Source organism: Lycium barbarum, chromosome 4, assembly GCF_019175385.1.
Source record: "Lycium barbarum isolate Lr01 chromosome 4, ASM1917538v2, whole genome shotgun sequence".
In the NCBI taxonomy this organism is placed as follows: Eukaryota; Viridiplantae; Streptophyta; class Magnoliopsida; order Solanales; family Solanaceae; genus Lycium; species Lycium barbarum.
Window position 1 is genome coordinate 26,691,373 of NC_083340.1, and position 144,179 is coordinate 26,835,551.

The 144,179-nt window shown below is 37.4% G+C and overlaps 8 protein-coding genes and 1 long non-coding RNA gene across 11 annotated transcripts; 5 read left to right on the top strand and 4 right to left on the bottom strand.

Annotated features, from left to right (window-relative positions):
- Window positions 1-7,222: 7,222 nt before the first annotated feature.
- LOC132637332 (uncharacterized) lies at window positions 7,223-13,863 on the bottom strand. The gene is made up of 7 exons (XM_060354439.1): window positions 13,798-13,863; window positions 13,547-13,710; window positions 13,242-13,411; window positions 8,863-9,080; window positions 8,275-8,752; window positions 7,783-8,156; window positions 7,223-7,345 (listed from the first exon to the last, which is right to left on the bottom strand). Exons 1-7 carry the CDS (start codon window positions 13,861-13,863, stop codon window positions 7,223-7,225), a joined length of 1,593 nt encoding a protein of 530 aa, XP_060210422.1.
- A 21,570-nt stretch (window positions 13,864-35,433) lies between these two features.
- Window positions 35,434-36,021, bottom strand: LOC132637334 (GCN5-related N-acetyltransferase 8-like). The gene has a single exon (XM_060354440.1). The coding sequence runs from the start codon at window positions 36,019-36,021 to the stop codon at window positions 35,434-35,436; it is 588 nt and encodes a 195-aa protein (XP_060210423.1).
- Window positions 36,022-69,973: 33,952 nt separating this feature from the next.
- Window positions 69,974-74,048, top strand: LOC132635659 (rhomboid-like protein 11, chloroplastic). The gene is made up of 7 exons (XM_060352136.1): window positions 69,974-70,215; window positions 70,977-71,098; window positions 71,813-71,898; window positions 72,073-72,113; window positions 72,616-72,782; window positions 72,928-72,990; window positions 73,615-74,048. The coding sequence occupies exons 1-7, from the start codon at window positions 70,047-70,049 to the stop codon at window positions 73,786-73,788; spliced, it is 822 nt and encodes a 273-aa protein (XP_060208119.1). The 5' UTR covers window positions 69,974-70,046; the 3' UTR covers window positions 73,789-74,048.
- A 2,003-nt stretch (window positions 74,049-76,051) lies between these two features.
- LOC132638314 (GCN5-related N-acetyltransferase 8-like) lies at window positions 76,052-77,449 on the top strand. Its single transcript, XM_060355247.1, has 2 exons — window positions 76,052-76,414; window positions 77,025-77,449. Exons 1-2 carry the CDS (start codon window positions 76,080-76,082, stop codon window positions 77,344-77,346), a joined length of 657 nt encoding a protein of 218 aa, XP_060211230.1. The 5' UTR covers window positions 76,052-76,079; the 3' UTR covers window positions 77,347-77,449.
- A 23,889-nt stretch (window positions 77,450-101,338) lies between these two features.
- On the top strand, window positions 101,339-120,235 carry LOC132635660 (proline-rich receptor-like protein kinase PERK1). The gene is made up of 8 exons (XM_060352137.1): window positions 101,339-102,082; window positions 114,181-114,681; window positions 115,539-115,625; window positions 116,529-116,599; window positions 116,926-117,011; window positions 117,721-117,868; window positions 119,365-119,526; window positions 119,684-120,235. Exons 1-8 carry the CDS (start codon window positions 101,626-101,628, stop codon window positions 119,912-119,914), a joined length of 1,743 nt encoding a protein of 580 aa, XP_060208120.1. The 5' UTR covers window positions 101,339-101,625; the 3' UTR covers window positions 119,915-120,235.
- Window positions 120,236-121,064: 829 nt separating this feature from the next.
- LOC132638315 (uncharacterized serine-rich protein C215.13-like) lies at window positions 121,065-122,349 on the bottom strand. Its single transcript, XM_060355248.1, has one exon. The coding sequence runs from the start codon at window positions 122,329-122,331 to the stop codon at window positions 121,315-121,317; it is 1,017 nt and encodes a 338-aa protein (XP_060211231.1). The 5' UTR covers window positions 122,332-122,349; the 3' UTR covers window positions 121,065-121,314.
- A 784-nt stretch (window positions 122,350-123,133) lies between these two features.
- Window positions 123,134-127,007, top strand: LOC132635661 (uncharacterized). Of its 3 annotated transcripts, XM_060352139.1 has the most exons (3): window positions 123,134-123,271; window positions 125,852-125,911; window positions 126,234-127,007. In XM_060352139.1, exon 3 carries the CDS (start codon window positions 126,301-126,303, stop codon window positions 126,802-126,804), a length of 504 nt encoding a protein of 167 aa, XP_060208122.1. In that variant the 5' UTR covers window positions 123,134-123,271; window positions 125,852-125,911; window positions 126,234-126,300; the 3' UTR covers window positions 126,805-127,007. The 3 variants fall into 3 exon arrangements, with proteins under 3 accessions (XP_060208122.1, XP_060208124.1, XP_060208123.1); XM_060352141.1 differs by lacking the exon at window positions 125,852-125,911 and having other exon boundaries at window positions 123,137-123,271; XM_060352140.1 differs by lacking the exons at window positions 123,134-123,271; window positions 125,852-125,911 and adding an exon at window positions 125,927-126,156.
- Window positions 127,008-130,266: 3,259 nt separating this feature from the next.
- On the bottom strand, window positions 130,267-135,311 carry LOC132635662 (phosphate transporter PHO1 homolog 5-like). Its single transcript, XM_060352142.1, has 13 exons — window positions 134,544-135,311; window positions 133,602-133,911; window positions 133,445-133,493; window positions 133,234-133,305; window positions 132,611-132,740; window positions 132,403-132,523; window positions 132,053-132,311; window positions 131,863-131,967; window positions 131,493-131,537; window positions 131,246-131,395; window positions 130,894-131,172; window positions 130,675-130,811; window positions 130,267-130,547 (listed from the first exon to the last, which is right to left on the bottom strand). Exons 1-13 carry the CDS (start codon window positions 134,989-134,991, stop codon window positions 130,445-130,447), a joined length of 2,208 nt encoding a protein of 735 aa, XP_060208125.1. The 5' UTR covers window positions 134,992-135,311; the 3' UTR covers window positions 130,267-130,444.
- Window positions 135,312-141,908: 6,597 nt separating this feature from the next.
- Window positions 141,909-143,697, top strand: LOC132638316 (uncharacterized). The gene is made up of 3 exons (XR_009581671.1): window positions 141,909-142,130; window positions 142,778-142,847; window positions 143,517-143,697. It is a non-coding gene; the product is annotated as an uncharacterized LOC132638316 (long non-coding RNA).
- Window positions 143,698-144,179: the final 482 nt, after the last annotated feature.

The following is a 144,179-nucleotide window of genomic DNA, read 5'->3' on the forward strand; positions in this document are numbered from 1 at the left end:
ACATTTAACCACTCTCCTCACGAAATTTCTTTTGGACAAATATATTCAAAACTAAAACACTGGACAACTCCACCAAATGTTACTAGAATTGGAAGGATTAACAAGTGGAACCCAAAGAAAGTTTTATGGGGTTCAAAACCAAGAAATGATTCATATTGTTCAAATCTTATAAATTCAAAATTAAAAAAGCGATTCATACGATTAAAAAAGTTCCCGAACTTGCAAAACCAAGGAAGAATTCATTGCATTCAAACCTTTACAAATTTAAAATTAAGGACATAACATAGGGTTCAAACTATATAGGTTTTTCTGTGTTTTGAGTAGAATTATTTTGTCCAATTTTCACAAATGACTATACTTGAGGTTTTTTTTTTTGTTTTTTTGTTTAGGTATAGCTATACTTTTGTTAATTACATTCCGTAGCTATGCTAATGTATATTCAATTCGGCTGTATTCATTCTTATCTACTTGTACGCTGTATTCGACTTATTGTATATAAATTTGGTTGTATTCAAACAACATAAATGAAAAACAAAATACAGTCAATTATATTCAAATTCACTGTATTCATTTATATACAATATTAAGACCTCCTTCTAAATACAGACAAAAAATATATAAAGAAACATTGTATGTTACACTAAAAAATAATAATGAATAATACACAAAAAATACACTAGGATTTGAGATACAAGAAATAAAATACACTAGATCTGAGATACAAGAAATAAAATACACAAAGATTTGAGATACAATGAAATAAAATACACTCAAATCTGAGAAATATCTGATTTGGCGATGAAGAGATGACGACGGCGGTGGCCATGATAGTCACCGTTCTGTGTTATAATAGATCCAGACAATTTCTTTTTCGGAATTATAGGATCTCTTTCCATTGAAATGTATCGGAGTTGAGATGACAGAGAAGAAGACATGGATTCTGACGGAGAAGAAGCCATGGAATGGTGTTCCGATTCCAAAGGTGAAGGAAGTTGCGAAGTCTGCTGTTGCGGAATCTGCAAGTGAAGCAGACTCCTCTGAAACAAACTTGAGCAAAGAGCAGAAGCTGAAAGCAAAGAGGCTGATAAGGGCTAAGGGTATTTGATGTTAATTATTTTAAACTATAGCTACTAATGATAAATACCTAATAAATGTTAGTTACACCACGTAAAAATTCCAATTATTTTTGTGCAAATTTTATTCATTTTTTTTTTGTTTGCGCGCATTGCCCTTCCTTTGGGGTGGTCTTTAATTTTTGGCCCTCCAATTGGTGATCTTTAATTTTTGTCCTTCCCCTAATACCTCGAGGTTTTGGGTTCGTACCCCAACTTAAAAGAAAAGGAATTTCGCAAGGTAAAATTTTGATAGCAAAATTAAGGCATAAGGCAAACTATGTCTGATGGGGCAAAGTTTCCTGCAAACTATGCCTTATCAGGTAGAGTTTGCTAATGTATAGTTTACCTGCAAAACTCTACCTTAAGGTATAGTTTGCAAGCAAACTCTGCGCTATCAGGCATAATTGGCAAACTCTGCCTATCGATTTTTTTTTTAAATTTTCACCTGAGTAGGGGTTCGAACCTGGAACCCTGAGGTTTTAGGCGAAGGGAAAAAGTAAATACTTTCATTTTGATGGGAAAAAATTAAAGACCACCCTAAAATAAGGGCATTACTATGAATTGCCCAATTTCATTTTGGAAAGATGACCTAATAATACTATTTAAGACTCTATATTACAAAATATAAGGATACTTTTCCTTATTTACAAAACATACCAACAAAATTACAAAGTATACTAGATTGGGCTTAATGGATACCCACTATTTTGGGCTTTTTTAAAGGAAGAGAATCTGATTTTAATTGTGAACTTAATTTTAGGATAGTTACCAATCAAATTCTTCTTCTTTTTAAAAAGATTTCTCTCTTCTCCCCCCTCCCCTCCAATGATAGACACCATTTTCAGACCTAAATTCATCTTCTCTCATAGTATAAATTTTCAAACCAATATTATAAAGTATTTTTGATTATTGACTTGTGTATTAATTGTCTATAAAAATTAGTTTGTATCGTTTTGAGATATGTGTAACCATTGTGTGTTAAAAACCTGTATAAATTATATAAACCGTAGTTTTCAAGAATGTTTAAAACTAATATATATATATATATATATATATATATATATATATATATATATATATATATATATATATATATATATATATATATATATATATGAAATGTGTATGGAAACTGCTATATATTATTTTTTAGATATATGCGGCACAATGTGTGTAAAATGCGAATAAATTCAATATGAATTAGTCTTAAAAATGTTGAAAACTAATATGTGTATGAAATATGTATGGAATCTGGTTTGTATCATTCAGTAAACTTATTATACATATTTACTTTCTCATAATCTATACATACTTTGATAAGATTTTATACAATATATATGTACTTTATCGTAATCAAAATATAAATACAATTTTTATACATATGTCATACATACAAATTATAACGAATTTATACAGTTATACATATTGCATACGCAAATTTATACATATTTATTTTCTTGTGTATGAACTTAGTATGGAATCTGGTTTGTATCAATGACAAAATTATTATACATATTTTCTCAAAATTTATGCATGCTTCCATTAGATGTTATACAATTTATATGTACTTTATCATAATCAAAATATACATACAATTTTTATAGATATTTCATATATAAAAATTATAATGAATTTATACAGTTATACATATTTCATACAAAAATTATACATATGTTTTTTGGTGTATGAACTTTGTGCATAAAATTTACCGATTAGAATGGACGTTTTGAGTAAAAGTTGGAGAAAATCAGGAACAATATCTCTTAATTTTGAATGGAGAGAGAAAAACGGATAAAATAAGGGAAACCGTTTCTTATCTTATTTAATGTGTTTTATTTGCTTCTTTTTAATTTACATGATTCATATAGATTTTGTAAGAAATCTATTGATATATTTTGTAAATTGAAAAGTATATTCATGTTCTGTAAATATACTCTCTTACTATGTACATATATGTTTTTTTGCCTTTTATTTTCGAATTAAAGTGTAGGCTCAAAACTCATAGCAAGCCCAATAACTGATCATTCCACCTAAACTATTTTACATTCAATTCTATTGATCCACCATCTAAACTTGGACTAGCATTTCTCGAGTTTAGGGCTAAGCTTAAATTTTTCATGGGCCAAAATCCCAATGCAACAAAATTTGAATGTGTAAAGAATGAGTAGTTCAATATGGACCACAAACGAAATTGAAGAGAGTCAATTATGTCAGGAAGAGGTAGTTGGACACATAATATTGAGGAAAAATTACGTGTTATAGCTACTTTTAGTACATAATTAGTGATATTAACTACATTTTGTTTTAAATATTAATAATAACTAAATACTTTTTGAATTTAACTAATATAGCTACATCTAAAATTTAGCACCCCCAATCCCATATCCCCCTTTTAATGGTAACAATATTAATCACTTAATATACATTACCATTCTCTCTCCATTTTCATAAATTTTTGACTTTCTCTATTCTCACTCACTACTCATTTCAGTTTTTTCATTTCTCAAATCCCTAAAAAATTCTCTCTCTTCTTCTATCAACCACCACCACCACGGGTGGCGGCTGCCCCTCTCTCATTTTTTTTTTGGTTTCCATGATTTCAAGCTTTGTGGACAAATGAAACATAAGAAGGCAATTAACCTTTCCATTTTCTTTTTTATGTGAATGATGTTCCAACTAGAATGATCATTCATTATGGCTATGGGCTTATCTCTCATTGTGGGCAAGTTGTAGCTGTAAATGTCAAGACTTTTGGGCTGTGGACCAGTGCCCATAAATTTGGACCGAGTTGCATTTGATCTGTGGCTAGGGTTTTTTTGGGGTCTAGGGTTTTTTTAAGGTTTTGAGAAGATGAAAAATATATGTATTTGTGTATGTTCTATGATATAGCTACCAATTGTTGTGGTTGGTGGTGTATTTATGTAAGTTTTTCTATATTTTTGTGTATTTTGTTCAAATTAATTCTATCAGTTCATCTAGTTTCAAATACATGAGTGACGAAAATACATTGTAAGTTCTCTATATATTTGTGTATTTTGTTCAAATTAATCCATCAAATACATGTGTGATGCAAATTGTTACTCACACAAATACATGAGATTTAATATAAAGATACATGGGGTTTGATTGGTAACTTCAAATACATTGGTTATGCTATCAAATACATGTGTAAATCAAAACGAAATCAATATTGAAAACTTCAAATACATTACCGCTAAAATACATGGGTGATGCAAATTGTTACTCACGCAAATACATGAGATTTAATATAAAATACATGAGGTTTGATAGGAAACTTCAAATACATTGGTTATGCTATCAAATACATGTGTAAATCAAGAACGAAATCAATATTGAAAACTTCAAATATATTGGCTGTTGAAAGTTTTCAAATTATGAATTTTTGATATTTTATGTTTGAATGTTGAAGATTGGATGGAGGAATAGAAAATGGTTATGGAAAGGTAATCTAAAATCTGATTTTATGGAAGGGTATGGTAAAAAATACCAATTAATAGCTAATTAATTGATCCCACCGTTATGGCATTAAATCAAGGGATATGTTTTATTTTTTACTGTGTTACTATGTATTTATAAGCATCAAATACATCCGAAAAAATACCTTAATTTGGGAAAACATTAACATAGCTACAAATGATAATTTTTAAAAGGTAGCTATAAATGATAGGAAACTACCGAAAGGTAGTCATTTTGTTAATTTTACCTAATATTGATCTCTCTAATTTGCTTTGTCAAGAGCATGCACGAAGCTGCTAGCCTGCTATATATTGGTTCAATAGGAAAGTGCAACTTGTATCTTCAATAGTTGAATACTCCTATTAGTTACAAAGCAGTGTAAAACGTATATGGCTATGTAGCTGGTCTATGTTTAACAATTGCGAGTACTGCAATTGAATTAATTAATTAATTTTCAATTTGTCTTTTATTAAGATATGTAATATTATTCCAAAGAAATTAAACATTTATAAAAAGATTCCCTGTCAATGTTCATGAATCTCTATAGTTTGTTTTCAATAAAAGAGGTTAAAAATGTACTAACTCTTGTAGCGTACTCTTACTTCATGTCCAACAGTCCAAGTAGCTACACCTTCATGATATATATATGCAGAGGCGGAGCTACCTAGTCCCGAGGGGTGTCATTTGCCGGAAAATTACGTTGTATAGGTATGTGAAATTCTGATTTTATACATATATGTATTACTATTTACACCTCTTGTAATAAGTTGAGGGCTTAGCCGAGTGGTTGAGGGGTGTCAAAAGTTCAGGCTAACAAGGTTGCGTGTTCGATCACAGTTGGCGACATGCTTATTTATTTTGACTTCAGTCATTGGCCTTTTTGTTTTAAAAAATAATAATAATTTGACACCCCTTAATAAAATTCCTGCCTCCGCCACTGTATATGTGTGACATAATTTTACACGGATAGGAGATCAAGGAACGGTATTTCTTATCTTGAATCATCAAAATTTTCTCCTCTTTTATAGTGTAGTGATGATTAATAATAATGTATAGTAGCAATAGTAATTAATAGAAATAACTAATAACAGCAATGTAACAATAACAGCGTAAAATAACAACAAAAGTGATAATGTGAAAATTAGTGAAATAGATCAATTCAAATCAGAGACAGCAAATATATACTCTTTAGAGTAAGTTATAACTTTGGCACATATATGATCTGTCTTGTATATCCTAAAATGTTTTTATTTCCTAGCTAGATTTAAAGCGTCGTAAATATGATTTAGCAACGCTGAAGATAATTACGAAAACTAGTCTCAAATTGAGTACACGGAATGTTATATATAATATTTTAAATACTGTACATATAACTACTTGAATTCGCTTAAGATTGGCCACTACATTTTTCAAAATAAGAAAAATCATTCTAAGCTGGATACCAAAATTTTAAACGTGATCAAAAGTGCAAAAAGTCGTCTATCCAATTTATTCTTCGATCCCCTAATTAACGTTTCATTATTTTTCCTTTTCTCAAATTAAGTCTAAGGAAGCATTATATGACCTCTAGCTGCCGTAAATATATATATATATATAGCCTCAGACTCTTAATTCTTCGATACATATATATACAACACACGTACAGACAGCTCTCTTGTTTAAGAATGGAAGGTCTCACCATAAACAAGGTTCAGATAATCTTGTGGTATGTACCATATATCCTTTTCCTAGGTTTAAGGGTTTCATCTTTTATTTTAATTTATTCTGATATACTGTAGAGGTAGTTGATCCATAATTTAAACTTTGACAAGTTCACTTTTTAGCATTGAACATATGGACTTTTGAAATTATGAGTTCAAAATATATCCATATTTCATTTCGAAATATACATTGTTACTTGATGTTGTTGTTGTACATATATAGAGATAGATTATTTTAATGTGAATGTCATTCTTGCATGTTTTTTTTATAATGTCTTCAACGAATTAATATTTCTGTGGCAGGTGGAAATTTTATCAAACGATTGCCATGTCCCAATATTAGAAGATGATGTGATTAGCAATGGTCGTCATTCACAAGTCGTTCCTATTAATGGCTATGCTTTAGGCGAGCTCAATTTAAATTCAACTACGGTACTACACGCTTATATGAAGATTCTTGATGAAAAAGCCAGCACGCTTCTTGGTAATTATTTAACAACGTTGATCTTAGTTTCTTATTCGTGTTTAAGTTAATACACAGTGTCAATGAAATACAAAGAATAATAACTCATGCATGATTTTGACCATGCAATCAAAGAATTAACTTATGATCTTCTCGAGGAACCACCTCCTTAAAGCTTCTACAATCCTTTACAATTTTGGTGAAGAAAAAAGTTTTATTGATCAATCACCCACAAAACCATTACATATATTTCTCCCAGCTAATCTATCTCTCTATATTTTATCTGTACAGTTTCATGTTGTTTGGTTTTACCACTATACTATGTAAGTGATCTATCTATCCATTCTTTTTCTCTTAAGCTCATCTTCTTGGCCAGAAACCAGGCTTTCCGCATTTTGCACTCCTGTTCGAGTTGCTGCATCCACAAATCTGGTGATGACAACTTCAGGTCCCATATAACTTTGTTTCTAGCCTTCCAAATCCAGTACCCCAGAGCTGCAAGAACAGCCAATGCCACTTCCTGCTCCTTCTTCCTTTAATACTTCTTGCCATTCTCTTCCAAATCCCTTGTATGTCAACCTGCTGCAGTCCTGTACCAATCCACTTTAGTGCTGTTTGCAAACATTGCTGAGAGAATCTACATTCAAAATATATATGCTGCACAGTCTCCTCATAATCAACACACATAGCACATTTGTCATCAGGGCTTATACCAAAGTGGTGTAGTCGAGTCTTGGTCATGAGCCTTTGATGCTTGGTCAACCAGCATATGAAACTATGCTTAGGCAAGTTCCCTTTACTCCATACCCACCTTCCCCAGGGCCATATTTCTTTGTCTCCTATTCTTCATTGGTAGCCACTGCTAATGGAGTATTTTCTATTAGCTCTATGCCGGTCATTTTGAATGAACCCAGGGCCAAATATATCTCATTTTACACACTTTTTTCGAGTACCAACAGCAGCCCACCGGAGGTGTGTACTGCCACCAGTCTTCGTTCTTTAAATATATGTGACTAATCCATTTTACCCGCAGATTATTAGCCTTCTGGGCAATGTTCCATACATATTTGTCTATAGCAACTTCATTCCACTTAAAGCAGTCTATTATCCCCAAGCTACCTTTATGTTTAGCTCGGTAAACCAGATCCCAAGCCACTAATGGAGATTTACTTGTTACAGCCTTGCCATCCCAAAGAAAATTTCTACACAGTGCAGTAATTCCTTTGAGTACCTGCTTTGGAAGGAGAAATATTGAATACCAGTAGCTATGAACATGCATAAGAACGGAGTTGACAAGTAGCACTTTCCCTGCATATGAGAGGTGCCTGGTACCCCAATATTTTATCCTAGCAGAGATTTTGTCCAGTAGCACATCACGGACTATCTTAGAAATTTTCTTACCTGAGATTGGCACCCCTCCCTTAGAATCCTAAAGGGGAGGGTCCCCTTTTGATACCCGTTCAGCTCCACTAGGTCGGCTAGGCTCTTGGCATGTTGACACTGAAAATATTTGACTTACTAGCATTTGTACATAAACCAGATGTATTAGAGAAGGTTTTCAAACCTCTTAGTAACAACAACACAGACTGGAAATCCCCTTTGCTAAATAGTAGCACATCATTTGCAAAGCACAAGTGCTTCAGTTTCATGCTTCTACACTTTGTGTGAAAACCAAATCCCTCCTGATGAGCAACTATATTCATTGTTCTTGTAAAATACTCCATGCATATGACAAATATTAAGGGGAAAATTGGGTCCCCTTGTATTAGTCCTCTTTTGCCCTGAATGTTTCCATATAGTCCACCATTGATGGCTATGGTGTACTGAACAAAGGTTAAATAATTCATAATCCATCTTATGCACTTGTGAGAAAACTCCAAAGCATACAACATCTCCTCCACAAATCCCCATTCCACTGTGTCATAGGCTTTCTTTAGATCAATCTTAATCAAGCAGCTACTACTGGTTTGTTTCCTATTATACAGTCTGACTAGGTGCTGGCAAATCAGTATGTTACAATTGTTCTGCCTGCCACAAAGGCACTTTGATTTGCTGAGATGATGCTAGGCAGGACTAGTTTCAGCCTGTTAGACAGAATTTTAGATACCACTTTGTATATTGTATTGTAACAAGCTATTAGCCTATAGTCTCCTACTGTATCAGCATCGTCTGATTTTGGCACTAGACTGAGTACTATATTGTTCCACACCTTAAGAATTTTCCCTGAGTTGAAGAACTCCCTTAGCCCTTCTATGAGATCAGCACTTATTATGCCCCAACAATCTTTGAAAAACTGGCTGTCATATCTATCAGACCTGTTATACCCTATTTTAACCGGAGTCGAAATAGTTTACAACATCCCGGTAATTCCGGGGTTAATTAAAGTACAGGAGTCGCCACCTAATTATTTATGGTGAATTAGGGCACCTAAAGTTCATTAAAGTTATTTTCTAAAGTTTAACTCCGTTTTAAGGTCTACGAAACTTAAGATTCTAGGTAAGGGTTCAATTAGTCTAAAGGGAAGGTATTAGGCATCCTTTAAGACCCATTAACAACGGTTAACCGACCGGACTTAAGGTTAATTAATTAGGGCTGAAAATATACAAATACAACATTTTAAATGTTTGGAAAAATAGTTTGTAAGTATTATCAGGATTTCAAAAGGGAGAATATAAGGCTACTATTTCAATTAGAATAAAGTAGTAATTTATAGAAAAAAGACTTTAGCCATATTAAAAAATATGCTGGATTAGTTAACACGTTAATAGGAATTCAAAGATTGATTATTAATTCATTTTTAACTGCTTAGCTTATTAAGTAATAAATAAGATCAAGAAGGCAATGAACCAAATTAACTCCCTACTATTATGTGAAAAGTAGTCTAAAAATATATATGAAAGTTGGGCCTTGTTTGGGGAAAGTAAAGATATAAAATAGATTTGGAAAAAAAAATTCATCGCCATTAAAAATAGTCATTTATTGCCTTTAGATAGAATTAACCATAAATCTAAAAAAGGTTTATAAAATAATGTTAAGTTATAATTTAAAGTAGGTGGATAGTTTGAAATCGGATTTAATTCCTGATCGGATGACTCAATCCTTTTAGACTTGTAAAAGAGCAATTAATAGAAATTTTGAACTGACGAAATAGGCTAAATTATTGAACTATGAAAGCAAACTCGAACTCTAACTATCCATTATCACTAAACTATCCCACTAATTCTATTAGAGTTCATCTAAGCTAAGAAAGACAACATAAGATGAATGTTAGGCAAGCAAACAGGTATACAAAATAGAATAGCAGGAAACAAATGTGTTAAATGGGTTTGACCCATCTCAATACTGCTGCCATATATTCTGCCATATGGGCTTCGGCCCAGAATCATTTTTTGCACGGTTGATAGAGTGACTCGAGGAATATGACATCAGGCTTTTAGCCCAACATCGAATGCGGGAGAAGTATCCGTCGGACTCGTGCAAGGATTTCACATACAAAGGCAGAGAGAAAAGAATTAGTAAATGAGTCACACTATAATCAATACTACTCGAATCTAAACTCAATGCATCATATCAAAAGTAATAAATTCGAATGAATTTAATAAACAACAACAAAGTGGTATGTTGACTCCTCAACGAATTAGAGCTAAATCTTGGAGTCATCTGCTAAAAATATGCAGCAGCAAGGTTAATCCAAAGCGGTGTTACAACCTCAAAATGAATAACAATTCAGCTCAGAATGAAGCTGAAATTCAGCTCAACGCGCAACAGAAATTCGGCTCAAAATGCAGTGGTCTATGGCCCGAAAGTACAACAACAAAAGTGGCTAAACTACAGCAGTTCAGGGGGGCAGAAGACAACAATTCAATACTCCATAAAATATTTATTAAGTATGGCAATCCATTAACAACTTAATGATTTTAATTTAACAGGGACTGCCCATAGTTAGCATATTAACAGCTCCCAAACAAACAGCAAAAGAGACTTCAACAAATGCAGTAGTCCTTTGGTTCATTTAAAATCTAGAATAATGTCGGATAACAACTTCATGCTTAAGACCAGACTGTACTGTTAATATATTTCACACATACAGGACTTCAGACATTCATTAACTACTTTAATGCAGGGTTTTAAGCATAATCTAAGTGTGACAACAAAACAGTGGTTAAGAAGATTTTTAGAACATGCACACACAGATAAATGATCCCAGGCAGTTCAGATAAGGGGAACTACAAGGCATGATCCAAATTGCAAAGTCAACCCCAAGTATTTACCAAACCATAGAGATAGATGATTTATTTTAACATGTAGCACGGGCAGAAGACATTAAAACTAAATTAACAGTAGGTGATACAAGATTGTAAGCTCACAGGAACACCAAAATAACCTGACCACATTCATAAGTATAGACTAATGGTCCTCCTAACATAAGATGCTAAAACAAAACTATAGTGGGATCGTGTGATCAAATCAACTAATCTAAATGAGCCATATACTGCTCAACACATAAGGACTAAAACACAGACAAGAGGAAGCACTAGAATGACCTGCAGGAGTCAAATTTTACAAGACCAGACCGTCACTCATGCATTTTAAAGCTGTTTGAGTTAACTGGAACCTTTACCAGCATGATGAATGTAATACTCTAAGCAACATAGGCAGAGAAGCACAATGATGGACTAACACAAGACTATACTATTCAGAACTCAGATCAAAACAACATTAACAACCCAGCAACATCAATTAACCCTTAGACTTAAGACATAATGATCAAAACAAACAAGACAAAGCACTATAATAGCTCATACAGGTTAAGCTATTCAACTCAAACCCACACCATAACATAATAAAGGCTACTAATTACTCTAAGCACCAAAGGAAATGGACTAATCCATAAATTAAATAAGAAAACTAACAAACAGACTAATCCATCAATTAAACAAGAGAAAACTAATAAAAAATGATAATCCATCAAGCAAACAAGAAACTAACAAAACAGACTAATCCATAAATCAAACAAGAAACTAATGAGAGCAATAAAATGATAAGGAAATACCTTTTCTAGGTGCAGTGAACGGGGCTTTAAATCTCGATCTACACTCGATTTTAAAGTAACAGTAGAAAGAATAGACGATTTAATCCTTCAACTGAGTATTCCAGGTACAATGAATAAAAGTGTAAAATATTTTAGGAGGGTTCCGGCGGATGAAAAAGAACTCCCCCAAATGGGTAACGAATGTGAATATTTATAGTAGAATCCCTAGGGTTGGCTATGGTTCGAATTGGGCGGGATTTTCTGGTATAAGATTCAAATTGAGTCAAATGGACCGTTCAAATCTGAACGTTGAAAGTGTTTTTGAGCAGATGGTCATGTGATTCGGCTCAGACATGGCTGAAAAGTAGAGATTTATGCTGGTTTTGAAATCTCCTGTACGTATCGTCATTCACATAAGGATACAAAAAAGCTTGCACGAAAATGGGCGAACAAGACATGGAATGGCGAAAGGTGATTAGGGTTTTGCTAAAATGGGAATGGAGAGGAAAGGGAGAGGGGTGAGGCGTGAAGAGAGAGGGAGAAGAGAGAGGTCAGAGAGAAGCGACGTTAGGTTGAGAGGATTAGGGTTAACTGAATAAATTTTAAGGAAATGGGCTGGGTCGGGTGGATGGACAGTGGGCTGGATCGGGTATTGTTGGGCTGGTCCAGTTGACGAATGGTGGGCTGGTCAAATTATTTCGGATAGTGGGCTGATTTCTTTTCTTAAGGGAGGCTTAGATGGGTCGGTTATTATGGGCTGAATTAATATTTTGGGCTTCTAAATTAGATAAAATATATTATGTAGTAATAATAATAATAACAACAATAATAAATTTTATAATTAGCGTTAATATGATAATCTTATCATTAGTATATTAAATATAAGCAAAGTAATAATAGAGTAAAAATATTACCTAAGTTATAGCTTATGATCAATACATAATAAGTAAGTAGCGATGTACGACGTATTAATGCTTAACAATATTAATATAGTAGTAGAAATTATAATAAAGTAAGGGCGGAAAATAAGATATTTGATTTATTAATAACTTAGAAGCTCAAGAAAATAAATTGGAAATGAAGGAGGGACGAAATTGGGTGTCAACAAGACCTTGGTGCCTTGTCCCTTGATATATCCCATAATTCTTGCTTCATCTTTGTGTCTGTAACATCCTCTACAAGCATCCCTTTATGTTCAACTTATAGAACTGGCCCCTTCTTAACAGTGGCACCGTATAGATGTACTCTCTCTATAATTGTTGTACTAAGCAATGCTTTTATAAATTCTACAAAGGCCTTAGTTATGCCAGGGGTCAGTTATTGTTGCTCCATGTTTGTCCCTTATGGTGAAGATCCTGTTTTTGTTTTTTCTGGCTTTGAGCATGCTATGGAAAAACTTAGTATTCAAGTCCCCAGAAGTCAGCCAGTGCAGTTTAAAATTCTGCTTTAGGTACTGAATCCTTGCTTGATTCCATCTTTGGTATCTTTAGCTACTTGTATCTCTGTTCTGACCAAATTTATGTTTGTAGGATCCCTTTGCAGTGCAATTTGACACTTCTCCAACTTTTCTTTAGCTTTATCTTCTTGTACTTCAACATCATTAAAGTGGCTCTTATTTATGCCTCTGAGAGTATGCTTCAATAGGTTCAGTTTGCCTACTAGTTTGAACATCTTGGTGCCCTTTATTCTTCTGATCTAGTTCTCCTTTACTTTTTGTTGGAAATATGGGGCTTGGCTCCACATATTAAAATAGATGAACCTATGTGTTGTATGTTGAGTTCCATTATCCCGATTTATTACTGCTGGACAATGGTCCATGAGTCCTTCATTTCCAAAGTGAACCTTTGAACTTGGAAGTGAAGTAAACCAATCTCCATTAACGAGTACCCTATCTATTCTACTATAAGCTTTTTTATCTTCACACTGTTTATTGTTTCATGTGTAGAATGGACCTAAGAATCTTAGTTCTTGCAAAGAACAAGCTCCCACACAATTTTTGAAGTCTCTTACCTCTGAAACTAATACTGGTCGACCCACTCTCTTATCTCTATTAAGCATACAGTTGAAATCCCCCATTACTGCCATGCCCCTTGTATGGAGCCCTGAATTTGTTCTAGTTTTTGCCATAAGTCCCTTCTCATAGCTTGGTCATTAAAGCCATAAACCACTGTTACATAGAACTTGTGTTTGTGCTCCTCTGTTCCACTTCACAATGCATTAATTGAGCTGAAATCCTTGTTATATTTATATTAAACATTAGGTGTGTCCAGAGTAACCAAATCCTCCTACCAAGATGATGAGCTAGATTTGAGCTGAAAGATTATCCATTACAAAGATTAATAACTGCTTGTGTAGCGTTGGATCTCTTAATCTTTGTCTCTAGGAGCCCAAATAGACCAACTTTACAGTTGTGCATAAATAGGTTCATCTCTCTCTTCTTATCTTGTCTATTTTAGGCCCCTATCATTCCAGAATCCTATTTTATCCATTAGGGGAAGGAATTTCTCCTTCCCTCCCAGTACTTGGACCCACTCTTGTTAGTATCCCTTCTTAGAAAAGTATTTTGCTCCTTTGTTTGTTGGTTCTCATTTACTAGCTTAACATGACTTCTATTCCCTTGTTCTTTTGTTTGGCTGTTTCCCACTTCTGATAGTGCTAGTTGCTGCTGTTTGTCTTGTCACTCACCTTCATCATTTTGATCTCCTATAGGTGCAAACGAGTTCCCAGTAGGAACAAACAATTTCTGAGGTTGTCTTGCCTTCTTTGGAGCATTCACTGGTGCTTTACCCTTTTCCATCTTCTGCATATCTGTTGGTTCTTTCCTCGTTGCTTGCTTATTTTCTGGGGGATCTTGAGCCGCATGAGCCCATTTTTGCAATCTTCTACAGTTCCTTTTGTCATGGCCAAAGTTCCCACAATGATCACACAGTATAGGTTGCCATCCATATTCCACTTGTTGCTTATTTTTCTCATCCACTTCATTCTCAAACATCACAAATTCAGGGTATTTTTTGTTAAAGGGTACTTCAACCATAACCCTTGCATACATCAGTTTCTCCTTCATTGTTGTAGCTGAATCATCTTTCACCGGATTACCAACCAAACCAACAATTTTAGTCAGAGCATCTTTTCCTCAATACTTCAAGTCTGATCCCAATAATCGAATCCAAATTGGTACTTGTTCAACCATTTCTCTACTCATATCCATTCCTGGCTTCCATGGTTTAATTACCGCTGGTCTTTAATCGAACATTTGCATTCCCCCTTCAACCGCCTTTGTGCGACTCTCCAGTATATGAAATCGCACTATAAACACCGCTTTACTGATTTGAGCAACCCTATCCACCCCCAACGGACCCTAGATTTGTTTAAAATATCCTTCAATAATAGTTAGGGGTGGGTTAGAGCCATGTACAAAGCATACTACAGCTCTTTGCCAAAATGCTATCTCCTCTTTCACATCTTCCATGGTGAATTTCACAGTTGGAGCAACCAATTTCCCTCCCTCCAAGTCAAACCCCTCAGCTGGGGATGTTTTCCCTACCACATTACTCCATGATTTTCGTGATTTTGGATCTAGGGTTTGGGTCATATGTGATACACTTTTAGTCGCATCTTTTACCATATCAGCCCAAGACTCCTTCCCTGGGCTTTGTCCTTTCTCAGAACTTTGTTTCTCGCTTCGAGTACACTTCGTCTTGTCCAAAGTCTACTGCTTCGTTGCTAGTGGTGTTACCCATGGCGGTCCTTCCGCCGGAGATTTTTGTAGTTGCAATGGTACTACACCTTGAAGCACATTCACGCATCGCATTTTCTTAACATTTTTCAATTGCGGGATTCCCTTTTTCATTGTGTCCACCGGTTTAATTCCTGCTCCGCTTTGCCCTCTCCCTCCAGTTTTGCCTTCTTCGCCATCCAGCCCTAGGTGAGAGAAGCGCTCATTCTAGAAAGAGAAGCAGTACTATACACTTGTAGGGGAGATTCCTTTATAATTAAGGAAGACATTTAATAGCTATAATCATAATACTCTCTCAATTCTATATTAATTGATATTTTAGCGTCTAAAAGTTGGTCTAAGATAATTGATGTGTCACAAAGGTTTTTTTTTCTTTACAAAAAATTTCCCTCTACAAATTCCCAATCCCCATGATAATTATGTCATAGTTAAGGGTATTTTAGTAAAATTACTCTTAATTTTTAGGAGTAAGTGAATTTCTTAATTTATGTGCTCAAGCCTAAAACATCAATTATTTTAGATTGGAGGGAGTTTTATACTTGTGTTAATCTCTTTAAAATTTCACGTAATTATCACTACACAAAATTTAACATAGGGTACGTAGATTTGAGAAACTTACAATCTCTTATATTTTTCTAAACTGTCAAATTAATATTCTGGAATATGTAAAAAACTACTAATACTTGAGACAGAAAAGAGTAGTAGTATATATTTTGACATATATTTTTGTTGCATCAACAGGTTATCCCCATATCATCTATTGTGATGAGTACAGTGGCGGAGTCAGGAATCTCGTCAAGGGTGTTCAAATTTTAAAGAAGTCGATATAATTTTTTGCGTTGAATGTATGCACCAAAAAATTTAAATCAAACACTGCAAAATTTAGCTAAACCATACAAATACTTTAATAGAACTACAAGTTTATAAATCAAAACTAACATAATAAAAAAAAAAAGAAAGAAAGAAGAAGACAACAAAATTTCTACTAATAAATGTATGATCTAAATTATTAATCACAATTATGGCTGAAGAGTAAAACTCTAGAGGCCTAGAACCAAAGGAGGGAGAGAGTCGAGAGGGTTTAGAGCTTTTTGTTAAAGAATTTTTTCTACAGCTTATTTTTAAAACTTTAAGTTTTGCTTGATAAAAAAAAATTAAGATTATTTGTTTGTTTTTACATAACTTTAAAGTTTTAATAGTTACTCCTTTATTAGGAAACTTTTAGTTTATTAACTTTTACTAAAAAGAGAGAGGAATAGATCCACAAACAAAATGGTCCAAAAAAGAGCCCACAAAACTGCTATCTGGAATAGAACCTGCACCACAAAGCACACTATGAACACCCTAGACCGCTAAGCTACAACTCTTACTTGTGTCAAGGTTGTTCAAACTACCATATATGATCATAAAATGTGGGGTTCGACACTTTTGTAACCCAAAAAAAAATAAAAATTGGGAACCAAACTAACCCATTAAAAAAAAAAAGAACCAAACTAGGCTTCACGCACATATTCTGTGCGTGAAAGGGCCAAAGTGTACATTTACATTTTGGACCTTTCACGCACAGAATTTGTGCATGAAACCTGTCCCTAAAACCTCCCGACCCAACCTTTATTCTTTGGAAATCAAACTCAAAATTAAGGTTTTTTGCGTACTTTGACCAAAGATTAGTCACGTTTCAAAACACCGGAATATAAATATTTTATATAGAACTTAATATTTTTTTTTAGTGTAAAATAATATCGGCTCATTACATCAAGTATACATATACATATGGATCGTCGTTTTAGGGGTTGTAAAGTGCTCCGAAGTACGTTTGAAAACTTGTTATATTTAGGTTTAAGTGTCATATTTTATAGGGTTTTTATTAATCTCTTTTGTTTTACTCCCAAAGCTATGAAAGTACTTTTTTGGTTCAAGACGAGAGGTTCATAATAATTGAAAAATATTTCATTCCATTAGCAACGAAATACATCATTAAATTACAATAGTCTTAAAAAAAAATCAAGTTCTAGACACTCTTCAACTTCTAGATGTGCTGCCACCACGGGAGTTTTGCCCACATGAACGCTTATCATGCCCAAATTGCTTACATATCGAGCACTTGCGAGAGTAAGTCTTTTCCCTAACATCAATTTGATTGTGATAACGGGTTAGCTTGTTTTTTCCCAATTTACAGATATGGTTCTTGTTCGCAATCATAGAAAACGACACGGTTGGCCAATAAGCTTGATCACCAAGGGGACAGAATTGGCCCGAATATGCTTTAAGGTATTTTACGACCTTATATTCCTCCGCCACATAATTAGTTACATTTCTGGCCATTCTCTCAAAGCACTTGACTGCATGAGAACATGGCATGTGGTACGTTTGCCACTTACCACAAGTGCATGATTGTGTACGCTCAGAAATGATATGTTTGTTTCCTTCTTTTCTGTCACAATAACCCGTTCTAACTTCATACACTTGTTGAACGACGTCATACTCGGTCATTTGGTGACCCTCTGCCTTTCTTCTATGGTGCTCCATCTTTTTATAGGGCTTTGGCATCCATGTTCTCTCGTCGGCTAATATAGCTCTTGCCTGCCTTGTCCTATCCGCAAATCGCTCCACGACCTGCCTGAAAGTTAGTCTTACCATTGCGGTGACAACAGTCCTCAAGTAGATTTGAGGAGTCCATTGAAAGACTCTGAGCTGTTCGTTGTGAGCATGCCCCATCTCCTTCCTCTATTAGCATAAAACATCTATTTTTCAACTTCTAATTTCATCAACCAAACATATGCCTCTTCACTCACTTCCTTTAGCAGCTCCATTTTTGCATCCCATTTTCTTTGTTGATGCTGCATCGCAGCCCCCCACATCAAATTGTTTACAGTGCCATTTGCAAACTTGGTTTGCAAATTAGCATTTAAGTGCCTTAAGAAATATCGATGGTAAGCATGTGGAGGCTTCCACCCTTCCAGAATACGCATATTGTGCAATATGCCTTTACAACGATCCGATAGGACACATATGCCCTAACGACCCTTAATAACATGAGTTTGTAGTTGAGTCAAGAACATCCCCCATGTCTCGTTGCTCTCGTTGGCGGCAATTGCGAAAGCAAGAGGGAATATTGACCCATTGGCATCCATACCTACTGCAATTAGGAGCTTAATGTCATATCAGCCATATACATGGGTCCCATCTATCGATATCACATTCCGGCAGTGAGCAAAACCATCAATACTTGGTTTGAATGCCCAAAAGACGAAGTCAAAAATTCTGCCCTCTAAAAGCTGCCACTGTACAACAGTGCCAGGATTAGTATTTGTAGAGCCGCCATATACCCCGGCAACGCCTGAAAAGAGGATTCCCAAGTTTTAAAGATCGTTTCAAAAGCACGTCTACGCCCGAGAAATCCCTTTCTCTTGCTTATGATTTTACCATATTTTGAGTGGACCGTACCAATACAAGTTTTGATAGGCATCCTGCATAAGTTTAAACAAACAACATTTAGCAATAATATTTTAATTGCTATAAGATATATAATGTAAACAGTCAGTTAAGTTACCTTGGAGTTTCCTCAATGTGTTTAAGTAACACATGAGAAATCATGTTTATATCTAGATTAAAATGATCTGCTCGACTTTGTCCCATATCACAAGTGTGCTTCGGGTGGAATTTTGTGATTTCCCACAGACCATCCGGCTTAGCAATTCCCCGAAGCAACCACCGACAACCTTGAGTATGTCGCTTACAAATCAGCCTCCATACCGATCTGTTTGAGTCATCAACCTTAAACTCCCTCATGTCCTTTACACAATACATTCTGACAGCCCGTTGCAATATCTTTTTTGATGTGAACTGCATTCCCTTTGCAATGACGCATTCATCAGTCATGGGATTTTTTGGTTCAATCCACGTTTTTTGGTGACTTTGATAATCATCTCTTGTGAAGACAAATGCATCCTCACGACCTTGTAGACTGTCAAGATATGGAATATAGTCAGAATGCCACTGCATTGGGCTGTCAGGAATTGAGTTTTCCGCCATCGGAGGTGGTACGTGGTGGTGAGTTGGTTCTGGGGATTAAAATGCGTATCTTCTTCATCCCCATCACTATCTTCATCATTGGTTACCTTTGCATTATTAGCTGGTTCATCGCCATCACTCTCTGTTGTATCCACATAACTTGGACAATCAGCGCCATCTAAGAAAGACCTCCTCCTACACGATAGATTGCATATGTTAAATTCCAAATTCACAAATATATATATATATATATATATATATATATATATATATATATTAATTATTTAGCATCTCGGTGATGAACCTACAAATATTGATTATGAGCATGGTGTGGAGAATAATTAACTCCACCAAACTGAGAGGACTGCCTTTCATCCATAGGTGGTACCACTGGCGAGTTTTGATAATAATCAGCTGCACCGAACTGGGAATTATTATAATAATCAGCTCCACTGAACTGAGAATTATTGTAATAATCAGCTCCACTAGACTGAGAGTTCTGATAATAATGACTTGCTCCACTAAATTGAGATGACTGCCCAATATTACTCGTATCAAGTCTATAACCCTTACAAAGATTTAAAAATGATTATTTACCAATACATACAATAAACACGTGCTACTGCACAAAATAATAATATAAGAATGCATATTTACCATGTTTGATTTAATTGTTGGGTAAGATTTTCCAGTGGCACCTGGCCACTCAAAATACCCCCGTAAGACATAAAATCTCCATACGTGTTAGCTTGACTGGGCTGTTCTTGCGGAACCTCTCTGGGTATCTTTTCAACATACATCTCCAGAACATTAAAGGCGACTAAATGTTTTAATTCTTCTGGCGTATTCAAATAATCCCTTAAAGAATCATCATCATTGATATAATGCCTACCATAAAGCACTATACCATTGGAAACTGATTGTGGATATCTGCATGTTATAGAGATTTCATACTCATCTGTACTAGCCTTCATTTTTTCATATATGTAAGTGACTAGTGATTCATAAGACATTTCAAGTGGACATTTAATATGAACGTTTGGTCTTTTATTGTAACGAACTGTACTATTGTCATCAAGGATAATACCATCCCAATGTATTGAAACCTTAACTGGTGGAATATCTTGAGCTATTTTTTGTATGACTTAAGATAGGTTTTTTTGAATGACTTAAGAGACTTAAACTTATGAAATGGATGAGTTTTTACCTCGTCTAACATTCTTCTTAAATAGATTCATATTCACCCCTATTGCGCACAAGAACATTGCGCAATATGAATTTAATTCAAATAAACGGTTAAAAATGCAGCATTGTGTTGTCAAATCGGTCCTTTAGGTGTCATAAAAAAGCTGAAATTGGCATGCATGATGTGTTGTCAAATCATGTCCCACTGCGCACAAGAACATTGCGTAATATGAATTTAATTCAAATAAACGGTAAAAAATGCAACATTGTCTTGTCAAAATCGGTCCTTTAGGTGTCATAAAAAAGTTGAAATTGGCATGCATGATGTGTTGTCAAATCATGTCCCATTGCGCACAAGAACATTGCGTAATATGAATTTAATTCAAATAAACGGTAAAAAATGCAGCATTGTATTGTCAAAATCGGTCCTTTAGGTGTCATAAAAAAGCTGAAATTGGCATGCATGATGTGTTGTCAAATCATGTCCTATTGCGCACAAGAACATTGCGTAATATGAATTTAATTCAAATAAACGGTCAAAAAATGCATGACTATATATAACATGATTGACAAACAGCTAGTATTCACTTTAAAACGAGTTATCATGACATTCTACAACCATTTTGGAAATCTTGATTCTATTACATGTTTTACCCCAGCAAAAATATTTGAAGCAATGGGTAGGACATAGGAACTAGATGATGATGATTTTCATTACTCAAATAACCCTAACAAAAGATTTAATGAAGAATACAATAAAACAATGAGAGAGGAGTGGAATTGGCGTGTTAGGGAGGCTAAATCACTGGAGCAAAAGTTAGCTTCAATAGGGCTTAAACGCCCAAAAGAACGTGCTATGTCAATGCCTCGCGGAGCTCCACAATAGTTTAATTTTGCTCTTAATCGTTTTCGCGAAGAGAACAATTGGATGCAAATACGTTACCATAGGGTAGGATATGGTATACATGGTAGCACAAGATTTAGATCCAAGTGGGATTCGGACTGTGAAATGTCCGATGAAGATTAATATTTTTCTTATAATAAGGTAAGTAGGTAGGGTCATAAAGACCCCCCTCCCCCTCGAGGGTACTTGAGGGTTTGCAACTATATAAGTAACCCTTTCTTTTGTTATTAGACTACACCATATTCAATGTCGAGTAATAGAAACTCAGCTTGGTCTTTACTCCTTCCAAAAGAACCAAATAACAGTGATGATGAGAGTTCAAATCATAGCAGTTTTTCGAGTGATACCAGTGATTTCAAAGTAGACGAGCTTAATCCGCACCTTCTTGTAGAGCGTAATGATGATTTCTGCAGTGTGAAATATTCAGATCCGCGAGAATATTATTGCTGTTTACACCGAGAATGGTCACATCGGATTGTCGAATCAGAACGTCTTGTTCGTGACTAGGAAAATGTCAACGCTCCAATCCCAACAAGGTACTCACTAACCATGCCTCGAGTAGGTCCAGCAACTTGCGAGATGGTCGTACAAAGGATTAGAAAAGAAAACAACAGAATGCTGGCAAGACGTTGTAGATTTTACATGTTAAAGTTGGCTGAAGAACAAGCATCATCAACCGGTAGAGAACTAACATCTCCTGAAAAAAGATGTGTGTTGAGAGACAGCCAATATTGTTCTGAGGACGATATCGAGGACTTCTATTCTGATGACGATTAAGGTCTATTTAGGCTCACTGTCTTAGATTATCGGTCATTTAAGTTTCGGACTAAGGCTGTTAATTTGTATTTTTATTTTATGATGAAGTCATAAATTTGAATTAGTTTGGCATGTTTTTAATTCTTCAATGTTTATTGTTAAAGTCTATTATTAATTGACAATTTCACAAATAAACACAAATAAATTAGTACATAAAGGGTGCGGATTACATTATAGGGGAAAAGGTACAACTTGTAAAAAACATAATTCATAGAAATATTAAACTTAATGAACAAAATACATATAAATAATGAACAACAATAGCATAGCACAAATAATCTTCCACAATTTAAGTTTTTCTTTCAAAACTATTTTCTCGTGTTGAGCCTCTCTAAGTTTAGCCTTCAGCAAATTTCGTTTTTTTCGAAATCGGTGAGCAACACCTCCAAACCTTTATTTTTTTCTTCAGCTTCCACAAGCTTAAATTCCGAGTCCAATTTAGCGGTATCTCTAGAGATACGTGAAGTCGCGGTATCTCTATCCAAAATTGGATTTTTAAACTTCGCCGCCACCGTTTTATCCACGTGAATGCTATCTTCCCACCAAAAGTATTGGCAACCGCCCATATCCTATAAACATTACAAGAAAATCAGTTTTTTAAAGTAAAATATATGGATAACGTGAAAAAAAAATCACTAAAAAATGTAAAAACACTTACTTCCGGCACTTTACAACGCCAAAAACGATGACCCGGATTATCTTGGGTCTTTGATGTTTTTAGTTTACAGTAATAACTGCATTCGCAAATATTGGGTTGTATAGCAAACATTGAAGTTTCAAAATTTTGAGACATGTTTTTGGAAGTGCAAAAGTGTGTTGAAAGGGTGAAGATGGAGGAAATGAAAGAGGAGAGAGTGCATGTGGTGGGTTGGGGTTTTTAGGGACGGGTTTCACGCACAGATTCTGTGCGTGAAGCCTAGTTTGGTTTTTTTTTTTTAATGGGTTAGTTTGGTTCCAATTTTTTTTTTTTTTGAGTTACAAAAGTGCCGGACTCTAAAAAGTGACATTTGACCTATATACAGGGTATAATTTTCCGGCGAAGGGTGTTCAGTGGGAGGCCGTAGCGTCGCCCCTGGATGAGTATGCTGCTTTAGCTCCTCTTTTGCGCTATCACTTGAACAATTTTGGTGATCCCTTCACTGAAAATCACTATGGAATGCACTCAAGACACTTTGAAGTTGGGGTTTTGGACTGGTTTTCCAAGCTTTGGGAAATCGAAAAGGATCAATGTTGGGTTACGCTACACATTGCGGCATAGAAGTAAACCTTCATGGCACTTTATTAGGTCAGCTCATATTATCCGTCTATTAAAATTTGTTTTGCGAAAGACATTCAATAATTTTATCTATGTCTAAACTATTCTTCATTTTTCCTTAAATGTCATAATTAACACTTTACTGATGGGCAGATCATAAGGATAGATATTAAAAGAAGAAAAAAATGACTCTTTTTTTTTGAAAAAAAATGTTAAATATTTTTTAATTTTTCAAAGCTACTAATATTTGAGAATGGACAGAATAAATTTGAACTATTTACTACTTTGGTGCCGGAGAGAACAATTCCCTGAGGGAATTTTATATGCTTCGGGAGAATCACATTATTCAGTTTTCAAAGCTGCCAGAATGTATAAAATGGAATGTGAAGTTATTGGGACTTTGTTAACTGGGGAGATGGATTACCATGATTTAAGATCAAAATTGCTTCTCAACCAAAACAAACCTGCTATTCTCCATGTCAATATTGGTAATTAATCTCATCATTCCCTCTTTCAATATATACCATTTCAGTTTTTTCAAATGCATGTTTCACGCTTTTCAAAGCGAGGAGAGTAAGGGTTCCGTTTTTGAGTCTGTGTCCGATTCTTCCAACCTTGAATCTATGCTTGTTCTTGAAGTATCAAATGGTCCATTTGTTCCTGAATAGCTTCTTTTAGAAAATCACGTAGTTATCTTTTTTTTTTTTTTTTACCATTGCCAAGAAGTAATTGAGTATTACCTTGTTTTTACTTCAAAAGATACTCTATAAATAATGGAGTACCATTTATGCATCATATTACGTACTGGAATATTCCTAGTAGTCTTTGCTCAAAGTTTTATCTACCCTCTATCAGAAATTATATGTTCTACTTAATTTCTATTTTATGACTATCTATACCTTCTGCTGATTTAGGAACAACGTTCAAAGGAGGAATTGATAACCTTGATCTTGTTATTAAGACACTTAAAGATTGTGGTTACACTCAAGATAAGTTCTACATCCATTGCGATGCAGCATTAAGTGGACTTATACTACCCTTTGTGAAAAATGTAAGAGCTTCACCATATTCCTCGTCCATCTTTATTGGTTCAAGTACAATTTATTACTTTAAGAAAATTAAGTTCGGCATAAAAAATATTTACACAATCATCATATCGCCTATATATACACAGGGGCGGATGCAACTTTTGGATAGCGGGTCATTTGAATCCAATATTTTTCATGCGGAGTATAAACTTTTGTGTAAAAGTCTAGATATGAGTCCATAACTTTAAAAATATAATGAGGAGTCCGGAACCAAAATGACCCCCAAAAAAACCTTTTGAACCAAAATACCCCAACAAAAAAAAAAGGTGACATAAGTACCTTTACCGCACTATTTTACTGCGCTAAAGCACTTAACCGTGACGAAACCATTAAGTGCTTTAGCGCAGTAAAATACTGCGCTAAACCAAACTCTCTCTACAAATACTGCGCTATAGGAGTCCACCATTTCCCCAAAACAGCCACTTATTACATTTTCACACTTTTTTACGTAGTTTAGCTGTATATTAATCGTGCTTTGAAACTCCGGAACTTTAATATTTTATATAGAACCCTACTTATATTTGTACGATTAATAAGGTAGGCTCAATACTTCAAGGATACACAAAAGTTTGGATTGTTGTTTTAGTGGTTGAAAAGTGCTTGAAGTCCTTTTTTGTTTGAAGACTTGTAGTCATTAGCTTTACATTATTTATCTTTTAGGGTTTCGTGTTATTTTTAAATTAATGCTTAACTTTATTTCGAATGTGTCACGTTTTTTATTTATTATCAATTTAGGATGTGAAACTATAAACAATAATAAAGACTAAGATAATATTTATAAATATAAATAGATATGCAAAAAATATATAATATTTACGATAAACTGTACAACACTAATGTATATACACTATCGTGGATGGGTCCCACATGTGGTATGCCTGAGACTATCCTTAGGCCTAAGGCTCATACCATCCCCACCGCCCTCGCCATCGTTTCCATCACCCTTTTTTCTCTTAATAACCGGGCGCTCCAAGTCATGATCATCTCCTCTTTCCCTGGCCCGTGCGCCTTTGACTAGAATGTGCTTCTTCTTGGGATCTGGTCCCGCTAGCACGGGAAGAACCTCATGCTAACCTGGGTCTGGAAACTCGACCTCTTCCTTGTCGGGAGTTGCCACTGCAGGCGCCGAAGGATGAACCTGAAAAGTATATAATAATTAGTACCATTTCTTATTTATATTGAATACATTAACGTTTGTTGAATAATCAAACCTGTGTATCAACGGGGCTTGAGTAGGCTCCTGAGATGGGTCTGGTGCAGAATGTGAGGTAGTCTGAGAAGACACCTCTGCCTCGGCAGGCTGATGACAAGGCTCCTGAATGGGTCGCTCCTGTCGACCCACTGGCGTCGAATCCTAAAATATGAAAAAAACGAAATAATAAGTAACATACATATTTAAAATAAGTACTTTAAATAATCAAATATGTATTTTAAATATTGACCTTATACTGAATAAAGTTAATTTTAATAAAAAGCTTACCTGTGGCTCGACAGTCACATGGGAAGACACCGTTGGCTCGGCAGGCCCATGAGAAAACGCCCGAGTGGGTGGCTCTGCTGGACCCGCTGGCGCCAAATCCTAAAATATAAAATATTACTAAATAATGAGTAACATATATATATATATATTTAAAATAAGTAATTTAAATGAAAAATAAGTATTTTAAATACTAACCGGGATCAAAAACTCATCGAAGTCAAGAATCCTGGCTCCCTCTAAATTCCTCACAGGCTGCTCATCCGCTAATGAAGCGCGTAACGCCGCCTAATCGACGTTATCACACTCCTCCATGTATGCATTCTGGCTCGGCTGTGATGAAGACCCAGGTATCTCTGCAAGTAGGAGCGCCGTCGTAAATGTAGGTGAGTCCCCAGGTGAGCTGCCACCGGCCTGGAACGGTTGCGGATGGACTAGAACGGGGAACTCCTCTAGAATAGGATTTGTCTCATCTACCAGATGGTGTCTTCTACCACCAGGTCCTCTAGCAGCAGCACGGCGTCCTCTGGCAGCACGGCTTCCTCCTCTGGGAGCACCCGGTCCTTCTCCTGGCGCTGACTGATACTCAGCCTCTGGACCTGGCTCGTCCATGCGCCTAATCTCTCCTGCCTACCGGTTACCATCCTCGGATATCCGTACCATCTCCGACGCAAGCTCCGTAAGCCCCGGGTAAGGCATATGCTCTAACCCCAACATGCGTAATTGCTGTACGGCCACCAGCTGCATTTGTGTTCAACAGTAAAAAAATAGTTATTTTTTAAAACGTAATAATTAATGCAATTAAATAAATCTAAATACGATAAACTTACCAATGCTTCGTACTGCCTCGCGAGTGCTGAGTATCCTATATCCTTAGCGGGATGCAAAGCTGGGTTGCCGATCAATCGGCGTGTGATCTGATGATACCAGCGCATGTAATCCTCAATGGGAGTCAAATGGCCGACCACCGCTAAAGTGCCCAACCTATTCTCCCAACGGTGGAGGTGGACATCCATGAATGCCAGAAAATCATCGTCAATGGCAGCCCGATCGTCCCGCTGGTAGTGTCGGAGCTCATGACGGACGTCAGGGGTATACTCTATGTATGCTCAAATTGTCATAAGACACGCTCGGGCATGTGGTCCTCTACGATGTCCAGGTGTATCAAGGGACACCGCGACCTCCAAACCCCCGACCTGCCCTGCAAAAGGCCGGCAAACCATCTAATATAGCAGCGTACGACGTTCATATAAACAACTGCATAACATATAAATACAAATCAGTGATCACTAAGTAGAAATGACATTTAATTAAATTAATAATGTAAAGTTAAATAGTTTTACCGCATCGTCCGTCATGTAATCAAACTGGTCCCGGAATAGAAGAATACTGTGGTGCGTATCCACATCCCGATCAAAACCCGCTGTCCACCTCCTCGCATAAGGCATGTCAATCTCGAGGTGATGCTTAGGTACGGGCTGAAAAGGTAGCATCCTCTCCCAGGCCCATAACTGTAAGCGATATTATAAAATGGAGAGTGTTTAGTCGTCGTTTCAAGAGATTTGTTTACATTAAAGGAACGCACACTTAAAATATTATCTGGAGAAGAGCAAAAAATCCACACACATCTCTGACAGCACCAATAGACGCTCGGCATAGGCATTTATAAAGATACGCCAAAACAACACCGCCCCAGCTGTAGTCTCCCAAGCAGTCCAGATGCTCCAAGAAAACCAAATAACATAAACTGACAAAGGCACCCGATGCGTTCGGGAACAAGATGCCCCCGAATATAATAAGCAGGTACAAACAGGCATGACGATTAACATCATCCTGCTGGGTGCCGTCCACAACCGGATCCAGACCCTCCAAATAAGTGCAGAGTGCACTAAGCTGAATCCGACTCTGTACCGATATGTGGGCCGCGGCATCAGGCACGAAGTGGGTGAGCCTAGTCAACTCTGTCACCCATGTCCGACCAGGTGGAGGCTCGTACCGAGTGTATAGTTACTCTCCATCTACTCGCAATCCAAAGAGGACCTCCACATCCTGAAGTGTAATCGTGGCCTCACCAGTGCGAAGATGGAAGGCATGTGTCTCCGGCCTCCACCGCTCAACCATGGCCATAATGAGCGCCCAATCATGCTGTACCCGACCAACGGACACGCAACGATAGATGCCGCCCCGAAACAATATCTCTAAGACGCGAGGGTATGGGGGGCGCTCGCGTAAAAGAGTCCACGCTCTCTGTAGCCTACGGAGACGGAGCCTAGTCGATATCCCTATAGTACCAGCCCATAATAACTCTGATCTATGATTGCCTTGCAAAGACAATACTGATCTGTCGGCGGGCCCCGGGTGATCATTGAGCCCAGGGGGAACATTCGGATCCATGAAAGAGTCCGATCTGTACAAACTAAATTAGTCATTATTCTTGAAATGAAAGATAAATTATACTAACTAATTAATAATTTGTAGGGAATATGCTAATTATGTTGTATTATATCTTGTGAATAATTAACATGGGATAAAAAATTTCACAAATAAATAAAATAACAATGGCATAATTAACATAATAGGAGATTACTATATTTTAGGGGTATGTAGTCTCTATGTACGTGCGTTGCACGAATATTTCTTGTCGATTTTTATAATATTATTTATATTCTATTGATAAGCAACTTGAAAAAAAAAATATCTACTTATTATCTTGACTACAATATTTATTTTGAATGTATAAATCTTTATTAGATAGTCTTTTTCAAAAAATATTTTCACTCTCCAACCAAATATTGGAATAAAAATAATTATTTTCGACATGACTTTGTCATATTAAATGTGCAGTGAATTTAATATGTGATAGTAAGGACACATATGTCATGGCAAAGACTTTTAAGTTAATTAGTTTTGAATTATGCGATGGCAAAGACTTTTAAGTTAATTAGTTTGGGAATCGAAATTCAGCAGTAATATTTGTTTAGAACTCTATTTTGAATATGTAATATATTTTTAGTTGACCAAATAGCCAACACAACTATGATAAAATTAGACTAAAAGAGTATATTCGTCGACCACATATTTTCCTACAAACTTTACATTTTTATCGTTAACTATGTATTTATGAAAAGAAGAACTTTAACTATTCTTTTTTAGATAATCTTTTTTTTATTTACAAATATATATTCATGCTTTTAAAATAATATAGATTAACAATTCATAATCATTTACAACTTGTTTGGATGGTTGTTACCTATTGTATTATATTGTGTTGTTTAAATACAATGTTTGCTTTGATTGTTACTTTAATTTTATTGTATTGTATCGTTAAATCCATCGTTATGTAACGACTGATTTGGTCCTATACAGTACAACACAATAAGATACATTATGAAACAATACATAACAATCACCCAAACAAAGTGTTAACAAAATAATAATTCGTTACCAATCAACTTCTTTCAATTCATAACCAATATTTAACAACTAATTAATTCATAATCAATTAACAAAATAATAATTCATTAACAATTAACAATTAACAATTCATAAACAATTAACAAATTAACAACTCATAAACAATTAACAAATTAACAACTCATAAACATATAACAACTTAACAATTCATAAACATTTAACAAATTAACAATTCATACACATTTAACAATTAATGAGTTAGCCACAAAAAAAAAAAAAAAAAAAATCGGAACAGTGGCAAAAGCCACTGCCCAGCTCGATCAAACCAAAAAAAAAAGGAATTTGATTTTTTTTTTGGAAATTAACGACGATTAAATGTTAAACATGCATACAATATAATGTATATAACAAATTAATAACAAAAGTTCATAGTAGAAAACCTTAATCAAAGACTTTTTGTAGAGTTATGTTAATCGAGTTGTACGCCGCTTTTTCCCACAATTCAAGCTTAGAATCTTGCTCCTTGACTTGAATATACCGAGAATTTAAACTTTCCCGACGAAAATTAATAGAAAACAACGTATTTTGATGTGGGGACCACCTTGAAATCGCCTCCAATGGCGTTTTTGAATTTGTTTTGCCACTGGAGGGACCAGTGGTGGAACCCGATGGGTTTTTAAGTTGAGTGATATAGCGCAACATTTTACTGCGCTATAGGGGAGAGAAAATATTGTTTAGCGCAGTATTTTACTGCGCTAAAGCACTTAACGGCTCCATCACGGTTAAGTGCTTTAGCGCAGTAAAATACTGCGCTAAAGGTACTTCTGTAACCTTTTTTTTTATTGGGGTATTTTGGTTCAAAAGATTTTTTTTGGGTCATTTTGGTTCCGGACTCTATAATGAGTTCAATGTTAAGAGCCTTAAAAGTTACGTTGAACCATAGAACTAAAATCCTGGGTTTGCCTCTGCCTATACAATAATTACAAGTAAATTTCTGATGGTCGATAAACATGATTAGTGGAGTAATATATTAATAACCTGATAAATAGTACTAACTAACAATTTTTTTGGTCAAAACAGAAAATTTTCATTTAACCAAAGTAAGTCATTATCAGTGTTTTAAGAGGCGGGGGCGTAAGGCGGGGCGTTTTACATATGCCTCGACGAGGCGTAAGCCCCAAGGCACGGGGCGTAAGCCTCATGGGTATTTAATTTTTAGTATTTCATAAAATAATATAATTACAATAAATATTTTTAAATAGGTAAAATTACATAAAAAATAAAAGAAAACTGTAAATAAATGAAAAAATAATATATATTATATATATAGATGTGTTTGATCCTGATCACAAAATACTAATTAAAGCTATTATGAAATGCAAATTAACTCTAACTTCTTAACTTTCAAACAATGAAAAATCACAATTTCTTGAAACAATATTACTATCAAACTATCCGTTTTATCTCCCTATAAGCAAACAATCAATAAAGCTTTATCAGTATTATAATTAAAATGTAACTCCTTCATGAATAAAATAAAATTACTTTCAAATAGAGAAATAATAAAATATGACAATTTTGATACATAGGACAAAAGACCAAAGATAAGTGAAAATGTACAATTCGGCTATGTATTTTTAAAAGAAATATTAAGTGATATGCACTCTCACGACGTTCTCAAACAGTAAATATGTAATATTACGACTTGTTATTTGAGTTACACCTAATCTTCTTATTTATATAGATGAAAAACTATTAAGTATCATTCATTTGTTAAAGAATTATGAGGGTCAACGATTATAATTAAAGAATTTAACATATAATTTGTGTAAGAATTGTTAGGCGAGCCCCGAGCGTTGTGCGTTAGGAGTGTTTAGGGCGTACAGTCGGGCACTTAGGGCGTAAGTCTCACAGGAACTAAGCCCCACACGTGAGTCCCGAGGCGTTTTGCCAGTGCCCCGCCTCGGGGTGAGCCCCGAGGCGAGTCCTGAAATTGCCTTTTAAAACACTGGTCATTATGTACAAACTAGCTCGTTTGGACTATGGAGCCAGATCTCAAGTAAATTAAGAAAAAACAGATTCCTTGTATGTCACTAAAAGCACAAGAGTTTGCACAAGCTAGCTATCAGTAACTTAAGCCTAAGCACTTTGCAGGAAAGCTATCAGTACTAACTAACATACTATAACAGATTAAACTATAATACTAATAGTGTACAAAAACTCCATATTGTAGCATATATAACTTTACTTCTACTTTAAATTGTCAGAGAACTAAGTTTCTTTTTCTTTTTTCTGCTGTTACATAAATACCAAAATAAATAATGACTATATATAGGCACCTAAAATTACATTCAAGAACCCAATTGGAAGTGTAAGTGTCTCCGGCCACAAATTCTTGGGATGTCCAATTAACGGCGTGCCACGTGTCGGTCTCTTATTTTTCATCCGGATCAAATAAATACAGATCCGATCCAATCAATTTAGTACCCGATCCGTCAATAACATATCATACCCAAATAAACCTAAACCTAACCCATCAATTACATATCTAACGCTACTCTCTCTCTCTTCAATGAGCACACAAAGATTGGACTTGCCATGTAGTTTTGCTAGAAAAGATACCTCAAGGTCCAAATCTATTAGGCCAGTTGGCAGCCTTTCTGTTGAGAAGCCTATTGAAGCCAAGAACACTGGTTGCTCACTCAAGCAGAACAATATTCGTCTACCGCCATCCTCAACCGAAGCTACGAAAGAAAGCAAGGATGAATTTTGGGAAAAAGGTAGGAGCTTGAAGAGGTATGCTGATGATGATGAGACCTGCATGAGCAGAGCTAATAAGAGGAAAAAGGGAAATAAGAAGTCAGGTGATTGTTCAGAGGTGATTGTTCAGAAGAAGGCTATGGTTTGAGTTTGAGCCAATTGGGTGGTGGTGATTTCTGGTTACAATCCGGTTTCAATGTGGCACGATCAGTTCCTCAAGAAGCACCATTCTCCTTTTCTTGTTCAGGAGAGGAAGAGAGTGTATGTTATGTGCCAAACAATCCTTGGATCGAATCTGTAGTGACCCAGATTCGGGTATGATATGTTATTGACGGGTCTGGTACTAAATTGATTGGGTCGGATCTGTATTTGTTTGATCCGGATGAAAAATAGGAAGGGAAATAAGTTGGCCACTGAGAGACCGACACGTGGCACGCCGTTAAACTCAAGGGTATATTTGGCCCAAAGTATAACGGTAGGGGTATAATTGGCCCTAAAGTATAACGAAGGGCATAGATGAACTATTTTTCAAAGTTCAAGGGTAATTTTGACCCTTTTCCGTTCTTAAAATATTGTTTTCCGCATAGCTGTAGGAGCACATCATATAAAACATTTAAAGCTTTAAAATCGGAATATCAAACAAGTACTACAACAACAACATAATTAGTATAATCTCACAAGTGGATCTGGAGAGGATAGAGGATACGCATACCCTCCCCTATCTTTGGAGGTATTAGAGAGATTGTTTCCTATAGACGAAATATCAAACAAGTAAATTCGAGGAAAAAAAAGTTGATTGTATGAAAAATTTACTAACTAAATGCATAAAGAGAGAGTGGGAAGTTCCCTGGTGAATTCCTAGCTATTTAAATGACCTTCAGAACTTAGTTGAAAAACCTGAATTCAAGATCAGTCACTGTTTCAGAAAAGCCAATCGGCCAATCGACCTACAGACAGATTAGCTAATTTGAACGATGAAATCCAGGTGTTCTAACTCTTTTGCTATTCTCCCCAAGAACATCAGGGGACCTAATTAACATGGACAGGTGGAATTTACCGTCCTACAAAATCAAACAGTCTAAGGTGTACATGGATCGGATTGGTTCGAATTTTTTAAACATCAAACCAAACCAATAAAATTTGGGATTTTCAACCTCGGGTTATTCGGTTTTCTCGGATTTTTCGATTTTTTTTTTCCGGAATAGTCTTGATACAAACCATATAACTTTTACTTCAAATATTTCTTTAGTCCTAGTAAGATACAACTATATAATTAAGGTGTTTCTTAAGAAAATAACACAAAATGTGAGAAGAGTGATGACATTGTATTAAAATATTCAACAAAAACTAATAAAATCGGTTAAAATAAATAGCTAATTAACAAGCCATAAAGAAAATGACCATAATCTAAAAATACTAAGAGCCTGTTTGGATGGGCTTATGTCTATAAGCTGCAAACAGCTTATAAGCTAAAAAAAATAAGTTGGGTAGTCTAACTTTTTTTTTTTTTGCTTATAAGCTGTTTTCAGCTTATAAGCTGCTTTAGATAAGCTAATAGCCTGTTTGGCCAAGCTTCTAAAATCAGCTTATTTTAAAAAGTACTTTTCAAAAAAGCACTTTTAGCGACAAACAGTTTGTGTTTGGCCAATTAATTATAAAAACACTTTTGAGCAACAATTAGTGTTTGACCAAACTTTTAAAAAGTGCTTCTATTTGTATGTTTCTCAAAAGTACTTTTCGAAAAAGTGCTTTTGGGCAAAAGCTGTTTTTTTAGCTTCTGAAAAACTGCTTCTGCTACTCCCCAGAAGCACTTATTTTCTCCCAAGCTTAGCCAAACACCTCACTTTTTTTCAAATAAGTACTTATTGAAAAAATAAGTACTTTTGGGGGGAAAATAAGTTTGGCCAAACAGGCTATAAGTCAAATGGGCCCAATTATTTTTTTGAGTTTATTTTAAGCACAAAATGACTTTAAGCTGGCCAGTCAAACACTCAAAAAAGCTGAAAACAGCTTATAAGCCAATCCAAACGGGCTTTAAGTCATGCTAAAATAAGTACGGCTAATAAGTATTAATTACATGACAAAGAAAAAAACTTAAATTATGTATTTTCACTCTCTAAATCAATTATGCAAAACTAAAGAATAGATATCCAACATTATTGTCATTCCTAGTGGTAAATTGAATTTCTTTTGCTAGCATTAGTGTTGAGTTGGTTTTGGTTTAGACTTTATTTGAGTTACTAACATCCATAGGATATAAAACTTATTGACATTCAAAATTCTAAGTTCAAGCATGAATAATATGATAATAATAAAAAAGTAAGAAAAAATTTAAGAAATATTTATAAATTACATTACAAATAAATATGTTTATGTATAAAATATTTTAAAAATTGAATACATGTAATGTCGGGTTGGTTTGATTCGGTTTGACTTTTTTTAGTTAAAACCAAACCAAACCAATTATGATCGGGGTTTTTTTCCAACACCAAACCAAGTCAAACCAAACTACTAGTCGGGTATTTTTCTCAATTTGACTCGATTTATCGGTTTGGTGCGGTTTGTCGGTTTACTTTGTACACCCCGAGTTTAAACCAACTGCTCAAATAGTTGTGATCCACGTTGAATTTTCTGCTTTTTGTTTTTGGTTAGGACGTAGAGTAATCCAATCTCAATAATCACGTATAAAATATGTAACTTTTTGCACATAACTAATCAATGGAGACAAAGTTATTTAACCATAAAAAAAAAAAAAAAAAAAGTCGGGATACATTCCTAGAAAAATCTGAACAACCTGATTTGTGTGTCAATAGGTTCTTTCCAAAGAAGGTCGTATTATATCACTAATATTTCTCATAAACATAAGTACCTATCGAATCAATGTACGGGTACTGCTTAAACTTACATCAATTCTGAAATAATAATAGTACAACAAAGCTTAGAGAAAATTAAACAAAAGAACTACTAGTAGTAATTAAGAAGATGAAAAAGTGATCATCAATCAGATTTCTTGGCATATTGTTGAAGCTGATCTCCATACAATTTACAAAGCCTATATTCCGGAATATAATGAGCCCCCATTTTCTCATAGAAATTAATACTTTCTTCATTCCAATCAGCCACAAGCCAATCAACCATCCCCATTCCCATTTTCTCAGCTTGCGATGCAACGGCAGAAAATAACATTTTTCCAAACCTCATCCCCCTATAACACTTCCTCACAAACATTTGGTCTAAATATAAACCAGGCTTCTCAAAAAAACCATTGTAGCTAGGAAAAACAATCACATGACCCGCTACATAAACGTTGCAATTATTATTCTCGCCATTAAATTTGGACTTAAAAGTCTCGAGTTCGGGGTCCGAAATTTCCAAATTATCAAGATTGCAATTGTTCTTGATAATAGGGATGAAATTAGTACTAAGGTCGGATAATTTTGTGGTTATAGGAAAAGGGTTGGGAGAAATTTCTAGGATGAGGGCTGTGGGAGAATGAAAAGGAGGATTTGATGATTTGAATAAATTGTTGCAAAGTGATGTTTCTGTGGTAGTGAATATTTCTGATAGGCCATGATATTCTGCCATTTGTGTAACGAGTTTGTGAAGACGTGGCACGTCTAGTTCGGTTGCTAGGCGGATTCTGGCTGAAATTTGGTGGTTGAAGATGGTGTTTTTTTCTTTGGGTTGAAAGGAGTTGATGAAGGTACTTGAAGCTATGTGAGTTGAGTATTCCATGAAGATTGAATATGATCTTGTTGGTGGTTCAATTCTTTAAAGCTGAGAGAAGTTGGCAAGTATATATGGCTAAAGTTGGTTTGTGATGATATTGTGACTAGCTAGAAAGGTTATTTATAGCATGAGTTTTAAGTCTATCTACCAGAAGTATAAAAAACACTTAATTATATAATCATTTCATTTGAGGTAATTATACTACAAATTTAAGTTATATACAACATCAGTTTAAGAAATTTTGCTCAATCGGTTCACTTTTACTTATTATAGCAGGTAATTTGTCTTATTTTAAGATTACAAATCGCTATTTTAAAAATGCTTATCTATAAGTATCTTTTGGATGACCTGATTTCTTACAAGTAATTGATTACTTATGAAAATAGTAAAAAGATAATCTCGCATGTTAAACTACATTGGTCGTATGTAAAAAAAATTCACAACATCAGCGTATATAACTTACGTACTTTATAGGAGACGTTTGATGTTTCTTTATTTCCTTTTACGTAGTTAACACTTGAAGTGAAATCCAGCTAAATGCAGCAGCGACATGGATTAATTAGACTAAGATTAATTATTTAATCTTGTGACTAATCATGATAGATGCTATGCTTACTCTTGGTGAATATAATCAGTATACGTAAAATAACATACTATACGTACGTGTACTTTACTCATCCCAAGCTACCCTACTCATGTTTATCGTCAATTGAGCCTAATGTCACGTCCTTAGTCTTCAACTAAGCGCACGTGCGGCACTTGACAACTCGCTCACGTTCTTGCACAACTTGCTCACGATCTTGCTATGCCAAGTCAGCCTAGATTACTACACTCAAGATCACTAAGGGAATAGTAGGTGAATAAGACAAGAGAAATTTGCTAAAAGGAAGTTTTTTATTAAAGAAGACTTGATTGATTTTTTGCTTGATGGTTTACAAATAAATGACCTCCTATTTATACCACTCACCTATGGACTAGTATGTAAATAATAATTATTATACAAGTCCCTACATATTTACCAATAAGCCCCTATTCTAGAAATCTCTACACAACTAGACTATTCTAAGGACTTTCTATGCAATTCCATAAGGTTCTAAGGTCTTCCATGAGAAATCTCCATATTTCTCTAGAACCTTCTTACATAAGCTAGCCTCCTTTCCATGTAAGCATCCACATAAGTTTCCTACATGGCAAAAATAGTTCCACGTGGCGCCTGTTTACCCCAGATTTGGTAACCAATTGAATTTGTATGTGAATATAGGATATGTGCTTGGGCCTAAATATGGATTACAAAGAGTGGGTAAGAACGCTTTTTAGTACACAAATAAGGAGCATAAATACCGGTTGATTACACATATGACGAGTTGATTGAAGAGGTTCAACATGAACGAACAAATTTGCAATAGGCAGGATCAATATTGGGTTAACAAGAACTGGATATATATATATTGTGTTACAAATGTTCTTGAAAGTAAAAGAAGAGCCAACCGACCTAAGGGAGGTGGGAGTACTCTATTTATAGTAATGAGCCCATGGGCTTTCTCCAACGTGAATCAATAAAATAGTAATAAAAGGGATAGCCCCTGCACGGGTTTGGTGGGATGTGACTGACGGCGCCGTCTGACACACGCATAGTTGGTAGCTGACCATGATGTGATACCACTGACGCGTCCCAGCAACGGTCACAACGAACAACGGACTCACGGAGACCGGACCAACGGTGATAAAACCCCGGAAAGAGATCCCGAACCCTCGGTGGCTTAGAGACCGGGTCAGATGGTGCTTCCACTCGGCTTCGATCAAAGTGCTTGTCCGGAAAGGTGACGTCCTCGTACGAACTCTCGCCCCTTTTCCCTCTCCGATCCATAGTTGCCCCGGATTGACCCGTATCCGGTTTTTTACCGTATACAGATAGCCCCCACGCTTCCCGGACCAACGATCCATCGGAGTGACGGGAAGTGAATGAATCATACATCCGACCGTCCGGACGACCTATCCTTATCTCCTTATTTTGGCGGGAACGGGTGCGTCATGTCTTCCCCTTTGCCGGCCACGTGTCCTATTCCGGGTGGTCCGTTCCTGTCAACCGCCTTTTGCTCGTCGTTTCGCGTCACTTCGCATTAATGACGTGACATGTGGCGATCCTCGATTGGCCGTCCTCGATAACCGTTCCCTTCCTTATGCCTATATAAAGCCCCTCATTCCCTCATTTTTTCACTTTTTCGATCTGTCCTCTCTTTTCATCTTCCCTCTGTGTTCCAGATCCGTCCTTTCTATTACAAATTTATTGCCAAATCTTCTCTTGTTTATACGAAAAAGAAGGGGGGATTAATTTTGTCATCATTCTTGCCAACTGCTCTTTGCTTCTTCAAATCGTTATTTCCTTCGTTTCCTTTGCGTTGTTTCCCAAAATCCTTTTCCTTCCATTCCTTCAACATGTCTGAAACCACTTCTACCGAAGTTCCTTCAGTTTCATCCCCGAGGGCCGAGGCTGTGTCCCCGACTAAGCAAAAGAGTAACCCCGAAACTACGACCTCGGATATTATACCGGCCAAATTTAACTTCAATAAAGACCTGGAGGCGGAAAAACCCTCTGCCGTCTCAGACCGGGGATACGACGTGAGGCGATATCCTTCCTCTATAACCGAGGATAAACTCAACACAGTCCGGGCAGACTGTGGGTGGGACACACGCCCGGTAGGGGTTTTTGCACCCGGGCCAGACGAATCCATTACCGATCACCGGGAAGGGTTCTTGTACATATACACTTATCCCTTTACCCTTAAGCTCGATCCCCCGGTTGATCCGGTCATACTGGATATGTGCCGGACCTATGGTGTGACTTTGGCGCAGATCGGCCCAATTGTTTGGAGGGTCGTTGCTTGCCTCCGGTTGCTAGCCAACAGAGCCGAGAGATAATTCTCACTGGGCCACCTAATACGCCTGTATTCCCCAAGAATATTCCGGGGCGGTGTCATAAAACTAACCAAGCGCAGCCGGAACCCGTTCTTCTCGAAGATGGACGAAGATCGGGACAGGGGGTGGTTAGAACGCTACGTTCGGGTAAAAACCGAGGACATAATCCCGGCAGCCCATCTACCTTTTCCGGAGAAATGGAACGACAAACGTAAGTTCGAACCTTTGAGAAATCGCCCTTACCTGTTCAGTCGCTTATGGTATTGTTTTCTCACCGCCCTTTCCTAATTTTTGCAGCAAATGGGTTTGTTCCCCCGGTTATCCGAGATCTGAGCGAGTGGATCACGACGCTCCTCAACCAGCTTCCCTATGAAGACCGGACTTGGGCCCACTTGTCACGCGGTCGATGGATCGCTCAAAATCATGGTAACATTCGACTTTCCTTAGATCTTGTTGCATCTTTAGCCATTCGAGGTCGTCAGTTTTCTTAACCTGCCAACATCTTTTGTCGTTCAGGTTTGCCGAAGGGCTCGGTGGCATCTAGATCGGAGTCGGGGGCCGCTTCCCCTGCACCGGCGTCCGCGTTCGATACGGCGGGTTCCTCCCGTGTTCTTGCCGAAGCCACCAAAAGAAAATGGCCCTCAGAAAAGGGGCAGCCGTCCAAACGAAAGAAGGCAAGAAGCGTTGCCCGGCCCCAGAGAGAGGAAACGGAGCCCGACATCATAGTTCGGAGGGTTGACCCGGCTCCGTCAACAGCCCCAATACCCGAGGATACTGCCTCCGAACCGTCCTTGCCTTCTATCAACGAAGGTATCTTGATTCCCGTTCTTCCTTCAGGTGCGGAAGAAATCCTTTCCCCGGCTCCTCTTCGGTCGGTTGACTTTGTCGATATTTTAAGTGAAACTTCCTCGGAAGATACTCCCCTGCAGAGGAGTAAAGGAGCCGGGGAAACGGCTGTCACTGCAACTGATCAAAGGACCGTTCCAGTTCCGGAGACCGAAGCCCCCATTCAGGCTCGCCCATCGCCCGGCCACGAACCTGTTTCTACTCCGGAGCCCCCGGTCCTTGCCAGGAACATCGAGTCTACGCCAAGCTCGTCTACCCCCGCCCCGAGGGTTGAAGACTTTAAAGATATGTTTTCAACTACTCCTCCTGCTACTGGTGAAGTTGCGGGTTTTGGCCATCTTCCAATTCCTCGGGTCACGAGGTCGGCCCACCGACAGTCAGAATCTGGCTCTAGAGACAACCTGGTGACTATCTTCCCAGCCCCGAGCGTAGAACCAAGAAGGACCAGATCGGCCGTAATCACCGTCCCTGAGGATTGTGGCTTTCTATCACGTCCGGTAGGAGTAGCAAGTTATTTGCGTCCTCTCGTCTCCGACTCGGACAAGCGTAAAATGACCGGGGTCACCTAGCAGTGCCTTATGAACGAAGGCATGCACGCGGGCAACCGGGTAAGACTCTCGGCCAGCATTGTATATCAATAGACCTTATGCTCATTTCGTTTGATTCTTTACGTTTGCTTTCTTTGTAGAGTGTAGTACTGGCAAACGAAGCCTTCATTCGTGCCCAACACGAGATGGATGATCTTCGAGGCCAACTAGATGCCCAAGGCCGAGAAACGGAGAAATACAAGCATCTCCTCCGAGAGAAGGATGAAGAGTTGGGTTGGGCCGCCGTTCTTGCCAACCTTCGTCCCGAGCTTGATGCGGCCAAGGACGAAAATCGTCGTTTGAAAAATGAGTTGGCCGCCATGACTGATTATAACCGAAGCCTCGAGGCTGAGAAGATTTGTCTTAGCCGAGACAAAGCTCAATTTTCGTCGAGGCTGGATGAGCTGGAGACCACCGTGTCCCAACTCCGGGGGGAACTTGATTTGGTGAAAGCTGATGCAGCGAGCTTAGCCAGGAGGAACCGGCTGCTGGAATCTGATACCGCTCTGTATAAAGAACGCATGAAAGTTTTCGAAGAGAAAGCCGAGGAGCGGTCTCGGATAAGTGAGGGCTTAAAAGCCGAGCTGGAGGAGGCGGTGAGTGCCAACGATGTTCTTAAGGCCGAGCTAGAAGCTGCTGTCCATATGAGGACTATTACAGTGGCGGGCCGGGCCGAGCTGGTGACTAAGTTGTCTAAAGTTGAGGCCGATTTGGAAGAAGCCTGGAAAGGCGTGGAAGCGGCCGAGGCCCATACTGCCATTGTCGCCGAGTATGAGAAGTGGAAGTCTCGGCGACTCACCCTCGAAGAAGCCGATCGCGGATTCTCCGATCTTCCGGCCCTGATAAACCAGGCCAAAGAGATGGAGGAGGAGGCCAACCATGCCCTCGGGTCCGACTCGGATGATTCCGAACGAACCGAGTCCGATCATTCTGCCTCTAGCCATGCCGAGTAGCATAGGATTTTTTGATGTAAACGTACTCTTTTGATGTAAATGTACTCTTTATAAAAGTATCCTTTGCGTACATGAAAGTTGCACTCCTCTTGTGTCTTCGTTTGAGTGCTTGTTTTTATTTTACCTTGAATTATTGGTCCATTTTTCGGACAAGATGATCCGTAGTCATTGATTAATTCTGCCCGTGGGACTTACCAAATGTTTTGTGCCCATGATAGGGGCTTCTCTAGGACCGGCGTTTTTCATGGCCGGTTTGCGATGACCTCATTGGCCTTGTCTAATATCGGCCATAGTGTCCGGTACAGGGCGTATCAATTGAACAATGCCGAAATACGGTCATTGTAATGGTTTCTGTATTGCAAGTGTTTGTACATATGAGAATTTTCATTTCTTGTATCTTTGCCGTAGCAAACACTAAATGGGACACGATTCATTATGATCGTTTGGTCCTTACATCGGAGGAGGTGGCCGGCCTTTGTTTTTGCCGTGGCAAATGCTGGATGGGACACGATTCATTATGATCGTTTGGTCCTTACATCGGAGGAGGTGGCCGGTGGCCGTCCTTTATTTTTGCCGTGGCAAATGATGAGCTTCTTTCTTTATTTCTCTTTATCGTTTCATGCTCTGATGTGGGTACTGTGCCCCCCTAACACTTGTCCGAGCTTCGGGGTCGGGTGAGTGTTACCAAGCCCCCACTAGGAAGATGTAACCTCGGGTGTCCGAGTTCTGGCCCTTTATCTTCGTTGCGTAGCACGTTGTACTTGTTTCCTCATTAAAAACCTCGTCGGAAAACTCATTTTGGGACAAAACCGCACTAAGGAAAAGAGTGCAACACGTGCTTTCAGTCCTAAATTCTATTTTTGTGCCGTCCTCGACTTCCTGTAAAAAGGCAGTACGGTTAACAAAAGGTATATGAGAGGATCATACCTTAGCAGTAGTATCTTTTTAGATGGGCTACGTTCCAGTTGTTGCGCAGGCATTGCCCATCCATGGACTCCAGCTGGTATGACCCTTTGCCCGTTACACCGGTCACCTTGTACGGTCCTTCCCAGTTTGGTCCTAGCTTTCCCTCGTTTGGGTTCTTTGTATGCAAAGTGACCTTTCGAAGTACTAAGTCCCCAACTCGAAAATGCCGAAAGTTGGCTCTCCGATTGTAGTATCTTTCCGTTCTCTGCTTTTGGGCCGCAATTCGGACCAATGTTCTTTCACGCATCTCATCGGCGAGGTCGAGTCTTACGGCCATGGCCTCCCCGTTTAATTCCTCGGTTGTATACCTGAACCGGAGAGTCGGTTCGCCAACCTCGACGGGGATAAGGGCTTCGGCCCCGTACACCAATGAGAAAGGGGTCTCGCCCGTGCTAGACTTGGTCGTGGTTCGGTACGCCCACAGCACCTCGGGTAATACTTCTCTCCAATGGTGCTTTGATGCTTCTAGCCTTTTCCTTAGGTTTTGGATTATTGTTTTGTTTGTGGATTCCGCTTGTCCGTTTGCACATGGGTGATATGGGGTCGACACAATTTTCTTGATCTTTAACCCTTCAAGAAAACTGTTGACCTTGCTACCCACGAACTGAGGACCGTTATCACAAGTTATTTCGGCCGGAATGCCAAAACGGCAGACGATGTGATCCCAAATGAAGTTGATAACCTCCTTTTCTCCGATTTTTTCAAAGGCCTGTGCTTCGACCCACTTAGAAAAATAGTCAGTCATAAATAAGATAAAGCGTGCCTTACCTGGTGCCCGAGGTAACGGACCCACGATGTCCATTCCCCACTTCATGAACGGCCATGGTGAGACCACTGAATGCAGCAACTCCCCGGGCCGGTGAACCATCGGGGCATGCCTCTGACACCCGTCACACTTTCGGATAAAGTTTCTCGTGTCTTCATCCATCCGATTCCAGTAATATCCGGCTCTGATAAGCTTTCGGACCAGAGCTTCCGCACCGGAGTGATTGCCACAGGTTCCTTCATGTACTTCTCTCATCACATACTCCATTTCCCCAGGGCCCAAACATTTAGCCAAGGGTCCGTGGAAAGAGCGTCGGTATAATTGGCCGTCCACTAAGCAAAAACGGGCTGCCTTTGTTCGTAACGAACGTGACTCCTTTGGGTCGCTTGGGAGCTTATCATCACGCAAGTAGTCAATGTATTTGTTGCGCCAATCCCAAGTCAAACCTCTTGAATATATTTCGGCGTGTCCGCTTTCTATGGCCGTGTTTGATAGTAGCACCGTTGACCCGGGGTTGATTTCGGCCCCTTCGACCGCAGATCCCACATTTGCTAATGCATCGGCCTCGCAGTTCTGTTCTCTTGGTATATGCTGCATGGTCCATTTTTTAAATCGGTGAAGCACCACTTGGGTTTTCTCGAGGTACCTCTGCATCCGTTCGTCCTTGACTTCAAACGTGCCATTCACCTGGTTTGCGACCAAAAGCTAGTCGCACTTTGCCTCGATAGTTTCTGCCCCCATGCTCCGGGCCAATTCCAAACCTGCAATCATAGCCTCATACTCGGCTTCATTGTTAGTTAATTTGGCAGTTTTGATGGACTGTCGGATGACATCACCGGCCGGGGCCCTAAGGACAATACCAAGCCCGGAACCTCTAAGGTTCGAGGCCCCGTCCGTATGCAGAGACCAAATGCCCGTGGCCTTTCCTGAGGTTAGTAGGAATTCTTTTTCGACCTCGGGGACCATGGCCGGGGCGAAGTCTGCTACGAAATCGGCCAAGATTTGGGATTTGATGGCCGTTCGGGGTCTGTATTCGAGGTCGTAACCGCTAACCTCTACAGCCCACTTCGTTAGTCTACCCGACAACTCCGGTTTATGCATGATGTTTTTCAAAGGATAAGTAGTTACTACACATATGGGATGGCTTTGAAAATAAGGTTTAAGCTTTCAGGAGGCGCTCACCAGTGCTAATGCCAGCTTTTCCAAATGGGGGTAACGGGTCTCCGCGTCCCCCAATGTTCTACTCACATAATAGATAGGGAATTGCGTACCTGATTCTTCTCGAACCAAAACGCCGCTTACCGCCACTTTGGAGACAGCTAGATATAGAAATAGTGTCTTACCCGCCTTCGGCGTGTGCAGTAGAGGGGGGCTAGACAAGTATTTCTTCAAATCCTGTAGAGCTTCTTGGCACTCGGGTGTCCAGACAAAATCGTTCTTCTTCCTGAGAAAGGAGAAGAACCGGTGACTCCTGTCCGAGGATCTCGATATGAAGCGACTTAGTGCTGCGATTCTCCCGGTGAGTCTCTGAACCCCCTTTATGTTGTTCACCACCTCGATATCTTCGATGGCTTTGATCTTGTCCGGGTTGATTTCGATCCCTCGGTTTGACACCATGAAACCCAGGAATCTGCCAGATCTTACTCCGAAGGCACACTTCTCCGGGTTGAGCTTCATGTTGTATTTGCGAAGCACATCGAAGGTTTCCTGCAAATGCTTTAAATGGTCCTCTGTTTCCAGGGACTTAACAATCATATCGTCAACGTAAACTTCCATTGTTTTCCCTATTTGTTCTTCGAACATTCCATTAACTAGGCGTTGGTAAGTTGCACTGGCATTTTTTGATCCGAAAGGCATGACATTATAACAGTAGGTCCCGTACCGGGTGATGAAGGATGTTTTCTCTTGGTCCTCCGGGTACATTCGGATCTGGTTATACCCGGAGTAAGCGTCGAGAAAACTCAACATCTCGTGCCCGGCCGTTGCATCGATCATTCTATCGATGTGGGGCAATGGAAACGAGTCCTTCGGACATGCCTTGTTTAAATCTTTGAAATCAACACACATTTGAAATTTGTTACCTTTTTTGGGTACTACCACAACGTTAGCCAGCCACTCCGGGTATTTCACTTCCCGTATGGAGCTTATTTTTAAAAGTTTTGTTACCTCGTCCTTCACGAATGCGTGTTTAGCCTCCGCCATGGGTCTTCTTTTCTGCTTTACCGGAGCAAACCTCCCGTCCAGGCTGAGCTTGGGAGTTGCTATGTCTGGTGATATACCTGTCATATCTATATGCGACTATGCAAAGCAATCGGCATTAGCACGGAGGAATTCAATTAATTGACGCCTGAGCTCCGGGGTGAGCCCCGTGCCCAGGTATACCTTTCTTTCTGGGAGATATTCGAACAGGATGACCTGCTCCAGCTCCTCCACTGTCGACTGGGTTGTATCCGAGTCATCTGGCATGACGAACGATCTGGGTACCTCGTAATGTTCCTCTTCATGCACCGGATTAAACCCAACGCACTTTGATTGCTATTTGGGAACTTCTCCTCCTATCGCACATTTCTCTTCCGGCCCCTTCGGCCGATGTGCCACTTCCTCTACTGCGAACATTTCCCTTGCAGCGGGCTGCTCGCCTCGGATGGTTTTCACTCCTTCCGGCGTGGGGAACTTCAACAGCTGGTGTTGTGTTGAAGGCATTGCCCTCATGTTATGTATCCAAGGTCTGCCCAATAGTGCATTATATTTCATGTCCCCCTCGATCACGTAGAACACCGTTTGCTGAATGGTGCCACCCACATTTACAGGCAGTGAGATTTCCCCCTTTGTGGTTTCGCTTGCCATATTGAACCCACTTAATACCTGGGCCACTGGTACGATCTGATCGAGCAGTCCCATCTGTTCAACCACCCTCCATCGGATGATGTTGGCCGAGCTACCCGGGTCAACCAAAACGCGTTTGACCTTAGTTTTAAAGACCAGTATAGAAATTACCAATGCATCATTGTGGGGTTGGATGATGCCCTCCGCGTCTTCATCATTAAAGAAGAAAGATCCCTCGGTCGAATGATCTCGAGTGCGCTTTTCACGGACAATAGAAATCTTCGTCCGTTTCATTACCGGCCCTCGAGGGGCATCAGTGCCCCCCACTATCATGTTGATCGTATGTTGGGGTTCAACAAGCTCGGACATTTGATAAGATTCTCTTTCCTTATAGTGATTTTTGGCCCGCTCGCTCAGCAGATCTCGGAGGTGACCATTTTTCAATAGCCGGGCCACCTCCTCTCTCAATTGGCGGCAATCTTCAGTTCGCTGACCGTGGGTCCCGTGATATTCGCACACTACACTTGGATCTCGCTGACCCGGGTCCGTCCTCAATGGTTTAGGCCATCTTACATCGGGTATACGTCCAATAGCCGAGACAAGTCCCGAATTACTAACGTTGAAGTTGTACTCCGAAATTTTTGGAGGAACTTTATTGCTGGCGGAACTTCCGGTATCGCTCCTAAACGAGAGTCCCCGACTGTTAGACGGGCGTTCAACCCGCTTGCTGCCCCGTCCCGAGAAATGGCTCGGACTCTCTATTGCCTTTTCTGACCTGAAATTTTGCTTCTCCGTATAGGGATATGGCCGAAACCTCTCTTTCAATGATTCAGACTTGCCTTCATATTCCTTCCTCGGTGCCTCGAAACCTCTATTTACTTTGGTCCTTACCGGAGGGAGCTCGAATTGATCATCCTCCACCCGGATCTTTGACTCATGCCTGTTGTGGACGTCGGCCCAAGTTACGGCCTCGTATTCTAACAAATTCTCTTTCAGTTTGGCCGAGGCCACCGAACTTAGCATGTTGAGTCCTTTTGTGAAGGCCTGTGCAGCCCATTCTTCTGGCACCAGAGGGAGCTCCATCCGTTCCCTCTGGAACCGGGTGATGAATTCCCGTAGTAGCTCATCGTCCCTTTGGGTTATCCGGAAGATATCAGCCTTACGGGCTTGCACCTTTATCGCACCGGCATGTGCCTTTACGAACGCATCAGCGAGCATTTCGAAAGAAGTGATCGAATGCTCGGGTAGATGGTCATACCACGTCAATGCCCCCTTCGACAAGGTTTCCCCAAATTTCTTTAACAACACCGACTCGATCTCATCTTCTTCCATATCATTGCCTTTTATGGCACAAGCATATGAGGTCACATGCTCGTGTGGGTCTATGGTGCCGTCATACTTCTGTATGTCGGGCATTTTGAACCTCTTCGGGATCAGTTTCGGGGCCGCACTTGGCGGGAAAGGCCTTTGGATGTACCTCTTCGAATTCGGCCCTTTCAGTAGAGGTGGAGCCCCCGGTATCTGGTCCACCCGAGAATTGTACGTCTCGACCCTCTTCTCGGTCGAATCCACCCGTTTTGCCAAGGTCTCGAGCATTTTTAGGACCTCAGTTGAGGAGCCAGCTCCGGAGCCGTCGCTCTCGATCATTCATTCTCCGTTTCTTCCGGTTTATCCGTACCTTTTGACTTTACCGGCCCTGCTTCACCATTTCCGCTCTGCAGTTGAGCAATCGCTAGCCCTTGCTCGGCGATTGCTGCCCTTTGTTCCTGCAGCATTTCAAAGATTAAACGCAAGCTAACGCCGTCGTTTGGCGCGTCTGGCTCTCTCTGGACCCTATCCCGGGATAACGTAACGGAATGGTGAGTGTTTAGAGGATCGGTTGCCGGCGGAACGGCATTCTCTTGATCTACGGTGTTTTGCCGGTTAAGTCCTTCCCTTGAATCAACGGGGTTCGGATCAGCGGGGTTCGGCAATGCCCGCAGTCCGCTCCCTTCGTTCTCCGCCACTATCTCGGTATTATTGACATGACCGGATTGCTCGACGTCAGCCATTTGGACCGTTTTCATAGAGACGGAGAGGGAGTTTTTGGTTTCGATGAATATGGTGGAAGTCAAGGCCAAAGACCACTATTATCCTAGCCCCACGGTGGGCGCCAAACTGTTTACCCCAGATTTGGTAACCAATTGAATTTGTATGTGGATATAGGATATGTGCTTGGGCCTAAATATGGATTACAAAGAGTGGGTAATAACGCTTTTTAGTACACAAATAAGGAGCATAATGTTATAGCCCGTATATTGTACGTTTGGAAATTCCAAAGTCGTCGTGGAAAGTTAAGGGCGAGACCAGTTTCGAAAATTATTTTAATGCACAAGTTGGTTATAAATATTATTTATGAACATTGGTAGTATGAAAATATTGAGAAAGGTTAAGGGCAAAAAGGAGAAATTGCAAAATGGTAAATGGTAATATTGAGGAATGTCGAGGGGCTTAAGTGTATATACATAGGTAAATGGTGGACAAAATAAAAATAAGACATATGGATAAAGCTTATGAGATAAGCTAAGTGGTTATCCTTTTATTTAAGAAAATAGAGGAAAACTCTAGGCAAAGAAAGAAAGGGAGGCATGTGGTTATTTCATATTAAGTGGGGGCTAATTGTAAATAATAAAAACACATGGGGCCAAAGCTTTCATAAGAAGACAATTAGTCTTCTTTGACCAATATGGGAAAAATTCAAGAAAAAAGGAAGAAATTCCTAGAGAATTCTAGAGAAAGAGGGCATGTGCCCCTCACATGATATATATATATATATATATATATATATATATATATATATATATATATATATATATATATATATATATATATATATATAAATATATATATGATCATTAGTCATATTCTCACAAGAAAAGAAGACTTGGAAAAAATGAATGAAGAAGGGATGAAGAGAGGGGGGATTTCGGCCAAGGGTGGCCAAATGGAGCCATGGAAATTGATCAAAATAAATTATTTTCTTCTAGTATTTCCCCCAAATGGAAGGTCCTCATCAACATGGAGTAATTGTTGAAGCAAGTAGAAGACTTTTTGATGTCATATACCAACCCTAAACCAAGTGGGAAGTTGAAGAAAAAAAAAGGTAAGGTTTCATCTCTTTTATATGTTATAAATGGTTTGTGCATGTTGTTGAATGTGGAAATGATGGAAATTCATGAAGTATTGCATGTTCAAGTTTGGCCGTGTGTTGGGTGTAATGTGTAGGAATAGCGAATTTAATGTATTTAGCATGATTATGTGTTGTTGTAATGTGTTGTAATGTGTAGAAAAGAATGGAAATTCATGAAAACCTATGGATTGTGTTGTGGCCGAATGGAATAGGGTTTGGAAAGTTATGGTAACTTGATGTTGTTTGACATTTTAGATGCCGTCGTTATGGATTCTATAACGAGAAGTGTAAGTTTAATGACTTAAAATAATGTTATGTTGGTTATGGGATGATTTGGAAATTTATGTGAATTTTATAAAAATTTTGTATTTAGGAGAATTGTATTGTTAAGGTGTGGGGTGATGGTGTAAGTTATGAATTTTGAGGAAAAGAATGTGTTTGGTGTAGCTCTCGGGTTGGGAGGCAATTTCGGGTGAGTTGGAGCCTTGTTTGAGTTGCTCGAAATATTGTGTGAATTGAATTTGATATCGAAGTATTGCTAGAATAATTGTTGGCATTGTTGTTGTATTCATTAAGTTGAACGGTTTCGGGTAAGGTTGGGTGTTGGTTTGGACGTTTTGAATTACTTGTCGATATTGCTATTATGATGGGTAATATTGTTGTTGATATTGTGGCCGGGTCAAATTCCCGGATTGTTGTTGTTGATTTGGGGTCGAGCCGTATTCTCGGGGATGGTGCATTTACAGGGGAAATGCTGCCGAAATTTCGGCAGACAAAGTGTTACTTTAAAGAATCAACTTCTAAAGGCTCTAATCAAGTTTTGGTAAACATGACCAATTTGTAGATTTTGGCGGATTTGGAACGTGAATTTGGAGTCGCATAAGAAGCAGAAAAGGTATGTAAGGCTTCACCCTTCTTTCTATGACATGTCTTAGACGGAATATGTTGGACATGAGCCTCGGGAATAACTCTACCCTCCGGAATCCGCGCCTAAAGTTTTCTCTTTTTCAATCAGTAGAATTGAACTAAAAAGTGTGCAAAATGTTGGAAGAATTTCCTAAACCTCTAGAACCCGCATAAATAGGACCCGACTACCCTAAAACCCTCACAAGTAACGCCATGACATGTAACATATGTAAATTTGGTACGCCGCCTCATTTGACCCGAGGTGGGCCCATGGTCCCCGGATTTTCCTTATTGTTCCGTTTGATCTATTTTGAAGCAGAATCCAAAGAAAACTTTTGATCCTTATCCCGTTCACCGAGTGACAAGTACTGTAACTATGCTAACGAGGATACTTCTATGATGACAATGATAATGATGATGTTAAGAAAGGGAATATGCCTATGATAAGTATGACAAAGATGATTCCATGACTAAGACGATGAATATGATCTTATAATGATAACGATGTAGTCCAAGACGAGAAAATGCCTACGGTAGATGTGTTGGCAAAATGTTCTGCTATGAAAAGGAAAATATGAAAACGTTAAATTAATTCTTGATATCTCAACTCTATTACAGGTAATGACTACTCTAAAGGTCCTAGGTATATGAAACTGTACCCTATGACCCTATTTGATGTTTTCCTCATAATGACACTTTTCATTGGTAGTCTCGCCTCACAATACTCGTTCCTTCAAGGTGAGACAAAGCGACTATGGTTGTTCCATAATGTAATCGGAGGCTACCGACCTTCCGTCACTCCGATGGACACATGACTTTCTTTGAGCTCTCATGCATGCCAATGGTATGACATATGTATATGAATGTGAATATGTATATGTATATGGGGAAAAAGGGGAAGGGCCACTGTTATATCACCACCTGATTCAGCTGGATTTCGTCCCGGACGCGGGATGCCCGGACGCGGGATATGGGAGAGCTGGATACGGCGTCTGTATATGTGATATATATATAATATGTTGGGACACTGTTGGGGAGGGGGGTGGGAGAGCCGATGTACTCGGCGTCTATGGATGTAAATAAAGGACACCGTTTTCTGAAATGTTCTGTTTCCTGTACATGTAAATAAGAAGTACTGTTTTTCTGAAAAAGGGACTAAGCATGCATGGCATCTGCCTGAACGACATTCATATGTACAGGTTACTTCTGTCCCAAGATAAGCTCCATATGTCTATTCCGTTATTATTCATACTGTATATTCCTTTATTATGTCACTATTCATGCCTTACATACTCAGTACATTACTCGTACTGACCCCTCTTATTTGGGGGCTGCGTTCATGCCGCGCAGGTACACCCAGACGTATTAAAGCCGTTATAGAAGATGTTCCAGCGGAGTTGGCAGACTCCACTTGTTCAGGAGTGCTGCCGAGTCAGAGTATCTGAGCCATGATGTTTGTTTGATGTTAGAGACTTTGCAGGCAGAGTCGTGGGTATAGAGTGTCGATAATATGCTATATCATAAAGTCCATGTGATTGCAGATTCTGTTTGACTTGAGTACGATGGAAAAAAAAATCTCTTGAAAGTTTTACTATGTTTTCCATTTTTTTATTGATATAAGAGTCTACGGAAGTTAAGTATGTAACAAAAGTCAGCGGGTTCGCTCGGCTCCAGATATGGGGTCGGGTGCCCATCACACCCTAGTAAAGTCGGGGTGTGACACATAAATACCGGCTGATTACACATATGACGAGTTGATTGAAGAGGTTCAACATGAACGAACAAATTTGCAATAGGCAGGATCAATATTGGGTTAACAAGAACTGGATATATATATATATATATATATATATTGTGTTACAAATGTTCTTGAAAGTAAAAGAAGAGCCAACCGACCTAAGGGAGGTGGGAGTACTCTATTTATAGTAATGAGCCCATGGGCTTTCTCCAACGTGAATCAATAAAATAGTAATAAAAGGGACAGCCCCTGCACGGGTTTGGTGGGATGTGACTGACGGCGCCGTCTGATACACGCATAGTTGGTAGCTGACCATGATGTGATACCACTGACGCGTCCCAGCAACGGTCACAACGAACAACGGACTCACGGAGACCGGACCAACGGTGATAAAACCTCGGAAAGAGATCCCGAACCCTCGGTGGCTTAGAGACCGAGTCAGATGGCGCCTCCACTCGGCTTCGATCAAAGTGCTTGTCCGGAAAGGTGACGTCCTCGTACGAACTCTCGCCCCTTTTCCCTCTCCAATCCATAGTTTCCCCGGATTGACCCGTATCCGGTTTTTTATCGTATACAGCGCCTAAGTGGCATGATGATGTGGCGGGTCATCACACTAACGCTTAAAACAAGCCACTAAACCATAATTCATTGTTTTACCCTCTTTTTCTCCGCTGGGCGCTGTGGTTGTAGTCATACCATATCTGATTGCACTATCGGTGTAGAAAATCAACACTAGTTAAGAGACTAATAGATTGATCAGATACGCATTAAAAAATTCGAGTGATGATTTTTACATTTTTAAAAAAGGTTGTTTAATAGCTGTTGAATAAATTATTTCTACATATTTTGTAGATTGCCTAGCACAAATATATAATTTGACCAAAGTTACTGGCGTCTCCCGAATTCATAGCTAGAATAAGAGATAGAGGTAAAGTAGAAGGTACAAGTTCGAACCTAATAACTTAATTTAGTCCAACTCTGTATTTATTTTTAAAAACTACTCTATTTATTATGTATCAATTACTCCATCCGGATCAAAAAGAGTGTCCACTTGTCATTGTTTCTTGAGTAAAAAAGAGTGTCCACTTATCAAATCAAGAAAGAATTATTCTTATCTTTCCAGATTTGCCCATATTAAGTGTTATATGATCAAATCCCAATACCTATTTAATTAGGCGCAGTTTAGTCAAAATTACATATTTCATCTAAAAGTTAGTATTTTTTGAAGGGGTTTGCAAATGGCTAAGCGGACACTCTTTTTGATCCGGAGGGAGTATTAATTTAAAATCTATTAATCTAAAAGGATTAAATTTCAAATTTTATAACTTTAAATCTTGAATACCTAAAGCTCTAATACTGCCTCTTGAGTCAACGTGTTAACTTTGTGGTTTTCACAGGTGTCTATTGGCCTATTGCTCTCTCGGTCTAAAGTTCATTGTTTTACCCTCCTTTTCTCCGCTGGGCGCTGTGGTTGTAGTCATACCATATCTGATTGCTCTATCGGTGTAGAAAGTCAAACAAGGACTAAAATTTATTAGAAGGGATTAGAAAGTGAATAATTAGGTTAGAAAGTGAATAATTAGGTAAGAAAGTGAAGGAAGAAGGACTAAAATTTATTAGAAGGGGTGACGCGGTAACACAAATGAGCGGTGACCGACCTTTTGCTTGGATCCTGACTTATGCATTGAAATGGTTCAACTCTGTAAACTAACAATTGGTTTAATAATTCAATTTCTTAAAGTTTGTGCTAAGAATAGGTGGCAGAAGCACCACATTCTATGACTACAAGATCTTACGAGTTGGTACGGAGTTGACTAACAATTCCTATTAGTTGACCATTTTGCCAGAATGAGAAAGTTGAAAAGAGTCCCCCCTTTTCCCAATATGTTCACACAGGGTCGATGACGTTGCTACACCTAAGGTAAATTCGCTATTGTTTTTCAAAAGGGCGAATTATTTACATGACGCAAAATAGCATAAATGACAAGATAGTAACTCAAAATGTCACTCAATTATGAGTAATGATATTTCAATTTCATGTTTCTTTTTTTATAACAACAAGATCACTTAATTTTTTCTATATCACATTAAAAGTCACTAATTAATATTTGGCAAACAAAATATGACATGTTTAATTAAGTCTATATGAACTTTTTTTTCTCAGTATATGACAATAAGACCCGACCCAACCCAAATCCATAACCCAATGTCGTTAAAAAATCCATAAATTGTACTCCTATAGAAAACAAAGGGATATTAATATTGACGGGGTTCCAATTTATTGATTAGAAGGAATGACTAGATTTCAAGAATTACATTTACTTAATGTTGTTAAAAAAAATCCTTATGAACTTTGCCTGAGAGAAGGAAAAAGAAGACGACATGATTTTAATAAAACGAGTGGTCAAATTTTTTGAGAGCAAATAAAAATCTATTTTAATTAAGAGAGAATAAAATTAACGGAAAAGGCTCAAATACATTGAACTATCAGAAATTGATCATTTATGCCACTCGTTGAAAGTTTGGCTCAAATATGCCACTGCCGTTACCTTTTTGGCTCATCCATGCCATTATTCACTAACGGTGGTTTTAAAATATCAGATATGCCACGTGGCAAAAATTTATTGGTCCACGTCACTTAAATCCGGAAAAGGCTCAAATATGCCATCGAACTATCAAAAATGACTCATTTATGCCACTCGTAGAAAGTTTGGCTCAAATATGCCACTGCCGTTACCTTTTTGGCTCATCCATGCCATTATTCACTAACGGTGGTTTTAAAATACCAGTTATGCCACGTGGCAAAAATTTATTGGTCCACGTCACTTAAATGAAAACCAGCCAAAAAAAACAAACAATGTTAAAAAATTCTTAGAAATCAAACTCATATATATTAAATTACACCCAAAAAAAACTACACAAAAAAAAAACAAACAATGTTAAAAAATGTCAAAATAAATCCTAATTAAACCAACCTGACCTGTTGACCCGACCCACAATTTAATATATATGAGTTTGATTTCTAAGCATTTTTTAACATTGTTTGTTTTTTTTTGGCTGGTTTTCATTTAAGTGACGTGGACCAATAAATTTTTGTCACGTGGCATATCTGGTATTTTAAAACCACCGTTAGTGAATAATGGCATGGATGAGCCAAAAAGGTAACGGCAGTGGCATATTTGAGCCAAACTTTCAACGAGTGGCATAAATGAGCCATTTCTGATAGTTCGGTGGCATATTTGAGCCTTTTCCGGATTTAAGTGACGTGGACCAATAAATTTTTGCCACGTGGCATATCTAGTATTTTAAAACCACCGTTAGTGAATAATGGCATGGATGAGCCAAAAAGGTAACGGCAGTGGCATATTTGAGCCAAACTTTCAACGAGTGGCATAAATGAACCATTTCTGATAGTTCGATGACATATTTGAGCCTTTTCCGTAAAATTAATAAGGGTTAATTTGGGTTATGGGTTTGTTTAGGTCGGTCGGGTTTTATTGCCATGTGGACTGACGGAAAAAAGAAAAAGTCCATGTAGTTGAATTAAATATTTATATTTTCTTGCCAACTATTAATTGGATGATTTTTAATGTGATATATGAAAAGTTAGACGACCTTGTTGTTTTTTTATTAAAAAAAAAAATGACTTTGGAATATCATTACCATCGTTGGATGAATTCCGTATTAATATCTCCAGAAATGACACCAAGTAGCCGCTTGTGATCTTACTGTTTAAAACGTATTGCTTCTTAAACTTATTTAAAGTTTTAGCTATATTATAATGAGTGAATAGGATTCGAACAAAAATTCCCTTACACTTTATACGAAAAAACTCAGGCAATAAGGTTTGAAGTTAGGCTCTGCCAAATATCAACTTCAGACTCCAAAAGTCTAAAGTTGAACTGCATTCAATTCCAATTTAGACTTTAAGACTGGAGTTAGATTCTGCTAGAGACAGAAAGTGTGAAATTGAAAAGGCTAACTTTGAAGTGTTTCTAAGCGTGACTACAAGTCAAAGAGTAAGCCTTTCGTTCTAGGACTTGATTGATGAAAACATAAAACTCTATATCTGCTTATATTTAGACTCTTTGTCTATATGCAAGCACAGTTCACAGTTGTTGAGGCTCAATAGTTTGTTTTCAAATTAATTGTTTCGATCAACTTACCTACCATGTTTTGGATAAGCTTTTTCTCGTTTTCCGTCTCTCTTTCTTCCTTGATAAATGTAATAGGAGCTCTATTGGATTAGCCGGAAAAAGTGGTTTTTAAGCATAAGTGCTTATAATAATTTTTTTAAGTGTTGAAAGTTATTTTATAATGTGTTTGGATAAAAGTGCTTAAAGGGTTTTAGAAGTAAAGGGAGTATTAGAATTAACAGAAAATATAAGAAATAAAAGAGTAAAGTTGTTGGTTAAACTAAAATGGCTTTTAAGCAAAAAAACAAAATAAGTTGGAGTTGAGCAACTTCTTGATTTTGGCTTATTTTAAGCACTTTTTAACTTAATTTAAGTTGTTTTCTATTTTTACCAAACATCCAAGTAAGTTAAAAATGGCTTATAAGCTGGTTTGACCAACTTATAAGCCAATCCAAACAAACTCTAGATTTTTGCTTCTTTCTCTCAGTGGTCTTATATTTATTTTTTTCCACATATTCGTTTGGTCAAAATTTTTGAAAAATACTTTCTTCAGGAAAACAAGTTCCTTAAAAATGAGGAAAATGACTTCCTAATGAAAATAGGGAAAACTAGTCCAACAAATGGCATTCCACCAACCACCCCACCACTATCCTACCACCCACCCCCCAAACCTCAACCACTCCCACCCCCAACACCACCCAACTCATTCCTCCACCCCCCAACCCCTTCCAATTTTTTTTTAAAAAAAAGTTTTAAATTTTTTTAGGTTTTTTACACCCCCCCCCCCCACCCTTGATTTTTTAAACCACCAACCCCCCTGCGCGTCCATGCCCCTCCCGGATTTTCTACTTCTATATTTTATTTTACTTTTATAAAAAAATGGGGTTGGTGGGGCTGGGTTGAGGTAAGAAAAAAATTCTCCTTTTTTATAAAAGAAAAATAAAATATATGAAATAGAAAATTTGGAAGGGGGTTGAGTGGAGCGGTGGTGTGGGTTTAGGGTGGGTGATGGTGTGGGGTAGGGGTGGGTGAAGATGAAGTGCGTCCGAGGGTGTTGATTGGGTGGCGATAGGATTGGGGGGTGGGCGGTGGAGGGTGGGTGGTTGGGGTTGTGGTGGGTGGGATGGTGCGGTTCGTGGGGCTTGGGTGGGATTTTTCGAAAAAAGTTTTCTATTAACCAACTGAACATCAGAAAATAAGCAAGAAATTCACTTATTTTTCACTAATCAACCAAACATGAAAAAAAGAAAGTAAAAAATCACTTATTTTTCATTAACAAACCGAACATGAGAAAATAGGTAGAAATTCACTTATTTTCGAAGAACACATTTTCCATGAAAACATTTTCTTTAGAAAACATTTTCCTCCATACCAAACACACCCTTAGTCTTCATATTTTTTTTTTCAAATATCAATTACTTACTTCAGAGTAAGTAGATTTAATTAAACATTTATAGACTGATTATGTTTCAATGATGCCCCTAAAGGTCAACTATTTGTTCGATTCCCGCCTAAAAAGTAAGTGTTTGGGCTTTGTAAAGTCATGCACTATTAAAGAAATTTAATCAAGTGTTTTTTAATTTTAATTTATATTTGTCCCTTTTTAAAAAAGAATTTGCAAATTATAATCTCTCGCTTCTTGCAAGCGGAAGGTTTCACTCAAGTTTACCGGAAATGATGGTCTAAAGGTCATGTAGAAGAACTATAAAAAAAATATGACCAAACTTTAGACTACTTTGTTAAAAGTTGTCCCGAAGGTTTTATTCAAGTTCACCTTAAACTTTAGACTCGATAGTTTAAAGTTTTCGAATAACTATCGTTTTATGAACAAACTCTATACAAATATAATGAGCAAAGTTGTCCGAAAACAGTAACATAAATGTCCTGTTATATACAGAATGAATTATCTTTATATATTTTTTAAATGAGACAAAATATAAACAGTGACCTCAAAGAAGCATGGTGTGCAAGCACTTCAGCTTGCACTTTCGTTACCTACCCACTTGGGAGGGCAGAAATCTACTAGTTCAATGGTCAAATTGCAGAAATATTCTCTTTTAGGATCACTATTAAAGCATAGACAAAATCACAACGTATTTAGTAAGATTTAGCTACTGTGGAATCAAACTTTAAACTTTAGACATGAGCTCTTCAAACTTTCACCCCAAGGTTTGAAATTTTGAAATGTTATTACTGAAGGTTTGAAGTTCAAATCATAGTCTCAACTTCAGTTCATACATATAATAACAGTTTAATACTGAAAGAAAATCCTAATTGGTAATCTAGGTTATTATATCCACATCTATATCATCGTAAAGTACACTTCATGTTTTAGAATAGGCCAAACCCATCGATCGACACCTGTGGTCGTCCACTTCTTTCACTTAAGCACCTAAAGTGACCCTTGTTCCATTTAAACACTTCAGGTGGGTCATTCCTATTCCACTTAGACACTTTTTGCACCGTTATCGAAGCAAATCCAACACCAAAGGGGGCGCCACCTCATTGCACATCCAACCAGCCCAAAAGCCCCAATTTTTTATGGTCAAAACTCTACGAATTTACAAATTAGTGAATTTACAATTAAAATGAGTTGGCACAATTTAATTGAGTTGACACAATTTAAATGAGCTGACACAATTTAATTGGCCACTTAATCCACGTAGGAGACGACTGGTGTTGGTTTATATTATGACATCCTACACTGCGAGCTTGATGTAATGATGTTAGAATATGTCCCAAAAGGGTTTCACGAAATTGTCCCATTCCAACTGGATTCGATATTTGTCCCATTTCAATTAGGATTCGATTGGCTTGTCCCATTCCAATTGGGATTTTGAACGTCTTCAACCCCTATTTAAAGGAGATTTTCAGTCAGAACCTCAAGAAAAAGAAAACAACTATCAAGACTATCAAGACTACACACAAGAATATATTCCACACTTAGTTTAAAGAGAGTTTTCATTGAGAGATTGTAATCTTTGTTTCCTTTGAAGAATAAACTAGAGAGAGAAGAAAATAACAAAATGCTGCAGAAAACTGCTGAAGCAGGAGTTGTTGAAAGTGATTCCAAAGGTTTTGATGGCTATCTCCGTTGATAAGAAAAATTCTTCTGAATGGGTTTTTGATTCTGGATGTACATATCACGTGTGTCCTCATAAGGATAGGTTTTCAACATATGAGAAAGCTTGTGGTGTTGTCCTAATGGGGAATGATGCCTCATGCAACGTTATTGGGATTGGTACTGTAAAAATTAGGACCCATAATGGTGTTATCAGGACCTTGACAAACATTCGTCACGTTCCTGACTTGAGACGGAACCTTACTTCTCTGGTACTCTTGAATCTCTTGGATGTAAATATTCAGCTGAAGGTGGAGTTCTCAAGGTTTCAAAAGGTGCTATGGCCTTGATGAAAGGAACAAGACGTGGGACTCTCTATTACTTGTAGGGTTCAATTGTGACGGGATCTGTAGCAGTTTCTACTTCATTATCGGACAATGATCTCACCCGTTTATGGCATATACGTATGGGCTATATGAGTGAGAAAGGTATGATCATTCTGAGCAAAAGAGGTCTTCTTGATAAAACTGATACGGGTAAACTTGACTTTTGTGATCATTGCGTTTTTAGGAAATAGAAGAGAGTTAGTTTTGCTATAGCAAAACACCGTACACGGGGCATTATTGATTATATTCATTTGGATTTATGGGGTCCCTCCAAAGTTCCTTCCCTTGGAGAAAAACGCTACATGTTGACTTTCATTGATGATTTTTCTCGTAAGGTCTAGGTTTAATTTCTAAGACAGAAAAGTGAAGCGTTTCCCTATTTTAAGAAATTCAAAGCCCTTGTTAAGAATCAAGCTGGCCGAAAAATTTAGAAGCTCGGGACTGATGATGGTTTGGAGTTCTGTAGTAATGAGTTCTGCACTATTTGTGGTATTGCTAGACATAAGACTCTTATTCATAAGCCCATCAGAATGGAGTTGCAGAACGTATAAACAGAACATTACTTGAGAGAGCCTGTTATATGCTCTCAAATGCTGGTTTATGGCACGACCGTGGTTTCTGGGCCGAAGCCATTTCTATGGCTTGTTACCTCGTCAACTTGTCTCCACATTCATCTATTGACTTTAAAATTCCCAAAGAAGTTTGGTCTGGTAATCCTATTGACTACTCTATTCTTAGAGTTTTTGGATACACTGTTTTCGCTCATGTTAATGATGGGAAGCTAGCTCCAGGGCTGTTAACTGCATGTTTCTTGGTTATGCTTCTGAGTCTAAAGGATATCGTTTATGGTGTCCTAGCTCCAAGAAAATTATTCAGAGTCGGGGTGTGAATTTTAATAAGGCCTCTATGTTATCTTCTGGGAAAGAGTCAGTTGTTTCCTTTATGGGTAATGATGATAAGATGCCAGTGAGAAGGTGGAGATAGAAGTGAGCCATGAAGCTCACGAAGTTGGCCCTATTTCTTCTACAATTCCTCAAGCTAGCGAGAAGGCTCCTGTTGATGAGTCAAGTACTAGTGTCACACGTCCCGTCGAGCCACAGGTGGAGGATGATCATATTATTGCTCGTGATAGATCGAGATGAGTTATAAAGAAGCCCGCTCGATATGCTGACACTAATGATGATGGGCTTATTGCTTATGCTCTTACAGTTGCACAAGAAATTCCCGAAGGAATTGATCCTTCTACATACTCTGAGGCAATTTCTTGTCCTAATTCCTCAAATTGGTTAGTGGCTATGCAAGAAGAGATGGAAAGCTTGCACAAAAATAATACATGGGAGTTATATGAGCTGCCCAAAGGACGTCGTGCATTGACTGCAAAATGGACCTACAAATTAAACGATGGTATTCCCAGGGTTGAAGAAGCAAGATGGAAAGCTCGCTTATTGGTTCGTGGTTGCCACCAAAAGGAAGGTATTGACTTTAATGAAGTTTTTTCTCCTGTTGTTCGTCATACCTTCATCAGAATGTTACTTGATATTGTTGCTTTTTTTGACTTGGAGTTGCAGCAATTTGATGTTAAAACTGCGTTTCTTCATGGAGAATTAGAAGAAAAAATTTATATGAAGCAACCCGAGTGTTTTGTTGTTCCTGGTAAGAAGCAATTTGTTTGTCGGTTGAAAAGATCTCTTTATGGCCTTAAACAAGCTCCAAGACAGTGGTACAAAAGGTTTGATTCCTTTATGATTGGGCAAGACTACACACGTAGTAAGTATGATAATTGTGTGTATTTTCGATAGTTTTCTGGTGGTTTCTTCATTAACTTGTTTTTATATGTTGATTGCTTCTAAAGACAAGTCTTTGATTAACAAGTTAAAATCTCAACTTAATTCTGAGTTTGAGATGAAGGACCTTGGTACATCTAAGAAGATTCTAGGTATGGAGATTCACAGGGATCGAAAAGCTGGGAAGCTTTACCTGTCTTAGAGGAAGTATTTTGACAAAGTCCTCGATAGGTTTAATATGTTTGATTGTAAACCTATTTCTACTCCGTTTGCTGCTCATTTCAAATTGTCTGCTGACTCTTGTCCTAAGTCCGATGAGGACATTGAGAGGATGTCTACTATCCCGTATGATAGTGTTGTTGGTAGCCTTATGTATGATATGGTTTGCACTAGACCTGATTTAGTTTTGCAGTAAGCGTGGTGAGCCGATACATGCATAATCCCGGAAAGGATCATTGGAATGCTGTAAAGTGGATTCTTCGTTATGTGAAAGGGTCCGTTGATATTGGTTTGGTATTTGATAGAGCCAAGGCATCGTCTTATGATATTGTTGGGTTCGTTGATTCTGATTATAGTGGTGATCTCGATCGTAGGAGACCCATTTCTGATTACATTTTTTCACTGTGCTCTGGTGCTATCTCTTCGAAAGCACAATTACAGTCTATTGCAACCCTTTCTACTACTAAAGCTGAGTATATCGCTATAACTGAAGGTGTTAAAGAAGCTACATGGTTGTGAGGTCTCCTTACTGATCTTGGTGTTCAACAGGGTACTATCGTTATATTTTTTGATAGCCAGAGTGCTATTCATCTTACCAAGGCTGATTCTCATCGCTCGAAGACCAAGCATATTAGCGTTAAATACCACTTTATCAGAGATACTATTGCTGCAGGGGAGATTGTGGTAAAGAAAGTTCACACATCGGAGAATCCCGCAGATATGTTAACCAAGCTGCTTGCTATTATTAAGTTTAAGCATTGCTTAGACTTAGTTGGTGTTCTTCATGCTTAAATTGCCCTTCGGGGCTTTATGGGGTAACGAGTGTTGGCGTTGATGTATTTTGGTCCAAGGTGGAGATTGTTAGAATATGTCCCAAAAAGGTTTCACGAAATTGTCCCATTCCAACTGGGATTCGATAATTGTCCCATTCCAACTGGGATTCGACTGGCTTGTCCCATTCCAACTGGGATTTCGAACGTCTTCAACCCCTATTTAAAGGAGATTTTCTGCCAGAAAATCAAGAAAAAGAGAACAACTATCAAGACTATCAAGACTACACACAAGACTATATTCCACACTTAGGTTAGAGAGAGTTTTCGTTGAGAGATTGTAATCTTTCGTTTTCTTTAACCTCATTGTGCTTCGACACCCTGTTAAAATCGTTTTGTCCTCCTCATCTTATAGTTGATTTCTCTGCGCTTCATGCCCTGTGATTTTTCCCGTCTTGGGTTTCCACGTAAATCTTGTGTTCATTACTTTTATAGCTTTCTTGCATTATTGTTCTTGTGTTCGTGCATCCAAATCAATTCTGCTGCATCGCTCGTTTAATTTTTAACACCTGATATGTAATAGGGACTAGCTAAGCTAAAGAGGAGGAGAAGCGGTTTGAAGTTTGCTAAATCAGGCCAAATTTCTAATATTTTTAATTTTTTTGGATATAGTTTAAATAGTGTGCTAAATCAGGCAAAATTTCAAATGTTTTGAATTTTTTGGATATAGTTTAAATGGGGTCCCTAAAAGCGGCCACATGTATCATTATCCCATAACCTATAACCGACACCAGGCCAGCAGATAAATTGGACAAGTTCTTATCTAAAGTTCACATCGACTCTAATCAAAAACTTAAAAAAGCAGGGCAAAAAAAAATGGTGGTTCTTCCACTCATCATTAAAGGTAATATTTGTTTGATCTTCAATGGAGTTCAACAGAATTTGAAAATTAGAAATGTCTAATGAGTTTTAGATAAGGTGAATATATCTTGTCAAAAATAAACGAAGCGTAAATGCGATATGACCACTTTGAAGAATGTTTGACAAATGACCAAATATATTCAGAGCTTGTTTCCTATCGGCTAAAAACTGCTTATTTTGAAAAGTACTTTTCAAAAAGTACTTTTTGGCTAGAAGCAATTTGTGTTTGGCTAATTCATTCAAAATGTGCTTTTGACTACTTTTAATAAGCAGATTATGTTTGGCTAATCTCTTTAAAAAGTGCCTTTGAATGTCAAATTACGGAAAAGGACAATTATCAATGAACATTTAATATCAAGATTTTAAGAGACAAATATTTTAAATATCTAATTTGAAAGATTTTAATTAAGTTCTTACTTTTATTTAATTAAAATTTAAAAGTACATATCAAAATTTTCAATTAATATAATACATATATAAATAAATAAATAAATAAATTAAATATTGATATAAAATCAACACGATGATTTAAATATACTAAAACTCTACAACCAAAATATAATTCAAAATCATTCCACAAATTATCAAAACTCTATTACATACGTGAAAGGTAGCTTTATACTACGTAAAATAATTTAAAAAATAATAATTAATTAAAAATTAATGATTAATAAGGGATATACTTGGTAGTAATATGTATTTATGGTAGGGATATTTTGTCTTGAAAAAAATAATTTTCTACTTTTGCTTTTTTCAAGAAGTAGAAATCCCTAACCGCAGAAAAACTGCTTTTGCCTTTACTTAAAAGCAGTTTTACTAATTGACCAAACATCTCAAATATCCCAAAAAAGGTTTTTTTTCTCCAAAAAAAAAAAAAGCTCGTTTGACCTCAAAATCGCTAGGCCAAACAGACTAATGTCATTAATAGGTATATTAATATGGAACAACCACCACTTTCCCCCACCAACCCCCACCCACCACCCCCGACCATCCACTCACCTTCGCCTGACCACCTACTCTCCATCCCCAACCCACTATCTCCCATGCCACTATCACTAACAACCTCTTCCATCATAACTATCACTACCATCGCCAACTACCTTTGCCATCACAGCCATCACAACCACCAGTGGCAACCACCACCGCTGATAACCATTACTGCCAGTCGTTACCACATCTACCACTTCCATCATTATAATTATATTAACAGCCATCGCCGCTGCCACCACTGTGGTCAATCCTTACTATCAACCACCACTACCATCATAACTAGCACTGCCGTCAACTACCACCAACACGATCGTCAACCACCACACATCTTTTAGCCACCACCAATAGCACCGTCAATTACTAACATCAACCAACTCCACCATCACAACCACCACCACCACTACTATCGCGCCAGTCACTACAACACAAACTACCTCCACCATCACAACTACAAAGCATCTCCACTACCATTAGCGTACATAAATGTTCATTTTTTTAATCAAATAATATTAGTGATTTCTATTTATTTTTTAATAGTTAGTTATTTTTTTATTTGAATTGTGTATTTGTTATGTTTAGATAAATATATTATGCACATTCAAATGTTGTAAAACAGATAGTCTTAATCATTCGGTGTTTAGATCTAGATACAACATCTTAATCATTCAGATTTTTATTTAAATTCAGACGTCTTAATCTTAATAAAAAGAAATTAGGTTTAAGTTAGCTTACAAAAACATTCGCCCTAGTATATCTGGTTCTTATACAGACAAACCTCTCTATAAAAGCATCGTTGTGTCTGAAAGTTTTTAGCCGTTATAGAGAATGACTGTTATACACCTATAACAACATTGACATTTAAATAATACTTCACCGTTATAGGCAAAAAAGATACATATAATCTAGTTTTTTATTTTTCATTGTCAAATTCTAAGCTTAATCACACTTTGTATAGCGAAGGAAAATATTTAAATAATGAAAATTATATGATCATGTAATATTATTTGTCATAAATAGTGTACTAAAGGATCAAATATTTGGTCAAAATGTCTACTTATTATTGGTAATCATAGATATTCTATTTTTATAAAAATAGTTAATTATCATATTACCAAGAGAAATGAAGATAACTATTCTAGGGAGGGTAATTTTACAAAGAGCGTACGATTATAAAGTTGGATGTTGCTGTTATAAGTAAGTTGCTATTATAGAGAAGTAAAATTTAACATAAAAAAAAAATTCGAAAAAACTTGGCTGTTATAGAAAGGTATTGTTATATGTGGATGATGTAATAGAGAGATGAGACTGTATTTGGCATTTGCCATTTGTCAAGATTGTAGACTGATTAGGAAGGTCTTGATATATGATTAGGAAGATCTTGATATTGGAGAGTGAGAATTCTGATGTGATTTTGATCCCATTTTAGCAAATTCATCAATAACTTGTTTGACAAAGAGGTCAATTTTTGGGATCATACGAGTGACAAGTCAAACTCAGCAACTCTATATGTTTCAATACAGGTGTATAATCATCTCTTAAAAATTTAAGTTGCTATACCATCAATTTATTTTATGAACCTTGACAGGTCCTATATATGATGTTCTCCGGAGTTTCCCAAGTCGCATGAAGCGTTTCTTTTAGATTTTGTTTCCTTCAAATGTTAAATCTAAAGTTTTAAAAAAACAATTTCTATTTCATCAAGGGTGGCTTTTCCAATTATTCTGTTCAAAATAAGTTACATTATTATTATTATTATTACAGCTAACAAATAGATTCTCTAGTGACCACAACCTTTCCTTTTCTTCTTCCTTTTTTGGAAGCGGAAACGGGGCTGGACGGAATTAAAGGGGAATTGAACCCTTACAAATAAGGTAGAAGTTCGGGTAGCTAACCAACTAGCTACTAAGATTCCCCTAATAACCACTAACCACAACCTCAATCTTGTTATTTTCCTTTTTCGCGAAAATTACTTGTTTGCTAGCCCCAAGCTTTATACGTCAGCCATTGAATTAAGGGCTCTCGATTATTACTTGTCAAATGTTATCTGTCACAATTCTCATTCTCTTTGAAATAAAAAGTCAAATGATATTCACATTTGTATTAAAATTTACGTACAACACCAAAAAGAAATAATATTATAATTTCAATTAAACAAAAAAAAAACTTTTCCTAGTAGAACTAAGAATCCCTTTTCTAAACCCGAAATGACCTATTAAGAACATCAGTGAACTTGTTGCCATAGCTAGAGCTGAAGTTGGCATCATCTGTTTTCACTAGGTAAAAGAGTACTAATAGTCTGAGTAAGGGTCGCAAAAAAGTTGCTACCGAGAAGATAGAAAATCAAAATAACTGACAAGTACTTTCTCCAAATGCCGAAATGGCCTATTTAAGAAGGCAAGTGAACTTGCTACCATACCCGGTGCTGAAATTGTCATCATCATTGACTTTTTTTACCTGGTGAAAATACTATGATGCCAATTTCAATCAGGGTAGCAAGTTCACGACCTTCTTAAATAGGTTGTTTCGTCATTTAGAGAAAGCCACTTGTTGGCCATCCAAATTTTCTCTCTTTTAGATAGCAACTTTTTGCTACCCTTACACAGCCTACTAGTACTTATTTTTTTTTAAATGTGATGATAATAAGCTAATAGAAAATTTCTTTATGATATAAACTTTGTAATGTAGGAACCTCGTATTTATAGAGTTTTTCCATCACCATGTACCTAATATGAGTCTTCAGTTTTGGTAGTTGTTAGAGATGAATCTAGTTCATTCATTAATTTTGTATTCACATGGTATGTGAATTTGGATATTTAATCATAGTGGTGACTGTACTATCCATTTTCTCCAAGATTTTCAAAATTTACCTTACAATATTATAACACTACAAGAAAGTACAAAAATGTCAACAACTCTTTGGCAACAAAAATAATATTGTTGGCAAAAATCAATATTTTGCAACAACTTAGTTTTATTGTTGACATATATGATGAAACTTTTAAAAATAATTTTTTTTGTTGCCAAACAATATAATTTTGTTACCATATATTGACTATTGTTGCAAAAAGTACATTTGACAACAACAAAAAGTTGTTGCACGTCGTTGCAATAACAACCTATGGGAAAAGTTTATGAAACAACAAAAAAAAGTTGATCCAAAAATATTTTTTGCAACAATAGTAAATGCTACGGCAACAAAAAAAAATTCTTGGCAATTGTCTTCTTTTTTGTAATGTAATTACAATGGTCAAGTAAGTCAATTTTAGGCCTAGATTACTGATGATTGATTTGGTGTCTAAGATTATTAGTAGTGATTTCTCGGCACGTGCGTTGCTTGTGGGTGCCAAATCATGTAATTAAGATGATTGGACAATGTCGTTTGACATTAAATTGTACATATTTTTGTAAACTAGTAGTATCAATATTATTACTAAAGAAGAAGTGTGGAGTAAAAAATTTATATGACCATAAGATGACTTTTTTTTATTGAGATCAAGATGATTTGATATCATGATAGCGTGATTTGCAACTATACCAACAGTATAAGTTAATCCTTGTATTGCTAATATATGTGTTCTTATTCCACCTTAATAAATACTCCCTCCGTCCCAAAAAGATTGACACTTTTCACCTTACGAGAGTTAAACGAGTTGTTCTTTGACCGTAGTTTTTTCATATGTTGTTTAAATATTGTTAATTATTAATAATGGTGACTTATAGTACTTTTTACGTAGTTTCCAAATATGTAAATGTTATTTCAAAAAAAATTAAAGATTCTATGTTTTAACACACGGTCAAAATTAAAAAATTTGACTCTCAAAAAGCGAAATGTCCAATATTTTTGGGACGGAGGGAATAATACGTAGGCTGTCACATAACTTTAATACCGCTATTATTTACCACTGCCAACAACTGTTGCATAAGTGATGCAACAATTTTTTTTTCTTATGCAGCCAAACAAAATTAGAGAACATTCAATAATGTATAATCCAACATAAGAAATTACATTCACGTAGTCATATTTTTAATTTACATTCGTATAGCCACTTTTTCACAGTATACAAAAATATACGACTTTACACATCTATTGTAGACAATGATTGCCAACCTTGTACAAAAGTGTATAATAATGTATAAGACTAGTATATAATATCATACACACTTATACAAGAGGGGTTTATACATAAGAGGGGATTAACATAATTTATAAGAGGTGTATACACACTTCTACTGTATAAATGTGTATAATAGTGTATAAGATGTATTTATAAACACTTACCGAAACCCTAGATCTGGTTCGTCGACGCAACCACTGGCGACGGAAACGACAGTGTTCCTTAGAAAGCGCTCAGCCATCGGTGACGGCGACGACAACAAGGTTTACCGAAACCCTAGATCTGGTTCACTGGCGCAACCCCCGGCGACAGCAACATCAAGGTTCCTCAGAAAGTGCTCAGCCCGGCTCTCGCTTCTCTCACATGTAAAAACATCAACTAGAGCGGTAAAAAAAAATAAACATGGGCTAATCCAGTTGAATATTTTCTTCAAATTGTCATACAGTGTTATTTTCTCAACAATATTGTTATCATGTTATGCAAAATTTAAAATTGAGATGCCTGTTTGGCCTAGCGGTTAAAAACTGCTTATTTTGAGAAGTGTTTTTTTTAAAAAGTACTTTTTGGTGAGAAGTAGTTATTTTTGGCCAATTCATTTGAAAAGTGTTGTTGATTGCTTTTAATAAACAGATTTTGTATGACTAATCTTCTTAAGAAAGTGTTTTTAAGTATCAAATTACGAAAAAGGACAATTATCAATGAACGTTTATGATCAAGATTATTTTACAAAGAGAAATTATTTTAAATATCTATTATGAAATATTTTAATCAAGTTTTTGCTTTTATTTAATTAAAATTTAAAATTACATATTAAAAATTTTCAATTAATATAATACATTTAAAAATATTAAATATTGATATAATATCAACATAGCGATTTTAATATACTAAAAATCTACAAACTGAATAAAATTCAAAATCATTCCATAAATTATAAAAGTCTATTACATACGTGAAAGCTAAATAAGAAAAAGAATTATTAATTAAAAATTAATGGATTAATGAGGGATATACTTTGTAATATGTATTTATGGTAGAGATATTTTTGTTTTGCAAAAATAATTTTCTGCTTCTTCTGAAAAATATGCTTCTGCTTCTACTTAAAAAAAAGTGCTCCCCCCCCCCCCCCCCCCCCCCCCAAAAAAAAAAAGAAGACGCTTTTAATCTCAAAACAGCTAGGCCAAATAGGCTCTTCAATCTATGAAAAAAATATCTTTACCGAATGAATAATTATTGGAAAAATAGTTGACGAGATATAATTTTTCAATAATTTTTTATTTGCTAAAGACATATTGCGGGAGAAAAAAAGAAAAAAAAGTGACGTAAATAAGAGAGGTCAGGTAAATGAGGATTAACAGAAGTTTATCATATATTATCATCTAGGTTTGAAAATGAAAAAATTTCGTATATATTCTCTACGATTACTTTTAATTGTCCAGTCTTATAAAAATAGAGTTTCATTTTTTCTTGTCACTTTTAGTATATTAGGAGAAAATTATTTCTTTTTATTTCTATTTTGTCCATAATATTGATTACTCATTTCAAATTCATAAAAAATGCACCAGTTAATATAAATATCATGATAAATTAATCACTTCATAATAAGGGTGTGTAATGTTATTTTTAAATATTTTATGTGTAAAAATGAAAAAAAAAAAAAAAAAACCAACTTGTAAAGCAATGCAAAATCAATTGACAGAAAGGGTAAAGGAGAATTTACAAGTCCTTAAACAAGGTGAAAATTGAGACCACGTCAGCGTGTAAATAAATGGACAACATATGAAAACCCCAGCAGCTGCTGTCTGTACATTCTTGATTTTCCGGCAATGAAACAACTTCAGCTTCAGTATCATTTGGGGTTCAAACACAATGTTTATGTCCACAGATTGATGCCCATGGCCATGCCACTATCTACACCTCTGCCTAAACTTCCCCTTAAACTCAAAATTTCACCTATTACTCTATCTCCTCTTCTCTGTAAATTCAATGATTCTGGTAACACCCCTATTTCTTTCCTTTTTCTTTTGATATATGGCTATTTATTAAATTTCCACTCTCAAAGTATACTGATTGGTAGTCAACTTAGGACAAGAATTGCTATTCTATCTCTTGTTTTTAGGTTATTTTTGGTGACTCTACTGTCTTTTGCTAGCTAAAATAAAGTCAAATCTGTATCTTTTTTCTTACATTTTTTTTTTAAAGAGTTAACAGTAGAAGTGCTAATGATCCTAGGTCCTGTAAATACAATGGGCTTTTAGATATAAATAACAATGTGGGATTTTTGAGCAGAAAACAGCACTAGTGTCAGTTGAATTGATTATTGAAGAGTTGTATGAATTACTTGGGCGTCTTTAATGCCTTCACATCTATGTATGAACCAGGAAATATACACATTTCATGTCCTATTTCTAGTGATCAGATAGACAATTCAAACATGAGAAATGCTACTGTGGTAAAGAAAAGGATTGGATAAGAAGCTCTTTTGCAGCTCCTTTTTTATTTTGGGTGGATAAGGTTTTGAAGTGTGTGACTGTATCATCTAAAATTAGTGTGACCGTATTATCTAAAATTATAAGGCAATCTAGATATTTCCATAGTTTTAGTTACTCTACATAGATTGCCATATGTGGCCTGAGTTTATCTGGGATCGGTTGCTCGTGTATTTTCCCTGTTCGAGTGTTTTTTAATGTAACAACATGTCTGAAGAATGTGGCTAAGGAAGTAGTTTAAGCTGCAAAAAATGACACCTTTATTAGATATGACCTCACAGCTAGAAATGCTGAAGCCTGAAGGAAAGAAGCCAGAGAAGCGTGCCAATGGGATATTCTGGATTCTGCTTCTTAACCTTGTACTATATGTAGCAGATCATGTCTTCCAGGTTTGGAGTTTGCGTTTCCCCCTTATTGCAGCTTTCGTTGAATATATTTAATTCGATTGCATGAAGATAATTGGCACAACATATATTTAATGATTCTTCCTGTATGCTATTAAAAATGCACCCAACCCTGGTGAGGTGGCTTAGGACTGGTGAGTGCAATTGAACATGGGTGGTTGTGGTGGCATGACGAGAGATGATCAATTGAAAACATAGGGTCTGTTGGGTACGAAGGAAAATGTTTTCCTAGAAAATGTTTTCTTGGAAAACAAATTGGTTTCTTACCTATTTTCTAGTGTTCGGTAAGTAAGCAAGAAAATTTTATCCCAAAAACATTTATATGTAATCTCTACAAAACACTATAGGGGTGGGATGGGTTGGGGAGTGGGGTTCAGGGGTGGGATGGTTAAGGGTTGGGGGTTGGGGGCGTTGGGTGGGTTGGGAGGAGACAATGAACTTGGAATGTCACTTATGGAACTTGTTTTCCCTACTTTGATTAGGGAAGTCATTTTCCTCATTTTTAAGGAACTTGTTTTCTAGAGCAACCGAACATGGGAAAAGAGAAGTGGTTTTCTAAAAAATGTTTTCCTCCACCACGAATACACCCATAGTGCCACTCGACCATCTGAAGGGTGTTATCCACCTGGACTCTGTGAAGATAATGTTACTCTTGTCTGCTGGATTAAAGGGATCTAATTGAAAAAATGCTTATATCAGGTTCAGGCAGTAAAAGCATTATACTTATACCACAATCGGCCTGATTGGTACCAGTTTGTGACTGCGACATTCTGTCATTTTAACTGGTGAGTATTTAAGCTCTTCTTGCAATTACTAGAAATGGAAAGTGAAAAATTCATAATCCAATTATCAGTTTTTTTGATGACACATAATCCAATTATCAGTTGCTTTCTCTCTTCATCTGTTTATCACTTATGTTTCTAATTGTTTCTTTTTTTCATCTGCACTTCACTCAACAGGAACCACCTCTCAAGTAACCTTTTCTTTTTGTATATTTTTGGTAAGAATTCTGTTTCTTGTTATACTTAGGGTATGTTGTTGTTTTTGTTGTTATACTTAGGGTGTGTTTGGTATGAAGGGAAATGTTTTCTTGGAAAACAAGTGGGTTTCTTACTTATTTTCTAGTGTTTGGTAAGTAAGCAAAAAGAATGTTATCCCAAGAGCATTTATGTGTAATCTAGCAAAACACTATGGGGGTGGGATGGAGTGGGAGTGGGGTTCGGGGTGGGCGGGGATGGGATGGTCAATGGGTGGGGGTTGGGGGTGTTGGGTTGGTGGGGAGGAGACAATAAACTTGGAATGTCACTTATGAAGCTTGTTTTCCCTACTTCCATTAGGGAAGTCATTTTCCTTATTTTTAAGGATCTTGTTTTCCAAAAATTTTGACTAACCAAACATGGAAAAATTGGAAAACATTTTCTGGAGAACTCGTTAAGGATGAATTTTCACTATACTTGATAGCAGATGATAAACGTAGATGTTAACCTATTTTAAGCCCCCAGGAAAACTCGTTGAAGAGGAGGAAGGGAACTTTGGATTGTGGCTTTCTTATATATTAACTGGGGCTGGAGCTAACCTTGTCTCGTGGTTGATTCTGCCAAGAAATGCTGTGTCTGTTGGTGCATCTGGTGCAGTGTTCGGACTCTTTGCTATTAGTGTACTTGTGAAGGTGATTTCTGCATCTTTCTTTTTTATTGCATTTATCTATGTGCCTCTGTTTAATATCAGTGTCTGTGTGTAGATTGACATACTTCGTCAGTTTACTGCTGCGCTTGATTGATAAACCAGTCTAACCATCTTGGTTTTTGTTGCAGATGTCTTGGGACTGGAGAAAGATACTTGAAGTACTTGTATTGGGCCAGTTTGTCATAGAAAGGGTATACCCTCGCTCTTTCCTTTCTAATTAAAACAATAATCAATCATACGTAACATTGTTACTTATTCAAATCATGCTAGTTCTCTTCCATTTAGTCACAAACTTTGATCTTTAAAGGAGCTAAAACTTGATAGTTCACTCTACGATAGGTTTGGTTTCAAATGAAATTCCTCATCTGAATGATAGAGTATGGAGTACCATAAATCAATATGATTTTCTAACTACCATACCATATTTGGCCAATGACATTTCTTGAAGTTTGAATTCAGTATTGACTGGTTGTCCCACCTTATCTCATCCAAGAAGATGACGTTGCATTTTTAAGTGCTAAAGTTATAGCGGAGCAATAGAAACCAGGGAGGGGGAAGCTAGTAGAGATCCCAGATTCAGTTTTAGTTATCTTCACTCTGTTTTGTCTAAGGAGTAACCTAGAGTAGAAAAAAGCCAAAAGCTCTATCAACAAAATCAGTTCTTTTTTAGAACCCCAGGGGTGATGGTCCGGTAAACCAACTACTTCTAATGATAAGGATAAAATCAATGAATGCTGCTTATTTTTCCGAAGTTCCTATTTAATGTTTTATCCAAGTAACTTGACCTCTGCTATGGCTGTAACTCGGCATATCAGGTGATGGAAGCAGCCCAAGCTTCAACAGGATTAGCGGGAGGTATTAATGGAGGGTCTGCCTTACAAAATGTTAATCACATTGCACATCTCTCTGGCGCCCTAATTGGTGTTGCTTTGATATGGCTGCTGAGTGGAATTTCTACTGAACCGGATGCACGGAACAGTAAAAAGTGACTCCTAAGAGTTGATAACAAGGAAAGATGTTTTACAAACATGTAGTAAATTGCTCATTGAGTAAAGAAAATCAGTTCAACGACAAACAAAGGCATTTTACGCAGAATTTTTAGTAGACTGAACATTATCAAGGACATTTTTGGTGATTTTTGTGTTGATAGGATGTATCAATATATGATCAGATTTGACATGGTGTATAGATTTTCTCAACTATTGAGTATTATAGCATGGATAGGTAATTGTTTTGTTCAGTTAGCCAACACATTGTCATAGGCTTGTTTGATCTTCAGATTGCACAAATGTGGATCGTACTATTACTGAATTATCGGGGGAATCTTTGAAGGGGTTAATGTTTGATCAAATTGAACATGTATTTTAGAAATAAAAACAAATTGTTTTTAAAAAGCAATTACATAGTTTTCCCTCCTCAACGTCACTAGTTTTTCTTCCTTAGTTATAAAATCTCCCATTTAAGCCACAAAACTGTAGTAAGAATTTTCTAGTTGCTCTTCTCTTTATATTTTTCGCTTCATTAGGCCAAGTTGTCAAGGACATGTATATGCATTGGATTATGACACATTTTTTTGTGCGGATTATCCTTCAAAGGCACTGGTCTTTAACTTTTAGCCCTCAAATTGATGGTCTTTAATTTTTGATCTTCGCTTAATATTTCGAGGTTCTGAGTTTGAATCTCAGCTCAGTAAAAAAAAAAAAAAATCGCAAGGCACTTGCACCTTAACTCTGCATTCAAAACTCTACCTGGCATTTAAAACTCTGCATGAGGCCTAACTTTGGCACGAAATAGGCCTAACTTTGCTACGAAACTCTGTCTTGTGATTTTTTTTGTTTTTTGATTGAATCGGGGTTCGAACCCCAAACCTTATGTTATCAGACAAAGGCTAAAAATTAAAGACCACCAATTTGAGGGCCAAAAATTAAAGATCAGTGCCTTCGAAGGGTCATCGCGCAAATGACCCATTATGACATTGCATAGTGTCATATTTCATTTGTGAGAAAAATGTCATATTTCATTTTCCGGCTTATACTTGAAAAAGAGCCGGAGTGTGTAAATTAATTGAATAATAATTATTTTTAACGCAGAGATAAGATTTAAAGAATACTGAAATTCACGGAAAAGATACTGGAAATCACCCAAAAAAAATTAAAAAAAAAATGCAAGAAGATCGACTCCTTGAACCAACTTTTTAAAATGTTGCTTGTACAAATTCTACCCAACGAGAAATGGAGGAGTAATATCAGCAGCGACACAATACTAATTTATAGTCTGTTTGATTAAGTTTTTTTTTTTTTTTAATAAATAAATAATTATTTTTAAAAAGTGAGGTGTTTTGTTAAGCTTTTGATAGAAAAATAAGTGTTTTTGAATAATAGCTTTGTTTTTTAGAAGCTAAAAAATTGAAGTAGTTTTTTCACTAAAAAAATATTTTTTCAAAAGCATTTTTCAAAAAATATTTTTTAAAATAAGCTGGTTTTAAAAAGGAAAAAGGTGCAAATATACCTCTCGTTAGCAAAGTGATTCATATATACCCCTACCGTTACACAAATGGTGCAAATATACTTCTGCCGTTTCACAAATGATGCAAATATACTCTTTTTGCTGTCCATTTTTTTTTTTGATAAATCTTTTAGCTTGTCTTTTAAGTAAGAAAATGTTACGTGGCTTTAAAAAAAATAAGTCTACCTATTTTTTTAGTAGACTTATTTCTTTTAAAGCCTAAGAGATAATTTTTTCTAGTGGGTTGTCTCATTCGTTTTTGAAAAATATCTCCTTGGCTTAAAAAGAAATAAATTTATCCCTTTTTTTTAATGAACCAGACCTGATCCACCTGAAAAAAAATTACCACGTGGCTTTAAAAAAATAAGTCTACTAAAAACAATATGCATACTTATTTTTTTAAAGCCACGCGACATTTTTTAATTATAAATAAGCTAAATGATTTGTTTTATAATTTTGTCAGCGAAAAGGGTATATTTATACTATTTGTGTAACGGCAGAAACATATATATGCATCACTTTTTAACGAGAGGTATATCTGCTCTAAATTAGAAAGTTAGAGTTTATATTTGGAACTTTTCACTTTTTAAAACTTGGTCAAACGGGCTAGTAATTCCCTATGTCGCTCTGACGGCTGCTAAAGCCCCATTTATTACCATAATCAAATTCAGTGAATATCAACACGTAATTGCCATGCAATCCTTCCCCATTTCCTATAAATACCCCCTTTTCTTCTTCTTCTTCTTCCTTACCAGTCAACCACAATCAATCACATATGGATCAAGAAAACTCCTCCACCTTCACCCACCAAATCTCAGCCAGAATCCGCCTTGTAACTGTCCCAAACAACGACATTCCACATCTTCACAAACTCATCACTCAAATGGCTAATTACCATAACCTAACAGAATACCTCACCGTTACAGAAACCTCTCTTTCCAACACCTTATTCAAATCCCCACCTTTCCATTCTTTCACTGCCCTTATCCTCGAAGTTTCACCCAACCCATTTCCCATAACTCCCCACAAAGACCTCAGTTTTAACCCTATCATCAAGAACAACTTCAATCTCAAGGCCTCAATGCTTGACCCGCAATCAAACACTTTCCGGTAAGGGTATCAAATGAGCGAGTGACGAGTCAAAATGAGTTAGAGTTAATGGGTTGGGCTGAAATGAGCTTAAAATGCGGGACATAACCCAACCCGTTTATTTTTTATTATAAGTTTGACTAATTGCTTTATTGGTTCTTTTATACACCCTCAGTCCCAAAAAATTAGCACTTTTTCCTTTTTGAGAGTCAAAGGAGTTATTCTTACCGTAATTTTTTATGTCTATGAAATATTTTAAATTATTAATTATGGAAACTTAGTACTTTTTACGTAGTTTCCAAATATGTAACTTTTATTTCTAAAAGTTAAAAATTATATGTTCAAACACACGATCAAAATTAAGAAGTTTGACTCTTGAAAAGCGAAAAGTGTCCATCCTTTTGGGATGGAGGGAGTAATTTTTTAGTACCTCAAAAATTATTATTTTTCTTTATTACAGTTCTATATATTTATATAACATATTAAATGAAACAAACAAAAATTGAAAATATTTTGACAAAATTTCTCATGAGTCAATTTGGGCTACATATCAGCTCAATTATGAATGGACTAAGCTAATAAATGGGCGGATTATGTTTTCATGGACTAATTTTGCCACCTCTACTTGCAGGTCTGAAAACGATGTTTATGTAGCGGGTCATGTGCTGGTTTTTCCAAGCTACAATGGGTTTTTTGAGAAACCAGGTTTAAATATGGACCAAATATTTGTGAGGAAGTGTTATAGGGGTTTGGGCTTTGGGAAAATGCTGTTTTCTGCTGTTGCATCAGTTGCTGCAAAAATGGGAATGGGGATGGTTGATTGGGTTGTGGCTGATTGGAATGGAGAGAGTATTAAATTTTATGAGAAAATGGGTGCTTATTATGTTAGTGATTATAGACTTTATAAATTGTATGGAGAGAAGCTTCAACAGTGTGCCAACATCTCTGGTTGATATCAACTCCTGTTTTTCCTTTTTCTATTAGTGGAGTACTATTAGTTATGCTTGTTTCAGTTAGACTGGAGATGGATGAAATGGAAAAAAATGCTTTCTCCTACATTTTGATGTGCTTTTGACTAGTTAACCACGTTTCTTGTTTTCATTCTTTTTAATTTTCCATCTCTTCATTTTTCCAATCTGAGATTTTAAAGGAACAACTCTCTATTCAATGGAAATATGCTTTTTGATGCATTGTGGTTGTTGCGGGATGAGAAATAATACTCCCATCTTAATTCTTATTAGTCCTAGTTATAATTTGGAGAGTCAAAAAATATTTTTCATTAACCACTATAACATTTTGAATTGTAAACTATTACTGTATCATAATTTATTTTTATATAGTTTTTAAATATGTCATTTTTTAAAATATTCTAAATTATAAGAAAGTTATGGTAATTATCGAGAAAGAATAGTTTCAATCTAACAAATAGAAAGATTGACCAACAATAACTATGCCGGGAGATTTGGTTTTGTCGTCCAATATATTACAGATGTTATTATTTTATGATCTTTAATTTTCACTGAAGACCAACAAAATAATTTTTTTCTAAATATGTCAATTTTATTTCAAAATTATTGAAGATTCTATCTGTTAATTTTTTCCGCATGTAACTCCTCCGGATTTTCATATGAATCTAAAAATTCCTAATTTCTAGAATATTTTCCTGCAGATACAGTTTTTCCAGGTAAATCCGCAAGTAAATTTAGCGCAAATTATTATTTGGGAATTCATTTGAAAACATAATCCCCAACTATTATTTTCGTAGGTAATTCTGCAGGTAAACAATCAAAAATCTAAGAAATATATTTCTTTAGTGAACTCGTATGAAAATTCACAGGTAATGCTACTTGGGGATTTACCTAGGGATTAGTCTTGGGATTAGTCTTGGGAATTTACCCGGAGATTTTATCACTTAGGGAATTACTTGGGGATTTTGTTCTTGCGATTTAGCTGAGGATTATTTCTTGGGGATTTACCTGGGATTGTTTTACCTACGGAATTACTTGGGGATTTTGTTGGCTCTGAATTTAGCTTGGGATTATAACTTAAGGATTTTATTACCTAAGAAATTACTTGGGAATTTAGTTGTTCCGATTTTAGCTGGGGATTATTTCTTGGGAGTTTACCTGGAAATTTTATTACCTAAAGAATTAGTCGGGGATTTATCGCTGTGAATTTAGTTGGTTGTTTATTAGAGATTCTAAGAATTATGCATTCTTTACAAGTTAACAGATTAGTGATTGTATGCAAATTAAATAATTTACAATTAACCTCCAAATAATAAGAGATAATGTTCGAATAAAGTCCTTCAATATTAATTTTATCAGTGATGTGAAATTTTTGGATTGAATATTACATGTCATTAGGCATTGTATGGTTGGTATTAATATTTTTTTTGGACATCCTGTACTATTTTATATGGCACACTTTCCTTTTTGGTTTGTCTTAAAAAAAATGTCACATTTCTATGTTTTAGAAACTGTTTAGTTTTGAACTTTTCACTTTACTCTTAATGAAATGACTCCTAGCAACATAAATTGGGAAGAAGGGAGTAACTCAATAATAAAATAATTGTCACTTTTTTTTTTTATAATTAATAATTTTATATGATTGATATAAATTGGTTTGATTTCATATGCTGGTTTCATCTTCTAGAACGGTTCGAACTGTTGTAATTAATTGGACAAATTTCGAGGAAGTGAAGACAAAAAAGTTTCATTTGTGTACAATATTTAATAATTTCTCTAATAAAGTGCTGGTGTAACACAATTTGATTCGTTTGGCTTTTGTTGGCAATCCAACATGCAAAAGTTTTAATATTGAAATCACTATTAACTGTTGAACACAATATGGGGCACACCATCTGCACTAGATTCAGCTAGGCCTGTTAACCGATTCGGACCAGATCGGTAACCGGTTAATAAATCGGCCGGTTTTCGGTTCAAAAATCGGAACCGGCCACCGATTCCGGTTTACCGGTTAAATAACCGAAACCGGATCGGTCCGGTTCAAAAGTATCAAAACCTCTTTTTTTTGTATATTATATATATATATATATATATTATAGTATTTATTAGTATATTGTAGGTATATTTACATATGTTATATTTATTTATAAGTAAGGTTTATATATTAACTGACTAACAGCAATACAGGCAGCAACAACAACAACATACTCAGTTAATCCCACAACGTGGGGTCTGGAAGGGTAGAGTGTACGCAGACCTTACCCCCACCTTAGGTAGGGAGACTGTTTCCGGAAGACCCTCGGCTCAAGAGAAAGCATAAGAAAGGTCAGATACGGGCAAACACATCAAAGCAGTTATGAAAATGAAAACAGTGAAAGTAAATAAGCCATTATAAACCAACAGATACTCGCAGAAATCAAGAGACAAGAAACTATAGAACAACATAGCTACTCGTAAGAAAGGATAAACGCAACTACTTACTAGCCTTCTTACCTAATATGAGTCCTCCATACCCTCCTATCTAAGGTCATGTCCTCGGTAAGCAGGAAATGTGTCATGTCCTGTCTAATCACTTCCCCCCAATACTTCTTCGGCCTACCTCTACCTCTTCTGAAACCATCACTGGCCAACCGCTCGCACTTAAATACAGGCAGCATATATATATAGATATATTAAGTTATATGCTTAAGTTATACTACATATACCTAAGAATATACTTATATATATCAATATACTTAGGTTATATAACTTAAACATATATTAAGTTATATGCTTAAGTTATACTACATATACCTAAAATATACTAAGAATATACTTATATATATCAATATACTTAGGTTATATAACTTAAACATATATATATATATATATATATATATATAAGTTATATGAATACTGTATTGACTTATAACTTATATATATATGTTTAAGTTATATGTATACTATATATACTTATATATTATAACTTAAGTTATTTATAGCTTAATGTTTTTCTAAGTTTATAAATTCGTATTTTATAAATTAAGTATATTTATATTATAAGTATATTCTTAGTATATTTTAGTTATTTTTCAAGTATATAACTTTCTAGTTTTTAATTTAAGTAGATGTATATTATAAGTATATTCTTAGTATATTTTAGTTATTTTTCAAGTATATAACTTTCTAGTTTTTAATTTAAGTAGATGTATATTATAAGTATATTCTTAGTATATTTTAAGTATATCCCTAACTTAATATAAGTAAAAATATGAACACAAGTAAATAGAAGAAAGCTCAATGAGCCATATATTTTATTCATTCTTGGATAATATTTATTTGCAAGATGTAGTTTTTTTTAATTTGCAAATAATACATGAGTTACAAGGAAATAGTAGAATAATAAAACCACCAATTCTCAATCATTTGGTTAATTTCCCCTATATCATATTCAGCCATGGAGATATCTTCAAAGTCTTCCATTTGGTTCGGTCCACTTGCTATCAAATCTTCAATCTCTTCCTCTTCGCCTTCCTCCGCTTCTAAGTTTTGGTTGCGTCGCTCCGATCTAATCCAATCGCGAATGCACACTAGTACTTGCAAGCTAAAGCCGGATAATGAGCGTCTATGGTCTTTAATTTGTTGTCTTCCTTGGATAAATGAATCTCCGAAGCCACGGTTGATACTTGAACCGTAAGGATATCTCGAGCCATTCTTGAGAGTATCAGATGACTTGCCTTGTATTTCTTCCACCATGCTAAGACGTCCAACTCCTCTAGTTCCTTGATATCCACATTTGGCTGCATCAAATAAAAGTGATATTCATTAAAGTTTGCATTACAAGAAGGAGTTGGATGTGAATGTAAAACTTTTAAACCCGACAAGCCCTTTTTACTACTTTAAAAAGTAGTAGGGCGTGGAGCAACGGGTGTAGCATGTTCTTCCAAATTAGAATAATGAGTAAAAACTTTTCTAAACTTGTCATCAATAGCGAGTTCAGCTTCAGCTAAAGATGGTTGAACTCCCTCTTCAATTTCTAAAAATGTATAAATTTGACCAACCAATGCTTTAGTATAAGACACTTTTAAACAAGGATTTAAAAGAGAACCCAATATAAATAAAGTTGGGATGGGAAAAAAATACTTCTTAAATTTTGTTGTCATATCAAAAATAGTCGCTTGATAACCGGGTTTATATTTATACTCTTGTAAAACTCTAGCTATTTCCGCTAAGTAGGCTAAAATTCCGGTTACCGTGGGATAGAATTGTTTAGCAAAAGCAAGAGTTGCATTATAAAAAATTTCTAAGAGTTCAACACATTCCTTAACATCTTCCCAATCCGTAAAATTTAACCAATCATCACTATTAATATTATATTTGTTGTGAACTTGTTGTATGAGAATCCTATACTCATATGCTTGTTGTAGCATAATGTAAGTGTAGTCCACCTAGTCTGAATTTCTACTTGAATTTTTCTAGGTCTAAGGTTATTTTCCACACAAGCATTCTTAAAATCTCTAATTCTTTCCGGCATTACAAAAAAGAAACGCAACCGCATCTCTAACTTTTTGAATAGAATCGTCAAAACGCACAAGACCATCTTTAACAATTAAGTTTAAAATGTGACAACTACATTTTACATGAAAAATATTTCTTAGCGGAGTGTTTAGTTCTCTTTTTAAAAGACCAATCGCCTTTGTATTATTAGAAGCATTATCTAAAGCAATACAAAGTGTTTTTCTATTAATGTTAAAAAATCTCATAATAGTAGACATTGAATCCGCTAAAATTTTTCCATCGTGACGACCTTTTCCTTCATCATATAAAAAAGTTATAATTCTTTTTGGCATAACCCAATTGTCATCAACCCAATGACATGTAATAGCAAAAAAATCTAACTTGTTAAGACTAAGACCCAAATCAGCGGTAAGAAAAACATTACAATTTAAAGAATTAAATACATGACGCAAATAAAATCTATATTTTTTTATACAAATCTATAACATCCGCTCTACAAGTACTTCTAGGAATACCCTCAAATAACGGATTATAACAACGTTGAATGTAAGTAACAAACCCCAAACCCGAAGGAAAGGAAAATGATAAACAATCATAAGCTACCATTTTAGCTATTTCTACACGCTCTTTTTTCTTGTCATACTTAAAATTTTTACCGGTTCGTGGGTCTATCATCATTTGAATACCCCCCACATTTGAACCCGTTTGCTCTCCCCAAACATCCATATGTTTCTTTCTCATATGACCATTTAGTGTACATGTGCCACCATCCTTACTAGTTTCTTGCTTAAAAGTAAATACTTGTCCACATAGGGTACATTTAGCTGTTTGGCTTTCCCTATCCTTAGTCATAAATTTTCAAATTTTAGCGGTTGGCTTACGAGTTCTAGGCGGTTTGTCTTGTGTATGTGATTATGCAGGACATGTATCTTCTATGGGATTTTCGGGGGGTTGTGTTTCTTCATCATCATCATCATCATCTTCATCATCATTAATTTCATTAAAAGTGTCGGTATAATGTTGTTACATTGCCTCATGACCTAAAAGTGGATTATTTCCACCAACATCAATACCTAAATTAGGTGTTTCTTCCACAAATGTTTCCTCATTAAGCCCATGCCTAACAATACCACTACTACCGGCACCACGTCTAAATCTCTTCGCCATTATTAAATAGAATTAATTTAAATCACACTCAAATAAATCACAAGAAAATAATTGCAAAAAATTAAATTGCTAGAATTAAATTGCGAAAAATAAAGATAGAGTTGGAACGAAGGTACCAAATTGTCGGACTAATTTCCAACAAAGTGAAGGCGGCTAGAATTGCAAATCCACCAAAGCTACTTCGGATTGTTGCAAAATCACCAACTCCACCAACAATATTATAATTGCAAAATTAATAATTGAAACTATAATAAGACTTTATAATATTTATTTGAGAGAAATTTAAAGTGGCTAATTGTTGCAAAGCAACTATAATTGAGAGATTGAGATTTGAGAGAAAGAGAAGAGTGAATTGGTGTGGATTAAAATGAAAATGGAGAGGGGTTTATATAGGGGTGGGGGATGGGTTAAAATGTTAAAAAAAAGTTTGGGGGGGGGGTGTAACACCCCGTACCTTTAACGAAAGTTTTGACTACGATCCTAGACTTAGAAAATCAGATAAAGAATGTGGGAATTGAAATTTTCCTGTTCAGTTGTGATATGGTGGTTTACGCCCATGAACAGTGGTCGTATTCCAATTTACGCCCATGAACAGTGATCGTAAACTGAAACCAAGAATTTCTGAACATTTTGGAATTTGACATTTTGAGGTCACATGGTTAAATACGGACCGTATTCCACTTTACGGCCCGTATTTCAAAAGTTATTTGGAATTTGGGAAAACTTCCTTGATGAAAGTTGTAGAGCTTTGAAATACCTTTCCAACGGTATCTTACGGGGGGTCAAACGGACATCTGTGCAAAGAGTTATAGCCATTTTACTGAAAAGACGCAGTGCAGTCCGTATTGCAAAATACGACCCGTAAACTCAAAATACGACCCGTAAACTGAAATACGGCCAGTATTTTGCTGGACGTAAAGTGCAATTTTCCAGAAAACTATATATTCGTCCATATCAGTTCAACTCATTATTTTTCACTCCCTCAAACCCCAGAACGACTTCTACTCTCCTCCACCATCAAGAACACCAAGGTAAGTCCATTCTAATTATTCCAACTCAATTCTAACATATATCCTTGTAATGTAAACAAGAAATCATCATTCCTAATCTAGGGTTTTCAAGAAAACCCATCTCAAGATTCAAGAATCAAGATTTAGGAAATCGTCTCCAAAATTCAAGACTTTAATTCAAGTTTTGGAGCAATTAAGGTATGTAGAACTTCCATCCATATGAGGGAATCTCTATGTTCTTCCCCATGCTTCGTTTCCTTGATATCCATGAAGTTCAAATCTTAGGGCATTAAACCCAACATATTGGTAGCCCGTATTTAAGTATTTATGTACATGAATTTTATATCTATATTCGTTGTTGTATTCCTAATCTTCCATTACGGTTATTAGGAACCCTAGCTTAATCCATGAATCATGAATTCTTCCTCATGTGTTCTCATCATGTTCATATGAAACTTTATGATTTTATTTTGCAAGTTACAAGCATGTTTTCAAGTCAATTACAAATATATGATTATGAACTATTGTATTACTCATAAATCAAGAACATGTTTACAAGCTATTTCATGAAACCATGTTTACAAGTTATTTCGTGAAATCACGATTACAAGACAAGTACAAGTTAATTCACGAAAGTCATGGGCTTCTTAGCCAACTATATTATGTTCATGTTTTTGGGAGTTGCACGAATTACCGAGAAGGCTCAGATAGCCTGAAACTATGTAGCCACTATAGGACAAGGATCGCTCCGCCCAGTTAGGACGATACCTTAATTTTACACTGAATGGATCCATCAGGCATGTTACCATCTTATACCCTGGCAAGGTATAGGGGCTCTGCTGGTCCGGCGAGGTACCAGACTCCACGTATCCACGTGGTGATATCATGTGTCGGTTTATGAAATGCTCTCCCTACTTATCATGTTTTTACTTATGTTATATATATATACGTATGTACACATGCTCATGTTCATGTCCAGGTTTTCAGTTTCAGTTCTTATCATGTTATTTCATGTCCCATGTTGTTTCTTTCGGTTACTTTACATACCAGTACATTCAATGTGCTGACGTCCCCTTTTATTGCCCGGGGGCCTGCATTTCACGATGCAGGTACGGATTTACAGGACGACGCTTCTGCTCATTAGGATTTGCACGTACTAGCTTATTGGTGAGCCCCATCTCATTCGGGGTTTAGACATTATATTTCTTTATTTAGTTTTGCATCTAAAGGTATGCTGGGGGCCTTGTCCCAGTAAATATGTTTTCCAGTCAAACTCATGATAGAGGTTTCATAGACTAGACAAGTCAGTTATGTCATGTCAGACATTTGGAGTCGTATAGCCAATTTGGCTCACTCATGTTTAAACAAGTATTCTATTAAGTATTATGACTTACCATGTTTTATAAAGGCTCATCATGCATTCACATTATATTCCGCTTATGTTATGTATCATGATGATTCAATAGGCCATGTGGTTCGCTCGGTCACATGCAGTCAGGCACCGAGTGCCGTGTTACGTCCAGGCCATGGTTCGGGGCGTGACAAAGCTTGTTATCAGAGCATAGGTTCAAGGATCTTTAGGGAGTCTATGAAACCGTGTCCAATGGGGTCTCTTTTATATGTGTGAGGGCCCCACACATATAAACAGTTGACCACCAAGACATTCAGGATTGTCTCACTTCTTTCATATTCTAGATCGTGCAGTTAGAGCAGCATTTTTAGGATGGCTTCCTAATTTGTGCGTGTAAGTGTTTTCAGAAAATGCCTTACAAAAGAAATTACAAGAAGAGAAACACAACCACCAGCCAAAAGGGCTGCCGTGGAAGTAGCTCACGAAGATACTGTTCCGACTCAGGCAACAGCTCCAACCGCCCCTACCGTTACACCTCCTAGTGCTTCAGACGGGGATGTTAGGAGTGCTATCAACATGCTCACCCAGCTGGTAGCAGCTCAGGACCAACGACAGGAATCTGGGTCAAGTTCAGGAGGTAATGAAGAGTCTTCTAAGACGAAGGATTTTCTCAGAATGAATCCCCCAGTCTTTACGGGGACAAAGAAAAATGAAGACCCTCAGGAGTACATTGATGCCCTCCAAAAGATCTTCTGGATTATGACAGTTACAGAAACCGAAGCAGCTACTTTTGGAGCTCATCAGCTGCAGAGCATTGCTAACACGTGGTATGAATCTTGGGAATTGTCCCGAGGTGAGAATGCGTCTGATGCTACATGGGATGAATTTGCTAGTGCATTCCTAGACCACTTTATGCCAGTAGAGGTCAGAGAGGCTAAGGCTGAACAATTCCTGAAGCTCAAACAAAATGGCAGGCCAGTTCAAGATTACTATTTGGAGTTCGTTAGCTTGGCTAAGCATGCCCCACACATGTTACCCGATATGAGGGCAAGAGTGAGAAGATTCGTTGGAGGTCTTGATTCCCATTTGTATGATGGAGCCAATATTGTTGCACAGAATGGGGCAATGACTATTTCCAAGATGGTTGCTTTTGTACAGGGCAATGAGACAAGGCTAAAGGAGGAAGAAACCTTACAAAAATAGAAAGACAAGGAGTTCAACAAGAGGGTCAAGTCTACCGGACAGTTCAGCGGGAACCGAAATAGGAAATTCTTTAAGAACAGGTCAGCAGTACCTGCTCCGTCCACAGCAAGTGCCCTACTTCCTAAGTTCCGTAATGATAAGAAGCAGAATTTCAGGCCATCATGTTCTTACTCTCAGGCTAGTGGGGGTCAGTCGACTTATACTCATCCGATGTGCGGCAAGTGTAATAAGAGACGCTCAGGTGATTGTCGTGTGGGTACCGATGCCTGTTTTAGATGTGGTCAGAAGGGCCATTTTCAGAAAGACTGTCCATCAGCCAGACAGGGTACTGGAGGTAATGTGACGCAATCCATAAATTCAGCAGTCCCTCGTAATAATCAGGCCCAGCAGGGGAACAATGCAGCTAGGTCTGGAAACACAAGCGGTGGGCGAAACCGTTTGTATGCATTGACAGGCCGTCAGGATACAGAAGCTCGTGCAGATTTTGTTACAGGTACTCTAACAGTTTTCACTTTCGACGTATATGCCCTTATTGACCCAGGATCCACCCTATCTTATGTAACCCCTTTTGTTGCTAAGAAATTTGGTATTGAACCTGAAAAATTATATGAACCCTTTGAGGTGTCCACCCCAGTTAGGGAATCAGTCATAGTTAGACGTATGTACAGGGGTTGCCCAGTTTTAGTCTATCACCGCAGAACCGTAGCTGATTTAGCGGAATTAGAAATGGTAGACTTCGATGTGATCATGGGTATGGATTGGTTAGCTTCATGTTATGCCACAGTATGTTGTAGAACTAAAGTGGTAAGATTCGAGTTTCCTAATGAGCCAGTCATAGAATGGGAGGGTAATTCAGTAGTACCCAAGGGCAGATTCATTTCTTACCTAAAAGCCAGAAAAATGATTTCCAAAGGTTATATCTACCACCTAGTTCGAGTCAAGGATTCAGATGCCCAGACTCCGACTCTTCAATCTGTTCCAGTTGTAAATGAATTTCCAGAAGTCTTCCCAGAAGATCTTCCAAGAGTCCCTCCTGACAGGGAGATTGAATTTGGAATTGATCTACTTCCCGATACTCAGCCGATATCTATTTCGCCATACAGAATGGCTCCAGCAGAGTTAAAAGAGTTAAAAGCCCAGTTGAAAGATCTTCTTGATAAGGAGTTTATTAGTCCTAGTGTTTCGCCTTGGGGTGCGCCAGTCTTATTTGTCCGAAAGAAGGATGATTTCTTACGTATGTGTATAGACTACCGTCAGCTGAACATAGTCACCATTAAGAACAGGTACCCTCTTCCTAGAATAGATGACTTATTTGACCAACTGCAGGGCGCCCAATGTTATTCCAAGATTGACCTCAGAACAGGCTATCATCAGTTGAAGGTTAAGGAAGTTGATATTCCGAAGACAGCTTTCAGGACCCGTTATGGCCATTTTGAATTCCTTGTTATGTCATTTGGGTTGACAAATGCGCCAGCTGCTTTCATGGATCTTATGAACAGGGTCTTCAAACCTTATCTCGATTTATTCGTCATTGTCTTCATTGATGATATTTTGGTGTATTCCCGTAATGAGGCTGATCATGCAGAACATCTCAGAATAGTGTTGCAGACTCTTAAAGATCGCGAACTTTTTGCAAAATTCTCAAAGTGTGAGTTTTGGCTTAAATCAGTGGCATTCTTAGGCCATGTGATCTCGGGTGAAGGTGTTAAAGTTGATTCTCAGAAAATTGATGCCGTGAGGAGTTGGCCCAGACCCACCTCAGTTTCTGATATAAGAAGTTTCTTGGGTCTGGCAGACTATTATCGACGCTTCGTAGAAAGATTTTCTTCTATCTCTGCTCCGTTGACTAAGTTGACTCAGAAGAAAGTTAAGTTCCAATGGTCAGATGCTTGTGAGCGAAACTTTGAGGAGTTGAAGAATAGATTGACTTCTGCTCCAGTTTTGACTTTTCCAGAGGGAACTGAAGGATTCGTGGTTTATTGTGATGCTTCGGGAGTTGGTCTCGGATGTGTCTTAATGCAGCATGGTAAGGTTGTAGCTTATGCATCTCGTCAGCTCAAGGTTCACGAAAAGAATTATCCGACTTATGACTTAGAGTTGGTGTTGACACCCAATTTTGTCCCACCTATCCTCCGAAATACCTATTTTTCGCTTCCAATATTTTGGCAACTTTAAAAAATAATTATTTGCATTTTTTTATTAATACCGACATTTCATTATCTTGTCATTATCTTTATTACCGTCACTACTGCCATTATTATTATTACTATTATCATCATCATTATTATTATTATTATTATTATTATTATTATTATTATTATTATTATTATTATTATTATTATTATTATTTTTGTTATCATTATTATTACCAGTATTATCATAATTTGCGTTTCAGCATTTTTTACCACCTTATGCATACGCATCGCATTTATTTCGCACAATTAAATGATAGCGTTTATTTGTTTTCAAAATGATTTTTTGCACGACTATTACAATGTCATATAATTTTATTATCTGAGCACTAATAATTACATATTTTATATTTTAGTCCGTATTAATCCAGTCCATAATTAAAATCCTAAAACTCTTTGGGCTGAAACCAATTCATAAAATCAGCCCACATTTTAAAACTCATCCAACCCAGCCCATTTCCTAATTAATCAGCCCTACTCTAAATTCCCCAGCCCACTATTTTTAACCCAATACCCGGTCCATTAATCCGACCCGCCCCTTCATTTAACAAAGGAAACCCATTAGGGTTCCCTTCATCTTTTTCAGAAAACACGCCGCCCCCTCCAGCTCCCTTCTCTCTTCTCCTTCCCCGCTCCTCTTCTCTCTCCCACGCACACCTCTGTCTCCACTTCACCGTGTCTCCCCCACGCGTCTGACACCCCACACCTTCCTGTTCCCCACGCTCTTCCCTCTCCCGCTTCCTTCAACAACTATAAAGAAAGGGGAGAGATTCGAAAGAGGGGGCTTGGTTTTTCGATTCATGAAATCCCCTAAGAATCAAGTTTTTTTTCGAGCCGCAAAATCCTCCTAAACAAAGCATAAGCCGCCTAGAATTCCTCAAAAAATCAGTTTGTCTTCAGCAGTCGTAAGCTTATTTCAATATTGGGTCAAGAATACTAGTTCCAGTTCGTATTCGTTTATTTTGTTGTTGCATCGAGCGTCGCAAGCTCGGATTTGGTAGTGTTCGAGCGTAGATTGGAAACCCCGCGCCTCACTTCGCTGCATCCGAAGCAGGTGATTTCCTTTCCCTAAATTAAGTAGTTTGGTGTTTAGATGATGATTATATGTTTATCTTAAGTTGAAGGCGCGATTAGCACGATCCCTCAATTCTGTGTTAGTTAGATAAATGATTGGCTTGTATGGGTGTAGTTTAACTGGGTGATATTAGTCTTATACCCTGTTATCCATATGATTTTGTATATTATTTTGTTATATCGCTTGAATATCTCCTATAGTTGTGTTTGATCTATGATCAGTAGTTCCCTCGTTTATTTCAGCATTTGGCTTCTCCTGATCTTATTGCTGCCTACTATGAGTTTATGCTAGTTTCGGAATATAAGTGGACTAAATCTTTAGTTTAATTAGGTTTTTGCTTGACATTGTTTTATTTTACCATTTTCCAGTTTAGTAGTTTGGTTGCGTGTTAGTATGAACTATATTAAATGATATCATTAATATCTCTGTGCTAGGCTATAAACTGATTCTGATAGATTCCGATGTTAGTATGAGTTCATTTTGGTTCATGTAGTCTTCAGCATGCTAAAGTAGGATTTAAACGATGTAGCAGGTCTAAATAGGATTAACAAGAGTCTGAATTCAACTTGGGTCTGCTTGTAAACATATAATGTCTCTGATTAAATATCCCTTTCTGCTTAAGAATGATTCAAATTATTATCTTGTTATAACTAGTTTGAAATTAAAATTCATGCTAAGGCTGTTTTGAGTGAGCCTTATGGAATGCCCAAGTTTAATTCATCGTACTATAGAGTGAGGTGTTGAGTTTGTGCAAGTCTTCTTCTCATTTACATATCAAACTTCCTGTTCGTCTACTGCGAACAACAAGGAGAAAGGATATTTAGAAAGGCTTGACTTGACACAAAATCTATAACCAGGATATAACTCAGCTTTTTGTTGATGTCTTGTGTTGAAATTCTCCCTCAGAAATCAACTGTCATGTAGGAAGTTCAAAGAATAATAAATGATCATCCTCTGTCATGTATAAGCCTGTCTTCATTCATTAATATCACTTAAGATCATTATATGGATCAGTTGAGCGCAGACCCCTAGGTACTACTTGTTTAAACCTGAAAATTGCTATATTATCATATTCCATCGAATTACCTTTCGAGATTATTTGGGTTGTTGTTTTGATAATTAGAAAATGCTAATTAGCCCATCTTGCATCCTAATGTGTCATCGGTTTGGACCAGTGTTCTCCTGGAATGTATATTTTTAGAGTCTGTTTTCCCTTTTGTTGTTTTAGTCTTCTAAGCCTGATGCTTTGTTCTGTATGGTCGATCTTGGCAAGTTGATATTTTCTTTAAGAATTATGTTGAATTGATGCACTCCTTCCATGTGCTGGTTTGGTAGCTACTAAAGTCTAGTGCATCAATGCTGTTTTGAGTGTTTGCTGACCCTGTTCTTTGTCAAAAACTGCCCTAAAACTAAGTAACTTTCAAAGGAACCTCATTTCGCTTGGCCACTGTTTTTTTTTTCTAGCAACAAATATTCACACTTAATAAGGCTATTACACTTAACAAGACTTACCACTGCTATCAGTTGCTATGTTGCCCCGAGCTACTGCAATTTGGATAAAGTTGCCACTGTCCCTTTTGAAACTGTTGCTGCATTTGTAATATCCATCTTAGATTAATTAATTGCTGCATTTTGTTGTTGTCTGTGATTGGCATGTTTGTGACTAAGCTGCTTTTTTTTTCTTCTTATTTTTCTAAAGAAACTGATATTACACTTAAGTTACTAGTTTAGAATAGCTGCTACTTTTGCAAAAGAATAGAGAAAGGTACCTCACTTGAGATATTGCTGGAATTTTTAAGAAATAATGGATGCATTCGGTAATTAAGAAATAGATGATACATTTGGTAAGGCAAACATAGGGATGGGTTTAGCCTCCTCCGATAGCCAGCCATGCTTAAGGTTCTAGAAATCTTTGGAACTTGTACGGCATCGGGAAGATGAGGGCGAAAGCTTTTCAGTATTAGCCTTCTATACATCCCTATGAATGTGTATACATGATGTATGCTTAGCATATACGTAATCCGTTGAATTGTTTTGAGTTCATATTTCATCTGTTTAACATTATTCATTGGTCACATACTAATCCTTTTCCTTTCGTTTTATGCATGACCACCGCATACGAGTCCCTCGGATTCATCTTCTTCCGCATTTGGTGTTGGGCTAAAAAGCCCAACGAAATCTCCTCCGTGTCCAGCCTCCCCTGTCCGCAGCAAGCATATAAAATATTATGGGTTAAGGCCCATATTACTGCAGCAACCCACAATAATGCAAAGAAGTTACTGGGCTAAAAAGCCAACTGCAGCAGATCAGCCATCCTTAATATATCTACTCTTGTATTTCGTTTTGTGCATTTAATTTGTATCATGCGACTAACTCTTTGTTTTCTTCATTTTCCTAGTTTAGATGAATCCTAATAAATTAGAAGGTTTAGTTTGGGAATGGGTAGTTAGTTCAAGGAAAAGAATTAAAGAATATTTTATAAACATGTTTTTTTTAAAGTTATCTAAATTATGCATAAGTTTAGCCGAATGTAGTTAATAAAACATAATTTTGTTTATACTTCCGAAAATGCGAAGTTAATTAGTACCTCATCGTTTAGTTTGTTTCAAGTATTTATTAAAACATTGCACAAACTTGCGTTTTCTTCTATTTATTGTTTTATGCAAATCTTATTTTAAATAGCATTATTTCATAAATTTATTTTAAATGGCATTTGAAGTGTTTTTTTTATGCAAATTATTATATTTTCTACAAATCTCATTTTAAATAGCATTTTTATTTAAAGCCTTATCAACTTTTCATAAGTTCTATTTTAAATGGCCTTTAAGATTTCCTCTTATGCAAATTATTATATTTTCTAAATAGCATTATTATATTTTCATTTAAAGCCTAACAACATTTATAAGTCTTATTTCAAAGTATTAGTATATTTTCTTTTTAAAACCCCAGCAGCATTTGCAAGTCGTTTTTCTTAAAGTTTAAGCACTATATTTGCATCTTCCACTTTAATTAGTTAACCTAAGTTTGGTCGGATAACCGTAAGTTAGCGGATTCTAAAGGATGCCTAACCCCTTCCCTTTAGGATAATATAGAACCCTTACCTAGAATCACACTGGTTAAGCAGACTATTAACGGAGGTTTAATTAGCATTACCTTAGTTAATAATTAGGTGTCCTAATTCACCGTAAAATCAATTAGGTGGCGACTCCTTAAAACAAAACAATTTAGGAATCTCCAATATGTTGTACTCCGCTTCAACCCGGTTAAAATGGGGTATAACAGCTTGGCGACTCCGCTGGGGTTAGGCATCCATGAACCTAGGAAGGCTTAATACCCAAGGCGTATTAAATCCATTAGTCAGCCTTGTCCAAATGTCCAAGTGGGTTCATGACCCCAAGCGACGCTTATCATGTTATGTGTGCATTATTTGAAGTTGATTGTGCTAAATATCGACCATTGCTCTGATTAATTAAACTTTAGGAGGGTGGGGTTTGACTAACCTTTTTGTGATGCAGATAGCCATGAAGATCGCAAGTTTTGAAAGAAGCTTGAACGCAATTGAACTTAGCTTATTTTTAGGAATATTTTTTCTTTTCTTATTTTGGCATGTAATAAAGCTTAAAAATATTTATGTACTTCATTTTGGGAATAGACTCGTTTAATTAATTAAAGAGCAAATGGGATGACATATAATGACACCTTCATCTTTCAAATACACGCTAGGCCTACCTCGGGCATAAGGAGGTCCCCTACATATTAACACGCGAGGCTGTTATTTTATGTACTTGTGTTATAAGTTGCGTGCTTGCTTGCTAAGTGGTTTACTTGAATTTATTTGCAATATGCTTGCTTTTGAACTTATTTATCACCTGATGCCAAGCTCATTACTTAAATTTATTTGAAGGCTCTTATTTGAATTTATTTGTGAAAAGTTATTACTAACATCATCTTTGTTTCAGAAGAAAAGTAAAATCCATATTTGCTCTGCCGCACAATTGCATATTGTTTCATTAATTATTTTTGCATCATCTTCACTTCAAAAAAAAAAATACTATTTATTCCGCGGTTAGCGCACTTTAGCCACTCTAGAGCACCTTTAAGATCGTTCGCATTCTTAGCATGACTCTCGACAAATTTCTAATCGTCGGAGGAAATTTCCTAATTTTCACATACATGAACTAGCCTTGAAAATCCTTAAAGTTAACTCTTATCATTCCAACTTTGTTTTAATAGGCATTCTCTTATCGTTATTTGCTTAGTTACTCAAATCTATTAGTGTTGAACAATTTGTCTCGCATCAAACTGCAAATTCTAGAGCTTTTTTGTGTCCTTTTACGGGTATGATCTTCTGTCTCAAACGACGAAACATTTGACCCGTTAGCTCCATGCCTCGTAGAATCCATTTTGCACTCGGTTTACGTCATGGAACTTTTACTTTCAAATTCTATCATTTTCAGCATTTATCGTTTCTTAAATTGGTAGATGTCCAAATTTATTGGTCCAATCTATCAAATGACACTTCTTGATATTTGTTCGATTTTTGCCATCAAGTTGTTCAAGAATGACTGTTCAAGTACCTTGCTTCTGCGGAGTCTTCGCTCAGTCAATCGCGTCATTCTGGGTCGCTGAAATTTATCTTCGCGCACCCATTAATTTCAATTTTTGGCATGCAAGTCGAAGGACAATCTCATAGGTCTCATGTCCTTGACATTTTGCAACCCGCCAGTGCTTCGTAACTCTCGGGTACATTAAATTCAACTGTCTTGCGCCCGATCAATCATGATCTTCTCTAAGCTAATCTCTTGCATTATTAAAAAAAAAAAAAAACTTTTTACATAGCCCGAACTACGTTTGACCTGATTTCCTGTCGGATACAGGATATGTAGGCAGCCTATATAAGGCCCGGTCTTATTTACTACAAATTTTAATATTCCCCAGATGAAGGAGCATGAAACTGAGACAATTTTGGAATGCAAATCTTATTTTAAATAGCATTATTTCATAAATTTATTTTAAATGGCATTTGAAGTGTTTTTTTATGCAAATTATTATATTTTCTACAAATCTCATTTTAAATAGCATTTTTATTTAAAGCCTTATCAACTTTTCATAAGTTCTATTTTAAATGGCCTTTAAGATTTCCTCTTATGCAAATTATTATATTTTCTAAATAGCATTATTATATTTTCATTTAAAGCCTAACAACATTTATAAGTCTTATTTCAAAGTATTAGTATATTTTCTTTTTAAAACCCCAGCAGCATTTGCAAGTCGTTTTTCTTAAAGTTTAAGCACTATATTTGCATCTTCCACTTTAATTAGTTAACCTAAGTTTGGTCGGATAACCGTAAGTTAGCGGATTCTAAAGGATGCCTAACCCCTTCCCTTTAGGATAATATAGAACCCTTACCTAGAATCACACTGGTTAAGCAGACTATTAACGGAGGTTTAATTAGCATTACCTTAGTTAATAATTAGGTGTCCTAATTCACCGTAAAATCAATTAGGTAGCGACTCCTTAAAACAAAACAATTTAGGAATCTCCAATATGTTGTACTCCGCTTCAACCCGGTTAAAATGGGGTATAACAGTTGGCAGCTGTAGTTTTTACACTTAAGATATGGCGTCATTATTTGTATGGAGTGCACGTTGATATTTTCACAGATCATAAAAGCCTGCAGTATATCTTCAAGCAAAGGGAGCTAAATCTTAGACAGAGGAGATGGCTCGAATTGCTTAAGGATTATGATGTGGATATTCTCTATCATCCGGGGAAAGAGAATGTTGTAGCTGATGCTCTTAGTCGTCATTCCATGGGAAGTTTAGCCCACGTGGACGTGGAAAAGAGAGTTATGACAAAGGAAGTTCACCGTTTGGCCAATCTTGGAATTCGACTTTTGGACTCCGAGGATGGTGGTGTGGTTGTTCAGAATAGTGCTCTTTCCTCTTTAGTCGTTGAAGTCAAGGAGAAACAATTTAGTGATCCCTATTTATTGCAGCTGAAGGAGGGGATTCACAAGCATAAGACAACGGCTTTTGAACAAGGGGGAGATGATGGTACCTTGAGGTACCAAGGCAGATTATGTGTCCCAAATGTAGATGGACTCAGAGAGCGAATCATGTCAGAAGCTCACAATTCCAGGTATTCCATTCACCCAGGTTCCACTAAGATGTATCATGATCTCAAGGAGATTTACTGGTGGAACGATATGAAGAAGAATGTGGCAGATTTTGTAGCTAAGTGCCTAAACTGTCAGCAGGTGAAAGCTGAACACCAGAGGCCTGGTGGTTTGGCTCAGAATATTGATATTCCTGTCTGGAAATGGGAAATGATCAATATGGATTTTGTATCAAGTTTACCCCGTTCAGCTAGGAGACATGACTCTATTTGGGTGATCGTTGACCGGCTTACTAAGTCAGCACACTTTTTGCCAGTCAAGACCACAGATTCAGCAGAAGATTATGCCAAGCTGTATGTTAATGAGATTGTCAGATTGCATGGGACACCAGTGTCCATTATTTCAGATCGTGGTGCTCAGTTTACAGCGAACTTCTGGAAATCTTTTCAGAAAGGATTGGGTACCAAGGTGAATCTCAGCACAACTTTTCATCCACAAACAGATGGCCAGGCAGAGCGTACTATTCAGACTCTGGAAGATATGTTGAGAGCATGCGTCTTGGATTTCAAAGGTAATTGGGATGATCACTTACCTCTCATTGAGTTTTCTTATAATAACAGTTATCATGCTAGTATTGGGATGGCACCATTTGAAGCTCTGTATGGGCGAAGGTGCAGATCACCTATTGGTTGGTTCGAAGTAGGTGAAGCAGAGTTGTTAGGACCAGATTTGGTTTATCAGGTTATGGAGAAAGTCAAGTTAATACAGGAGCGTTTGAAAACAGCTCAGAGTCGCCAGAAGTCTTATACAGATGTGAGACGAAGGGATTTAGAATTTTCAATTGATGATTGGGTGTTCCTTAAAGTCTCACCCATGAAAGGTGTTATGAGATTTGGCAAGAAAGGGAAGCTAAGTCCCAGATATATTGGACCTTGCAGAATTCTACGAAAGGTCGGTCTAGTGGCTTATGAACTTGAGTTACCACAAGACTTGGCTGCTGTACATCCAGTATTTCATGTGTCCATGTTGAGAAAGTGTGTAGGAGACCCATCGTTAGTTGTTCCTACTGATACTATAACAGTTAAGGATGGGTTGACTTATGAGGAGATCCCCGTAGCCATTCTTGATCGTCAAGTTCGCAAGTTGAGAACTAAGGAAGTAGCCTCAGTAAAAGTCCTGTGGAGGAGTCAGAAAGTTAAGGATGATACATGGGAAGCCGAGGAGGATATGAAATCCAAGTACCCGCACTTGTTTCAACCTGTAGAAGATATTTATGATGAAGCACCAAGATTTTAAGGTATGTAAGCTTTCTTTTCATGCTTTTGGTCGTGTGTGGCCAATTTATAGTGCTATTGTTATGTAGCCCTGTGAGGCAATGATATTATGGGTTGTTGTGACAGGTTGATAGTGCCATATTACAGGGGAAACTCTGGCGAAATTTTTGTAGAATCCCGAATGTTTAACATTCGAGGACAAATGCTCCAAAAAGAAGGGAGAATGTTACACCTTGGAAATTTCCCCGTTAGCGTACCACGAATAGACCCACGAAGGGTATGACGTATACGACATGTTGATGAGTAAGAAGTAATATTTAATGATTCTAAATGAGATTTCAAAGACATTGGAGGTAGGAGACAAAAGTTGTTAAGGAAAGCAAGGTATATGTTGTATGTCGGGCAAGAATTACGAGTATCGAATTAATGATGGCTTAATGACATTTTGGAGAAGAGTTATAATATCCCTTATATATTCATGCCTCACGTTTCACGTTTAAGTTCATGTATTCGCTATTCATGTCTCATGTTTAGGCACCGACGTTTTCATGAAACTATGTCATGTCAGTTTCCATGCCCCATGTCATGTTATGTCTCATGTTTCACGCTCATGTCATGTATCCAGCGCTCATGTTTCATGTCTCATACTTCAGTATCCATGTTTCCATGTAATCACACATTCAGTTCTCATGATCCATGATCATGCTCCCACGTAACTATGTCAAGCTCTTATGTTTTATGTCATCTTTCATTCATGTTCATGTATTCAAGCCATGTCCAGCCATATCCTTAACTATGACCCATCATTCAAGGACGAATGATCCCAAGGGGGAGATATTGTAACACCCCGTACCTTTAACGAAAGTTTTGACCACGATCCTAGACTTAGAAAATCAGATAAAGAATGTGGGAATTGAAATTTTCCTGTTCAGTTGTGATATGGTGGTTTACGCCCATGAACAGTGGTCGTATTCCAATTTACGCCCATGAACAGTGATCGTAAACTGAAACCAAGAATTTCTGAACATTCTGGAATTTGACATTTTGAGGTCATATGGTTAAATACGGACTGTATTCCACTTTACGGCCCGTATTTCAAATGTTATTTGGAATTTGGGAAAACTTCCTTGATGAAAGTTGTAGAGCTTTGAAATACCTTTCCAACGGTATCTTACGGGGGTCAAACGGACATCTGTGCAAAGAGTTATGGCCATTTTACCGAAGCGACGCAGTGCAGTCCGTATTGCAAAATACGACCCGTAAACTCAAAATACGACCCGTAAACTGAAATACGGCCAGTATTTTGCTGGACGTAAAGTGCAATTTTCCAGAACACTATATATTCGTCCATATCAGTTCAACTCATTATTTTTCACTCCCTCAAACCCCAGAGCGACTTCTTACTCTCCTCCAACATCAAGAACACCAAGGTAAGTCCATTCTAATTATTCCAACTCAATTCTAACATATATCCTTGTAATGTAAACAAGAAATCATCATTCCTAATCTAGGTTTTTCAAGAAAACCCATCTCAAGATTCAAGAATCAAGATTTAGGAAATCTTCTCCAAAATTCAAGTCTTTAATTCAAGTTTTGGAGCAATTAAGGTATGTAGAACTTCCATCCACATGAGGGAATCTCTATGTTCTTCCCCATGCTTCGTTTCCTTGATATCCATGAAGTTCAAATCTTAGGGCATTAAACCCAACATATTGGTAGCCCGTATTTAAGAATTTATGTACATGAATTTTGTATCTATATTCGTTGTTGTATTCCTAATCTTCCATTACGGTTATTAGGAACCCTAGCTTAATCCATGAATCATGAATTCTTCCTCATGTGTTCTCATCATGTTCATATGAAACTTTATGATTTTATTTTGCAAGTTACAAGCATGTTTTCAAGTCAATTACAAATATATGATTATGAACTATTGTATTACTCATAAATCAAGAACATGTTTACAAGCTATTTCATGAAACCATGTTTACAAGTTATTTCGTGAAATCATGATTACAAGACAAGTACAAGTTAATTCACGAAAGTCATGGGCTTCTTAGCCAACTATATTATGTTCATGTTTTTGGGAGTTGCATGAATTACCGAGAAGGCTCAGATAGCCTGAAACTATGTAGCCACTATAGGACAAGGATCGCTCCGCCCAGTTAGGACGATACCTTAATTTTACACTGAATGGATCCATCAGACATGTTACCATCTTATACCCTGGCAAGGTATAGGGGCTCTGCTGGTCCGGCGAGGTACCAAACTCCTCGTATCCACGTGGTGATATCATGTGTCGGTTTATGAAATGCTCTCCATACTTATCATGTTTTTACTTATGTTATATATATACGTATGTACACATGCTCATGTTCATGTCCAGGTTTTCAGTTTCAGTTCTTATCATGTTATTCCATGTCCCATGTTGTTTCTTTCGGTTACTTTACATACCAGTACATTCAATGTGCTGACGTCCCCTTTTATTGCCCGGGGGCCTGCATTTCACGATGCAGGTACGGATTTACAGGACGACGCTTCTGCTCATTAGGATTTGCACGTACTAGCTTATTGGTGAGCCCCATCTCATTCGGGGTTTAGACATTGTATTTCTTTATTTAGTTTTGCATCTAAAGGTATGCTGGGGGCCTTGTCCCAGTAAATATGTTTTCCAGTCAGACTCATGATAGAGGTTTCATAGACTAGACAAGTCAGTTATGTCATGTCAGACATTTGGAGTCGTATAGCCAATTTGGCTCACTCATGTTTAAACAAGTATTCTATTAAGTATTATGACTTACCATGTTTTATAAAGGCTCATCATGCATTCACGTTATATTCCGCTTATGTTATGTATCATGATGATTCAGCAGGCCATGTGGTTCGCTCGGTCACATACAGTCAGGCACCGAGTGCCGTGTTACGTCCAGGCCATGGTTCGGGGCGTGACAAGGGGGGGGGGGGGGGATGAGTTTGGGACCGTTTGGCAACGACCATTTTTGCAAATGGACCGTTGCCCAACGGTCCATTGGGCTGCCCTAACGGCTACAATTAAAAAAATAATAATTTAAATTCCACCGGTTTTACTGATTTAACCGGTCCGGTTCCGGTTTCAAAAAAATTGAAACCGGACAGGTATATAATAAACGGTTAACCGGTTCCGGTTTTACCGATCCGGTTACCAGTTTGAACCGGTTAACCCGAACCGGTTGACGGGTTTAATTCAGCTAACGTTCAAGGACTTTAACCCTCTTTCCAAGAAGGTTATTACCAACTATTAGTGCGTAATTAAAAAAAAATGTCAACATTAGAATTTTGCTATATGAAGTATGTGACGAAGCATACACCAGACAACACTACGGGGCACTTAAAAACAAAACTAAATACAAAGAAATTGTAATTAGGACCCAATGAGGTAATTTAGTACATTTTAATTATTTCATCCAAAACTAGAATATTTTGTGTACAGAAAAAAAGAGAATACGATATTTGCAAGCATTCGTTAGAGCTTCTTCATATATGTGTCTAAACTTTTAATAATAGATGACCTTTAAATTATCTGTATTAAATGGATATTAGGGAATGATCATACGTAAACTTAATGAGATGTCTTTCACCACCGTGCGAGGCATGGGTAAATTACCTAATTTAAATTATAAATAGGGTCGGGCATAAGAAATCGTTTCCTCCAAATATTTAATCAACCATGTCAAGCTCATTAGTGAGCCTAACAATATCTTTATTATGACGACTCATTACTCATTGATTAGTAATAAGCCAAAGTTTACCAGAACCTTCATTCTTTATTCACTCTTGGCCTCCTGGGACAAGTAATGCAAACAAGTTCACACAGGCAAACTTAATGAATCTACAAATTATCACAAAACAAAAAGCAACAACCAAAATTTCAAATTTTTTTTTTTTGAATTGTATTAAAAATTTAACCCAAAAGGATTTAAAATGTTTCTAAAAATTCACCATATTTACTCTCCGTTAATAGTTTGGTCTAATTATAACCTTACCGTTACTTTATTGGGCCAAATAACCTTTATTTCACACCGAACTTAATTGAAAACATATTTAAACATGCACACATACTATAACAACATGTCTGGTCCAATTTAGTTCCTAACTGCAATTATACAATAACTGGTAAAATTTGATATTTACTCAATGAAAAAGAAAAAAATAATAACAAATAAAAAATAATAACAAATACTCTTTAGTAGTAGTAGTAGTGTACTGACTCGGGGTATCTACTTTATCACGTCCACTACTTAAGCAGTTGTATTAGGAACTAATTAACATCTATTAATTAATTACCTCATAATCATCATCTTAATTCTCCATGCATAATCTCACTTCCACTCCATAATATGCCTTCACATTCACCGTCACCGTCACTGTCACCTGAAAATGATACAGTCACTTCAACAACCACTCCAAAACCGCCACCAACATTCGTTAACTTCTCAATTTCACCACTAACGTCGTTAAAGCCAATAACTGAACCAATTGATGATAAAGTGGCTTTACAACCACCACCGCCGCCGCCGGTGAAATTTACTGCTCCGTTACCGACGCCACCGCCGCCGGTAACGGCGTTATCGTATCCTGTTAATGATTCGACTATACAAGTTACTGGAGATGAAACGTCGCCGTTAAAAGTTCAAACGCCGTCATCGTCAAGTACATCGATTGGAGCAGTAATTGGAATATCTGTAGGTGTTACTGGAGCTTTCTTCATTGTTGCTGTTATTATATTCTTAGTTTGTTGCAGAAATAAGGTTAAAACTGCAAAATTGCATGATCATGAATCGCCAAGGCCTAAAGGTAAACTTTTGGAAAATGTTTTATTATAGATAATTTTTGAATAATTTTTATACAGTATGTATACGGTAGAAACCGGATATGAGGCGAACCGGTGGAACGAGGAACGAGAAACCAGAGGAAGGAATGAGAATGTGAGGGATACTATTCGCCCTTGACCGGGGTAATGCTTGGGCCGGTGCTGGGCAAGGGCACCGACAGGTCTGCTTTCGACGTTATCGTAGTGGCAAGCCCGGTGACCCGAGCATCGAAGCCCGATGACCCGAGCATTCATGGCCGTTTGTCCGAGTAGCCGTTGGTCCGTGTGGCCGTTGCATGCGGGCCACGCGCCAGTAGCGTCCTGCCACAGTCAACTACCTACCATGCGTGTGTCAGACGGCGCCGTCAGTCGAATCCCACCAAATCCGTGCAGAGCTGTCCTTGTTATTATTATTTTATTATTTCCCATTGTGTGAGACCCATGCAGGTGACACTATAAATAGGGCATATCCTCCTCCTTTGAGGGGGTTGGCTCCTTTACTTTCCAAGAACATTTATAATAAAAGAGTTCATACATACAATCTCTCTTTCAACATCTGATTCGGCCAAGGCCGTTTATTTATATTTATGTTGTGTTTATTCCATCAATTATCCCACATTGTTTATAAGCGTTTGTATTCATAGCGAATCGCCATCATTAGCCATTTTATTGAGGAACTCTCACCTATACATTTTCCCTATCTAACATACATCAAGATCCAAGCACATATCCTATACCCACATACAAATTTAATTGATTATCCGATTCCAGGGTAAACAGTTTGGCGCCCACCGTGGGGCTAGGATAATAGTGGTCTTTGGCCTTGATTTCTATTATATTCATCAAAATAAAAAACGTCCCTGCCCGTCTCTGCGAAAACAGGCTAAATGGCTGACATCGAACAATCCGGTCATGTCAATAACACCGAGATTGTGGCGGAAAACGAAGGAAGCGGACTACGGGCATTACCGAACCTCGCTGACCCGAACCCCGTCGATTCAAGGGATGGACTCAACCGGCAAAATACCGTGGATCAAGAGAATGTCGCCCTACCGGCCACTGATCCTCTAAATACTCACAATTCCGTTACATTGTCCCGGGATCGGGGCCGGAGAGAACCGGACGCACCAAACAACGGTGTTAACTTACGTTTAATTTTCGAAATGTTGCAGGAACAAAGAGCGGCAATCGCCGAGCAAGGAATGGCAATTGCCCAGTTGCAGAACGGAAAGGGTGAAGCAGGGCCGGAAAAGGCAAAGGGTATTGCTGAAACCGGAAGAAACGAGGCACGAATGGTCGAGAGCGACGGCTCCGGGGCCGGCTCCTCTACCGAGGTTCTGAAGATGCTCGAAACTTTGATAAAACGGGTAGATTCAACCGAAAAGAGGGTCGAGACATATAATTCTCGGGTGGACCAGATACCGGGGGCTCCACCTTTGCTGAAGGGGCCGAACTCGAAAAGGTACATTCAAAGGCCTTTTCCACCGAGTGCGGCCCCGAAACTGATCCCGAAGAGGTTCAAAATGCCCGATAGACAGAAGTATGACGGCACAACGGACCCGCACGAGCACGTGACCTCATATACCTGTGCCGTAAAGGGTAATGATATGGAGAAAGACGAGATCGAGTCGGTGTTGCTGAAAAAATTTGGGGAAACTCTGTCGAAGGGAGCGTTGACGTGGTATGACCACCTACCCGAGCATTCGATCACTTCTTTCGAAATGCTCGCCGATGCCTTCGTGAAGGCACATACCGGTGCCATAAAGGTGCAGACCCGTAAGGCCGATATCTTCCGAATAACTCAAAGGGACGATGAGCTACTACGGGAGTTCGTCACCCGGTTCCAGAGGGAACGGATGGAACTCCCCCCGGTGCCAGAAGAATGGGCCGCGCAAGCTTTCATAAAGGGGCTCAACATGCTAAGTTCAGTTGCCTCGGCCAAATTGAAAGAAAATTTGCTGGAATACGAGGCCGTGACATGGGCCGATGTCCACAATCGGTATGAGTCGAAGATTCGGGTGGAGGATGATCAGTTCGAGCTCTTTTCGGTAAGGTTAAAAGTGAAAAGAAGTTCCGAGAAATCGAAGAAAGGTTATGAAACGAAGTCCGAATCATCAAAAGAAAGGTTTCGGCCATACTCCCACTCGGAGAGATCAAATTTCAGGTCGGAAGGGCCAAGGGAAAGCCCGAGCCACTTCTCAGGCCGAGGCAGCAAGCGGGTCGAGCGCCCGTCAAACAGCCGGGGACACTCGTTCAGGAGCGATGCCGGAAGTTTCGCCAGCAATAAGGGTCCACCGAAGATTTCGGAGTACAACTTCAACATCAATACCTCGGGCCTTGTCTCGGCCATCGGCCGCGTCCCTGATGTGCGATGGCCGAAACCACTAAGGTCAGATCCGGGACAACGGGATCCGGACGTGGTGTGTGAATATCGCGGAACCCATGGTCACAAAATTGAGGATTGCTGCCAGTTGAGAGAAGAGGTAGCCCGGTTATTCAAAAACGGCCACCTCCGAGATCTATTGAGCGAGCGAGACAAAAATCACTACAAGGAAAGGGAAGCTCATCGAAGGGTCGAACCGGTTGAGCACCAGCATACAATCAACATGATAGTGGGGGGTATTGACATTCCCCGGGGGCCGATAATGAAACGGACCAAGGTCTCTATTGTTCGCGAAAAACGCATCCGAGACCATTCAACCCGGGCTCTATTTCCTTCGATGACGAAGACGCGGAAGGCATCATTCAACCACAAAATGATGCGCTGGTAATTTCTATACTCATTTTTAAAACTAAGGTTAAACGTATTTTGGTTGACCTAGGTAGCTCGGCCAACATCATCCGATGGAGAGTGGTCGAACAGCTAGGGCTGCTAGATCGGATCGTATCGGTGGCTCGGGTACTCAGTGGGTTCAATATGGCTAGCGAAACTACGAAGGGAGAGATCTCGTTGCCTGTGAACACGGATGGAACTATTCAGCAAACGGTGTTCTATGTGATCGAAGACGACATGAAGTATAATGCGTTATTGGGCAGGCCTTGGATACATAGCATAAGGGCAGTTCCCTCAACACTGCATCAGTTGCTGAAATTCCCCACCCCGGAGGGGGTGAAGAGCATCCGAGGTGAGCAGCCCGCAGCAAAGGAAATGTTTGCAGTAGAGGAGGCGGCGCCCCGGCCCAAGGAGCCGGCTCAGGAAAAGTAGGGTGTAACCAGAGGGGAGGTCCCCAAATAGCAACCAAAGTATACCGGGCCAGATCCAGTGCATGAAGAAGATGACTTCGGGATACCCAGATCCTTTGCCATGCCGGATGACTCGGACGCGACCAAATCAACCGTAGAGGAGCTGGAGCAGATCATCCTGTTCGAGTTCTTACCGGACAGAAAGGTATACCTGGGCACGGGTCTTACCCCGGAGCTCAGGCGCAAATTAATTGAGTTTCTTCGAGCTAACGCCGATTGCTTTGCATGGTCGCATATAGATATGACAGGTATATCACCAGAAATAGCATCACACAAACTCAGCTTGGACAGGAAGTTTCCCCCGGTGAAGCAAAAAAGAAGGCCTATGGCGGAACTAAAACACGCCTTCGTGAAAGACGAGGTAACAAAGCTTTTAAAAATAGGTTCCATCCGGGAGATGAAATACCCGGATTGGCTTGCTAACGTGGTGGTGGTGCCCAAAAAAGGTAACAAATTTCGAATGTGTGTCGATTATAAGGATTTAAACAAGGCATGCCCGAAGGATTCATTTCCATTGCCTCACATCGATAGAATGATCGATGCGACGACCGGACATGAAATGTTAAGTTTTCTCGATGCTTACTCCGGGTACAACCAAATCAGGATGCACCCGGAGGATCAAGAGAAAACGTCCTTCATCACCCGTTATGGGACTTACTGTTATACCGTCATGCCTTTCGGACTAAAAAATGCCGGTGCAACTTACCAACGCCTAGTTAATGGAATGTTCGAAGAACAAATAGGGAAAACAATGAAAGTTTATGTTGACGATATGGTTGTTAAGTCCCTGGAAGCAGAGGACCATTTAAAGCATTTGCAGGAAACCTTCGATGTACTCCGCAGATACAACATGAAACTCAACCCGGAGAAATGTGCCTTCGGAGTAAGGTCTGGTAAATTTCTGGGGTTCATGGTGTCAAACCGGGGAATTGAAATCAACCCGGACAAGATCAAGGCCATCGAGGACATCGAGGTCGTGAACAACATAAAGGGGGTACAAAATCTCACCGGGAGGGTAGCGACGCTGAGTCGCTTCATATCGAGGTCCTCGGACAAGAGTCATCGTTTCTTCTCTTTGCTCAGAAAGAAGAACGACTTCGTTTGGACACCGGAGTGCCAAGAAGCCCTACGAGAGTTGAAGAGGTACTTCTCTAGCCCTCCGTTGCTGCACACACCAAAGGCCGATGAGCCACTTTTCCTCTACCTAGCTGTCTCCGAAATGGCGGTAAGTGGCGTTTTGGTCCGAGAAGAATCAGGTACGCAATTCCCTATCTATTATGTAAGTAGAACTTTGGGGGATGCAGAGACCCGTTACCCCCATTTGGAAAAGTTGGCATTAGCACTGGTAAGCGCTTCCAGAAAGCTCAAACCTTATTTCCAATGCCACCCCATATGTGTAGTAACCACTTACCCTTTAAAAAACATCATGCATAAACCTGAGTTGTTAGGTAGATTAACAAAATGGGCTGTAGAGATTAGCGGTTACGATATCGAGTATAAACCTCGAACGGCCATCAAATCCCAAATCTTGGCCGATTTTGTAGCAGACTTTACCCCGGCTATGGTCCCTAAGGTCGAAAAGGAACTTTTGCTGACCTCGGGAAAGACCACGGGCATTTGGTCTCTACACACGGACGGGGCCTCGAACCTTAGAGGTTCCGGACTAGGGATTGTCCTTAGGACCCCGGCCGGGGATGTCATTCGACAATCCGTTAAAACTGCTAAATTGACTAACAATGAAGCCGAGTATGAGGCTATGATTGCAGGTTTGGAATTGGCTCGAAGCATGGGAGCCGAGATAATCGAGGCAAAGTGCGATTCGCTTTTGGTCGCAAACCAGGTGAACGGCGTGTTCGAAGTAAAGGACAAACGGATGCAGAGGTACCTCGAAAAAACCCAAGTGGTGCTTCATTAGTTTAAAGAATGGACCTTGCAGCACATACCGAGGGAGCAGAACAGTGAGGCCGACGCATTGGCAAATTTGGGATCCTCGGTCGAGGGGGAGGAAATTGACCCCGGGGCAACGGTGCACTTATCAAACACGGCCATAGAAAGCGGACACGCCGAAATATACACAATGGGCTTAACTTGGGATTGGCGCAATAAGTACATCGACTACTTGCGTGACGGAAAGCTCCTGAATGACCCGAAGGAATCACGGTCACTACGGACCAAGGCCGCCCGTTTTTGCTTAGTGGACGGCCAATTGTATCGACGCTCTTTCCTCGGCCCCTTGGCTAAGTGTTTGGGCCCCGGAGAAACGGAATACGTGATGAGAGAGGTACACGAAGGAACCTGTGGCAACCACTCCGGTGCGGAAGCTGTGGTTCGAAAAATCATCAGGGCCGGTTATTACTGGAATCGGATGGACGAAGACGTTAAAAGTTTTGTCCGAAAATGCGACGGATGTCAGAAGCATGCTCCGATGATTCACCAGCCCGGGGAGTTGCTGCATTCGGTGATCTCACCTTGGCCTTTCATGAAGTGGGGAATGGACATTGTGGGTCCGTTACCTCAGGCACCAGGTAAGGCCCGTTTCATTTTGTTTATGACTGACTATTTTTCTAAATGGGTTGAAGCACAGGCCTTCGAAAAGATAAGAGAGAAGGAAGTCATCGACTTCATATGGGATCACATCATCTGCCGTTTCGGCATCCCCTCCGAGATAACTTGTGATAATGGTCCTCAGTTCGTGGGTGGCAAGGTCAACAATTTCCTCGAGGGATTGAAGATCAAGAAAATTGTGTCAACCCCGTATCACCCATGCGCGAACGGACAGGCAGAATCCACGAACAAAACGATAATCCAAAATCTGAGGAAAAGGCTTGAAGCATCGAAGCACTATTGGAGGGAGATATTGCCGGAGGTGTTGTGGGCTTACAGAACCACATCCAGATCGAGCACGGGGGAAACCCCGTTCTCATTGGTTTACGGAGCCGAAGCCCTTATCCCCGTGGAAGTCGGTGAACCGACCCTCCGCTTCAGGTATACCACCGGAGAGTCAAACGGGGAGGCCATGGCCGTGAAGCTCGACCTCGCAGATGAACTACGCGAAAGCGCGTCGGTCCGCATAGCGGCCCAAAAACAGAGGATGGAAAGATACTACAACCGAAGAGCCAACTTTCGGCATTTCCAAGTTGGGGATTTAGTGCTTCGAAAAGTTACCTTGCACACCAAGAACCCCAACGAGGGAAAGCTGGGTCCGAACTGGGAAGGTCCGTACAAGGTAACCGGTATAACGGGCAAAGGATCGTATCAATTGGAGTCCATGGGCGGGCAGCATCTGCGTAATAACTGGAACGTGGCCCATCTAAAGAGATACTACTGCTAAGGTATGGTCTCCCCGTATCCTCTTATTAACTCTTCTCTTTTGCAGGAAGTCAAGAGCGGGACAAAATTAAAATCTAGATCTGAAAACACGTGTTGCACTCTTTTCCTTAGTACGGTTTTGTCCCAAAATGGGTTTTCCGACAAGGTTTTTAATGAGGCAACGAGTACAACGTGTTACTTAACAAATATGAAGGGCGAGTACCCGGATACCCGGTGTCGCATCCTCCGATTGGGGACATAATAGCACTTACCCGACCTCAGAGATCGAATAAGTGCTAGGGGAGTACTATGCCACACCGAAGATGACCCCGATTAAAGCAGACGGAGAAGCTCAACATTTGCCACGGCAAAACTAAGGCCCGGCCACCGGCCACAGCCTCCGATGTAAGGACCAAACGATCATAATGAATCGTGTCCCATTCAACATTTGCTACGGCAAAACTAAGGCCCGGCCACCGGCCATAGCCTTCGATGTAAGGACCAAACGATCATAATGAATCGTGTCCCATTTTTCATTTACTACGGCTAAGGAAGAAAGAGTTAAAATTCTCACATGTACAAATATTTTGCAAACACAAAGTTATCAAAAGTTAGGATAACAGCTTTCTGTTAAATATACCCAGTTGATAACCATCGTATCTCGATATTGCCTCATTCGCACACCCTACGCCGGGTACCTTGGTCGAAATTCGACAAAGGCAACAAGATCACAATGATCCAAGCCAAAATTTGATAAGCCACCGGCCCCAAATATCGGATAAGACCTACGGGCACGATGAATTAACGACTACGAGTCGACTTGTCCTAGAACGGACCAACAACTATAGCAAAAGCAGTAAACAAACATTCAAACCAAGAAGCAAGAAAGATGCACCTTTCATTTATACAACAGATGTCTCTTACATCAAAAGAAAAAACAAAGTCCTACAAAGGCAAAAAACAAAAAACAGAAAGCAAGGCACAAACCCTATGCTATCCGGCATGACTAGAGGTGGAGGAATGCTCGGACTCGGTTCGCTCGGAGTCGTCTGACTCGGACCCGAGGGCACGATCGGCTTCTTCCTCCATCCTCTTGGCCTCGAGTATCAGGGCCGGAAGATCAGAGAGACCATGCTCGGCTTGCTCGAGGGTGATCCGCCGAGACTTCCACTTCTCATACTCGGCAACAATAGCAGTGTGAGCCTCGGCCGCCTCAACACTTCTCCATGTTTCCTCCAAGTTGGCCTCAGCCTTGGCCAATTTCGCTTCCAGATCGGCCCGGTCCTCCTCAAGGACACTTATCCTGCCAGTGGCTGCCTCCAGCTCGGCCTTAAGGGCGTCGTTGGCGATAACCGCCTCCTCGAGCTCGGTTCTTAGGCCTTGGCATATCCGAGATCGCTCCTCGGCTTTCTCTTCGAACACCTTCCTACGCTCGTTGGACAAAGCGGCCTCGGACTCGAGCTGCCGGTTCCTCTCGGCCAGGCCCGTTGCATCTGCCTTCACTAAGTCCAGCTCCCCCCGGAGTCGGGAAACCGTGGTCTCGAGCTCATCTAGCCTCGAGGAAAACTGGGCTTTATCCCGGCTAAGGCCGATCTTTTCAGCCTCAAGGCTCCGGTTATAATCGGTCATAGCGGCCAGTTCACTCTTCAAGCGACGGTTCTCGTCCTTAGCAGCCGCTTCCCCGGACCTTTTCCTTTGCAGGGGAGTGTCTTCCGAAGAGGTTTCACCTGAAATGTCGACAAAGTCAATCGACCGAAGAGGAGCTGGTGAAAGTATTTCTTCCGCACCTAAATGTGGAGCAGGAACCAAGAGACCTTCGCCGATGGAAGGAAGGGGCGGAACGAAGGAGCTGGTGAAAGTATTTCTTCCGCACCTGAATGTGGAGCAGGAACCAAGAGACCTTCGCCGATGGAAGGAAGGGGCGGAACGAAGACCGCCTCCTCTGGTATTGGAGCCACGGAGGGAACGGAGCCGACTCTCCGAACAATGATGTCGGGCTCTGTCTCTTCCCTCGAAGGACGGGCAACACTCCTCGCTTTCTTCCTTTTTGGCGTCTGCCCCTTTTCGGAGGGCCGTTTTCTTTTAGCGGCATCGGTGAGGACACGGGAGGAACCCATTGTGTCAAATTCGGACGCCGGTGCTGGAGGGGCGGTCCCCGACTCCGATCTGGGGGCTACCGAGTCCTTAGGCAAACCTAAAAAGACAAGATGTTAGCACAGATCAAAGGACGGAACAAGTAAAGGAGAATGCAGCAGAATAAAAATAGGAGGCTACCGTGATTTTGGGCGATCCATCAGCCACGAGACAGGTGAGCCCATGTCCGGTCGTCATAGGGATGCTGGGCGAGGAGCACAGTGACCCATGACCGGAGGAACGTACCCATTGGCTGGCAAATGTAAGAAAGAAACAGTGAGGAAGCAGAATCAAAATTTGACGAAGCAATACTAAGGCAATTGTTCGAGGCTTCGGACTTACGTTTGTTATTCCACTTCTCCGGGAATGGCATGTGCTCGGCTGGAATTATGTCCTCGGTCTTCACCCGGACGTATCTCTCCAACCATCCCCGGTCTCTGTCTTCATCCATTTTCGAGAATGGATTCTGGCTACGCTTGGCCAGTTTCATTACGCCGCCCCGGAACAGCCTCGGGGAGTATAGGCGTATCAGATGGCCCGGTGTGAACTCCTTCCCGGCGTTGTTGGCCAACAACAGGAGACACGCTACGACCCTCCAAACATTTGGGCCGATCTGAGCCAGCGTGACGCCGTAAGTACGGCACATGTCGAGAATGACCGGATCCACCGGAGGGTCGAGTTTGAGGGTGAAGGGGTACGTGTAAACATACAGAAACCCTTCACAATGGTCGGTAACGGATTCATCTGGTCCGGGGACGAAAATCTGAACCGGACGGGTGTCCCACCCGCAATCGGCCCGGACTATGTCGAGCTTCTCCTCGGTAATAGACAAGGGATACCGCCTCACATCGAACCCCCTATCTGAAACGGAGGAAGGCTTTTCGACCTCAAGGTCTTTGTTGAAATTAAATTTAGCCGGTATGATATCCGAAGACGTGGGCTCGAATTTAGCCGGGGACGCAAGCTCGGCTCCCGGGGACGCTACCGGTGGAGCATCATGGGAAGTGGATTCGGACATCTTGGGAATATGAAAGAAAGAGGGTCGAAGAGAGGAATTTAAGAAGAACAAAGGAACTGACGGTTCGAGAAGAGGCGAAGTGTAAAACGGCGACGCTCGAGCAAAGAATATTCGACAGCAGTGGTGTCAAAGTTGGTTCTTTCGCACACAATATGAAGCGATGAATCAATAGGGAGACCAAATATGGAGTTGATTGTGTGTGGTGCAAGTGGAAAAAACGCAGAAATGAAGTGAAGTTGGAGAGGATGCAGAGCATGAAAATGGTAAAATGAAGGGGTGAAGGGCCTTATATAGGCATGGGAGAGGAACGGTTACCGAGGACGACCAATCAGACGGCGCCACGTATCCCCATCATTAATACGAAGCGACTCGAAACGACGTGAAAAAGGCGGTTGACAGAAGTGGACCACCAGGGGCGAGACACGTGGCCAATAAAAGGGGATGCGTTACGCAACCGTTCCCGCCAAAATACGAAGATAACGCCGGGCTGACAGAACCACCGGTTTGGGAGTTTAACCACTCCCCGTTACTCCGACAGATCGGAGATCCGGGAAGTGTGGGGGCTATCTGTATACGGTAGAAACCGGATATGAGGCGAACCGGTGGAACGAGGAACCAGAGGAAGGAATGAGAATGTGAGGGATACTATTCGCCCTTGACCGGGGTAATGCTTGGGCCGGTGCTGGGCAAGGGCACCGACAGGTCTGCTTTCGACGTTATCGTAGTGGCAAGCCCGGTGACCCGAGCATTCATGGCCGTTTGTCCGAGTAGCCGTTGGTCCGTGTGGCCGTTGCATGCGGGCCACGCGCCAGTAGCGTCCTGCCACAGTCAACTACCTACCATGCGTGTGTCAGACGGCGCCGTCAGTCGAATCCCACCAAATCCGTGCAGAGCTGTCCTTGTTATTATTATTTTATTATTTCCCATTGTGTGAGACCCATGCAGGTGACACTATAAATAGGGCATATCCTCCTCCTTTGAGGGGGTTGGCTCCTTTACTTTCCAAGAACATTTATAATAAAAGAGTTCATACATACAATCTCTCTTTCAACATCTGATTCGGCCAAGGCCGTTTATTTATATTTATGTTGTGTTTATTCCATCAATTATCCCACATTGTTTATAAGCGTTTGTATTCATAGCGAATCGCCATCATTAGCCATTTTATTGAGGAACTCTCACCTATACATTTTCCCTATCTAACATACATCAAGATCCAAGCACATATCCTATACCCACATACAAATTTAATTGATTATCCGATTCCGGGGTAAACAATGTATAGTCCCTCCGTCGTGATACTTTTCGATTTTCGAGAGTCTGACTAAACTTTAAAGCTAAATTGGATTAGATTAACTCAATATTTTTAATAATATTAAAATTTGTGTATTTGAAAACTACATGAAAAGTACTATAAGTTGCTGCAGCTTTTCTCGTATCAATTTGGTGAAAAAATACATCTTAAAATGTTGGTCAAAGTTCATGCAATTTGAATCTGAGAAAGCGAAAAGTGTAACATAAATTGGGACCGAGGGAGTAGTAATTTAGTACTATCAAATATCAAAAATGTTGTCTAAGGTGTTGGTTTAAATAGTAATATAGTATACAGTAACAATTGTACAATATTTGAAGATAAAACTTCTTTTCTTTACTCATCAAGCTTTTAGTATTCTATTTAGTTTCACTTATTTACTTCCTTGCTGGCTTGACATTTTGCAAAGAAATGTAGGTTCAGGGTTAAGTACTTAACTTTTAGTGCGCGCGAATTCATCAAAAAGAAAGTTATGGGGGAAGATTCAGAATTGTTAAATGCCTTTAGTCAATATACGCTTGAATTTATAGCCGTTCATGTACTAAGTTTCTTATTTAGTCCGCTCGACGAGCGTGTTCGCGCAGCCACCTTGATTGAACACCTAGAGTCAACAATACGGAGGCAGGCATTCCTCCTAAGAAGAAATGTTGGAGGAAAGGGGGGGGGGGGGGGGGGGGGGAGGGGGGGAGGGGATGCAGTTGATCAAAGAGTAAAGATCGCTACAAGAAATATTTAGAGATTTTGAAGGTTTTAATGTCTGGTAAAAGGTACTTTTGAAACTAAAGTTATTGTTTCTGGGAATGTGACAGTTTGTCACATTATAAATCTTCTAAATGTGAAACTTCCCGTCTAACCAAATATAATGCTTTCAGTCTTGTTTAGGCAGGCTCCTTTGCTTCGAATTTGTTTCAACTGATTTCAATTTGCATCTGTAGAATAGGTCTAAATTGTTGATTAAGAATATTAGCAGCTTAATCTATCAACATGTGTTCAAAATTGTTGTTCACTAATCATTATGAGTTCAACTTGGTATATTCATTTGCTAATTGTTTTGATTGATTCATCAGATGACTTGTACCATGTTCTGCATCAAAGTTTAAAACAGCAAAATGTAGCAAACGGTTCTCCTGTTTCCCCAAAGCAAGTGATACCATTCCGGCCACTTCACTGCTTCGACAACAATCCTCATTCCAATACCAACAATTTAGACACTGAAAATCAGTTTTCACCAAAAGACCACATAGTGGCTTTAGCTGTTTCTGGTGGCAATTTCACCTATGAAGAGCTGTGGTCAGCAACTAGTGGATTCTCTACGTCCAACCTTCTAGGTGAAGGTGGATTTGGGTATGTACACAAAGGAATCCTCCCTACAGGAAGAGAGATTGCAGTTAAACAGTTGAAGGTTGGTAGCCATCAAGGGGAGCGTGAATTTCAAGCAGAAGTAGAGACTATTAGCCGAGTGCATCACAAACATCTTGTGTCTTTGGTCGGATACTGCATGACTGGAATAAAGAGGTTGCTTGTTTATGAATTTGTTTCCAACAGGACTTTAGAGTATCATTTACATGGTATGTTCTTCTCTTTTTTCTTAATTCTGGATGTTTGTAGAATCCTGTATCAATAAGATTTTGTGACCAGCTTAAGTCATTTTCTGAATTCTGCTAATATTTATACAGCAGAAGACTGATAATTAAGGTTAAAATAAACTCTTCCTTAATGGGGGCTTCCTTAGTCCAGCTTAGTTTCACTGTAATGATCTTGAAAAGCATGTAATTACACTTCAAGAGTTATGAGGTCTGTACCAAATGGACAATCTTTAAGGGGGTAGTTAACCATGCCTTGTAAATAATATTCCTCGGTGGTCTATGCCTATACCACACAAAGGTGGCCTAGAATTTCATGAAACCATGGTTTTTTAACATGAGAGGATAAAATAAGAGCTTGCAAATCCATGCACTTCTTTCTCCCAAAGCCCTTTAATCCTGCATGTTAAAGCACTGCTATTTCTATGCTTTTGGAAAGACCAATTTAATATCTTCAGCTGTCCTTTCAGTTTAATTGCAATTTTCCACGTACTTTTTATATTTTAGGTTAAAAAAATTGGTTCATCCTGGTCACTTGTTTTTCAAACAGTTGGTTGCGATATACCCTTTCATGTGAGGTACATTTGATGGAGGATCCTCCATAAGTGCAATGCTGTGGATGTTTTATTTGTTTCATCATCAATTTGAAGGCATAGTTTAAAGCGTTCCTAATCATCCTGAAGCATGGTTCTTTTGAACTTTTGTTTTACAGAAATGCTCTTGTATCAGTTTGTACTTCTTTGACCACTCCTTAATATACGACTAAATAGATTTCATAAGTACCTCTGATATAAATGTCTTTCTACCAAGATGCTTATTAGAACAGATTGTATGTTATGCAGGGGCAGCCCAAACCTTTATGGAATGGTCAGCTAGAATAAAAATTGCTATAGGGTCAGCCAAAGGATTGGCCTATCTGCAAGAAGACTGTGAGTGCACTCCGTCTCTGCCTTGGCTTCCTATGTTTGTTCTTACTATGCGTATTCATCTGTTAGTTGACTAGAGGTGTCCCAAGGAGTAAAGTGGATATTAAGTGGCCTGGATGCTTTTTAACAATGTTGAACACGTTTCGAGAGGAAACTTTCATCAGCATGCTTGTAGATTGTGACAAGTTGGGTAGCTTAATGGTGTTCATAGTCATCACCTGTTCTCCTGAAAAACATGTAAATCTAATTTTCTCCTTCCAATAGATGCCATTGGTCCTCACTTCTATAATACCACCACTTTCTGAATCTCCTCGAGATTTGAGAGCTGCATAATATCTAGGTTCTAGGGTCTGCTAATGGGTTGCAGAAGGCCATAATAATTCTTGATTTGTCAAAGATATCACATGAATATGCATCAGGTAAACTTTACTTTCTAGGTTCTAGGGTCTGCTAATGGGTTGCAGAAGGCCATAATAATTCTTGATTTGTCAAAGATATCACATGAATATGCATCAGGGAAACTTTGCTTTCTCCATATTATTTAATGTGCCATGTTTCTTTCTGAAATGTCCAAAATACTTGACACACTTATATACAAACACTACATAGTTTTTGGGCCATTCATAATTTGAAGAACTCAACTTTGTTAACCAATCAAAATTTTAGCTATATTTTTTCCTGTCAAATATAAAATCAAAGATTTTAGTTTATTTTTCTTCTATTACTACCAATTTAATGTAGAATTCAACCTATCTCTGATCTCTGTCAAGTGGTTGTGAATAACAGGAAATGGTAGGACAGTTCAATTGTTGTTACTTGAATTAACTCACATTTAATAAATGTCATTTCTTTTGGTGTATCAATCACATGTAATCCTTCTCTGAAGATACGAACCTGTGACTGCAGGTAACCCCACTATCATTCATCGTGATATCAAGGCAGCTAATATTCTTCTTGATTCTAACTTCGAAGCTAAGGTACCTTTGTAATTCAATTTCTGGTGTTGCCACGATATTTTCGGTTATATCTTTACTGTCTAAGAAAGGTCAGGCTGCATTCTTTTATCAACAACTGGCTTGTGAGTACACCTAGAATCCACTGTTGATGAAAATAGTTTTTTTTCTTCAATAATAAAATCCATATGATGAGATTAATTTGGACCCAAATGAGCATTTATGCAGGTTTAAATTTTAACTGCATTATTGATTCTTCTTTTGTTTCTTTAATTTTCCATGTGACGACAAAGTATGTGTATATCCTCGTAACTTCTTTATCATGAACTGAAGCTTTGATTTGTATCCAGGTTGCTGACTTTGGACTTGCCAAATTCTTATCTGATTCAAGCCATCATGTTAGTCATGTCTCTACTAGAGTGGTGGGAACATTCGGGTAAGTTCTATTGACACTGTCTCTGCTACCATGAATTAGACATCCAAAGGAAAAAGATTTGACAAGATCAACATAGAATCAGCAAAATTACTTTATACAGGTCATCATATTATGTGGACAAGTCTGTGCTACTGTTATTAAGTAAAAACTTGTGATTCCCTTGTCCTAGAGTTACTAATATTCATTTTCTCATACTTAGCATATGCTATGCCCTTCCCATTTTCTCTTTGTTTCATCCAACTTGCCAACTGATATCATAATTAGATATCCACAGAAAATTTAGCTAGAATAGGACTCCCAAATCTAGGGGATTTTAAAGACATTCATCGCTTGCATGACCGTGATTTTAGGTCAACCTGCTCATGATGCTGTGGTTCTTTTCAGCATTAAAACAGAGGTTTTCCTGCTACTCAGAGGATGAAATTGTTAATAGTGCCTAGGACTGTACCATTGTTTCACCGTGTCTGATAGTCTTCGGGTTCTTAGTCCTAGCTTATGCCTTGATTTTCCCTTACTAACGGGGTTAGGGTTAGGGAGGGGCTTAGATTTCGGAAACTGTAGATCTTAGCCTGGCCTACTTGAAAATTAGTACTGATTTCTGGATTACACAGCTTCAGGTAGAGGACCACGTAAGAACGAACAAGGAAAAATCTACATTTCCTGATCACTCTAGTTTCTTCATGTATTTGATAAAATAGACGTCTTGCAGGTATCTGGCCCCCGAGTATGCACAGAGTGGAAAGGCCTCAGATAAGTCGGATATCTTCTCCTTTGGGGTCATGCTTCTGGAGTTAATTACAGGGCGTCCGCCTATAATCTCAACTGAATCCTCCACATGCAGCAGTTTAGTCATATGGGTATGTTAACTGCTCCATTTTCTTGACCGTTATTCAGCATTCTCAAGTGCCTAAAACTAATGGTTAATTAGACGGATGAGTAAATAGTTTATTCGCAACCTTTATAACTTGTTAGATAACATAATGCTTAAACTTACTTTCCGTGCAACTACACTAATCATATCCTCAATACGGAATAGCATTCATCTTATCATAATCTTGTCCTAAACAAGCTATGTATGCACTGTAGTTAATCGAGGCAGAACATGCAAGCACCTGATGCAATTCTCTGAGTTTGCCTTTCTAAATATCTCTGGATCCTCTGAAAGGTTTATCGTTGGTGGTTTTAGAAGTACTGGGTATTTGTTTTCCTTTATTCCTTATTTTTTTCCCCGAGTGATAAAGGTTGAGAAACTTTATCATGGCAACAATCAATATCACTTAATTCAGCCTCTTACAGAAAAGAAGAAAGGAACCGTGGAAAGCTCTGCCTTAAAATAAGAATTTGGCGGACCACTTTCCTTTTACAAAAGAGATGAGCGCAAATCCGAAGGATCTAGTGTTCTTGAAAATTTCAGCACTGTCAAACCAAAGGCATAAAAATACATGGCCATCATAGAAAACTTCTAAAGGGCTTTGTCATCCTTGTACCAAAAGATCTGGTTTTGGACACCCCTTTTGAGGATGGAACATATCTCAATTTTCTGTTGCATCTCTTTCAACTATTAGATTGTCCAAAATTTCAGTCTTTCCTTAAAGCATGGAGTTTATCGTGAATTCAATATCATCACATTTATCAATTTTTATCAGATAATAAAACCCTTTTTCTTGGAAATCTTGGGGATGTGGGTTCCTAGAATCATTTTGTTAATCTCGAAAGGATTATTATTGGTAATTCTACATAAGTACCACAATTTATCAAAACTAATTACATAAGCTAATTCTAAGGATTTCAGAGTTGGGAGCTTCTTGCATGCCGCCTCCTAGCGCCAGAATTAATTATGTCATTTAGTTGATCAGAAATACCTTTACAACTCTGCAACGACATAATTTTTTTATAACCTCGTTATCAATTTTTTTTTTTTAATAGGAATCATTCTGATATATCCGCCACTAATGCTTTCATTAGGGTAGGCTGTATACATTGCACCCCTTAGGGTGCGGCCCTTCCCCGGACCCTGCTAAAGCGAGATGCTTTGTGCACCAGGCTGCCCTGCCCTTCATTTTGATCTATCCGATATAACCAATCAACAGTATCCTTTGTTTCTGGTTTTCATATTCTTATCTTTTTCCTGTAATTATTTCTGAATGTCGTTTAGTAACTAGATTTACACAATTAACTTCATCAACATGTTGGTTTCTTGTAGCAAAATAACAAAACATTTGGGAAATAGAAGCATCTCTAGGCCTCGGCTTTTTCAAGACATGCATATCATTGTTGTCAACTCTTTTCGCTCTTTTCTAATAGTATACCACTTGTACATAGCATAAGAAGATTATCTCTTTCTGATACGCAGGCAAGGCCTTTGCTTAGAAGAGCGTTGGAAGATGGAAAATTTGACGCTCTAGTGGATCCATGTTTGGGACAAAATTACAACAGCGAGGAGATGGCTAATATGGTTGCTTGTGCTGCTGCTTGTGTGCGTCATTCATCATGGAGAAGACCGCGAATGAGTCAGGTAATTATATCTTCTTTTCTTAAAAATAAAAAATAAAAAATCTTTTGATGCTGCCAAATTTTTCTATAGGGGTTTATGGACCACAACCTTGCTTGTTATTTCTTCTTTTATGCAACCTCTAAACAAAATGCTAAAGGTGCTATACAAAATTGTTCAGGTACTTCGTGCTTTAGAAGGTGATGCCTCTATCCTGGACCTTGATGAGGAAAATAGACCAGGAGAGAGTACCGTTTGTGACTTTGATTCTGATGGACGCAATTTCTTTGAGAACTTAAAGCAAATCCAGCACAGCACTTTGAAGTCAAAAGAAGAAATGGTAATACCAGCACATATTATTCAACCATGCACCAAGGCTTTCATGGCATTAAGCCAGTTGAAGATGGAGTGAGATGAACGAAGCTCTTTTTCCTTCTTAATTTTCTGTCTTTTCACTCGTGTAGATGATAAATCGAGGGTGATTGAGGGAAAAAATATGGTCATTACCATCAAAGTTTTGTCTCACTTAGTAACAATACTTCTGCCAGAGGATTGATGTTTATAGTTATTTGAAAGCCCAAAACGAGAAGTAAAAGGAATCGGCATGAGATATTCAGTATATCACTAAGTAAAAGCTTTGTATATAAGATGAATGTACAGATGTACTTATAGGTCTCTTCCCCTTTTTTCTTTTGTTCTTCCTTTGTGCTGTACGAAAAAGAATTTTTGCGTAGTAGCCGTCTCCACTGACAATTACAGAGAGAGAGAGAGAGAGAGAGGGGGGGGGGGGGGGGTGTGGATTTTCTATTTCGTGACTTCGTCCAAAGTTGACATTCTTCTGAACCACAACATAAAGGGGAAGCAAGACTAAACTGAATTGGTGCTTACCAACATTATCTAGGTGCTTATTATTATTAGGTACTTAATATACGTATTGGTGATATTCCAAGGCAAAAGATTTACTACCATTTATACTTGGCTCAAGCCACCTAATTAGGAGATGTTTGAACCACAAAGAATAGGCCAAGAATATATCTAAGAATACGTACATGTACCATGTTATGAGCAACTAACATATGCTTAGGAGAGACATAAAAAGCATGAAGCAACATCACTGTATATTTCTCCATTTGAAGCAACATCACTGTATATCTGTCGAGTTGAACTCACTAATAGTGTAAAAAGTTCCTATATTATCGGTGTAATATAAACTTGAATCCTTTTATCATTGCTTTCTTTTGTGCATAATAGGAAGTTCCCTGGTTAAACAGAGACTTGATAATTAAGGCAGTCCCCTTCATGCTGCCATATTCAAGTGTTTCCCAATGGGCAGGTTCTAATTTGGTTTGGAAGTCTCATTTGAAAATCGAACTAAGCACTTTGCTAAAATCAAGCTTCGGAGAAGTTAAACTTTTTTTTAAAAAATAAAAAATTAACAGTGATTATTTTAAAGTTTTGAGTTGTTTGGTCAAATACTAGTTTTTCCTCAAGAGCACTTTTGAAATTTTAGTCAAGCACAAATTATTACTACAATCTAATATATACAAAAATACTTTTCAAATTGATTAGCCAAACATGGCGATCTTGACACAAAAGCATTTTTCACATTAAGGAATTTTTGGCCAAACAGCCTGCAGTGAACTCAATTTTTTCTTCTTTTAAGCTAAACTAAAGATCAAAACAGAATACTGGAAGCAAAAAAGAATGATTATATAAATGAAGCAACATTAAAAGGCTTTGTCTCAATACTTACAAAAGAATAAACCATTTAATAAAACAAAAATTAACATGACAATTTAGACACCAAGAAGATCATACACCAGTTTCTTGATGTCTCTTCTCAACTCGAAAGCAAAATCTTGAATTGTTTTTCTCCCAACGAATGGCAATCACATCATCCTGTTTCAGATTCCTTCTTTTCACAAACTCAGTCGTCCAGGCTTTAACGAGTTGAAAGTTATTAGTTGCCCATTTCTTGAGGGTCAAAATATGTTCAGTTTGTGTATCCAAATCAAATACAGTTACATCAATCCCACATTTACCTTGACAAACTATAGCTTGTTGTTCCTCATTCAAGAAAGGCAAAATATAACTCTTCACTTCTTGTCTACGTAACAATAGCCTTGAAGCTCCATTCACATCGCTCTTAGTCAACTTCTTAGTTATCCAATGCCCTTCTTCCCCCACCATTAGACATTGCCGTTTGGGGTCGTTCGTTGATTCTTGGAACAACGACCTTTTTGTACCACAATTACCGGAAGATGAAGAATCTTGACTACCAATGGAACATTGGAGAGTCATTATAGTCGAAGAGGTATCGGGTGTGGATGGTGGAGAAAGACAGAGAGCAGTGGACGGTGACGATGATGTTGATGATGGCGGATGAGGAGGAGGAGGATTATTGTTTGCAATTGGTTTCGAAGCACCTAAGTTTTCAAGAAGTTCTGGAAACAGAGACAAATTGTGCAACCTTTTGGGAGCACAATTACCTGATGCATTGTTTGATGAAGCAGAAGAATCTTGACTAATTATAGTCGAAGGTGTGCCCGGCAAAGAAAGACACAGGACAGTGGAAACTTCTGGAAATAGAGAAAAAGTGGGCTCTGAAGGGTTTTCAGAAGTTTCTGGAAACAGAGACAGGGTTGAAATTTCTGAAAACAAAGCAGTGTCGTCGTCGTCGTCATCTAGAATGGCCATGGGGTACATTAAAGAAAAATCATCAGTACTAGTACTAGAAAGAGGAGTTGATGTTAGTGTTGATGACAACTGAGGAGGAAGAAAATAGCTAATTGGGTTGGCATCTACAACACTATCTTCTGCAGACAACATTGGAACATTGTGGTGATCATTCACATTATCAACGTCTTCCATGGAGTAAGTGAAATTAAGCAGTATGAAGAATATTTTTTGGAAAGTAAGCAGTATGAATGAATGAATAAAGAATAGAGGGTCTAGTGACCCTTTTATTGATTTGTTGATTTTTCCCATGTAGACACGGATTGAACTTGAGGTTTCTTGATTTTTTTTCCGAGTCAAAATCAACCTAGGATTAATTAACGCAGTCCGAACCAGGACTGGAAAAAGGAAAATTCGTAAGATTTTGTCCCATGTACTTTCCTTAATAATAATCTCTAGTTTTGTTACTTTTATAATAATTTTGAGTTATAACAATGATTTTATCAAATTGCATGAAACGGGAAAACATCAAGCAATTAACCCTTCCAAATTAACAATGTATTAATTAGTTTTTGCGAATTTTTGACCAAAATAAGCTATTATTTAAACTAATTCACCAAAATAATACATTTTTAATTTTTTTTACAGAACTAGCATAAACGTATTCCTGAGTAACGTATTAGGCATTATTTTATTCAAAAATTCTAACAGGAAAAACAGCTAATAAGTGGACGGCGTTAAAATAAAAGTCGTTACTGACAGTAACGATTTAGTCCTATTACGTATCCTAAGATCACGACTATTAGTGGTCTCTTCATTTAAAATAACGATGTGTTCAGTGTAACTATACAATAAGCATGAGTCCATGAACGACCAAGGGTAGTTCGGTAAACTCACCTTGTACAGAATTTATATAGCTCCGTATTTTCTCACAAATTCTCCACGCACCTAGAACGTTCTCCTTTCAGGTGTGCTTCTTTTCCGTACTATTTCTCTTGCTCGATTGGTAGTTCTAGAAGAATCAATTCTTTTCTCTTCTGTTCCAGATTTTCAAGGGCGGATCTTTGCTTTCTCATCTGGGTGTTGCATTTTGGTAAGTTTATCTTAATTTTTTACCCTAATTTTCTTCTAATTTACCAATTTTATGGCTTAAATTCATTGTTGTTGTCAGTATTTTCCTGAACTCTCTCTTCAATGTTTCTCGGCTTCTTTTCCATTGTACTTCTGAGCTATTGTGTGCTGCTTCATCCGATTTTCATGTGGGTTCTTTTGTTCTTCCTCTTTTTCTTTGTTTGCTTAGCTTTATGGTGGTGGATTTTCTTAGCAAGATCGAAACACTTAGATCATTCAAAAAATTAGAGGAATAAGGGAATTTATGAAAACAAAAAGTATAACATTTTCCTTATCAGTATTTTCTCAGCATACTTGTGTTTCAAACTTTACTTTCAGATTTAATCTGTCCTAATTTTTTGTTGAGTTGCTTTATGTGTTTCATGTGATGGTATGGCTTGAAATAAGTGGTGGGACTAAATTTACCGCATTTGAAACACTTGACTTTGACCTCCGATTTTTTCGAGATCGTTTCTACTATTGTTGGCTTACTTTATTCAGCAAGGTAATTTGGTCTCATTATTGTTATATTCATCGTTTACTTTTGTTTAGTGTATATATGTGATTAAATATATTATTTTTATGATTTAATGTTGGAGGTTCTTATGAGGATTATGAGTTGTAAAGGTGAGATTTATAATACAAAAGGAGAGAACAATGGAGTGCCAATTTTCAGTTGAGAGGGGGATGATTTGAAGCTAAAGGTATTTAGGCATTGGGATCACATAGTAATCATTATGAGTTGTTTGCATCGTTCATTTGTTCTTACAAAGTCATGCACGATTTTGCAAACTATGTTGCATAATAACTAGATTACTTGTACATTTATTTGGCTTATGCGACAAGCTGATTTTCTGTGCTATTTTTGTTGACCTTGATGCATCTTTCTGAACAAAATCATATTACCTCAATCGTCCACCTTGATTACTGAGTTAGAAAAATTTATATTGAAAAAAAAGGAAAATAGGTGTATTCTTTCCGAAATTTATGAATGGACTGAAAATGTCTTTTCAGTTTTTGGTTCAGTAGCTCTATTATGGTACTTCCTTTGTAATGGAATGGTATAAGATTTAACTTATTTTGGTTTCTTACGCTCCTTCGCATAGTAATGTACTTTTGTCAAACATTTCAACTTTCTTCTCTATATTAAAGTGTTCTATAGTAAGAGGTGGCGCTTTTTAACGCCTCTCTATTACTATATTGTACATCTAAATACCAGTAATTCACTTGATGACAAGAAGGGGTTGCTCAAGTGGTAAACACTCTAAAAAAAATCGCTTGTAAAAAACAAAAAAGAAAAGCTAGTGATTCACTTGGCTTTGATATCATGTCTTCCCAACTGATTTTTCAAACCAAAAGTTGAAAAAGTTGTCTATTCTGTTAATACTTCTTCGAGAATCCCTCACTTTTCTTTCATTGAGAGGTTTCTCCCATGCTATCATATTGAGCATTTGTTCTTAGTGTGCTATATCATTTGCATGGAAATCCTTGGAAAGTGGAATAAGGAGTATACGACTGTTCTAATTTTTGTTTCCAAATACTTGCCTTCTAAAATTTTCAATTACATGTTTGCAAACTTATGAGACAATCATTTTATTATGCATCCACTAAACATGACCTCTTGCAAAAAGAAATTGAAGTGTTTAGATGTCAACATACCAAATCACAGTTAGAAGAATTTAAACTAGATTTAATTTATATTAGTTTTTCTCCTTGTAGAGGGAAATTGTAAAAGTAGAGTTTTTCAATAGCAGGAAGTCATAAATAATGGAAGTAGTATTAGTTTTCAACTATGGGCATATTCATTAGAACAATCATTTGATTACATTAACTGTGGGCATATTCATTAGAACAATCACTTGATAAGACTGAGGCATTCCTATGTCTTAGACCATATGTAAACAAATAAGTATACCCTAAGCTATGCATGTTGATACAGATTATCTATCCACTGTCTACCTCTTTTGCATTCCTTCCTCCTCTGCTTGCTCGTCTATCTTATATACAGCTCGTGATGGATACTTGCACAGACCATGCTTGGTATTAGTTTCATTTGTCACACAACTTCATTTCTTGCCCACCAAATGTTGTAAATCAGATTGATAAAATGAAATTCAATATCAAAACACTAAAAAGGGAAGCATCGCTGTAATGTGTACAAACATAAACACTTCACAGTGTTTTTCTTAGATCTAGAAACAAAGTTCTACTGAAAAACTTTTTAAAAATTTATTCATATTATTTGTATTAGACAAAAATAAATTTGAAGAAGACAATAATTGAATGTGCCACATATCCCTTATATCTATAGGTGCTTCTTTGTACAACACTATTTGTAGTGCCTCAGTGCCACTCCCATAACCACACCATTCACTATTTTTTTTTTTTCCCTTTTCCATTAGTTCAGAGCTTTATGTTGAAGAATTTTGGTTATTTTGTTAATGAGGTTTTGGTTTCTTTCTTGGGAATGGGGATGGTAAATTTCGGAGTTTTAATATATAACAGTACTGGTTATTTGTTTATTTGACTGCAATATAATGGTCAGCCACTTTGGCTTTCGCAGGATTTTCAAATTCAAATTTCCTCAAGCAAAAAAAGCAAGAAAGTACTCTGACTGATAGGGGTAACTTCTCGATTTTTTTCTGTCCTATATGTTTAGTTATAATGCACAATGTTTGTTCTTTTTATTCTATGTTATAGTAAATTGACGTTTGTGCTTTAAGATCAAATTATACATTAGGATTGCAAAAATTCCAATTCTATGATAAAGCAAAATCACTCGGTGATCAGCCATTATTTGAGGAATTTTATATGTTTCGTGCAATGGTGCGGAGTGAAGGTGAAAAGTGCTTGACATATGTGCACGAGGTTGATAGAATTCATTTACAAGCCGATTATAAAAAAGATGGAGTACATGTTGACCATATACGTCCCTCTGTTCGTAGGTGAGGAAAAGGTGGTGTTGCTGGTAGGAGGGAACGTGCTATTAAGAGAGGTCAAGTGTCTATCGAAATGGATGAAATGCATCAGGAAGATGCCCAAGCAGTCCCGGAAGATGATCCAGCAACAACAAATTGTAATATTAGTTCCACTTCAAGAGGCGACACTCACGAATTCACTCAGGCATCAGCTATGACATATCAACCAACAACTACTCAAATTGTGCCATACATGACGCCACAAACTCCACAATATTCAAGAGATCCAAGTTTTTCGTCTTTTGAGAATATATTTGTTGAGAATGGTCCTGTTTTTAACTCATCGCCTGTGCAAATGTCCATCGATATCCCTGAGGCCACTAATAGAGATGATGGGCAGGACTGCAATATTGAGATACAAGGTAATGAGTTGGATGATTCCAACGATGAAGTGGATGGTGAACCATCAATGAGGCAGAAGCGTAAAATTATTCGTAAGCGTTGTGCGACCGGGAGTCACTTTCTTGATCAGCACGGTAGGATTAAAAAGCAGCGCTGTAGAGGTAAAAAGCAGCAAGGTAGAAGCAAAAATAAATGAATGCATCACTAATAGTTTGGCTTGTAAGTAAGATGAAGGCACATAATCTCGCTGATCTAGTTTAGTAGGAATGATCTCCTTTTTTTTTTTTTTTTTTTGCTAACTGTAAGTAAGATGAAGGCACAGTTGGTGTATTATTTTTTTTTGCTTTTTGTATTCAGCTACGTTTTCTATGCTATGGTGCAAAGAAGTTTTAATTGGAAGTCATGATTGTATTTGATTTTTGCTAGCAAGTACTGTAAGTTTTAATTGGAAGTCATGTATTAGCTATGGTTTTTGCTAGCAAGTCATCAGCAGTTTAGTAGGAATGATTTTTTTTTTTTGGCTCACTGCTGGTGTTGTTTTGAAGCTGGAAAAGAAACAGTTATGGTGTATTAGTCTTTTTTTGCTTTTTGTATTCAGCTATGGTGTAAAGAAGTGAAATTTTATGAAAAGATTTCCATGAGGCATTTATATGTATTTCTTCACTTTGTTCCTACAGATGCTGAACTTCACTTTATTCATACAGGTGCTGGTTTATTTCTACTGGTTATGCATTTAGTTAATTAACTAGAAAAGATTAGTACAGGTGCTGAACTTCACAAAAGTTTCATGTAATGAGGCTGGCCAAATACTTGTTGGAAGAGATGTCTAAGATGAATATTTCTATGTAATGAGGCTAGCCAAATACTTGTTGGAAGAGACTTAGATTTTCTGCTATATTCATCTCATTTATAGTCTAGAGCTATATTCATCTCATCTCATGCAGTGTAATATTTAGGAAATGGATCCTCAGTAAGGTTTCAAAATTGGTTAACAAAAAAATTAAGCTCATGTCAGATGTGCATGCTTAAGTATACATAGTAGAGAATTTAGGAAACACGTATTGATCGCTCCTACATAAAATTTAGGAAACTGAGCATATTGATCATATAAAATAAAGAAGCAAAAAAAAAAAAATTAACTGATTACTAATGAACTAATATAATAACTTGACAAACTCGACTAACACTAAGTTTGACTATGGGTTGGACATTGATGCCTATCATGTCCAGTTTGCCTACACAACCCGCAAGCTTTGCGCATGCCTAGTTTGAGTAGAAACGTAACTGTCAGTTACGTTTTATCCTAAAATCGTAACTCCTAGTTACGGCTTTAACATCAGTCAATGTCAGATTAGATAGAAGGATTGTTCGTATTTGGATTCTCTAAAGTCGTTACTGACAGTAACGTATTAGGAATAATATGTTACTAACAGTCACGAATTCGATTTTAACACCGTTAACCCCAGCTATTTTTTCCGTTAGAATTTTTGAATAAAATAATGCCTAATACGTTACTCAGGAATACGTTTATGCTAGTTCTGTAAAAAAAAAAAAAAAAAAACGTATTACTTTGGTGAATTGGTTTAAATAATAACTTATTTTGGTCAAGGCTTTTTGCTTAATACATTGACAACCCTTTAAACTTGTTAGTAAATTGTATTTAAACAATCGGATCATAGCTTGGTCTAATTGACTGTCTGAAAACATAAAAAATTGTTATCATTTATACACATTAATATCAATTAAGGGTGTTCATTGTTCAGTTTGAGACAGTTTTTTCAATGAAAATCAAAATAAATCCAAATCAAATATAGTGCACAATTAGTTATTGTTGGTTTGGTTTTCGATTTTTAAAAAACCTAATGCTATTTTCCTCTTTCATTTTCTTTACTAAGATTAAGAAAGAGATAAGGGACAAAAACATATCCTAACGATTACTTTTTTTTTTTAGTTTCATACCTAAACTATCATAAGATTGAGAAAACTACCTAAACTATCGCTATCTAGTTTGCAAAACACATCTGAACTAAATGTGTGAACTCGCTCTCCAAAAGGCAAGTGAAGCTGAAATTTTCTCAAAAAATTGTCCACAGGGCATAAGTAATGCTATGGTGGCACATACATGAAAATTAAAAAATAATATTTTTTTATAAAAAAAAAATGTATATTTTTTTTTAAATCTGGATTTTTTAAAAAAATATGATTAAAAAAATGAAAAAGTTGATCTTTTTTTAAAAAAAAAATGTGAAACTAAATAATCAGTTTTCTTTTTAAAAAAAAAAAATCCATTTTTTAAGCTATTTTTTTTATTTTCTATAATTTTTTATATTTTTTTACAAAAATTATTATTTTTCAGTTTGTTTTTTAAAACAAATAGTTTTTTTTTAATAATTTCCATGTAGGTGCCATTGTGACATTATTTATCCACATGGACAACACTTGGTAACATTTTTATATAAAATGGAAGGTGTAGATCACATGCCATTTAAGAATAATTTGAGGTGTATTTTGCAAACTAGATAGTGATAGTTTAGGTAGTTTTCTCAAACTTTTGATAGTTTAGGTATGAAACTAAAAAAAAGTGACAGTTGAAGTGTGTTTTTTACCCTTATCTCATTAGGAAATAATTTTTCATCGGCTTAATACCTAGATAGGCCCTTAAACTTGACACGTTTTGTAAGATAGACATTCAAACTTTATCAGTGATCAGATAGACCCTTAAACTTGACAAAAGTGTATCTCACAGGCATCTCGTGATGACATGGCAAATGCATGTTTGTACACACAGCTAAGCGATTGAATAACTCAAATTATGCTTTCTTTTTTTTACTCAAATTACTCTACATATGTAATTGACTTTTTACATTTCCAAAAACAACTCCATGGGTGTCTCGTAACTCCTCCATGATATCCTCATATTCTTCTCCTTCACCATTGGCTTCATGTTCTCCATAGCTACGATGACCTTGTTTTGGTAATTAAATTATTACTATATCACTAGAAAATATAATTTTATAGAAGAAAACTCAGTAAGATACAATTATACAAATAAATCGTTTGATGTAATTTCTAATGTGCTTACTGTGAAAATGAAGCATTAAACCCAACACATGGATATTTCTAAACATCAAATCTTGTACTCAAGAAATGGGTATTCTTGGCTGTGGTTTATGGCGTCAAAACTTGGAGAAAGTCTGTAGGTGAGGTCCGATTCTAAGCAAAGTTTTTTAACTCATATGACCAAATTGAGTGAGTATTTTGAAGGGCCGGGCTTTTTTTGGGAAGAAGATGGAATTGGTTTGGGGTGGGGAGGTGGGGGATGTAAAGGGTTAGAGGGTGGGAGGGGTTTGTTTTTTCTTTTTCCTTAATATATTTCTTTAACATAAGTACTTTTCAAATTTTTGATATATAATTTAGTTATATTTTTATAAACTTTTATAAAAATTACACGTGTCATTCAATAATTGGTCCACTCAACACATTATAAGCAAGTGTATTTCACACACTTGACCTTACGTACACGAGTGTTTAAAAGATTCACTTTTGTCAAGTTCAAGTGTCTATCTTATAGAATATGTCAAGTTTAATGAGTTTGGATTCATTGAATTCACAGAATTTTTTTTAGAAATGACCTTAATGTGTAAAGTTCATTAGCCTATAAGAGATAAATAAAATTTTGATGAAAAAGTTTACAAAATATTTAAGATTATTTGTAATAACTAATATTTGCATACACAGAACTGGTAATTGAAAATGTATGCAACCCTCCTGGGAAAGGGTAGTCTATTTACACATTCATCTTTTGATGAAACAGAACAGATATAAGACGTATCATCCTACTCATTTTTGCCAACCTTCTCGTCATATGTAACGAAGGGCAATGGGAGCGACTTGAATGCTCGGTACTCCCCAACATTGTTTAGGTGCTCATTCTCCAATCTGAAAAGAACAATCATAACTCAAACGTATCCATTTTCATTCGTCTGTCATAAGAAACTAGCGGCGAAAAAAGAAGAAAAAGTATACCGTTGAACTCCTAATATAGCACAGGGACAATAAAATTTACCTAAAGAAGTTCCAAATGCCACGACGAAGAATTTCTAAGCTTGCAAATGTGCTTGTTATGACTTTTCCACGTAGTGGGCACATGTCAAAACTCAATACTACTTGCAGCCACACAAATCTCAGGAGAACCTCGAGAATCTACCATCAAATGAGCAAGAAAATATTAGATTGGGAAAGAATAGACAAGGGACTTTATGTTTCATCAACTTGGAAACTTTACCATAGCTATGTAATATGCAGTTTTGTGGGGTAGCAGTAGCTTGTCTCTTAGAAGAAAATTTCTCGACTTATGTTGAAGAAGACCCCAGTCCATCTTGATATCCCAAGATATGTTTGCCAGAGCTGCAACAAACGAGCTAGCCAAAGCCCACACTTTCCAAGTCGTTTTTTTCCGTAGTCTGAATGTTGACTGAAGGACAACTGACAGAAGCATCGAGAAATAGGTGAAACTGTTGAATCCATGCTGCATCTTTTTCTCTTCCACTAATCGTCGCATACACTGGACATTAATTGGATCCATTGAGTACACTCCGATAGGCTAATGTATTGGTTATGACAAAATGTATGAGTACCTGGAAGAATCGAATCCAATAAGGAATTGCAGCTGAAATGTAATAGAAGACGATGTAGACATCACTAACATGGCACATTTTTCGTCCAGTAGAGGCTTTTCCCCAACCATAATAACAAATGTAGTATACGAAACTTCTTATCGCTTGTGTCTGAGGTCAAGCAGATGCAGAAAGAGGTCAGAAATCCAAATTAAAAAAGAAGAAGAAGATCCATATCACCTATTGATTGTCCAATAAAGTAAGAAACCTGGCTGGCTAGCTGGTCTGATAAGAAAAAATCTATCATATTGACCTGCAGATAAACACTATCAACTCTTGTAAATTCAACCAAAAGTCGACAAAAACATATTCTACATACAGACAGACCTTTCTCTAACAGGCAACAGCCATTCTCTATAATAACATTTCATTATAACAGCTATGTTTTTTGTGGAACCGATCTTTCATTTATGTTATATTATATGTTCTTTATAACAACATTTCGCTATAACAATCAAAAAGTATCGGAACAAACGATGCTGTTACAGAGAAGTTTGACTTGTAAATAGAATTCAAGCATGGTGGAGTCAACCACCATTGACTTATATATAGAATTCAAGCATAGTAGGATCAACCACCTTGTAAAAAGGAGCACAAATACTACGAAATAGACTTCGAATAAGGAAGAAACGGCTCGAACGATAGATGATGTTAAAAGGACAGAGACATATGAGGACTAAACCCTGCATTTGAATCAGAGAATTGATTAGACAAAATGTAAATGATTATAGTGCTCAACCGGCATTTAACTTGTATTTGAAATCTCACAATGAGTAAGCCCAAAGGGACCAGTTCGACATATGTCTCGTGATCTTGAATCCTCGAGTCCATCCTGATATGCAATTGTACCAGGCAAGTGGTGAGTACAAAAACTGCAAGACCAGAGACTAAAAGGAAAACTTCCCTGTGATCTAATTCGGTTCCTGGCTTGAATCCTAGTATAAACGCGTAGTTGATTCTATAGCACCTCCACAAGTATATATTTGCAGCACAAAAAAGCATATGTAAGATGATGTATCCGTAGAAACTGCAAGATAATTTAAGGTATATATTTCAGATCTAGCTGTGTTCTTTCATTTTAACCATGGATTATTTGAAGATCCAAAAAATTTCTTAACCTGTAAAGGGGGAAGATGCTATCCAAGTACAATGTAGCCTCCTCTTTGTCCAATAACTTTCTTGTTTGTATGATTAACCCAACCGCAATAATTAGAGCAATTGAGAATCCACAGAAGAACCCTGAACATAGAGAACAAAGGATAAGCTATAAGCTAAACAGATGTTGAGAACTGTGAATAATTTTTTTAATAAAGAGCAGTTCTCAACCTGAACGAAATCGTAAGCTGTGTTTCTCTCTTTTTCTTTTTGGCCTTAATAATTTGATGCCATCCCCTTGCTCAGAATTGGAAAAGTGCTTGACAAATGTTGCTTCTACCTTCTTCAGTAGACTACTAACCTAGAACATGAAAAACAAACGAAGTGAATCTATAATGGAGCATAAAAAAATCCGGAGTATATTAATATGGACAAGGCATGCAAGCTTAGGGTAGTTACTAATTAAGGGTACTACAACCTGCCATCTTATCATATATAGTTTTCATTTCTGTAAGAAAATACTTCTTAGTGTTAATATTCAGAGAATTCAGAGGATTTTTAACATTCAATTAATACACCTTAAGTAAAGTGGCTTTTCACATTCGTTTGCAACACAATGAAAATTTCATGCATTTTAACATAACATATACTGCTTTTTGAACCATTAAAATAGTGTAGCTTAAATCAAAACACTTAAATTAAACAGTAGGCTATTTGGTCCATCGAATAGCGGTGTTTTTCTTTTCAACATGTATGCTCTTTTCTTTAGCATACTTCCTTTTATCTAACAAACTGAAAAGCACTAAAGAAAATAATCCAAATCCCTTGATTGGATTCAGTGAATTTGAACAGACCTCATCAGAACTTCCAATATAGGAGTTATCCACGACTTTCATGTACGGTCTCATCACCTTTCTTGAAGTAATCTGCAGTTGGCCATTCATAAATCAATTAGTGGTAACTAAAGAAGTACTGTTGTTGTCACATAATGCAATTTTTCTGTACCTATTCCACGAACTGAAATTTTATTCAGAAAGCTAAATATGCACCTGATGCGTGTCTGACCTTTTCATATTTTTCTAGGATCTTAGAAAATGCTGAGAGGTTCATAAAACTGGTTCATCAGTGAAAGAAGAGTCAGATAAACACCGAAGAAAAATTGGAAGCACCAAAATATCTCTTTTGCAATTTAAAAAGTTAATTAGATCCTTTTCTTGAGAACCTGTACTGATTTAGGTGGCAAAGTTTCTGGTAGAACTCAACGAAGGCCTTTCTCAACTTTTCTTCAACTTCCTTTAGCTCATCTTGACTGAAGCTACACTCTTTCTCGGTGGTACCAAGTAATAGTCTTTCTACCGATGATTTTGGAGTGCCAGATGTATTTTGAATTTTGACGCATTCAAGAACGTCTGAGGGAGTACGTCCATGTTGATCTAATGAAGGATCTTTATTATTGCTTGAAGAAGAAGCTGGTTTTATGGGGTTCTCGCCAAACTTGTCCACTTCTTTTGTGAAGTCGAGGTTGTCTTTCTCTGCATTTTAGACATCTAATAAGTGCAAAGCAAATCTTATGAAATAGAAGCTTACAATCAGAATGTCAGCTGCGTTTTCACCACCTTGCTAGTCCATGAACCCTTTACATCATAGCAACCAAATATATTATGTCAAAGAATTCTTCTGATAATCATGTTTGATTAGTCTTAGTACATAATCTGAATAGAGAACTATGCACTTTTCTAGAAGATTAGGGTATAATTTCCCATTAAGGCTCTCATTTCTATTTGTATTCACCATCATTCATGATCAAAAAGCCTTTCAAGTATATGTTTATGGAATATGCGGAGAGTAGCTATGTTGCTTAGATCTTTCAAAAATATCATTATACCCATGTCAGATCCTCCAAAAACACTAACCATATCCCAAACACCTTTCAATGAAGTTAAGAGTACTAACTACTAAAGCATGATAATTCAAGTAACTAAAAATAAAAACTTAAGCTATAATTACACTAAGTGTATATGTGATGACGAATTTGACCTCCAGATGTGCACCCGTGTAGATAGGTGCACTCGTATCCGAGCAACATAGCAGACAAAGTTCTACAGTATTTGCACTAGCCAAAGGCTTGTAATGACTGAAAAAGGTGATAGTTTACTGGACTTACCTTCACTCAACGCCCTGCTTGGAGAAGTAATCTTTGAGGATGCTGCAGTAGTAGCTTTGTCTGCAGGCAAATCTTTGGTATCCTTTTCTTTTACCTTTTCCCGGAGAGCTATCAAAGCATCCATTTGTTTGGCCAATTCAGCAGCTTCTCCCTTTGCCTCTTCCACTTTGTCCTTGTAAAAGCTATTAACTCTTTCAAGCTCATTATCCAATTTTTCAAAAATTGACTTTTCAGCTTCTCCTAGATCAGCTGGTACACACAACTTTCGATTTGATAACTTTGTCCAATTCTTTTGTTGGCTTTTCCCAATTTCACTTTCTTGATTCTCAATATCTCCTTTCTTCGTGCAGTCTATACCTTTCAAGAGGTGTTTGAGCTCGCCATAGTCCATATAAGCCTCAATCCACTCAGGCACCATTTGATCCTTAAATTCTCTCCCAAACTTCATTTTTTAAGTAGTCAGCAGCTTGGATTCTCTCTAGCTATTATAGAAGCCAAGATCATGTAAGAACATGTATTACAGACTACCAAATATCCAAATACATGTTCTTTGGTGATAGTTGTACCCTTTTTTTTTTCTTTTTTTTTTGGTTACGGTGTTGTCCGGGCCAGTTTGCGCGCATTTGGATATTTGTAAAAATTATAGGCATAGAAACACATTGTATATTGATGAAAGAGCAGAAAGAGTTGAGAAAGAAAATGAGTTGTACTCCTAACTATACAAAGTTATTTTGCTTCAATCGATGCAAAATTCTTTTTCTTTAACAACATTCTTGAGACAATCGAACAATGGAAATGAATTAGTACCTAGAAAAACACTTTCCTCAAAACAATTGAGCCCAGACAAACAGAACTGTAAATGGAAAATGAAGAGAAAATGTAAGAAGACTCACAATTAAGGTGTTCAAATTCTAAGAAAAACATAAAAGAAACAAAGTATACTTAGAACAGTACAAGAGATAGAAGGATGCAGGAGATAACTGGTGCAATCAACTTATGTCAAGTACTTAAAAATCGAAGATCATGAAAATGGAACTATGCAGAACAGAGTTTGACCCTCTAACTTTCAATTTGCTTAGGAAGACCTGTGATATCTATATGAGTTAATTTCCATCGTTTGATCTTTTTAGACGATAAGCTTTAAGCATTATGAATCTAGTTTATAGTTCAGATGAATCTCAAATATTGGCTGTTGGATAACTCAATAGTCATACCTACAAAGTTTTAGGATTGTGATTGGACTATCAATCATAGAACTTCAATAGTAAACACAAAGTATCTCATTTTTCTAAAAAGCAACCACCACCACCATATACCCCCAGCCCCCCAGCCAGTGGCAGAGCCACATGCTATTAAGGGGATTCAATTCGTCAGGAAAGTTGTACTGCATAAATAGGGTGAAAACAAACTTTTCTATACACACATATATACAGTAAAATTTGGAATCCATTAATATAAGAGAAATGCAGGTTCAAATATCAGGTGTAACATTTTCTATGTATTCTCCTAGTCAGAATTCCTGGTTTCGCCACTGCCCCTTAGAAAGAAATTAATACAACAAAAAGATAGATTAAAAGGTGCAAGCATATACTATATAATACTAATTCTTCTTCCTATTGTATACTTCAAAGGCCATAGAGATTATGTTTGTCCATAAGGGGAACACAATCCATAGGGGTTCTGAACTACTTCTCAATGATGCATGACAAGAATCCATCTTCACACAAACCCCCAAAGGGGAAATTTTCAAGAAATTAAGAAGATGCACATTAAAAAACAGCTAGCTGTCCATAATTATTGGCAAATAAGCAGTGATATTAATGACACAAACTATGAACTCTATCAAGCATCATAGTCACACATTTTTGTATTAAGTGGTATCACATTAAATTAGAAACAAACGTGTGATTTAATGTCCCGGAAGAATGATAGTTTACCTTGAAAATCAATATTGGAGAGCAAAAAGAACTTAGCTTTAATTTGAAGCCTACACTTAACAGCTATATATGAAGACTAAAGTGGGTGAATGATTGTTTTTCCACTTGTAGAAGGGAGAGAGAATAACGAAGCGGTGTCAGACAAGTGAAATTGTCAAACTGGAGTAATATAATATACCCGTAGTAGTAATTTGATTTTCCTTCTACCAGTTGCATGGTAAGTAACTGTACAAAGTCCCAAAACTTAACTTACTTTTTATCTTATACAATACTTAATGGCGTAATAATTAATTATATATGTTTTTCTCCCATTCACATTATGGTTACAAAGTGCTTTTGGACAATCTTAACCGCATAAGTACGTCAAATATTCAGTTTTTGAGTTATTATGATCCGAAGAACTCCCTCTTTATATATAAGTCTGCATTATATTAGGTGACGTCTATAGATTTTTCAGCTTGCTGGAGTCAAACAGTGAGATGGGGAAAAGAGGATTGTACATGTGCTACGTGGCAGCAAGATACTCAGCGGCACAGCCATCTGTAACGTTTTAGCAATGTATATTATACTCCCTCCGTCTCAAAATATTTTTCGCATTTTTCATTTACACACCCATTAAAAAAGCATTTATAAGGATAGCATTTTCACTATTTTACCCTCTTAACATATTTCATCATATTCTCAGTTCCATTAAAAATGAAACCTCTTAAATGTTGGTATGTGAACTCACAAAATCAGTCCATTGATGTATTAATGCAAGGGTAAAATGGAAAAAAACTATTTAATTTTATTTGAGTAAATAAAATGACAAATATTTTGAAAAAAAATATTTTTAATAAGGACGATAAATATTTTGAGACGGAGGAACTACTAGGTAACACGCTCTTTGACGCCTCTTTGACGCTTTTTAAGTCGTTGGCGCAAATCCCACTAAAATAAATATATTCTGACTTAGTCAAATAAACTAAAAGTAAATTTAGCAGTCAATTAAACCCGATTCTATCCACTCGATCAACATATACCCTCTCCCTTCGTCTCAATTTAAATATTTTAGTTTGATTTAGTATAAAATTTAACGAATAAAAAGAGATTTTTAAATTTTACAGTCCTAAAATTAGAGATATGTGTAATAAATTAAAATACTCTTTGAATCTTGTGATTTTAAACATGATTGATAAGATGTTTGAATTGTCAACTTACTAAATAGAAAGAACGGCAAAGGGCCAAATATACCCTTGAACTATCGGAAAAGGATCAAATATACCCCTGTAGACACTGAAATTTTACCCGATTTAGGTCGAGCCTCTACAAAACAAGTCCAATATCCATTAGGGTTTCTTGGAGCCTACTCTACCCTAATCCCTAGCTCACGCCTATATAAAGGAGGCATGTTCCCTTAAAAATGCATCTCAGATATCCCATAAACTCATGGGTATTCAAAAAGAGGTCAATATGTGGCCGGATATTTCTTGACAACCAAATACTTCAAGAAGATCCACAATATCCTTTCATGGAGATCAAATACATCCCAAGAAAGTCCACATATCCAAATCCAAATCATCCTACGTTCAAGAAATAAGCTACTAACGGCCCTCGAATTACGGAGAAATATTAGGAGAGAAGAATCAAGGGAGTAAACAGATCTTGTACCCACAATATTCATCAATAAAATCTCTGTTTCAACATATTTTTTTTGTGGTTGTAATTTATTTCCGCATATTAAAATTTATTGCAAACAACCCCTCATTATACTTTGGGTCTAAATATACCCCTGATTATACTTTGGGTCTTAATATACCCTTGCCCTTATACTTTGGTCTGAATATAGCTCTCATTTTAACAGAGATACACGTGTCATTATCCTATTGGTCTATTTTAAACTATCCCTAATTAATTAAAATTCTACCCATAATTAATTATCCAATTAAAAAGACTCATGACCATACAAGCTTCTTCAATGGCTGACGATGACCATGGCAATAGGTATGGGTAACTTGTTTGTCTCAATAAGAAGATGGAGTGGTTGAAATTCAGAGGCTAGTTTCCAAGGAAGTAATTGCTCAGTTGGTAAACCAGCCATAAAAGTTCTCTCATGTTTTCATATTGAGCAAAGAAATGCCAACTGAAATAATAATTCAATTTCAATAGAGAACTGAAATGGCAACTGAAATCATAATTGAATTTCAATTTTAACCAGTAGTAAGCCAAACAGTAATAACTTTTAGGATCCTTGTAAGAAGATACAGTGTTTCAATAGCCCCTGATTTGTAACTGATGTTGCTGGATAAGTTGTCACATTCTTGGGGATAGTGTTGACGGTACTATGTCGAGAGTAGATAAAGAGCCAACGAGAGGGTGATGCCATCGCAGTGGTCATCGTCACTCCATGGTTCCATCAGATACAACTATCTTCCATGGGTATGAGTCTTTTAATTGGATAATTAGTTTTAATTTTAATTAAGTAGGAGATAGTTTAAAATAAATCAATAGGATAATGACACGTGTACCTCTGTTAAAATGAGGGTACATTCAGACCAAAGTATAAGGGCAAGAGTATATTTAGATCCAAAGTATAACGGCAAAGATATATTTAGACTCAAAGTATAATGAGGGGTATATTTAACTCTTTTCCGATAATTCAAGGGTATATTTGGCAGATAGTTCAAGGATATATTTGGCCCTTTGCCATAAAAAGATACATTCTTTTTAAAACATATTAAAAAAAATAAAACACTCAAATTGGAAAGAAAAGAGTATTTGATTCACAAGGGTCCTATCCACAGTAAACTTTTCAATCCCCACATTTTGTCTTGATATTGCTGGTAAAGCACGTCAAGTTCGTATTACTTATTTATTGTTGGTCAAATCCATGGACAGTCTCTTATGGTCGTCAATAATTTTTACTTGAAAATCTCAATTAAATCTTATTTCATTTAGACATCTGAAATAAGATTCGTGTACGTCATTTAAATAATTTTTTCTGACTTGGCAAATTGTGTGACTTGGCAAGTTGTGTGACTTTCACAAAAGATAGGCACGTGAAGGACTTTTATTTTACAGTTTTATATTTTTTTTAATCTCTTCTTCCTTCTCCTTTCTCCTTCCAACACCACCTCCTCCATATTTGGGTTCAACAATGGAGATAATAGTTGTCCAAATTACTTCCTAAACCAAGATTATTATCACAAGATCTTTCCGCAAATGCAAGAAAAGACAAATTAAACAGACCCATTTCAACAAAATCATCACTTTGTAAGGATTTTGAACACTGAGACCTCCGGTCCTACTATATGCAATTCATATTACCTCGATCATTTTCTCGAATTCTCTGTTGGGAAATGCAAGAAAAACTCCAATCAAACAAACCCTGTTTTCATAAACCCTTCTGGGTCCCATGTCTAAAATCCGAATTTGATGGGAAATGCAAGAAAAACTCCAATCAAACAAACCTTGTTTTTATAAACCCTTAGGGTCCAATGTCTAAAATTCAAATTATTCCCTCCGTCGACTTATCCAGGCTATGAAACTTGAGGCCTTGACGAGCAACCGGAAATGGAGGGGTGGGATTTAGAAAATATGTCTTTTTTATTTACTTTTTTTTTGCTGAAAAATAGTGTTTTCTTTTCTTTTCCTTATAATTTATTTTAAAATTATAATTTTGCACCCACATGTCTTTTTTTAATTAGTCATAATGCCGCAAGTGTATTACACATATTTTGTAACTTTAGCTGAATATTAAAAAAAAGTGTCTAATTAGAACAAATTGGGCATTTTGGGGGTGGTATTTAAATTTTGCCCCTCATATTTGTGGTCTTTAAATTTTGCCCTTCGGCTAAAACCCATAGGTTCCGGGTTCGAACCCCCGCTCAGTCAAAAATTTTAAAAAAAATTGCAAAGCAGAGTTTAAATTTCGCTATGCCCCCTCCGGTAGACATTGCCTTGAAGCATATATACGTATTTTTTAAAAACTTTTCAAGGTAAACTTTTAGTAATGCCTTCACTAAAAGTGTGCCCCATAAAACATAACTAAAAGTATGCCCCATAAGGCGTAAGTTTTCCTTAAGGCATAACTAAAAGTTTGTCTTATAAGGCAAAGTTTAAATTTTACTATGCCCCCTCTGGTAGACTTTTAGTTGTGTTTAACTAGAAGTCTGCCGGAGGGGGCAGAATTTTGGTTGTGTTTAACTAGAAGCCTGCCGGAGGGGGCAGACTTTTAGTTGTGTTTAACTAAAAGTTTGCCCCCTCCAGCAGACTTTGCCTTGAAGCATATATATATATATATATATTTTATTTTTTATTTTACTTTTCAAGATAAACTTTTAGTTATGCCTTAACTAAAAAGTGTGCCCCAAAGACATAACTAAAAGTATGTCCATAAGGCGGAACTTTTCCTTAAAGCATAACTTAAACTTTGCCTTATAAGGCAAAGTCTATGCCTTAAGAAAAGTTCCTGCCTTATGGGGCATAATTTTGTTATGCCTTAACTAAAATTCTGCCCCATAAGGCATAACTAAACTATGTCTTAGGAAAAATTCTGCCTTATGGGGCAGACTTTTAGTTATGCCGGATCCGGCATAACTTTAGCTTTTCCTTAAAGATTGTATGCTGGATCCGGCATACACTCCCCAGTCCTGCCTTGCGATTTTTTTTTTTTTTTTTTTATGCCTGAGCGGGGGTTCGAACTCAGAACTTCATGTATTCGCCCACCTTTCCAAGCAAAGGGCAAAACTTAAAGACCACAAATATGAGGGGCAAAATTTAAAGACCACAAATTTGAAGGGCAAAATTTAAAGACCACCCCAAAAGAAGGGCAATCCGTGCAAAAAAATGGAACAAATTCGATGTAGTTTGAGTGCTCAATAGGTATAAGATTTAGTTGAGGTGTCTAAATGAAAGATCATATCAACCACAGGTGTCTCCCAATGGGTTTGGCTTTTATTGTGGGTATTATTAATATCGTTAATGAAACATTATACTAATGATTCAATAATAATTATTTTTTTCTCTTGCGGTCAATCAATGAATCAAATGTTGTACGATTGATTTTTTTCATTATACTAATTAGGGTTGTACAGGGCAAACCGATAAACCGCACCAAACCGACAAACCGAACCAAACCGAAAAAAAAACCCGACTAGTGGTTTGGTTCGGTTTGGTTTGGTGTTCGGAAAAAAAACCCGACCATTATAGGGTTGGTTTGGTTTTAACTAAAAAAAGTCAACCCGAACCCAAACCAACCCGATTATAGATATACTACTTTTAAATTATGTTATACATAAAAATATTTATTAAAATGTAATTTATAAATATTTTCTTAAATTTTTTTATAATTTTTGTTTTCTTTCTTACATTTAAGATTTGGACTTAAGAAGTCCATCTAAATAATATAGAAAAAAAAACCCATAAGGAAATGAACACACCAGAAGCCTAAGGAAATGAACACATCAGAAGTCCAAAAGCCCCAATCCCCAATTCGGCTACACAAGTACACAACCCTTCTCCCAAAATCAGATATTCAGATCCCTCTTTTGCTTTCCTCTCAAATCCCTTTCTCATTTCACAAACTTCATCTTCTCCTTTTCTCATTTCAAATCTCTCTTTTGCTTTCCTCTCAAATCATCAACCCTACTACAAGACTCAACCTTACACTGTAAGCCTCTTGACTAGTACTTATTTTATTGGTTTGAACTTAGCAGGGATTGAACCCTTGACGTTTTAATCGACAACAGAAACATTTTTTATTTTAAGACCATTTGCACTCGAGCCTTACATGGAGACTTGGAGAGGGTCGCATCTTCTGTCTATTAATTATGCTAAAGTGGTCATGAGTTTCATTAGTTAATGTAACAAGCAGAAACTCAATTCAGTTTTTTAGTGCAAAGATGTTAATTTATTAATTTATCTGAATGGAGTGAGATTAGTGATGTTTACTTAATTATGAGCTTCTTGTGTGCAATTAATTAGAACCCTATATTTGGAGCCCGGGGGGGGGGGGGGGGTGCCTAGATTTGGCTTTTACTAACTACAGAATTCATGTAGCATCCCCAATCTATTCAGATCCCTCTTTTGTTTAAAAAGTGGATATTTGAGAAAATCAGCTGCAGGCCTGCAGTAGTAGCAAAAGCAAAAAATATTTGGAATCTATGCCTAAATGCATATATGGTTTCTTTTACTTATTTCTCAAAGAGCTGTTGATTTTCTTTTATGAATGGAGAAAGAAATCATGGACATATATGGACATATAACATTGATTAGCCAGTTTTCTTTTACTTATTAATTTATTCTTTTTTCTTGCAGAGTATGGAGACTCACCTTTGAGCTTTGATTAGCCAGTTTCGTTCACGATGCACTATCTGTGTGAGAATTGGTATGTTAATTACATAGTGTATATTTCGTGTCTATCAATAATTTGTCACCCCTGTACTCTGCAGCTGCAAACCTCTTGGATTTCTGCACTTATTTCTCTGCTATGTTTTAATGATATTGTTTTCTAGCTGGTGCAATTTTTTTCTCTGCTGGTTTTACTGATATTGTTTTCTGCACACTTATTTCTCTGCTGTGTTTTACTGATATTGTTTTCTAGCTGGTGAAATTGTTTTCTCTGCTGGTTTTACTGATATTGTTTTCTGCAGGTATAAGTGCAGAAATACAAGAGGTTTGCACTGCTTGATTTTCCTGGCATCAGAAATTTGTACGAAATATAAATGATTTATCTTGTTTTAGAATTGGCATAGAAATGTAGAGAACTAAACAATTACAGTTTCTGGATCATATGTTGGACTTTAAATTGGATTTTGAACTTTAAGAAAAAGTTTATCATGACCTATAGTTTAGAATTTAGCTGTTTGTTTACTTCTGTTTAAAGGCTTACTAGCAAAAGGACATTGGAGGTCGACTACAGATTTAGTGCTCAATTTAGATCTTTTCTTGTTTGCCTTAGTATCTTTTCTAGATTCAGTTTTCTTCACTGAATTACACTACATTATTAGGCAATGCACATGCTTCCTTTCTGATCTCTTCAATTGTTAAATTACAGATTGGAGGAGTGATTTGGATTTTTGCCTAATCTTCAAGCTGCAGTGATTTGGATTTTTGCCCAATCTTCAAGCTGCAGTGATTCCTTTCAGTTGCTGTAGTATATTGCACTGATTTGGATTTTCGTTTTTGCTACTTCTGACATTTTATGGCCATTTGACATTTTAGTTATATTATAAAGCTAAAACTTCAAACAGTGTTTTGCCTCCATCTTATATGTTGATATTCTGTACTAGAACTCTTTTTAAGAAGCACTGCTCTGTGCTTTTCATTAGATACTATGAAAAATCCGAGAAATCCGAAAAAACCCGAAAAACCCGAGAAAAATTGATATCGAAAAACCCGACTTTTATTGGTTTGGTTTGGTTTATAGATTTAATAAACCGACACAAATGGTTTGGTTTGGTTTGTAAAAATTCCGAACCAACTCGGTCCATGTACACCCCTAATACTAATGATGCAATAATTATTATTTTTTCTCTTGCGGTCAATCAATGAATCAAATGTTGTACTATTGATTTTTTCATTATACTAATGATGCAATAATTATTATTTTTTCTCTTGCGGTCAATCAATGAATCAAATGTTGTACTATTGATTTTATGATGAAATTATGTGTGTTAATATAACTTCAAAATACATCACTTTACCTGTGTGGAATATC

Bases quoted from the DNA above. Each gene is read 5' to 3' on its own strand.
- LOC132635660 (XM_060352137.1), top strand. From the start codon at position 101,626: ATGCCTTCACATTCACCGTCACCGTCACTGTCACCTGAAAATGATACA. The intron at 114,682-115,538 runs GTATGTTCTTCT...TATGTTATGCAG, and splicing joins TTTAGAGTATCATTTACATG to GGGCAGCCCAAACCTTTATG. The intron at 119,527-119,683 runs GTAATTATATCT...AAAATTGTTCAG, and splicing joins GAAGACCGCGAATGAGTCAG to GTACTTCGTGCTTTAGAAGG.
- LOC132638314 (XM_060355247.1), top strand. From the start codon at position 76,080: ATGGATCAAGAAAACTCCTCCACCTTCACCCACCAAATCTCAGCCAGA. The intron at 76,415-77,024 runs GTAAGGGTATCA...CTCTACTTGCAG, and splicing joins CCGCAATCAAACACTTTCCG to GTCTGAAAACGATGTTTATG.
- LOC132635662 (XM_060352142.1), bottom strand. From the start codon at position 134,991: ATGAAGTTTGGGAGAGAATTTAAGGATCAAATGGTGCCTGAGTGGATT. The intron at 131,968-132,052 runs GTGAGATTTCAA...ATTCAAATGCAG, and splicing joins TCCCTTTGGGCTTACTCATT to GGTTTAGTCCTCATATGTCT. The intron at 130,548-130,674 runs GTAAATTTTATT...TGTTCTTTTCAG, and splicing joins GGCATTTGGAACTTCTTTAG to ATTGGAGAATGAGCACCTAA.
- LOC132637334 (XM_060354440.1), bottom strand. From the start codon at position 36,021: ATGGCAGAATATCATGGCCTATCAGAAATATTCACTACCACAGAAACA.
- LOC132635659 (XM_060352136.1), top strand. From the start codon at position 70,047: ATGAAACAACTTCAGCTTCAGTATCATTTGGGGTTCAAACACAATGTT. The intron at 72,783-72,927 runs GTGATTTCTGCA...TTTTTGTTGCAG, and splicing joins CTATTAGTGTACTTGTGAAG to ATGTCTTGGGACTGGAGAAA. The intron at 72,991-73,614 runs GTATACCCTCGC...TCGGCATATCAG, and splicing joins GCCAGTTTGTCATAGAAAGG to GTGATGGAAGCAGCCCAAGC.
- LOC132638315 (XM_060355248.1), bottom strand. From the start codon at position 122,331: ATGTTGTCTGCAGAAGATAGTGTTGTAGATGCCAACCCAATTAGCTAT.
- LOC132635661 (XM_060352139.1), top strand. From the start codon at position 126,301: ATGGATGAAATGCATCAGGAAGATGCCCAAGCAGTCCCGGAAGATGAT.
- LOC132637332 (XM_060354439.1), bottom strand. From the start codon at position 13,863: ATGGGGGATTTCAACTGTATGCTTAATAGAGATAAGAGAGTGGGTCGA. The intron at 8,753-8,862 runs GTATCTAAAATT...CTGATTTGCCAG, and splicing joins ACAATACAATATACAAAGTG to CACCTAGTCAGACTGTATAA. The intron at 8,157-8,274 runs GTAAGTCAAATA...TGCCAATCTCAG, and splicing joins TGGTTTATGTACAAATGCTA to GTAAGAAAATTTCTAAGATA.